The sequence below is a fragment of the Sminthopsis crassicaudata genome, chromosome 2 (genome assembly GCF_048593235.1).
Source record: "Sminthopsis crassicaudata isolate SCR6 chromosome 2, ASM4859323v1, whole genome shotgun sequence".
Lineage (NCBI taxonomy): Eukaryota > Metazoa > Chordata > Mammalia > Dasyuromorphia > Dasyuridae > Sminthopsis > Sminthopsis crassicaudata.
In genome coordinates this window covers 403,652,853-403,781,955 of record NC_133618.1, presented here as the reverse complement: position 1 = coordinate 403,781,955, position 129,103 = coordinate 403,652,853, and the positions used below count along the sequence as shown (strand labels likewise).

Below are 129,103 nucleotides of genomic sequence, written 5' to 3'. Positions count from 1 at the left end.
TTGTGTCCAAAGGAGAACTAGAGACCATTATTGATCACAAAATAGAAAATTTTGATTACACCAAATTAAAAAGTTTCTGCACAAACAAAACTAATGCAAACAAGATTAGAAGGGAAATAACAAATTGGGAAAACATATTTACAGTTAAAGGTTCTGATAAAGGCCTCATCTCCAAAATATACAGAGAATTGACTTTAATTTGTAAGAAATCAAGCCATTCTCCAATTGATAAATGGTCAAAAGATATGAACAGACAATTTTCAGATGATGAAATTAAAACTATTTCCACTCATATGAAAGAGTATTCCAAATCACTATTGATCAGAGAAATGCAAATTAAGACAACTCTGAGATACCACTATACACCTGTCAGATTGGCTAAAATGACAGGAACAAATAACGATGAATGTTGGAGGGGCTGTGGGAAAACTGGGACACTGATGCATTGTTGGTGGAGTTGTGAAAGAATCCAACTATTATGGAGAACAATCTGGAATTATGCCCAAAAAGTTATCAAAATGTGCATACCCTTTGACCCAGCAGTGCTACTACTGGGCTTATATCCCAAAGAAATACTAAAGAGCGGAAAGAGACCTGTATGTGCCAAAATGTTTGTGGCAGCTCTTTTCATAGTGGCTAGAAGCTGGAAGATGAATGGATGTCCATCAGTTGGAGAATGGCTGAATAAATTATGGTATATGAATGTTATGGAATATTATTGCTCTGTAAGAAATGACCAACAGGAGAAATACAGAGAGACCTGGAGAGACTTACATCAACTGATGCTGAGTGAAACGAGCAGAACTAGGGGATCATTATACACTTGATACTGTATGATACTGTATGAGGATGTATTCTGATGGAAGTGGATATCTTCAACATAGAGAAGAGCTAATCGAATTCCAATTGATCAATGATGGACAGAATCAGCTACACCCAGAGAAGGAACACTGGGAAATGAGTGTAAACTGTTAGCATTTTTTTTTTGTTTTTCTTCCCAGATTATTTTTATCTTCCGAATACAATTCTTCCTTTGCAACAACAATAAAAACAAAATTCGGTTCTGCACATATATATTGTACCTAGGATATACTATAAGATATTTAATATGTATGGGAATGCCTGCCATCTAGGGGAGGGGGTGGAGGGAAGGAGGAGAAAAATTCAGAACAGAAGGGAGTACAAGGGATAATGTTGTAAAAAAAAAAAAAAAAAAAAAATTACCTATGCATATGTACAGTCAAAAAAAGTTATAATTATAAAAATTAATTAAAAAAACACTATATAGGGTCTCACAAATGAATGTGAGTCACAAAATTAGGATTTATTATCAATAAATGTTTGATCTGTATACCTATTTTATATACCTACATACCTGAGGTCACCTGAAAATTTCTCTAGTGAAAAAGTATTGAAAGTAGAAAAAGTTTAAGAAGCCATGAACTAAGAAGGCAGTAACCGAGAGCTAAAACCCTAAAACCCAAATAGGTTTTTGGGTTCTATTCTCTTCAACACCCTCCTTATCCCATTACTCCCATTGTAACTGCAATTCAAAATTTTCCTTCAATACACAACAAATTCCCATTTATATAGAATGAGGAAGGGTATAATGAAGAGTACAATAAGGAGATAGTAATAGTGATGCCAAAAAAGAAGAAAAGAAAGAAAAGATAGCAGTGAAATAGAAGACATCAGAAAGAAGTTTAGAAGGGGACTCAAGGCAATGATGGTTCTACAGTGTTAAAGCTAATAAATATTTCAAAAAGCAAACCATTTCAACTGCAGTTCAGTTTCATAAACAATCCTCTTTTCTGTTTGTTTATTATGCATTATGTGAAGAATGGATCTTATTTTTATAAATTTGACTCAATTTCATACCCAATATATGTTTGAGAAATGAGACCTTTTTCAGAGAAACTTGTTGTAAAACTTTTTTATATTATTTCATTGACAATGGAACCTTTTAGTAAAATGTACTTTTCCAGAGTAATAGTCATTAAGAACTTAGCACATTACAGGTACTAAGGGCTATGTGCAAAGAAAAACAAAATAATGTTTTCAAGGAACCTAGAGTCTGTTTTAAGAAAGAATGATAGGTTTGGAATCAGATGATCTGGATTCAAATCCTAGCTCTACCATCTTATAATATGATCTGGGATAAATTCTTTGGCTTAATTTTTTTCATCTACAAAATGAAGAGATTAGACTAAAATTTTTCAAAGAGTAGTTTATGGATCCCTGAGAATTACTGACTTCATTTCAGAATTCTCAAGATAAAGACTATTTTTATTTTAGTACTGAGATGTTATTTATCTATTAAGATCATTCTCCCTTCTCCAATTATATGTCTGTGTTAGCCAGATTTCCTTCATATACTTTAAACAAAATAATATATCACAACAGATTGAATGCAGAAACAAATGTGAAAACCCAGTTGTTTTCTATTAAACCAACCATTTAAAAGTTTAACAAAATATGTGTCATTCTTCTCATGAATTTTTTTTGTTTTTTAAAAAAATTATTATTTTCATCAAAATATGTTTTTTCTACAAGCAGGTAGTGAGCTTATTATTTTAAATGAATTAATAAAGATTTTAATTTAATAAATATTTAACTTGTATCTGTTTTAATTTCTAATCATAAAAATCAATACATTTGATACATGTAAACAAAAGCCGTTTGAATCCTCAGTAATTTTTAAGAGTCTAAGATTTCCTAAGACCAAAAATCTTGAGAATCATTGGACTGGATGAGATTTAGCATCTCTTCCAGGTCTAAATCCATAATCCTATAATGTATAGCTAGATGGTATCCCGAAGATAATGTAGAAGATTTAAAGTTAGAAAGATCTTAATGTCAATCCTACCTCTGACACTTAATAACTGGGTGACCCTGATCAAGTTATTTAATTCTCTCTGCCTCAATTTCTTCAACAGTAAAATGGGGATTGAGGAAGTTAAATAGATAGAGCCGAGTTCAAATCTGGTCTTAGACATTTACTACATGTGTGACTCTAGGCACGTCATTTATTTCTGTTTGCCTCCATTTCCTTATCTATAAAACAAACTGGAGAAAGAAATGGCAAACCACTCCACTGTGTTGGCCAAAAAAAAAAACCCAATATGGTCACAACAATCAAACATAATTGAAAACAACTGAATGACAATGTTAAAAAAAATGAGGATAGTAATAGCACCTACTTCCCGGGGTAGCTGTGAGGACCAAATGAGATAACTGTAAAATGCTTAGTACAATACCTGGCCCATAGTAAGTGCTATATAGAAGCTAGCTATTATTATTTATCATTACTTTGTCTTTCCCACCAGGGTGAGAATTTGTGCCTCCTGTGTCTCCTCCTGTACACTGAGGTGATTCCTCATCCACTTGTCCTATGGCCTTTACACACTTTTCTGAGAGACATCCTGGGTCTCACTACCCATCAGAGAGTCATCCAACATGAAGTAATAAACCTTCTCAAAGTCGTAGATGATGTCTAGTTCACACACACTGGCACCTGCTGCCAAAATATTTGTCTAGGAGCTCCACGTATCGATGGATCATTTCCAATGTGATGAGCTCATTGTCTTGGCTCTCAATAGCACAGCAGAAGTAGAGACTGGCATGTCTCTTATAGACAACTTGAAGGTCTGCCTGCTCCAGGAAGCTTGCACATCTTGGGCTTTCTGGCCAGGACAACCTGCATAAGTTCTCAAGCCATCTTTTCCCACTCCTTGTCTGAGCTGGCCAGGTGCCATTTTTGCAGCTGTAGCTTGCCAGCAACTGATGAACCACCGCAGCTTCAGCCTCCACAGATCTCTTCCTCTTCACTTTACAAATGAAGAAACAGAGCTCCAGAGGGGAGATGACTCACTAATTTATACCACAACTCGGTGCCAGAGCTGAGACTGGCACGGGCATTCTGTGACTCTCAGGACTCTCTCTTCCACAAGCTAACAAACATCCTGAGGCCACGAAGGTGATACATTCTTCACTATCCTACTTACTTTAGTTCAAGGTGCCATGTCCTTCTTTTCTTCAAAAGAAAATGAAAGCAACATGGCAAAGAAAGAACTAAGAGTAGAGAGACCTGGATTCTACTCCCAGATCTCCACTAGTTGAGTAGGTGACCTAAGTGAATTAGTTACCTATGTGAAGGGAAAGTGTCTCCCATTCACCAGGATTCAATATCGCTAGGTAGGATGCTGACTAAAGTTACTTCCAATTCTAAAATTGCTGTCCTACACCCTGCTCTCCAAATCCCTCAGCTCTGACCCAGCCAAAAATGTCTTCTTTCCCAGGACAGTTTTTCATAAAGGTTAACTTTATTTTTAATTCCATCATTAGTCATGTTGGAAAAAAATAGCAATACAAATATGTACTTTTTTTTTTTTTTTTTTTTTTTAATTATTGAGTCTCCCACTCTCTCTCCTAGACAGAAACCATTCAGAGGCTCCATCTCCCTAATGGTCAGTTTTAACTTGTTCTGTTTCTGACTTGTATCAGTTGGCCCTTCTTAAACAACCTAATTCTTAATTACTCCTCCCCAGCCCTTCCTAAGAATTCATCACCTTAGTGCCAAACTTAGTGTGGTCACTCAATTACAAATAGACTTTGTGAGACTTGGGCAGAGTCAGTCAGTCTCTCCTCTTGAAAAGTTCCATTTCTGCAGCAGATTCTGGTTAGAGTTTCCCACTGAAACCTCTGCTTAGCTTCCCTTCTTGGGTAGGGCAATGTGGTAGAAGAGGACTCAGTTCAGATCCTACCTTTGGAACTTACAATTGAATGAATATCAGCAAATCACCTCAGCTTTCCATATTTCAGTGTTCTCATGTATAAAGGAAGTCAAACTAAATTATCACTAAGGTGCTTTTTAGTTCTAATCTTACCATCTTCTTCCCGAATTCTTTTCAACTCCCCCAGTCCCACAATTTTCAACACATCTATCTTAAAGATATGAGTGATTTTCCTATCATTCTAAAGATGTTGGGGTGGGGAATAAGATAAACTTGATATCCTTGAGACCTGTTGTTACAACTACAAGATGTAGGGAGCTTTGCCCCAAACCCTGAGAAGAACTGATTGAATGAGAATACAAATAAGGAGAGAAAAAAGCATTTATCACTTACTTACTATGTGCCAAGCACTATGCCAAGTGCTGGGGATTTTAAAAAATTGTTTCTCTCAGATAGCTCACACTATAATTGAAAAAACAATGCATAAAAGAAAATTCAGATGGCAGGAAATTTATATATATATAATTTATTTAGAATTTTTTTTCCACAGTATATATGCATGAGTAATTTTTTTTTATAATATTATCCCTTGTATTCATTTTTCCAAATTACCCCCCCCTCCCTTCACTCCCTCCCCCCATGACAGGCAATCCCCTACATTTTACATGTGTTACAATATAACCTAGATACAATACATGTGTGTAAATACCATTTTCTTGTTGCACATTAAGTATTGGATTCCTAAGGTATAAGTAACCTGGGTAGATAGACAGTAGTGCTAACAATTTACATTCACTTCCCAGTGTTCCTTCTCTGAGTGTAGTTGTTTCTGTCCATCATTGATCAACTGGAAGTGAGTTGGATCTTCTCTATGTTGAAGATATCCACTTCCATCAGAATACCTCTTCATACAGCATTGAAGTGTACAGCGATCTTCTGGTTCTATTCATTTCACTCAGCATCAGTTGATGTAACTCTCTCCAAGCAGATGGCAGGAAATCTTAAAGATATAGCAATGGGATAGATGGCAAGGCCCAGAGATCCTTTCAGAGCTAAGGCTTGGTGGGTCAAATCCCAGGTGTAAGTAGGGGAAGTCCACACCAGCGAGCAAAAATCTAGGTGGGGAAGTGTTTATACCAAAGGAAACCCAAAGCAATTTTTTTTAGATAGGGGCTGGGCCCAAGGACTGAGGTTGAGGGACAATACTCAGTCCCAAGGAGAATAGAGACAGGCCCCAATCTTAAGGGAATTTGGGACATAGAAAAAAGAGACATACATCAGAAAGTAACACTTTCTGGAATGAAAAACAACCAAACATGAGCTAGGCCACAAGGAATACTAATAATTATTTATACAAAATTTGCAAATTTGCAAAGTATTTAGCATACATTATCTCATTTGACTCTCAGAACAACTCTGAAATGAAGTCACTATGGGTTTTATCATTGACATCTTATAGAATTAAATATATTAGGATCAGAGATAGGTAATGCGATAATATGACTTTCCTATCCTTCCATAGATACTATGAGAGGAAGGTTTTGAACTGTGACTCTAGGACCAACCCTCAGTCTCCTATAATGTGTTATCTGAGGAATAAAATAAAAGAGTATGCTCACTGGCTCCAAAGGCACAAATTCAGAGCAGCAAACAGGGCTTGATGATAAATTGTTAAACTATAGATTCCTGCCCAAGGACACAATCAATAAGGGAGTGGAAAAGTTTAGTAGGGGGTTAAGGTGATAAGTGAAGGTTTAGGGGTCCCAGCTGTGGGCATTGGGAGACTACTAGGGCAGGTCAATATACTTTTTAATGGCCTGCATGTGGATTTGGCCAGGCTGGGAGATGAGGAAGGAGGCAGATGGGTTGAGGATTCCCACCTAATCTATCGAACCACGTACAAGTATAGAAGTTCAATATTTCAAGAGAAGAATATCTCCCTTCCTAACCTGACCCCGATGAGAAGCCAGATGGGATAAAGTAGCATGTACAATGCTGCTAGCGGGGGAAATCGGCACTGTCTCAATAATTGGATCACAAATTAATGTTCCTGGGTAGCATAATCCAGGGAATTCTATTAATTCTGCCCACAGGTAGGTGGTCAGGGGGAGCTCCCAAAGTAGGCAAGCACAGCTTTTAAATGGAGAACCCCCAGAGTCTGAGAATGCCCTGAAGAAGTTGTCTTCCTTGAATTCAAGTTGTCTGCACACATGCTGTTTACAGGGGCCTAAGCCCAGACACAAGAGTCTGTATTTTAAACTTTACCCTGCTTGGCAAAAGGACATGATGTGTGGGGCTAACATGATAAAGGTCGCATTCCCAAAAAAGATTTGTCATAGAGTCATCATATGACATAAGGGAAAGAGCCCTGAATTGGTGTTCAGGATTTTGCCACATTCCCCATTTAGCAATTTTATGATATTGGACAATTCAGTTGAATAAGAATGTATCAAGTGAGCAAGATCCCAAAGAAATAAAGATTTTTTTTTTTAAATGCCTGGGAGCAGCTAGGTGACACAGTGGATAGAGCATCAGCCCTGAAGTCAGGAGGACTTGAGCTAAAATATCCATACCCTTTGATCCAGAGATCCCACTGCTAGACAAATACTCTCAAAGAGGTCATTGACAAAAAAGAAAGCCTCTATGTATACTAATAAATTTATAGCAGCACTTTCAGGAGTAGCCAAAAAAAAACTAGAAACAATCTTTTTAATTGAATGGCACTTACTTCCCCATAAGAAAGACAGAATATGAAGAATTTGCAGAACTACAGGAAGACTTGTATGAAGTGATACAAAGTGAAGAAAGTAGAACCTAAAGAACAATACATTCATGATTACAATCACGTAAATAAAGTTGGTTCAGTGAGGCAACATAACTAGAGCCAAATACAGCAGTCAATGTGTCATGTTAACTGTCAGTTAAAGGTCAGTCTCCCTCCTTCCTGTTACTAATGGATAAACTTTTTCCCCCTGAGGATGTATTTTGCAAGGAGGGTTTTCAGTGTTTAGAGAGAAAAATCTGTTGTGTCAAAATAAAATACATTCATAAATCTAAAAATAAAAGTCAACAAAAGGCATAGGACTATTTTCTAGCATTATAAAATGTCTGTAGAGTATTTTGTTTCTGTTTTTAAAAACAGTAATAGATGGCAGCAATTCAGAGATTGTTGAATTATAATCGCACCACGTAGGGGAATAATCTAGGGAATAAATCTGACTCAATGTCTCAGGAACGCATGCTAGGACAGAGTGCTAACATCTTTTTGGATTCATATAGAGGGGAGCACAGGAAATGTCAAGAAAAAAAAACAAGATTAAATACTGCAAACTATCCTAGGCAAATCCCTTAATTTCTTTCAGTGTTTCAATTCCCTTATCTATTAAATGAAGGTTAAGGGTAAGAAGTATAATATGATCTCTAGAGTACTGCCTAGCTCTCAGATTCTATAATTCTATGAGTCCCTTTTATGAACAGCAATCCTGTAGAAATCAAGCAGAAAAAATTGGGATAGGAGAGGGGGCAAGAATGATTCAAATGAGCAGTGATAGCAATCTGAATTGAAATGATGGATGTCTAAGTGGAGAGGAAACAGATGGAAGAGGCATTATAGATTTGCTCTCATTATCTCTATAGATTCTCTCCTATGTTCCTATCTGGGGGGAGGAGGAGAGGAGAAGAGAGGTGACAGAATTGGAGGAAAGGGGACAAAAGGGGAAGAGCAGGAGGGGCTCAGAGGAATGGGTCAGGTCATGGTATCTGCTAGGTATTTCAATGCTAGCAAATCACTAAGAATGAAATTCTTTCTTCAGTCAATAGGGTCGGGCTATCAATATAATTGACATTGGTTGAACACAATTATTCAGCTGAAAAGCTCCATTTTAGGCCTAAAAAGTTAATCATTCTGCTAATTATCAAACCAAGTCTTCATATCCCTAAGCCTTCACACTTAGTAGTATCCATTCTGCAAGCTGTAAAAGATACATATAACCTCATTAGACATTATCTCTACTTTCCAAATTCCTCCTAACAGTGTCTATAGTCATGACAGAGAGTATTGAGACTGATTTATCCTGCCTAATGACTTTTTTTTTTCCCTTTGTAATCCATTTAGTTGGAAGAAATCTGGAAAGAAAGCTAAGAAACCTGTTTCAGCCACCTGACCTAGTTTGAGAGTTCACCCCTGAAGGACTGGATACCCACCATCAACAGCTAAAGGAACTCCCAACAGGCTAAAAAGCTTATTTATACATGGATCAAATAAACAGAATTTCAAAATGTGTTCAGTGAACTCCAATGCCCAGCTTTGATGTCCTCACCATGGGCAGTAATCACTCCATCTATGTTTCACACTGGGAGAGTCTAAAGTGGCCCACAGGAGAAGACCAATTCTGTTGGCAATACACATCTCTGCAGTTCTTTGAAAAATCTGAATTTTTAATTTGTTTCTTATCAATGCAATGCTTATGGAGTCAAGAGACATCACATTTGTAATGCCTTCTGTTTGGTTTAAATTAATGTTTTCTATTCCAATTCAAGGTTAAATGGAAGCTTCTATATTCTGAGATCTTTTTATTTCTCCTTCTCTAAAATGGGTGGATTCTCTAACCTTGGTGAAATAAAAAGGGAAAGAGGAAAATATATAATTAAGTAAAGGGTAGAGTAACAAATAGATGAGATTTAGGATGGGAAATAAGTAGGGATTAGGCTAGGGGAAAAAAAAGGTCCATTAACTACATTTATATTGAGCTACTAGTTATTACTCTAACATAAATTCTCCACCTCAACTACCACTTCCTTCATGGAGCCTTTCTGCTCTCTCCATTCCAAAATTATCTTTTCCCCTTTCTTAGCTCCCCAAGCTCCCCAGTGAGCTTCCCAATTGGCAGTTCTGGCCAATTGACCAGAATTTTACCCTCCCATTTGCCTATGATAGGGGTAGAATGGGGTAGGAAAATTTCTTTTCTGCCAAGGACGATTTAGATACATATAACATCATTTGCCAGCCATACAAAATTATCTATTTAAAAACTCAAGCAGTAGGAGGTTGTTGTACCAAGCTTTCAGCACATCATCATCTATGGCTGCCTTGGCAGATTCAGACTACATGATTTTATGGGCCTTATACAGCCCGCAAGTCAGATATTCTCTATCCCTAATCTAGAACATGGGTTTTTAACCTATTTTCTGTCATAGACACCTTTGGCTACCTAGTAAAGCTTCTGGACCCACTTCTCAGAATAATGTTTACAAATGCATGAAATAAAATACATGGAATTGCAAAGGGAATAATATTATAATAATTAGTTAGTACTCAGTTTGAAATAATTTCTGTAATTTTTTCCCATCCAAGTTTGTGAATCCCAGGTTAAGAACCTGTGATTTAAAAGCAGAAATTTACTCTACTTTAATAGCTCCCCTCATCATACTGCACATCGTATTTTGAATAACTTCAGCCATCTGACCTACTTTATTGGACATTTTATATGTATCATTTTACATTGTAATTATTTTTGCATGCATGGGCCTCCCCTTACTAGATTGTGAGTTGAATGAGTGCAGAAATAAAGTTTAATTTTATTTTTTTTCCACAGAGAATCTTAGAGTTGGGAGGAACTTCAGAAGCCACCCAGTATGGCTTGTATGTGAATGAGAATTCCCATTGCAATATCCCTGTGAAAGCCTCTACTAAGGGTATGTATCATAGCCACCCATTCCACTTTTGTACTTCTCTAATTGTTAAGATTTTTTTGTCTTAACATAGAGCCTTAAGAATATTTGTTTCTTATACTGGATTGCTTGCCATCTAGGGGAGGGGGGGGAAGGGGGAAAATTTTGAACACAAGGCTATGTAAGGGTCAATGTTGAAAAATTATTCATGCATATATTTGAAAATAAAAAGCTTTCCAAAAAAAGAATGTTTATTTTTTGGTTGTGTTTTTTTGTCCTTGCATCTCTCCCTTAAGAATGTCAAAGGTCCAGAAGATAGTTTCAGAAAGGACAACACACCTGGGAATGAAAATGAACATAGGAGATAGGTGCCAGAGAATCAGACAGGACAAACTGCCTAGGGAATATTCACTGAATTCCAAATTTAACAAGTCCCCTAGATGAGTCACAAATCAAGCTAACACTGTCTTCAGACACTCACTCCAACCCCAATGCTGAAAACAGTGCTCTGCTATTGGTGTTGTGAACTGATCCAACTATTCTAATTTGGAACTATGCCCAAAGGACCATCAAACTTATATATACTCTTTGACCCAGCAATTCTACTACTACTACTACTATCCCAAAGAAAATTTTTAAAAGGGGGAGAACTTATTTGTATAAAAATATTGACAGCACCTCTTTTGTGGTGATCAAGAATTAAAAATTGAGGGGATATCCATCAATTAGGAAATAATTGATCAAGCTGTGATATATAATTATAATAAAATACTATTGTGCTATGAGAAATGATAAGCAGACAAGTTTCTGGAAAAATCTGGGAAAATTTACAGAGACTGATGCAAAATGACATGAATAGAATCAGAACATTACACACAGTAGCAACAATATTATATACAATGATCCAATGTGAATAACAGCTATTCTCAGAAATAAATATAATGATCCAAGATGATTCCAAAGAAACTCATGAGAACTCCAGAGAAAGAATTGATGGAATCTGAAGCAGATCAAAGTATGCTATTTTTCACTTTATTTTTTGTGGGAGATTTCTGGTCTTATCTTCTTTCACAACATGACTAATATGGAAATATTTTTGTATGACTGCATATATATAACATGTCAAATTGCTTATTGTCTCAGGAAAGGAGAGGAGAGAGAACAAACTTGGAACTCAAAATTTTCAAAAATGAATCTTAAAATAATTTTTGTAAGTAATTGGGGAAAACTATTCAAAAGAAAAGAAACTAGTACTCTGAATACAGTAGACACTTCAAAAAAATTTTTTGAAGTTGGAATGTGAAAAAACGATCAGGATCACAGAAAAGGGTATTCTGACAATTCCTACTACGTTTCCAAAGAATTTTTGCTTTTTTATGCCTTATGTCTTTAAAAAAAAAACCAAAAAAAAAAAAACATGTTCTCTTTCACACAGGAGCTGGTTTCTAAAGGCAGGCCTACATGCTACAAACTGATTTGAGTTTCAGCAAGGTTAATAGAAGAAAAAGACATCGTGCAAACCTTCTATATAATAGAAGGGGGAAGACACTGATGACCAAAGATGTCTTTGGAATTGGGTTCAGGATTTGGGGCATAAACTTCCTTGCAAGAGTTTTCATCCTCAGGGGCCTTTAACATTCTTTCTCCAGTATTTGGATGCTTATACATTAAGAGCTTATACCTCCCCTACCTCCACCCCCCACCCCCCCAGAAGGGGTTCTTAGCTTTTTTTGTTGTCCTAGGTCCCTTTGGGAGTCTGGTAACTCCCTATGTCCTCTTCCCAGAATAACATTTTAAATGCATAAAATATACTCTCTCACCCTGGTGCATCTGAAACCCTTCTGTACAAACAAGATATACACAGGATAAATTGGAGATAATCAGTAGAGGAAAGAAATAGAATTAAGGGGGATCAGGAAAGTTTTTGTTGTTGAAGACAGGACAAAGATTCAAAATGGGAGATCAGTATGGGATCGAGAAGCAAAATACAATTCATTTAGAGGAACTGTCCATTTTTTTAGATCAACCTACCTTTCCCAAATTATTCGCCATTCCTTATAGCTTCCTTCCTACGTGACCACAGTAACAATGAGTGTTTGGATATCTTCACCTATACAGACTGAAACCTCCCCATGTAGACAATCTCATGAACGGCTATGGCCAAAACCTAAAAAATTTAAACCATCTCTCCTGGTAGCTAATCTTTGGTAATGAGCAATTATGAATTTAGCTGAGACAACAAGCTCCTCTCATATCACCAAATCCTTTTTAACACTTCAAATTGGATATTCTATAGGTATCTCAAACTCAAGATGTGCAAGAAAAAATTCTTCATCTTTCCCACACAAACTGTCTCCTGTTCCCAACTGTTCTATTATTATCAAAAGTGCTAATCTTCTCCTCTATCCTTCTCTCTCCCCCAGTTGGTTCACAATTTTGGTACCGACAATCTAGGTGTCATCCTTAATTCCTTACCCATCTTTATTCCACATCTATAATCTATTGTCAACTTTTATTGCTTCTGCCTTCACATCTCTCTTGTGTATTTTCTCTCCACTTTACAGTCATCATTCTTGCACACTCCATCTTCCCACCTAATGCATCTACACTGACTGTCTCCCATATCTGGAACATTTTCTCCTCACTCCTCACCTCCGGTTCCTCATCTTCCTGGGTCTCTTCAAGATTCATCTCAAATCTCATCTTCTGCAGGACTTTCCCAATTTTCCCTGCCTCCTTAACCTAGCCCATTCGTTCAGAAATTATCTCCCACTTACACTGTATGTCCCTTTTTTGTACATATCTATTATGTTTCTATTCCATTCAAGTATGAGTTCCTTAAAAACAAGAACTTTTTTTGCCTGGAATGTAAGGTTTAATAAATACTTATTGACTAACTACTGCTCTGATGACAGATTCAAAGTAAATCAACAGGCCTGTATTATACCTTTTAGCTTGGAAGAATCTGCTAGAACTTCACCTCCCCAATGGAGCCTTTGAGAAGCCAGCATGGTCTCCTTGCCATGATGAAGAATTTTAGTGAAAACTAACAATTAATTTTAGAAATAAAAGTTTATTTGGGCACACATAATAGACATCAAAGATGATTTCTAGAGCTAATGGACAGGTATTTGGGTACACAAAATTTAGACAAATATAAAATTAATTTGAGCACATATGTATGGGTCATGAGATGTCAGAAATGGAAGGGACTTGATACAGCATAGGATCATTAATGAGAGACTTCTGAGACTTTCTAGTCCAATACCCCCAATTTTATAAATAAGAAAACTGAAGCAAAAGGAACTTGATTTGACTTAGCCATCACCTAGGTAGCAAATATCAGAGGCAAGATTTCAATATAGGTCTTTTTTATTCCAGAGTAAGCAATCTTTCCACTCTGCCATGCTGCTTCATTTATTTAGGATATTATTTCTGTCTTCTCTTCTATGAAATAGAAGCAATTCTCTCCATTGCTCTCTTTAGCATTCCCAAGACTCTACCTGTAGTGAAAACTGAAATAACTGGTTACCAAAAAGAGATTATCTCACTGGAAAAAGGTGAAATGGCCTCTCAAATCGTTGGCTGACCCTAAAGAACTGTTAATTCTAACTATAAAATCCCAGGCACTGCTATCCTAATCTGCCAAACCAAAAAGGAAAGGTATCTTTTCTGTTTGCTAAAAGGCATAGTGAGTATGGGAATTAAGGAGACAACATCACAGTATCCATAACTTCATCCCACCTAGAACTGAGGGTCTGCCATTAGTACTATCCCTCGTCTCTCCACCCTTTCATAGCCAAACTCTTTGTCTACAACTCACTGTCTCCATGTCCAAACTCATCATCCAATGGAAATTCCTTTCTCCAAAGTTACCACAGAGATCTTAAATGCCAATCTGTTGGCCCTTTTTCAATACTCAACACTTCTTGATTTCTCTGCTAACATTTAATACTGTTGTTGACTTAACTTTCCTCTCTTTCTAGATATTTGGGATAGTCTTTCTGGTTTTTGTAGCACTCTTCTCTCTTAAATCTCCTTCTATCTGCCTGGATATTCCTTCTGAATCCTCTTTGTAGGATCATCGCCCATATATCCTATGCCGTAATTATAAGTGTATGCCAATTCTTAGTTCTATGCCCTTTTCTCTTCTCATGAGTTCTCATGAGTTCTGTTACCATTTCTATATTGATCATTCTCAGATTATTTATAAATAGCTCTAGTTTCTTTCTTCTGAGCTCCAATCCACACCCACATGCCTACTGGACTTCTGAAAGCAGATTCCCATCAATGTCTCTAAATCACTACATCCCAAACAGAACTCATTATTCTTCTCTTTAAACTGACTTCCTTTTAAAACCTTCCTATTTATTCTGAAGGTACCACTATCCTTCCAGTTACCTGGTTCACAAACTTCAACTCCTCACCCTCTCAATCAATCAACAAGCCTTATTTTAAATGCTACTATATTCCAAGCACCATACTAAGTGCAAAAGATTACAAACACAAAGAATGAAATAATTCCTTCTTGAAAGAAACTTGCTTTCCAAATATAGTAGCATACTGCCAAATGTTATGGCTTCTATCCTCCACAATATCTGTCAAAGAAATCCTCTTAGCTCTGCCCAAATTCAGTTCTTCATCTTTTCTCACCTAGACTGCAGCCTTAATTTCTTAATTGGTGTTCTTGCCTCAAACCTCTTCCCCTTTTCAATATATCCTACACAAAGCTGCTTAAGCGATTTTCCTAAAGCACCAAGCTGGCCAGGTCTCTCTCCTTTTTATTGAACTCCAGTGGCTTCCTATCACCTCTAAGATCTTCTGTTCAACATTTAAAACCCTTCACACACTGAACACATTCTAGCTTTCCAATCTTATTGTATGACACAAACTCCTCAAGCCATTCCCCATATCTGTAAATGTGCTCCTTCCTTACCGCTACTTCTTAGCGTAGCCAATTTCTTTCAAAGCTCAACTCAAATGTTACCTTCTACATGAGTCCTTTTTCTAATCTTCCCATCTACTAGTGTTTCCCCTTTTATGTTATAATATTTATTTTGCAAATTTATATGTATATATACATATATGTGTGTGTGTATATATGGGTATGTGTGGGTGTGTATGAATATATTATATGTATATGTACATACATACACAGCTATGTAAGAAATATATTTGTGTAGATTTATGTGTATATGCATTTATATGTATAAATATACAAATAGTCTCCAACAAGATATGAGCTTTTTGAGGGCAGAGACTACTTCTTTTTGTCTCTATATCCCTAGCATAGTGCTTGGCATAAGTGCTTTGATCTAAATTTAACTAACTCTTTTATTCCCTTTGTAATCTGTATCACACAATATTGTCTATATAGTATAGTCTATATAGTATCTCTATTGATTTCACATTTTTTAGTAAACTCTTCCACTAGGTTATAAGCTCCTTTAGGGCACAGACATGTATCCTGTTCTTTACATGTGTCTTCCCTACCTTTCAACAACCTACCGCTATTATATATATTAGGCCATCAATATGAATTTTTGGAATGGCTGAATAAATGAACGAATGTTGATTCCTCAACTAGAATAGAAATATTGTGCTCTGTCTTCTTTTATTTAATTTCACTCATTCTTTCAAGAAATCTTTACTAATTATCTACAAAATATAAGATCTCATGGTAGGCATTATTGTGTTATAAATGTATATAATAATCCCTCCCTTGCAAAAATTTATAGTCTATAAAGGTAGTAAGTATCTACACAAATAACTGCAAGGTAACATATAATAAGAGCTTTAGAGAAGGCATCCAGGTAATAAAGAGTGATAGAATTCTGAAAAGCACTAGACATTTAGTAGCTATTTACATTTTTATCAGACTCTACAACTTGAGAAAAGTATATAGAAGCAACTAGTTGGCAAAAGAGTGTTGCAGTAAATAGAGTCCTGGTGTTGAAATCATAAACACTTGAGTTCAAATGCAACTTTAGATACTTCCTAGCTGTGTGACATTGACCTTCACCTGTCTGCCTTATTTTCTTCATCTGTAAAATGGAAATTGTAATCACACTTACCTCCCAGGTTTGTTGTGAAGATCAGATGAGATATTTGTAAAGCACTTAGTACAGTACCTCATACATAGTATTTAATAAATTGCTTGTTTAAAAAAAAAAAAAAAAAAAAAAAAAGTGCTTTGCTTACAACAGTGCCATGATGTAGATAGCCAGTATTTTATCATCGCCATCTTGCAGTTAAGATGCTTGAAAGGTTAGGTGATTTGTGGTCACATGGTCAGTAAGTGGCAGGATGAGAAGAAAAATCTTCTAATTCCAATTCCAGTGTTCTTTTCATTACATAAGGCTGAGATATGATTGAGGATTTTGAGAAATTTGTGAAGAATTACAAGCAGACATCAATATGATTCAATTTTTTAAAAGCATCAAATTTTTATTTATCAGGTGTTAAACTTTGTAAGATGACACTGAAATAGTGAATCTGGAAATATTTTTCTTCTCTAAATCTTATGTCTCCTCTTTTTTTTTTTCTTTAGGGGGAACATCTACTATCACTTTCCCCTGCCACTGATTCCTGCAATCAACTTCCCTTAAGGGTTCAGTGATATGCCTGGGTTGAGAGGAAACTGTGGTCTCTCTGCTCTTGCTCTCTAATTCTCAATTTCAGGCTGTTCCATTACATCTGATTTATGGCATGACAGTGCTCATTCTAGCCCATAACCTTGAGCTTGTAAAATGCCCAAGGGAAAATTTACTAACTACTGTGTTCATCTTAATGCACTATAGGGACTTTTTTAAGTGAAAAAGGCCCAAGAAGCAGGGGCATTTCAAATAGCCAATTATGAATCACAATCATTTGATGGCCGAGTACTGTAGATCTTTCCAGCTCATTCTATTTTCATCTAATTAAATCTTTCATTTCCACAGGCAGTGTACTGTATGAGCTTATGTTTCCCTCCGTCGGCAAGAGATAATCAATAGAAGAAATGTGGATGCATTTCAGCATTTATTAGCTGCTCAATTGGAAGTTGTTTTCTTTTAATAACCTCCATGCTTTCTTTCAGTTTGGGTTAAATCGACAATTGTGATAAATAACAGAAGAAAAAAATCAGGTCTATATTATCCCATTAGAAGTAAGGAAATCATAGAATGAAAGGGAACATAGGGAGAAATTGAAAAACATTTTAAAATTTCATTTTCCATGTTTTAAAGAAAATAGCCTCTTGTTCATTCAAAGAATATCATCCTCATTAAATTCATCTGGTTTTGTAGTCTAAGAAAATTACAATAAACTCTTCCTTTCTGTTTATCTACAGTCCCCATTTAGTTTCCCTTGGTTAATTTCCACTGGATCTGCAAATCTTGATTTTGAAGAAAAGCAAGAGAAAAAAAAATACAATTTGTCCACTGGAGATATATACAAATGACAAAATGTTCACATTTTCAATTGAACCAGACATATCCTCTAGGACAAAGAGTTGTATATCCCGAAGAGTAAATATGGAAAAGCAATAAAGAAAAGGCAATTTCATAGAGTCCTCTACACTGTGGGATCTGAGCTAACCTATGAACGGATTCAGCAGTAAAAATATATTGACTGTCCTGATGCTAGTTTCTTTGAAGTCCATCCCCAAAGGAGAAGAAGCCAATCAATCCATCCTCATATGGCCAGTACGGTGTAGATCACCTCCCCAGCAAACTCTCATATCTTCCAATGAGCCTGCTTCTGTTATCCCAACTTTCTTTGGTATTTGGGGATATTAGTTTGCCCTAGACAAGTGGTACCCCACTACCATTCAACCTATTCAACTTATCAAATGTTTATTTTTACTGTGATTTGGTGAAAGTACTAGGAAAGACTTTGGCTTAAATCTTGTTTCTGATACTTCCTGTCTGTGTAACCCCAGGCAACTCACTTAACTTTCAGTTTCCCGAGGAGATTAAGAATAAAACCATAAATCTAGAGCTAGAAGGGAAATTAGAGATGAAGTAGTCCAACCCCTCATTTTTAAAATTATCAAACTGAGGACCAGAAAGTCAAATTACTTTCCTAATGTCACATAGGTAGTGACAAAATCAGAGTATGAATTCTGAGTTCAGCTGTTTTCATTGCATTATGTCCTTAATCCAGATACCTGGTTACTTTTAGAATGAAGAGCTATATTTATTTCTGTCTAGTGAGCCATCCTACCTCACCTTTCTCATTTGCAGGATAATGGAAGGTGTTAGACTTAGAATACGGAAACCTGAGTTTGATTTCATGTTATTATCTATATGGCCATGAACGAGTCAGATTATTAAATAATACATTAGTGACATATAAGAAAGATATAACCATTCTAAGCCTCAGTATCCTCAAATTAAAAAAAAAAAAAAAGGGGGATTGGACTATATTGCCTCAGCCACTAAATCTTTTGATAACATCCTCTCATTCTTAACCTCTTACTTGCCACCACTTACTAGCAGGAAAAAAATCATGCTAAAGAGACCAAAAACTTGAATTCAAAAGAGCAAGATCATGTAGTTCAAACCCAGGAATAGTTTTACTTCAGCTTCATTTTTATATGTCTCTGACATGGCACTATAAGTTGGTTTTTATTCTTGAAGAAGGGCAGTACTATTAAGATACACATTCTATACATCAAATATCATCAGTTATAGATTCTAACACTAACAAATCCTGCAAGTTTTTTCTGTCACTATATAATAATCAATAACATATTCCAGATAAATCACTTCCTGCACTCAAATTCCCACTTGCTATTTCAAGCACACACACACACACACACACACACACACACACACACACACACACACACATCCTGTTGCCAAAGGATTCCCCACTTTGTCTTGAGATGGGTTAAGAATGATGCTTGTCACAAAGGAGTCGATTGCTTCCTGCAATGACCAAAATCCATCGACTAAAGCCACACAACTGTCCTTATTCCTTTGTTTTCAATGGCATCCTGCCCTCTATATTAGCGTACAAATTTCTTGAAACAAACAGAAGATCGACACTATGGATGGAATATAAAATTAGGCCTGTGGTTGCCAAGCACCCTAGAGATAATCTGATTCCTTACTTCAACAGTAATGATCGAGACGTCAGCTCCAACTGCAGTTCTTCCTCCCTCTTGAAAAGCGATCTTCCCCCTAGGTAACGCTCCAACAAACAGTAACTTGGGTAATGACCAATGCTACAGTGATTATTATTGTTATTATGGACCCTATTTTATTTTCATTTAATTAGTAATTATTTTAAATTACATGGCTGAAGAGCTGCTTCAATGGGAGTTTCTTGGCAGCCAGTGGGCTAATTCTCGCTCAGTGCAGAAATATGGGGCTATTTTCAGCTCAGTCTTTAGAAGCTATAGTGATGGATACCTCTCAGTGCCATCTGGTACAGTCTATTCCTGGTGTCTTTGCTGAGCAATAGTTTTACTTTCTTTACCATTAAAAAGAAATATGCAAAAAAAAAGATGTTTTCTCCTCCCCAAAACAGAGTTCACACACTGATATGAGACTTGGAAGAGAAAATAAGACAAATCTGTAATGCTAAACCAGTACCTAGTCTTCAAACTTTTTAATTTATTAAATCCAATTGGCTATACAAAGAATAGAGTTGACAAAAAGTAGCATATTTCTAGAGCAAGGTTAAATGGGTCATGAATCCCCAAGAGGTGTGTGGATAGACTTCTATAGGTCTCTGAACTAAGATATTGGGGGGGGGGGGGAATTACTTCTTTATTTTCACTAGTTTCTAATTGAAATTTAGCTTTTCCTTCAGTTATGAAGGTAAACAATAAAACATTATTCCAAAAGGGGGTCCATGATCCTCGCCTAACTAATAAAGAGGTCTACAACATCAAAGAGGTTAAGAATCCCTATTCTACAGTTTATCCACTGGATTCCGAGATTCTGTTACTTTTTTCACTAATATGGACCACTGCAGTGTGTGGTAGAAGTCCTGGAGAGAATCAGGAAACTATCTCATCCAATACCACTAGCTGATAGTAGAACTCCAAAGAAGTCATTTTGCAGTCTCTGTGGGCTAATTTTCTTATATGTATATATGTATAAAGCTCTCACTTTATGTCTAGGCCACTTCTAGCTCTAACTTACTACACTTTAAAATCATTTCTAGCTTTTAATATTTTATAACTTAAAGTCTCTTCTAGAGTTAACAGACTACATTTTAGCAATATTGGTCCATGAATCTACTCTGGCCCTTTTATTCACTCTTCTCCTGAGACTGGGCTTTTAGGCCATTTGATTGTTCAGTGCTGTTTCTATCTCCAAAAGCTGGGGGGGGGGGGGGGGAAGCAATCCTTTTATTTATACCTGTTGAAAATTCTTATAAAAATTTTGGAGGGAGAAGTGATGACATTAGTAGCTAATATGAAACTTCTGGATTATCCACTGTAATTTACTTACCCATATGTGGTCTCTCATCCATATTAACATAATCAAGAGTTTTCTGCATTGAAAAACAATATCTAATGATTGTAACTTACAAGTTCTATATATACCATTTGTAATAATTACAAAAGGTTATATATACATTTCATAATCATAAATTTGTATCTTCATTCCCATTTTACAAATAAAGAACTTAAGGATCAAAGAAGATAAATCACCTAATCAAAATCACACTACTTGTAACAAATCATGGGCTCAAACATAAGTCTTTGGGCTCCAAATCCAGTGCTCTTCCCATCAAACATATTCCTTTTCTAATTATTATAATACTACAATGTCTTAATGTTTTAGACTCAGTCCCTAATCTGGATAAAAACTAAAGCCCAAAGGAGTCATTTGCCTATGGCTATATGATGAGCCAGAGGTAGACACTGAATTTAGAACTTCTCTAACCCTGTCTTTCTCTCCAAGTATTAAATGTGCTAAATGGGAGATGTAGCTTTTGTAATTGCTTTTATGATTTAAACAAGACTTCCCATGGTATTTTTCAAGTAGCTCCATCTGGTCACTGTCCCCTTGCCAAGCCTCCCTGAACCCTTAACATCTGTGATCAGCTAGTCCCAGGTCAGAGGACAATCTTTGCTCATGTTACAACTTATCCACAAAAATATTGTCACATCACTACCACATTTCAGCATCTGCTATAGTTTATATTATCACCACCCTCCATTTAATGTTTTTCTAATAGTTGCTCCTTTATCATTTTCTCCATAGTTATAAAACCTAATGTTTTACATAAAAACTCATCATTAAAGGCATTCTGAAGCAGCATATTGTAGTGGAAGAAGCACTGTCATGGGAAGTAATAACCTAGGTTTGAGGCGTCCATTAAAATCTGGATTCTTGCCCTAAAGAAGCATGTGATGCTGGCTATGTCGTCATTGTTCTGAGCCTGCTTCCTCATCCATAAAATGGGGATAGCATTTGTCCTCCTCGACTCTCAGAGATGTAAGGATAGTACTTTGCAAATTGTTAGGCTGTCTCATAATATTATTACTATTAATAAGACTAATAAGCTAATTTCTGATTAGTCTGCATTCTTGATTTCTTTTTTTGCTCCTGCTGGCTTTTCATATTCAAAGTAGAAGTTTCACTACCTCTCTAAAGTGATTACATATCTACATAATCCCCATTGTATAGACATGAAAAAACATTTCTCATGTTCACTTAAGTTAAAAAAAAATCTGCTGGTTAAGTCATATTGTCATATTTCTTAAGATATTTTCTTAGTTCCATTCACACAGATCATAGCCCAATAATGTGAATAAAAAAAGTCAAAGTGTTATAGTGAACACATAAATTCAGGAAAGATAAAAATCAGGAAAACCAGGATTCAAATTATACTTTAGACACTAGCTATGTGAATTTGGGCAAGTCTTTAGCATCAGTTAAAGGCTTTAAAAAGAAAAGAATGGACTGAATGGCCTCTATGGTCCCTTCCAACTCTAAATATATGATCCTTCCTTCCTTTTATATTTTGTGATGAGAGAATAAGCTCTAAAGCCACTTACCAATGGAGAACAAATTTAATATTGGTTACAGCAGTCATTTTAGAAAAAGTAATCACCTCTAGAAGAATGAATAATGTTAGCTACATGCCCTTCTAATCCCTTAAAAAATCTATTCCAAAAATTCACCTCCTCCAGAAAAACCTTCTGACTTAACTCTACTTATAAACCAATCAATCAACAAGTATTATTAAATGCTTACCACATGACAAGTACTAGTCTAGGTTCTAAGGACATAAATACAAAAGCAAGTCAGTGTACTTGCTTATAAGGACTTTATATTCTAATGGGAGAGACAATATATCCATAGACAAGTAAATAAAGGATGTATGCCAAAAACACACAGTGACTGAGAGCAGAGAAAAGCAAGCACTAACAAATGCAGGAATTAAGAAAGGTCTTTTAAAGGTGGCAGCACTTGAGTTGAGCTTTGAAGGATTACAAGAAGAGAAAATGAATAAGAGCAATCTGGGCTGTAACCAGATTGTGCACAGTTTTAAATGTCAAATAGACATTTGTTTTTTAACCTAAAGGCAATGGAGAACCATTGAACTTCTTGACACGGCCAGATCTGTGCTTTAAGAATATCTGTGTGAAGGATGGTTTAAAAGGGAAAATTGAATGGAAACTAAGGAGTTGACTTTTGCAGTAATTCAGGCAAGAGCTGATAAGGCCCAAACTAAGGTTACTATAGTACAAATTGAAATAACCAAGTAGATGTGAGAAAGATTGAGATAGAATCCAAAACACTTGATTGGATTCTTGTTCTTTGTCCTCTGAGCTCAAAGAGGATCCAAATGACTGCATGATTTTGGGACCATCATCGAGTATGTCCAGCTATGGCTGATTATACCAATACAAGTCCAGAAGGCCTTGCCACAGGTCTTCATGATAGTGAAGATTGATGGTGAGAACTAAGAGTTGAGGATGAGTCCTGATTGCAAACCTGGGTGGAATGGTAACAACTTCAACAGAAATAGGGAAGTTAGGAATGGGTTTGGGAGGAAAGAAAATGAATTTTATTTTGGACATAGTTTGAGATGCCTATAGGATATCTGGAGATGGCAGAGACATTTTACTGAATTTCAGAGATTTGAACTTTTCTTATTATAGATAAAGACAGGGACTTAGTATTCACTTTATCTTTGTATTCCCAGATCCTTTCAAAGAGTATACAAGTAATAAATGTCTCATTACATTGAATTGCTTGTGTCTCTTACAGAAATAATACTGGACTTGCAGTAATAAGATTTGAACTCCAGTCCTGACTCTGCTCTTTACTAGCTTTGCAATCTGACCTAAAGTTATTTTAACTTTCTAGGTCCCAGTTTCCTCTTCTTTGAAATATTAATAGTACTTCACATTCTACAACATCCAGAGTTTTTGTAAGGGAAAGCATTTTAATAAATTATAAGTGATTATGACTTTATGCAATAATGTTTCAAGAATTAGTGTTAAATCTCTGAAAGGACAACCAATGTCTTTATGTAATATCGTTTATAATTATAGAAGTTGCATTTGTACAGTGCTCTAAGAAACTGCAAATATCTCATTTGATCTGCACTAGCCTGGGAGATTAAGTATTATTATCTCCATTTTACAGAAAAGGAGGGAGAGACTTGACAAGAAGTAGCCTTAGTCACATTTAGAAAGATATTTTACATGTTTTCAAGAACTCTGATATTTCATCTAATAAGATTGAGCCTTTCTTTATTCATTTGGTATCATTCTTCCTCCTCTTCCTTTCCATTGCTTAGCTACAGCTTATAAAAATGAACACATTTGAGTCAGCTGTTCAGGTAATATATAATCCACATAGCATACTTCCTACTAAAAAACTTTAGCTTGAAGAGGGATAAAGATGCTTTAACATTCAGACATTCAGGAATGACTTTTTATCTCTATGGATATTCCAGCATCTGTTTCTTATAAACCCAAAAGGCATATTTTTTTCCCTCCTCCCCTATTGTGTTACTTTTGAATTGAGGCAGGGGACTTTTAAATAGTCACTCTTATTCAGAAAATTCTCTTCTATTCCATTACTTCTCTTCAAAGGACAAGCTATGGATTAAGGTTGGATGAGATGACCTATAAGGTCCTTTCCAACTCTAAAATTCTGTGATTTTATGACTTAAAGCTGCTTTTCATATTCAGAGGCTGTCAGTGAAGGGGGGGAAATGTCTATTTGACAGCTATTGGTTGGTGAACATGTAAACTTCAAGTGAAGCCTGAAACTGCCACTAACCACATAGGCTAGAAACCTTTCCCTCAGCTAAGAAAACCGCCAGCTGAGCTCTGCACCATGGAAAGCAATGGGACACACTCATTAGCACACCAGGAGCATTTCTGAACAAAGCTTTTATGCAGAAAGATCTGTCACAGGCAAACTTTTCCCATTAGAACCTAAGGGTATTCATCTTGTTTCTGCTACAAGTATTCAACTTTCAGAACTATTTAAATGTAGCTTCAGTGACCTGAACTAATTATTTCTATATTGCTTAATTTACAAAGCACTTACTTGATTTATTATTATGAACTCCTAATCTCTGTGTGTTTCAATCACACACAAGGAGCAAGACAAAAAGTCCAAAGGGCATTGGGAAATCACCGAATTTTGGAGCTAAGAGATCATTTATTTCAACCCATTCATTTTATAAATGAAACAAAAACTCAGGAATGGTTATATAACTTGTTCAAGGTCAGACAGCTACTTATTGGCATAGCTAGGATTTTAGCTTGGGTCTCCTGAGTCCTACTCCAACCTTCTTTACACATGCATTATCAAATGAGATAATGTCCTAAAAGGGCTTTGCAAACTTTAAAGGGCTATATAAATACTATTGTTGCTGCTAAACTTCAACAGCAGTATTAGAACTCAGAATACTTTTGGCTCAATCCTTTACTTCCTTCCTAGAACAATGGTGATTTCTGACTCACCTCGTCATGAAGTCAAAGGCGCAAGAATCTGATCATACAACTCACAGCTAAGCTGTCATCCTAATCCTCGGTGTTGAACACACCCTTCATTCTATCAGGAGCTGTCAACAGGAGTGTTATAAGACAATATATGTACGCATGCCTGACTACAGCCCAAAGAGATGCTGAACATTTTGTCAATTTGCTGCTGACTCTTCATTAGCCATTAGAGGTAGCAGAGTGCCACCTACTGCTCTCTTTCTAGAATCCAGAAAAGAATATTTGGGTTTGGTTCATTTCTCAATAGTTAATCGTACTCTTGTCATAAAGTTCTAGGATAGCAGAGCTGGATAGAACCATAGAGATCATCTAGATCAACTATTTCTCATTTTATAGATGAGGAAATCGATGTCCAGAGAAATTAAATGACTTTGTCTGAAGTGACATAGCAAAACAATTCAATTTTGAACAAGTGTTTGTAATAAACACTGTTAGGGAGACAGTTAACTCTTTGCTTTTCTACCCAAGAGGGGGAAAAAAGGTGGTAAAAATAAAAGTTATTCTCATGATTCTGGTTTTTTCTGTGCTTTAAGGACAATACAGAAACCTAAGATATTCCCTCATACTTGGATATTAAGTTGAGAAATTAAAATACATTAGGGCTTCATCCATTGCTCTGTAGCAATGATGCCAGAACCAACATCACTTCAAAGAACTTTCTTAGAGGTGAAATAGATCAAACTGCTGACACACTGACCTTCAGTCAGAGATGGGAAAACTGAGTCAAACAAGGGCAGACTTACTTTCCACAGGCAAGATTGGTCTGCAGTTCTCAGTTGCAAAAGTGCCACCTGCAGGACAGTAGCTACAAAGTTAAACCTTCCTTTGAAGTGTACCTGAGAAACCTTTACCAATAATCTCCTCTCTCTAGAGTTGAAAGGAGATCTTGCCTTCTAATTTGCAGACACATACAAATATGCCCAGAGGCTTGTATAATGGGCAGAGCCTTATAAATATTAATATAAAATAAGCAGCTTCCTTCAGGCTGGATACACAGTACTATACAAGCCAATGACAAACCACAAAAACATTTGTCTTTGTTTTTATTTATGTTTTTGAGAAAAAGGAGGAGGAAAATAGATACAGTGGGGTTTGAAATCATCACAGTGAATGAATGATGGTCCGATTCCGAAGCTCCTGAACATATTCTTTGGCATGGACATAGCTTGTCTTTGGCTGCTCAGGAGGAGGAGGGGGTCCTTCCACCAGTTTCACAAAGTAATGGCAATAAACCTTCTCCATAATGCCAAATAAACCTCGACCATGGTAGCGGATGCGTTTCAGGTACTGGCCCCGAGCAGAATTAGATTCAGCTAAAAAGAGAAAAGGTCAATTTTAGAAGATGCTACCCAGTAGCACCACACCATTGTGCACTTACCACAGCTATGCTTACAGGAAGTCAGAGCTGAGACAAGGTTTCTGTGGGCCTGTGTTAAGGTTTGAAAATCTGTCCCATAATAGGTTATTCTCCTCCAGATTATATGAACCTTTTTATGAACTTTACATCAACTTTATATGAACTTATATGAACTCTTAATCCAACTAATTTAACTTAGCACAAATCAAATACCAACATACTATGAAGATTTTAACTTTTTTTTAATATTAGAGATGTATGCACTTGCAACAAGAAATTATTCAAATATCCCATTGAGTCACCCTTTCCTACCCCTTGTTGTACTCCATACAACCTTCTCCAAACCATGATTTGTGCTGTCAACCTTGACTGCTTTTGCCTGTGTTTGTATACTCAGCATTTAGCACAGTGCCTGGCACAAAGTAAGCACTTAACAAATGTTTGTTGACTAAACAACTACCAAATTTAAAAGAATTGAAATGCTAGTTGTTCACTCATTGCAGGTATGTTCATGAATGCTACCATGAATGAATACTCAATCTTATTAACATATATTAATATATGTTATATTAACATATATAACAATGCCACAAATTAGAAAAGAGAATGTTAAAGCTGAAGGAGATATCTTGAGTTATCTAGTTGATCAACTTATTTACTAATAATAGACGGGAAAAGTGAGGGCCATCATGATTTGGCAAAGGACAGATTATTATATCCCAGGTCTCCTGATTTATGCCTAGCATGGTACTCTTTCCAAATCAATAAATATTTATTATGTACCTACTGTGTCCCACTATACCACAATGTCTCCCACATACTATGCTGCCTATTGTTCAGAATTGTAAAATGCATGAACCTTTTAGATACTAAATAAGTTAATACCATTAGTTCAATTTTCTGAAGAAATCTAGTCACCCAAAATACTGTCCGCCTCTTAGTTCCTTTTTCAAATTAATATATCCAAATATCCTTCCTTTTTCAAAAGTATAATTTTCTCAACCCAGTTTTCCCTTTTCTTTTAAAACCAATAAAATCTACAATTCAAGGAATTTTAACCAATTCAATTCATATCAATCTTCATCACTCTCATGTTCTTATTGTGATAGAAATAAGCTTTATGTGAATTTAGCATATAGTAGGAAGGAGAGGAGATTCTCTCAAAATATTCTTTAGACATCTCCCTAACCACAAATCTCTCTTATGAAAGAGATTTTGGCAGTAGTATCTTCACTATGCAAAAAAGAAAGCTAGGAAAGATTTGAGTAAGATAATGGAGTGTCACACACCTGTCAGATTGGCTAAGATGACAGAAACAAATAATGATGAATGTTGGAGGGGATGTGGGAAAACTGGGACACTGATACATTGTTGGTGAAGTTGTGAAAGAATCCAGCCATTCTGGAGAGCAATTTGGAATTATGCCCAAAAAGTTATCAAACTGTGCATATCCTTTGATCCAGCAGTGCTACAACTAGGCTTATATCCCAAAGAAATACTAAAGATGGGAAAGGGACCTGTATTTGCCAAAATGTTTGTGGCAGCCCTTTTCGTAGTGGCTAGAAACTGGAAGATGAATGGATGTCCATCAATTGGAGAATGGTTGGGTAAATTATGGTATATGAAGGTTATGGAATATTACTGCTCCGTAAGAAATGACCAGCAAGATGAATACAGAAAGGTTTGGAGAGACTTGCATGAACTGATGTTGAGTGAAATGAGCAGAACCAGAAGATCACTATACACTTTAACAACAATGCTGTATGAAGATATATTCTGATGGAAGTGGATATTTTCAACATAAAGAAGATCCAACTCACTTCCACTTAATCAATGATGGACAGAAACAACTACACCCAGAGAAGGAACACTGGGAATTAAATGTAAACTGTTAGCACTACTACTGTCTATCTACCCAGGTTACTTATATCTTCAGAATCCAATACTTAACATGCAACAAGAAAACTGTATTTACACACATATATTGTATCTAGGTTATACTGTAACACATGTAAAATGTATGGGATTGCCTGTCATCTAAGGGAGGGAGTAGAGGGAAGGAGGGGAAAATTTGGAAAAATGAATACAAGGGATAATGTTATAAAAAAATTACTCATGCATATATACTGTCAAAAAAATTTATAATTATAAAAATTAAAAAAAAAAGATAATGGAGTGTCTGCCCTGCAGATCTGTTCAATCTCCTCCTCCTCAAATTTTCTACTGACTTTTTGAAAATTCATTAAAGTTCTGGAAAGAAAATTTCACTATAAAGATCTTTATAAAACAGAGCACCAAGGGTTCAAGTGCAGCCTGGGAATCCAGCAAGAGAATCTGCACAATGTTTATCAAAATGGTAGTTTTTTCACCCAAAGGTCATATTCTAATTTTTGCACTCATTTCAAAACAAATGATGGTTAAATTATACCACTACCATGAAAGTATTATTTAAAATATTATTCTTGTATGGCATTAAACTAAATGACTGAACTACTTGCCAAAAGAGACTGGGAGGAATTTTTTGAGGAAGGGTTGTTACTGGGGAATATTGTTCAACCTTTTTCTTTCATTTCCCGGAAGTATCTGTATGTATGTATATATGTATGCAAAAAATAAAAACTCAGAAGCCATAATTCAATGACACATTTTACCTCAAAATCATGAAACATCATTACTAACTGTGACACTTTACCAATCATTTCCTTATAACAAAGTGGACCTAATCCTTTCAAATGGAAATTGCTTCAAAATAGTAAACATGTTATTTGGCACATAAGAATAACCTATTATATATACTGGCGATCTAAAAGGGTAAAGCACTTTGACAATATCCTCATAATTGGTCTTGCCACATCCAGTATTTCACACATCAATCCTGAACTTAAAGATCAGATTAATCTTCTTAACCCAGGTTACTAGGTTTGCTCAAAATTCTTTCAAGACTCTTCAGTGTCTCAAGGATTAAGGTCAAATTTCCAACCTTGATATTCAAAGTCCTCTTTAATCTAGTCCCCATTCTCATCCAATACCAAATCCAATATGAATTTTATACTCCAGGCAAACTAGTTGCCTCATTGTTTCTAAATCTGGAAAAAAAAAAAATGCTTACCTCCACCTTTGTTCACCAGAATATCCCCTTTTCCTGGCAGCCTGTCCAAATCTTACTTATACTACAAGATCCAGTTCCTGCATTCAAGTCTATTCTAATCATTCCAACCCACAGGAATGAATTCCTATAATACTGCTCAGTATTTTCCAATGTGACACACTATCATATATATCTTGTATTGTGATGTCTTATCTCTCCTTGAAGTTAGGCAATATGTCATGTTTCTTTTGTCATATTATACACCTTTTGTCAAATATATTTTCACTAAAGTCTAACTCTGTGCTAGACATTCACTAGATACCTGGCAATGGATTTATATATAAGAGTTTAGATCCCTCAAAAAAGTAAGGACCATAAATGTTTTAGATCATTAACATGAGTCTTAAAAATCATAATAACTAGAATTTCAAATACAAATTTCTCTTAACATTTTACCTTAGTACTCATTTTTTCATCACTTTCTGTCATGAAGATTAATTCACAAAATTAATCGCTACAAAACTCATCACTTCTGATGCCATGAATCATTAAGACATGACATTTGATTCAACCTTGTCCACTAGAGCTATTCCCAATGACTTTGGTCATTATTATAAGTTTAGAAGAGAAATGAACTTTCTAAGTCTGTGGTCATGTAATACCAAATAGTTTCAGACTGATGACAGCCACCTGAAGAAATTAGGTTATAAAAGCATATGCCACCAAAAACACTAGAAAATCTCTTATTCTTACTTGTAACAAGAACTTGAAATGGTTGCTGCTGAAATAAAATGACAGCCAAAAAAAAGTTTTTCTATAACTATAGTCATTAAACAAATTTCTCTATTTCATAGTACTATAAATCTAGAATTAGAAGGGACCTCAGAAGCCATGTAGTCCAATCATCTCATTTTGATGAAACTAAGGATCAGGAAGGCTAAATAATTTGTCCGGTCATTATATACAAATATCTGAGTCTTTAAAAATATAAAAGATAAAACAGTCCTACCAGGTAAGTAGAGTCTTGATAAATAACACTGTCTTGCTTAATAATCTCATTCCATTCATTGTGATATCAGAAACCCAATCACTCAGAAAATGAAAGGCCTCAAAAACTAAGGATAATAAAAATAGCTTAATCCAGATAGCACTTTAAGGTTTTCAAAAGACTTAAAATTCATTATCTTATTTGATACTCAAAATGATTCTATGAGATAAGTAGTATAAGTATTGCTATTTCACTTTGGCAGATGAAGAGGCATCTCCAAAACCTTAAGTTTTTTTGTTTTGTTTTGCTTTGAGGTCCTATAGCTAATACCTAGAGGAATCTAGATCTCCCTACTCTAAATTCCAGGCTCTTTCCATTTTATACATGAATTCAATTCAACCTGCCTTGAAAATCTAGAATGAAGTACTTCTCCCAAGCAGCTTAAGGGGTTAAATGTGGCCAAAAAAACTATGGAATTGCCAATAGAACCTTCCAGATGTTCATATAAAAACACTTTTACTTTATAAGCATATTTAACCTTCTTCCTTCACGTGAGAAACAAAAATTAGATTGGGTCATTTTGTTTATAATAAGCCTAATATTTATAGAAATTTATGATCACCTTAATTTTCATTAGAATTCCATTACCACCAGCTAAGAAACACATCTTCCTATGGAAATGAATAAAATTATTTCATTCTGTTTTGTATTCAGAGTCATAAAGCAAGAAAGGTCACTAAGGGAGTTTAAAATTTTTTTCTTGTTCCTCATCCACCTCATCTCCTGCTGAGTTTCTGGGCATTCCCTAATATTATTTATTCATACTGTTCCTATAGGAAACTGCTTATGATTAATACCATGGCCCTGCAAGTCATCCGAGTTGCCATTTTGATTTCCTTGTGCATGTGCCAAAATATAATTAGTAATACGGTAACCTGATTTAAAATAAGATGTTTCAATGGAAAGTTGAAATTTAATTGAATTCCAGAAGAAAGTATAGTTACCTCTATCAATTCCAGATTAGCAGGAATCAGATTTCATTTCACCCAGAATAAATAGCTCCTTTAGGAAAGCAGTACTGAGACAAATAAATGGAATTTCATATCATTTTTTCAATCTATTTCAGAAAAATTCTAAAAAAGCTTCTAACTAATTTCTTCATGGTGGTTCAGAATATTTTTATATAGAAAGGAGCATACTTTTGGATTTTTTTTTTTTAAGCACAAATACTTTTCAATAAAAAAAAATCTTCTTACAGTATAATATAGTTTTGGCAGATTGAGAATTTTTTGCTTAGGCATCAACATCTTTCTTTGATTACAAAACTGCTGAGGTCAGTGGTAATTGCTGCTGAAGTTAGAGGAAAACAACAGCTTCAACTACTTTACCTAATAATGGTAGAGAAAGGCCTAGGGAAGCTTTGTAATAAATGTTGGATTCCTTAGAGAGGAGCTTGTTGCAAAACATCCCTTATAATTATATAAGCACTTTATGGTTTTCAAAGCACTTTCACCTACATTATTTCATTTTATATCCATCAAGAATACAAAATCAAAGATGATGCCTGAGTATCTGACCTCCCATCACAGCTTCCTACCTTCAATTTATCCCCTCATCAATATACCCTACATGTTGCTACCAAAGTACTGTTATTAAAATATAGCTCTTATCACATCACATACCCTAGCTCAAAAGCCTTCCACTAATCCCCTTGGATCCAACCAAATAAACTCTGAAATATTAAGCCTTGAATTTAAGACTTCACAAAGTGAGGTCAATTTAACTTTCCAATTTTAACTCTATTTCTCTTACCATACAAATAATCATAGGATTATATTTTTAGAGCTGGAAGGGGCCTTATAGGTCACTAAATGCAACCCCCTCCTTTTATAGATAAAGAAACTGAGGGCCAGAGAGATTAAGTGCTTGCCTAGTGTCCCACAGCTAGCAAGTGTCTCAGGCAAGATCTGAACACAAATCTTCCTGACTTCATGTCCAGCATCCAATCTACTATAACATATTGCTTCTCTATACCATATATTATAGACAAACTAAACAACCTCCACACTAACCATACCTAGTGGATTTCTTACCTCTATGCTTTTGCACATGTTGTTCCATCAACCTGGAATATCATTCTTTACCAATCCTCTTCCCCTTGCCCAGTTACTTCTGTGCAATCTCTACCCATACTTCAAGGCACTATTTGAATGCCACCTTCTCCATAAAAACTTTCCTTCTCCTAAATCAGAGGTTCTTCCTCTAAATTTAGCACTTTGTCTCTTATTCAAGAAACATTTATCAAAAAACTAGTATATAAAAGACTCTAGGGACACAATGAAAAATGACAGTCCCTATCTTTTGCCTCAGGAAAATTTGAGGAAGTAAAGATCATTTTAAATTGCATAAGCAAAAGGATAAAAGACAAGATCAGGAGAAATGACTGGTGGTCTAATTTGACTACAACATAGAGGAATAGTTGAGGAAGAACATATAAAAAGCCAGATTGTAAAAGGTCTTTTAGGTCAGTTTAATCAGTCAACATTTATCATGAGGCCTGTGCAAAAGGAGTATTATTTTAACAATTCTGTCAAGAATAGATTACAGAAACTGAGGTCAGGGAGGATACTTAGAGGGCTATTACAATAGTCTAGGTAGGTATAGTAAAGGTTTGTTGCAGTAAGGAAAGGCAGAGCGGGGATGCATGAAATATTGTGAAGGGAAAATCAAGAGGACTTATTAAATGATATAACTGAGGATGAAAAAGAAGAAAGAGGAAAACTGGCTTTCAGTTCAGATAACTGGTAAGATAAGCAGGTACCATTAACAGAAATAGGGGAGTCAAGAAAAAGGTCAGATCTAAGGGAGATGACTTCAGTTTTGGATATTTTTAATTTTAAGCATTTAGGTTTCTTATAATAAATGTTATAATGTGAAAATGTGATATTTATTTATGCACAAGGCTTATCTCCTCTAATAGACATAAGTAAGTACATGAGTAGATACTTTGCTATCTTTCTTTTTTATCTCTTAATATATCTTCCACATATCAAGTGATCAAAACATGTTTCTCAACTGAATAAAGTGTCATGATTTGAGAGAAGAAAAATATAAACATGTGCTGTCATTTCTTCATTCCAAGCCATTATGACATTTAAAATCTAACAGATTTTACCATTCAAATAATGAAGGACATTGTTAAAGTAATAGATCAGCACTAATTATTTATCATAATTACTGGCCACAGGCTTCATGCCCTATGTTACCTCAGTCATTAAAGGAATAGAGAAGAATTATATATTCTAGTTATTAACATTTGTATCTGGCTAACACTGACATACTTCTAAGATTAACCATTAACTACAATTTTTAGTGGCTACACTCAATCTTATGTTACCAAACATAAAAGAATTTTATTAGAAAAGGCACTTGAGATCCCTAAGGAAGCCATTTTGAAGTACTAATAAAATATCAAATCCTTTACCTATGTATAAATTGGATCTGAACTCTACATTGTGATGTTTCACTGCCATTTCTTGCGCTTCTAAAAGAACCTGTAACAAAGAGAATAAAAGAGTTAGGAGTGAATCCTAGTTAAAACAAAATGTAGTTTCTTGCTTTCTGTTGTTATTTCCATAATAAGGACATTAAATAGGTACATTCACAGAAAAGTCAGTGTTAAGAAAGGGAATCTGAAATAATAACAGAGGAGGGCCAGAAAGATTTTTTTTTCTTTAGACAAGATTTGCAAATGCAAGAAATATCAGCGATTCTGCTTAAGTTTTCATAGGGTAAGAAAATCTGTAAAGGAAAAGAGAGCAGTAATTGCAAGCAGGACACTAGGGTACTGAACAACTATATCTGTAAGTTAGGAACTTTCTCTGAAAGTTAGATCCACAGTTTAAGAAACCAAAAACTAAAATATAGCTTTAAATTTTGACATTCTCCCTTTAAACTCTATATTTATAGGAGCCATGTGAGCAATTCTCAAAAATTATATTTAAGAATTTTTCTCTTAAAAGCCAAAAACTAAATAAGGATTCCAGGGACTTTCTGAACTGAGAACTTTCTGCAGAACAAAATTACAAAGTCAAATACAGTCATGTATTACATGGTATGAGCCTTTACACCTTTTAAACACAAACAACTATTTCACAATCTGATGCAAAGTGAAGTAAGCCAAGTCAAGAAATACAATGATGACCAAAAAAGCAAACAGAAAGTCTATAAAACAATCCAAAGTGAACCAGATAGCCCCAAAGAATATTTGAAAAGATACTCCCACTTCATTCCTTTGCAAACCCATGGATAGGGCACAATGCATATATTTACACTTTTTTGATATATTGATTTTTTTTTCTTATCTTTTTTTCTTCCTTTTTTTTTTAACTCAGAAAAATACTATTTATTAAATGAGATGGCTCTTTGGGGAAGATAGAGGGGAATAATGAGAGAAATTCTGGTAATGTGAAAACAAAAGGTACCAATTAAAAAAAATTTTAATGATACAATACAATATCTAGTTACTCCCTGGCATAGACAATAGCATTCAATAAATGTTTAATACTAGATATATGCTCTATGAGGACAAGAATTATCTTTTTTTTTTAATTTAAAGCTTTTTATTTTCAAAACATAGGATAGATAATTTTCAACATTCATCCCTGAAAAGCCCTGTGTTCCAAATTTTTTCTCCTACCCTTCTCCCTATCTCCCTCCCCTAGATGGCAAGCAATCCAATATATGATAAATATGTGCAATTCTTCTATACATATTTCCATAATTAACACGTTGCATAAGAGAAATCAATCAAAAAAAAATGCAAGCAAACAACAGCAAAAAAAGTGGAAATACTATGTTGTGATCCACATTCAGTCCCCAGTCTTCTTCTTTCTGAGTATAGATGGCTCTCTATCACAAGACCATTGGAACTGCCCGGAAACATCCCATTATTGAAAAGCCATGTCCATCAGAACTGATCAGCATATCATCTTGTTGTTGCTGTGTATAATGTTCTCTTGGTTCTATTCACACTTCACTTAGCATCCATCCATGTAATACTCTACAAGCCTTTCTGAAAACAACCTGCTGATCATTTCTCATAAAATAATAAGAAAAAAAATCACATTTTGTTTATCTTAATATCTCCTTCAAGACCTAGAACAATAAGCTACATAGTAAACAATAAATTTTTTACTAAATAAAAAATGAGTAGAAGGCAAATGTTTTTAAGTAACTTCTTAGAGAATACGCCTGGTTAACAACTGTCTCAAGGCAAAGCAGGTACAAAAATCAAAAGAATGAGAACTGATTTTAAATAAAAATCAATTAAAGAAGCAGAACTTAATGCCGCAGCCTGATGTCTCCAGATTGACAAGGGGCAATATACAGAAGAATACTTTGCTTCTGTCAAGATATTAGGAAGCACCCCGTATTCCACATAAGGCCAATCAAGCAGGTCATGTACCTTGAGTTTGGCATAACAACAATATTTTGCATTCACCTCTGGCAAAAATCACATAATTACTGTATTGCTTTGATCAGCACCATGTCTCTGAGTTCAGATAAGTTCTGGTTAAGAAGCTTTGCTATGAATCAAACTTGTCATATTGTTGCTATTATCCTTCACTGTCAGGACTACAGCTCACTGTGCAACCACTGTATAAGTATTAAGTTCTCCTCACACATGCCTTGGGTGCCCCCACGAGAGGTGGATTCCCCAGCAATATGTGTCCTTGCTTGCAAGCTATTTCCCTTACTTTAAAATTAAACTTCCATTTAGATTCTTCTGTCTCTAGATTGCTCTGTTTGGCTGACTATCCACAGACAGAGGCTGGTTTGGTCCAGTTGACACTTCAGAAGAATTAGTATGGTAATGTTTAAATAAACTTCTGTCAAAGATACTAGTTCTTCACTGAGCACTTTATAAAACCTGCATCTGTAAAGAATGTGTCAGCAGAAACAAGAATTCTAGCTCTCTCTAATGACCATTGGCATAAAGAAAAGTCAACATGTAACATAAAGGAGATATATACAGAATATATACACATCAAAAATGTCTTATTTCCCACAGCTACAAAATTCAATACTAATTCAGTGTTCCTTAAAGCACCTATGGCAAGAAACTTAGGGACCTTAGAATTCAATAATTTCCTCAAAAAGGAAAAGGGAAAAAAAACACCAAATTTACCTCTTTGATTATTTTTGCCCCCTTCTTGTCACTGAATTCCAGCTGGGACAGGGCTTGGTCAATAGACATTCCTCTTATCTAGAATTATAAAATGGCAAAGAAAACAAAAGCACAATTAGAAGGTAATCATTCCTTCCACCATCATTGACTTCCAAAAATCTAATGACTATCCCTGACTAGAACTGTCATTTAACAAATGTTTACTTAAGTGCCCTACTCTATACCTATGAACTCCAGAAAAGAACCAGAAGAACACTAAAGGATAGAAAAAGACACTCCCTCTTCATTCCTTCAGCAAAAGTGATCATCATAAAAAGAAGCTGAAAAGGGGGTGAGAGGCCTCCATTTTGGAGAAAGGCCAGGCTGACCATGTGTTTCTACTTTTCTGAATTTTTTCCACCATGGCTTAAAAGCCCTCTCACCCTGAAAAATCACTCCACCCCTATAGCCCTTTCCTGTGATTGATCAAGTCCTCCCAGAACTTCCATTTAAAAGTATGTGCCCAAGATAGCTATGTTCACAGCTCACCCCTTCGTTCCTCTAAGGGGTCTGCTTATGACTCTCCAGAATTCTTTTTCCATCTTCTCTTCTAACCCAAACATAAATGAGCTAAAAGGAAATGGAAGTAAAGAGAAGGAAGGGATGGCAAAGCTGAAAATTCCAGAGTCAAAATCAGGATCAGAGCCAGGAAAGAAGTGAGCATGTAGGGATGACCCCAGTTTTTCCTTAAATATTAGTCCCAAGCAGGAACTCACCAACTGAAGAAAAAGGGAGGCTCCTTGAAAATACAGTTTGTGTTTATATCTATATTTGTATCTTATTTTACACATAGTATGTGTGTAATAAATGTTTGTTGTATTGAATAATGAATGAAAAGTGAAAGTCTTATTTAAAGCTAATGACCTTTAAAGGCAGAAATTGAATCCCCCAAAATAGGGAAAAAAATAAAATAAACAAAGGATCCTTAGTTCAAAACCATTCTTTTAACTTAAATAATTTAAGGATAAACTTTGTTAGTTCTGCTAAAATATACCCATTTAATAAATACTTAAAAAAAAATTTAGAGCAGCTAGGTGGCACCATGGTAGATAGAACCTGGAATCAAGAAGATTCATCTTCTTGACTCGGCTCTTTTCAACAATGAGATGATTCAGGCCAATTCCAATAGAGTTGGAATGGAAAGAACCATCTGCATCCAGAGAGAGGACTATGGGAACTGAATGTGGATCACAACATAGTATTTTCAGCTTTGTTGTTTGCTTGCTTGCTTTTTTTCTCTCATTTTTTCCCCCTATTTGTTCTGATTTTTATCATACAGCATGATAAATGTGGAAATATGTTTAGAAGAATTGTACATGTTTAATCCTATATTGGATTACTTGCTGTCAAGAAGAAGGGGGAGATGGGGAGGAAGAGAGAAAAATATGAAACACAAAGTTTTACAAGGCTGAATGATGGAAACTATCTTTGCATGTACTTTGAAAAATAAAAAGTTATTATTAAAAAAAAAAAAAAAAAAAAAAAAAAAAAGACATCTTCCTGAGTACAAATCTGGCCTCAAAACACTTATTAGCTGTGTGCCCCTAAGCAAGTCAGTTAACCCTGTTTGCCTCAGTTTCCTAATCTATAAAATGAGTGGGAGAAAGAAACAGCGACCTTTATTTTAGTTAAAAACAAAAAACCTCCCAAAAACCCCATATGAGGACACAAAGAGTGGGATAACAATAACAAAAACAAGATTCATAGATTCTATGGCAGATAGTGTACATAGCTGTGAAGGAATTTTAAAAAATGTTATAGATTAAGAAGCAGGATAAGTCCTCTTCTCACAGGAAAGGGGATTTGCCTGTATTCTTTCTTTTGGACTCCTTTATTCATAATCCTCATTTCCCAGATAACAAATCAGGAAGTATCAATTGAAGATTGAGTTGCTGTGAGCAGCAAGCCTCCTAAAACTTTTGAAACTCTTTGCTGCCTAAGCAGGATCTCCAAATAGTTTCTGTAGATCTTTAGTTTAAACATTTCTTTTTCATTATCTACACCACACTTATCTAGATAGAAGTAAACTTTCATTTTTTTTAGGGTTTTTTTGTTTTTGTTTTTTAGAAAAAAACATCATCAAAAAACACAGCTTTTTTTTATGTTAGATTTTGTTAAAAATCAATCTTATTTATTCTAAGGTATGTAACTTTTCAAAACACAGACATTAAAATCAATTGCTTTCTTTCTTAAATATTTCACATTCCAGTTAGTCATTTTTATCTTACCAATTTTGCCAAGTACCACATCTTGTCTTTGCTGTATTTTATTTGTCTTCGAGAGTGGTATATTTCCTGGAAAAAGATTTTTTTAATTTTGATAAATTTTTCCAAATAATAATAACATATAAGGTTATTGTTGATCTAATTGAATAAAGGAGACGCCATAAGAAATGTTATAAATGAAAAGTATATTAATTCTGTACTTTGTGTCTTATAAGTCTTTCAGAAACATTTCTATTTAATCTAATATCCATGTCATCTCTACTTCAGAGAGAGATGTGAAAACCAGTATAGTCTCCCTCCACCTTCAGATATATCTCTCTCCTAAGATAAAAGGAACATTTCATAGGAATCTTGAACAAGAAAAAGTTCATAATATGTTAGAATAAAGTTTGGACTTAACATTTTAGAAGTCTCCAAAAGCAGTCCCTATTCCATTCCCTTTTGGACCTCTCCTTGTTATAAATTTAATCCTTTCTTAATAGAGAAAATATCTTCTCTAAGGAAAATATCCCTTTTCAGAAAAAGGGTAAAGAAGAAAGGGCCCTTAGATGAGTCAATAGCTTAATCACTTTGGGACTAAGGAAAGCAATGATCTTAACAATACAAATTTATTTATTAAATATTCACTCTATCCATTTTGCCTACTTTTCATAGGTTTATTTACATATTTGTTGATATGGTTACTATTCAATTCATTACCTTTATCTTATGAGCTTTTATCCTATTAATCATCTTTCTACATAGGGGGAGGGGAAAAGGGAAAAAAGTCTGGAAAGCGCTTTTAAGACTAGAGATATATTATTTCTGAATACTTCAGCTGAACTAAAAAAGAAGTTTTTAATATGTTACAACAGTACAAACATTTCAACAATTCTTAATCTTTTTTCTTTTATCATTTTTACATTTAAAAATATCTAGTAATTATAATTACTGTTATTACATATATTAAAAATAAGAATATGCATAGTGAAAATGCTTTTCTTACTGCCTTTGAAAGTGCTGTCCTAAAATAATGAATCCCTTTTAAAAAATAAATAAAATTTACTCATAAGAAAAAAATATATACAAGAGAGAAAAAGTGATATAACAACTAAAGGTCTCAGAGTCAGAAAAATTAGGGTTCCAGTTCCCCCACTGCCCATCATCACTATGTGATCCTTGTCAGTTTGCCTGACCTCTCAGTACTCTAAAACTATACAGTGGAGAAAACTATTGATATGTATTGGTAGAGGGTTTTCTTTATTAGAAGTTCCCTACACCTATAAATTGGTAAGTCTGAACAAATGTAAGCATGCGTACTCACAAATATACACAACATGTAAATTGTGTGAAATTATGTGTGAAAACTAAATGTAAATTTTTAAAAATCTATTGTCCAAACTATGACATAATATTAAACAGCAAATCCATTGAGTTAGTACATGATATATATACCAAGGACAGACATAGCAGAAGGACAATGAGTTGAGTCCTAGATTGAGTAGGATGAAGAGAACAGACCAGATTTTATTTGGAAAATTGTAGAGATACTTCAACAAGACTAAGCTGTTGCTGCTACTACAACCCTTCATCCGCCAAAAAACAAAAAACACACATTTTTGAAATAGTGGCGATATGGTATGATTCTGAATCTTGGAATACCACTATAGTTCAGAACACAAGAAATATATGATAAGAAAAGTAGTAAGGCTAGTTATATAACAAGAGCAAAGAATATCTGATGGACAGCCTGAATGATGAAATGATCCTTATAAAATATAAAAAGAGCCACAAGAAAGAATCGTGAATATCGAGAAGATTCTCTATAGTACATTTGAAGAGTCTGGACAAGAATCACACAGGATAAGAGGATATACATGAACAGGATGGAATCTGCACTGATAGAGGGAATACTCACACAGGGATCATACCCAGATCTATTTGTGTATATGTATACATTCTGTGTATATATGTATATAAATACATATAATCAAGAGAGGTAGCAAGGCATAGTGAAAAAAGAATGGATAATACAGGTTGGAATAATGAAAATGGGAATGGGCAACAGGATCATTAACTCAGTGTCCAGTAGGCAATAATGGTCACAAATAATAGTAACAGCTAATATTTATGTGGCACTTATTTATATGATAAGCACTGTGTGCTAAGTCTTTTAGAATTATTTCATGTTATCCTCACAATCACTTTGGGAAGTAAGTGTATTATTAACCCCATTTTACAGATCAGGAAACTGAGGCAAATAGAGGTTAAAAAAATTGCTCAGGGTCACATGGCTAATAAGTGTCTAAAGCCACATCTGAACTCAAATCTTATTGACTCCAAGAACAATGCTTGGACCACCTAGCTGCCTGAGGGTAGAGAAGAGCTGCCTGTCTGCCTCAGTGGAAAGAGTTTCCATATTGGAAGTTCCCCACACAAAGGAAATCACAAATCCAACTCTCTCCAGAAGAAAAATACAAACATACACCACATATTTGTTTATGTATGCATATGTGTGTATATATGGATGCATTTCTCCATCAATTAATCTTTATTAATGAAACATTTATATAGTACTTATAATGTGCCTGGTACTGTGCCTGGGGGGAAAAAAAGAGACAAAATACAGTCCCTGCTCTCAAGGGACTCAATATAATGGAGGAAACAACAATCAATAAATATACAGACACACACATACACACACACATATATACAAATATAGACAGACATATAAAAAATTTACATGTAGGATAAATAGGAAATAATTAAAAGAAAAAGAAATTAAAATAAAATGACTAAAAGAAAGCACTAGAATCAAGAAGGGTTGGGAAAATGTCCTACAAAATATGGTTAAAGACAAGAAAATAAGGAAGCCAATAGATGAAGATGAGGAAGGAGAGCATTCCAGGAATGGGGAGCAGAGAGAGAAATGAAAAATGACAAAAGAACTGACATAGAGTAGTAGACAGAAGTAAAGCAAAAAAGTCAGAAGGGATAGGAAATAAGAGATATGAACACATACAATAATAAGGCTCAGAGGTAGAATACCTTAGGTTAAAAAATTACGGATAGGAGATTTAATCAAAAGAGAAAAATAGGAAAACTACACTATATGTCAGCCAATATTGTTTTAGACTATTTAAAATGCTATCTAGATAGCATAAGCTTGGAATATTGCTGTGGTTAACGGTATGATGAGTTTGTGGATTTAGAAAACTATAACAAGACATACTTATGAAGGATGACGTTATCCACCTTCAGAAAAACAGAAGACAAACAAGCATAATACACTCTTACATAGATGTATGTGAATGCACATGTGTATATATGTATGTCATTATAGTTATTATATAGATGTACATATGTGTGTGATTATAGGTATGTACTATATGTGTGTGTGTGTATATGTATATATACCTACACTTAACTGTAGCCTTCTTAGGGGAGGGAGGAGAAAAGGGGAAAAAAATAAGGTAAAAAAGTATAGAGCAGAAAACAAAAGAAAATCTACAAGAAAAAAAAAGATAGACAGCTCTGAACATAATATATAGTATTTATTATATAAGCTTTCTTGAAATGGAAAAATTTTTTTATTTTATATTTTGAACCTTTTCCTATTTTTTTACTGTGCATATGGCAGTTTTTCTTTTTCTTTGTTTTGTATTTGTTTTGAATGAGGGAATAAGGGGAAAAGCTAAAAAAAAAAAAAAAAAAAAATGAAAACATGGAAGATGGAGTGCCTTGTCTGTAAACAGCAAGGACAACAGTGTCAGTGAACTTTAAAGTGTATGGAGAAGGTCCTCAATTAAGAAGGGTTTTGAATGTCAAATAGAGGATTTTCTATTTGATCCTAGAAGCAATAAAGACCCACTGGAGTTTAGTGAGTACCGGGATAAGACAGTCGGATTTTTGCTTTAGGAAAATTCATTTTGTAGCTAAATGAAGGATAGATTGGTGTGAGGAGAGACCTGAAGCAGGCAGGCTCACTAGCAGACTACTGAAATAATTCAGGTGTAAGATGGGAGCTTGCATCAGACTGCTGACTAATCCGGAGGAGAAAAGGGAAGATATTTGAGAGATGTTGTAAAGGTAGAATCAACAGGCTTGGAGGCCAGTTTAGATGTAGGTGAGAGAGAGTGAGGGGTCCAAGGTAACTGCTGGTTTGTAAGCCAGACAAATTGGAAAGATGACCGCACCTTCAATAGTAACAAAGAAGCTAGGAATAGAAAGAGGTATACTTTAAGGGGAAAGAGAATGAGTTCAGTTTTAGACATGCTAAGCTACAGATGTCTGCTAGACATCCAGTTCAAGTCATCTAAAAAGCATTTGGAGATGCAAGACTCCTGGAGATTAGTAAAGAAGTTGGGGCAGGACAGGCAGATTTGAGATTCATCAGCATAGAGTTTATAATTAAATCCATGGAAATGATGAAATCACCAAATAAAATAATATAAAGAGAGGGGAAAGAAGGACAGAGCCCAGGGAAAGAATCCTGAGGAATATCTATAGTTAAAGGAGGTGATCTGAAAGATCTTATAATGTAAATAAAAATATAATTAACATTTATATACCTCTTTAAGGTTTACAAATACTTGACATATATTATTTTATTTGATCCTCAGGTAGGTAGATGCTAGTATAATCGATCCCCTTTTACACATAAACTGACATTGAGAGAGGTTAAGTGACTTGGCTGTGGTCACACAGCTAGTAAATGTCTGAGGAAAGATTTAAATTCAGGTCTTCCCAATTTGTAAAACTAAAGTCCTACCCATTCCACCCCCTTGTGGAAAGAATGGTGAATCTAGAGTTAAAAGACCTGGATTTGAATTCTGCCACCACATCCATCCAAGTTACCATAAGCAAGTCACATTTCCTTTCTAAAAAATTTAAATGATAATTTTCAGAAACCAACAAATCAAATTGCTACATGAAGAAGGGGGCACCCTCCCCCAAAAGCCTGAAGATTAAAGGTTCCACAGCTATCTAAATTCCCAATTCCTCTTCCCTAATTTTGTGGGCAACTGTCACCTTTCCAAAACAGAAGGTGGGACAATCAAGCATTCCTGCATGACTGTGGCAAAAAAGTGACAACCGTAAGGTACAAACTGGCAGCTCCTCCCAAGATGTTGAGGATGTGGTACCATACTTACTGTATATACATTAACATCTACAAGTTCAAAGAGGCTCATCACTAAGTTAGCCAAGAGGTGAGAAAATTTTTAGCCACTTCAATTCTAGAAGAGAATCTCTCCAATGTGTAACATGAGTGGGAATGGCCATTCTGGTGAACTTAGAGATCCGTGAAGTACTGAAATAAGAAGGTTTTAAGTTACTGTGATTGGTTTGCTATTTTAAACACAGACCAGAATTCATATACTCTTAAGTAGTTTATCCTTCCAAAGTAGTCACATTGGTCCTTAAAATCATAGAACTACATATATATTGTGAGCACTGGAAGCTGGTGAGACCTTAGAAACTATCAATAAACCAAAAAGCATTTATTAACTGTCTACACTATGCCAAGCACGATGACAAGCTACAAAGGCAAAAAAGGAATAGACCCTGGCTTCAAAGAATTTATATTTTACAGAGGTGAGGGGGAGAGGATCCCACGTGGCACAGATATCATGGTACAGGGAAGAGAATGGTGAATGTGGAGTTAAGGGACCTGGGTTTGAATCATGTCACTGCTATTTCTCATTCATATTATCTTAAGCTTTTTGATCTCTAGATCTCACTTCCACATCTGTAAAATGTGAAGGCTGGACTGAATGATTTCTAAGGTTGCTTCCAGCGCTAAATATAGGATCTAATATCTATGCAGACAATTACACAGAATGATTACAAATAAATACAAGGTAGCCTGAATAGGAAGAGCACTAGCAGCAGGAGTTGGGAAACAATCAGGAAAGATTTTTTAAGGAATAGAGATTAAAGGACTCAATACAAATCCTAAAAAGTATGAGGCCTGAGTTATATCAGAAATATAAAGGAGTCTTCTAAAATAAATGATTCAAAATGGAAGGATCCTTAGGGATCACCTAGTTCAATTCTCTCAAGAATACTGATACCCAGAAAGATGAAGACTCTTGCCTACAAACACATGGAGTTACTAGCAGGCAAGAGTCTGAGAATTAGATATCCTACCTTTGGATGTATTACTTTTTTCCATTACCCCACTTCTCAAAATACTTCCTCTTTGTGAGGTGCCATCAGAGCCAACAATACATTCCTTTAAATACTTTCAATCTTGTCCATATTTTATCCTTTGTAAGTGAACCTGATTTTTTATATCTGCCAAAAAAGTAGTTAGAGACAAATATAGTGAATAAATTGGAATGATTAAGTTTGTGTAATACTAGATTTAAAGAAATTCACTTTTCTATATCACTTCAAATGACTCTAAGGCAATATTCATGTATTCAAAAATGATACAAAATGACACACACACAAAAACCATGCCAGAATTTACAGCTCCACAATATTGTTCCTTTACAAAGCAATCACTTAGGAAAGCTCCATTCCAATGACTATCATTGCTCAGTAATTTTTGGAACACTTCTTTTGGAACTGCCTTCAGAGTCAGCTTATAAGACACACTTGAAAATAAACCTTATTGGGGATCTAGAGATGTGGGACACTGCAAGTGTTACAGATAATTGGTGTGTTGGTTAACTGAACTAAGTGTTTTTTTCACTTTTCTATTCTTTATAAGCAATGGCTCTCTGGGAAGGAAAGAATGATATAGTAAGAAAAGTTGATGGTATAAAAACAAGATATCAATAGGTTTTTTGGTGTTTTTTTTTAAGATTAGAATTTCCACTGGCCCTGATTAAAAAGAGAAAATGAGTTTCATACCTATCTAGATTCAACTCAGTATCATTATGAAACATCTCAGTATCCTTAGAAATTAATGCAAAGAGAACTAGGCTTAGAATCAGAAGGCCTGGCTTCAAAACCTGACTGACCTATGTGGCTATATATAAGATCCTTAACTTTACTGATCAAGAATGCCTTTATGTATAAGTTGGTGACCAGAATATTTTCATTAAGTACCTCAAAGTATAGTGGTTAAAAAAATAAAAACAAAATTAAAAAGTGACTTATGAACTAGAACAGAACTAAATAGAAGCATAGTTCTTCATATTTTGAGTTTACTTTCTTTATAAATTTTTTTTTAATTTTCTGTTTAACAAAAACAGAACAGCCAAAAGACAGAAAAGGAAAACAAAACAGAACACTGTCAAGTGCCCAGCAGAACATCAGGGAGAGATTCAAAATATGTAACAATAAATTATCAGTTCAAGAAAGGATATATAAAAGTAAAACAAATCATTTTCATGAGTGTCTATCTTTTTTTTTTTTTTTTGCTTCCTTGTAGGTATCTTTTGTTCTCTGCTATGTACTTTTTTTACTCTATTCTTTTTATCCCTTTCACCTTCCTGTCCCCCGCCACCTCCCTCAAACAGGCTATTGTGCTTAAGTACAAATTATTTATATATACATATATAGATATATACATACATACACCACTACACACACATACAGACCCACACACATATACATATATCTATACACAATATATATATATATACACAATGTATATATATACATAGAGCAACATACATATATATCTACATATACTCAGATACATACATACACAGATATATAACATATATGTAAACGTGCAACTAAAACAATATTAGTGTGGTTGACATATAATGTAGATTTCTCTCTTGATTGAATGTTTAAGTGTGACTTTGTCTACGATCAATGATTTCCAACTGTATTTTTCTTCCTAATAAATTCTACTTCTGATTCTTGTAGTGTTAGCATGTATCTCTTCTTTCCCATCCCTGTTAACTCTTCTGTTTTAATTCTGCTCCTTAACTTTGTTTTGCTATTACTTAACCTCTCCCCACCCATGGATCCCTCCCTTGTCTTCTTCATCCACCCTTTGCTTCTCTCTCCACCCATCTTTCCCCCATTATTTTGTATAGATTTTGGAGGATACTATATTCTTCATGGTATATAATGTTGCCTATTTAATCTATTCCCAATGTGAGCAGGTTTTCACTACGAACCTTCCACCACCCTCTAATACATCTGTGTCTGTCTATTCTTCCTCAGCAGCTCATTTATATAATATAATTACTATTTTACTTTTCTTAGGCAGTTTTGCTTTTTAGTTCAGTTTTTCTTAAAAAAAAAAAAAAATTTATTAAAGGAAGCAATTTTTTTTTAAAAAATGCTTTTAGCTAAAGGCTAAAGGAGATCTAAAGTTTCTAATCTTAAAATTGTTAATTTTAGTTTTTTATATTCTCATGTGACCAAACAGTACTTGCTTTAATGAATGTTTCTCTATCTAGAGGAACTAAGTAGGGTTATTTTTATATTTAGTTATCTAAATATGCCAGAATAAAAATAAAAATAGTAATCTTTCCTTTTTGTCAAAGATTTCATGACAAAATAATGATTTTCCTTTAGAAAGCAATATCCAGTAGTCTAGAAGATGTCAATTAACCAATATTAATAAATGGTGTCATGTACTAGGGACTATGCTAGGTTCTTGGGCTAAAAATACAATAAATAAAGCAATCTCCACTCCCTGTTATCCTAACAGGGCAACAAAGATATCTATAAGTATATGCAGAATAAATGTAAAGAAATATTAAGTAGTTAAATATTGGAGCAGGTTAAGAAAGTGCTCAAGAAGTTAACAGCAATTAGGGAAGGCTGCATGTGGAAGGGAGTGCTTGAAGAAAAACTGGGGCAGAAGTCAGAAGGGGATCAGCGTGAACAAAGACATGGGAGGAACATTTATCCATGGCAATAGTGCTCACTAAATGCTTTTTGAGTGTTTAATTTCCTTTTTTCTTTTGGAAAATGCTTGCTAATGAAGATAAAGTTGATGATTCCAAAGAACTTTCCTAAACATACTAGGCTCCACTGGAAATTTCAAATGGTTTAGAAGTAGCAGTGGTCTTCTCTCAAGAGGACAGTCTTTTAATACTAACTGTATTTCCTTTCAGTTACAACAGAAGCTGACAGACTAAAAACTGTGGCAATAACCTAATTATATTTTCAGAAATAAAGTATCCTGGGGAGCAGGATAGAGGGAAAAGAGAACTGTCATGACTACTAATATTAGTCCAAAAAAATTAATTCACTAAATGCAATTCTTTATATGGAAATGTTTCTATTCCTAATTTCTTTTGGTGTGCTGCCTTTGAACCTGCAGTATATATGATTTTCTTAGTATTAATTTAAATACCATAATCCTAGAAGGAGTATGAAGAAGAGATCAAGGGCCAAGAAGATGGGGGAACAGTTATTTACTCATCCTGTTCAAAAGTCAAAAGGGAAAGGTCAACATTTATTTAAAAAAGAAAAAGTGATAACTTTTTTTTAAGACTTCAAATGAGGAAAACTTGAATAGTTTAAGGCATAATACACTGAACTGGAGGAATATCTGAATTAGAGATTAGTCTGAAAGGCAAATCTGAAGTGTTAAATAATTTATTAAGTTGAAAAACTTTTTAAAGAAACATATTTGATTAATTTTTACACACACAAAATTAGTAAGCACTAGGAAAAGTGTTACACAGAATAAGTTCTAAGACTATCTTAGGAGATTTGCTTTAATGAATAGGCATTTAATAGCTTTTTTTTTTAATGAACTGACTTCAGATTTCATTTGTATGAAGAACTTTACCAATGAAAGTCAGCACATTCTCTATCTTAAAGAGTATCACAGAGAACCAAGAAATTAAGAATTATGAATTTTTCTAAGGGTTACATAGCCAGTGTCAGAGGCAAGACCTACACTCAGGTTTTTCTGGTTTCGAGGTGCTATACTGTACCAGGCCATGCATTTCTCAAATTGATAAGAGTGATTGTCTATAAGTAAATAGGTTGCTTTAAAAACCACTGAAACTACTTGAAAAAGTCACAGGATAAACTGATAATTCTTCCATTAATTTTGTTTATGAAGGTAATTTGCAAAGTAATTACTTTTTTTAAAATAAAAAGCATATTAATAAACTGCAGACAAAACATAGTCCAAATTATCAAAAATTCCCAATTAGTGGAAACAATGACATATTAATGTGTTTGCATAATTTTTAAAAAGCCATAAAAAGAAGCGATCTACAAAGGAATGAAAGCACAGATGAAAAAGGATCTATTAAGTAGTTACTATGTGTTAAATACTGAGTATACAAATATAAAAATCCAGATGGTCCCTGATTTCAAGGAGGTCACACTGTAATTGGGAAAAACAGCTGCAAATAATAAAGGCCTATTGGAAAATGACTGAATAAGTTGTAGTATATGAATGCAATGGAATATTACTGTTCTATAAGAAATTATTAGAAGCCTGATTTCAGAAATGCCTAGAAAGACAAACAAGAACTGATGTTAAATAAATCGAGCAGAACCCAGAAAATATTGTACAACACAATTATTTGATGATCATTTGTGATGGAGTTGATTCTTTTCAACAATGAGGTGATTCAAGGCAATTCCAATAGACTTGTAATGGAAAGTGCCATCCGCATTCAGAGAGAGGACTCTGGAGATTGAACATGAATCAAAGCATAGCATTTTCACCTTGCTATTATTGCTGTTTGCTTGAGTTTTCTCTTTCAATCAAGGAGGAAAACTGGAACATAAAATTTTGCAAAGTTGAATGTTGAAAACTACCTTTGAATGAGGAAGGAAGGAAAGGAAGAAGGGAGGAAGGAAAGGAAGGAGAAAAGGAGGGAGGAAAGAAGGGAGGAAGGAAGGGAAGAAAGGAGGAAAGGAGGAAGGGAGGAAGGGAGGACAGAGGCAAAACCCAGGAATCTTAAAGTATATGTATGAATCAAATGATACTGCTCAAGGGTATAGAGGCAAGAAAGATATTAAGATCAGAGAATCTTAGGACTTAGTAACAAGGCAAATGATAAAGTCAAGTGGTCCTCCATGTCACCAAAAGAATTAGAGCAGGTGAATTTCATCTAAGTTGTATTAGCAGCCATGTTTCTTCTCCACTGTTAGCCTGAATGGGACCTGGGTAACCTGGAACCAGTGCATCAGGGGAGGAGGTAGCTAGATAATGGAGAAGGATACTCTCAGTGGCAAATGAACACAAATGACCTAGGTAAATATACATGCCTTGGATATTGGCATTATTTAAACTGCATATACACATCCTAGTTAAAAATGTTAAAGTATAGAAAATGGAAACCAACAAAAAGTGGGAATGTAAACATTTTCATATAAAACATTATATTTAACCTTTTTCTTTTCCTCTTCACATTAATGAAATATGTGACTAAGTTGCTTACTGTTACTTGTATAAAAACTAGGGAAATGTTTAATAAATATCATAGGACCTAATTACAAAATCAAGACTAGCGAAAATACTTTCAGATTGAGAAAGTGACTGTTTGTCCATAGCTATGCAAAAGTACTGCAAATCATACAACTCAGTGAGAAAATTATACCCCAAAATAAATTAGGCAATTGGATAGTAGTATCAATCTTTTTCAGCCCAATAAGATAAAAGTAGATCCATTACAAGCAATAATTTATTCCATGGCATTTAAACAAAAAAAAAAAAAAAAAAAAAAAAAGATTAAAGAATTTTCCAGTATAAGGTGTCAGAATTTGATATTAGAGTTGTACCTCATTCATTCTGCAAAATCTAACCCATTCATCAAAATCAAATTGCTCTAGAGATCCAAAACGAAACAAAATCTATATTTCTTTTCTCAAATAGTTATTATATAAGGAGTATGGACAATGCCAAAAAAGTCAAAAGAAATCATTTCAATCAACTCACTCTGTCCATAACAACTGGTATTATTCTCATTTGTAAGTGTTAAATAGAGGACCTGCTATGAATTTTCTTAATTTTACTATTTAGGATGTTTAACTAAAAATAAATAAATGAATGAATGAATGAAACCAGAGACCACAGTTAAAAATACACTTTACTGACAAACCTTATGCTTGCTAAGTATTATACTATTTCATATCTAATAGTTACATTACTTAATAGTTTATCTATTTCCAGTTAAAGTCTCAATTGTGAAACCTAAAATGAAAAATAAATAAAAATGGGTGATTTAGAGAACAGTATTCAGATTAAAACATTTCAGTAATGCTTTTTCTTTTGTAACTTGATATTTGGTCACTAAGTTATGATATATTTCTAATGGCACAAATTGTGAAAAGACTATTGAGTACATTTAAACACAAAAAAGAAAGTGAACAGGTCATATAGCAAGAGAGTGACCCACCCATAGCCATAAGATGTTAAAGGAAGGCCATTAGCACACTGGGTAGATCTTCCATAAGAAATTCTGAGTAAATCACAGACAAGCATCAAAGAGAAAGAGAAACACTGGATTTAGAACCAGAACACCTGGGTTCAAATCTAGTGCAAGACTCTACCATTGTGACTTTGGTCAAGTCACTTAACCTCTTTGGGCTTAAGTCTCCTCAAGTGTAGGATGAGGGCATTAGATTCAATGTCGACTGAGGTTTCTCTCAATTCTAAATCTTTTGGGTGGCACAGAGTTAGAAATTATCTTCATGAAAAAAATATGAATCCATCAAAGTACAGTATCACCCTATAAAAGGAGCTTTCAACCTGAGGTTATGGAAGAAATCTTGCTTTTAAGGATAAAATTAAATAAAAGAAGTTATAAAGATATCTATTAACAAGAAGTCTTTTTTTTTTTTTTGCTTTCCACAAAAAGTACATAGCAAGAGGTTTTATTAATCAATATCACAGAATCAGAGTTAAAAGAGACCCAAAGGCCCATGTCAAAGGAGTTCCCTTTAAGAACTATTTCTTCAATGGATATTTGAGTGAAAGAGGAGATAATGAGGGAATATGTATAAGTGATGCTTCCATCCATAAAGAGACAAGAAGAAAGAATTCTTGGTACAAGGCCCCAATCTTTTCAGTGAAATATAAGACAAGGTTTATGATTGATAATGTTGGGGTGAGAGGTGTAAAAAGAGATGAAAAGATGACACTATGGAAAGTGTGGAACAGCAAATCAATTAGGATGGAAGAGAATTTTACATTTTTGCAGTGAGATCCAGTTGAGATTAGATTACATAATTTGTAGTAGACCCATTTAGAATGATTTCATGATGTCTTCTAGTTCTATTCAGCAACATAATTTTTTTTTAAATTCTAAACACTATATTTTAAGAAATAATAAGCTAAAACTACCCAGATCTATTAGGATGAAAACGTAAAGTGAAGCTACAAAGAAGTCAATAATCACCTCCTAAAAAAACTCCAAAAGGAAGTCACAGAAATCAGGAAGTCAATGTCAAAATCCAGAGCTCCCATGTCAAAGAGAAAAGTGCAACTTTCTAGGGAAAAAAAAAAGCATTTAAACTACCATAATTCACAGCTAGGATTACACAAGACCTTAAAGCTTCTGCTAAAAATCAGAAGAAATCTTGGAATAAAATATACCAAAAGTCAAAAAAAGTTTACAATCAAGAGTAACATAACTGAAAAACAAAATCCTATAGGGGGAAAACAGAACTGTAATGAACCAGGTCTCAAACATTTCTAATAAAAGAAAAAAAAAAAAAAACTAGAGCTGAGTAGAACTTTGAAATACAAGCATAATGAAATACAAACAATTTCTGTGCTATTAAAAAGTGATGAAAGAGATCCTTTCAGAGAATCCTGGGGAACATGTACTAAAATAGTGAACTGAGCAAAATTAAAATTTTATCAATATAGTAGAAGTATCACTATAAGGAAGAATGTCATTGTAAAGAAAAACAACTTTGAAAAACTTAACTACTCTGATGAAAACAATGACCAAACATATCTCCAAAGGACCTGTGCCTTAAAGGTATGATATCCAACTCCTGACAGAAGTGAACTTGTGGTGAAGGACACATATGGTTTTTGATAAGGTTAATTTTTTTGTTCAGCTTGAGTATGTATATTTATTTTAAGGAATTTTTCTTCTCATTTTTAATGGGAGAGAATATTAGAAAGAAGAGAGAGGTTAACAATAGTGATGCTTTAAAAAAAAGAGAGGGCTACTAAAAGACTTTTTAAGACACATATAAATATAAAAGTAAGCAGTATGAAATGGAAATCCATGGTTTTATTCATGATTTTTTTTGTATGTTCTATTATGTATAAAAAAAATGTTCTTTTGAGAAGCAGTGAGAGATAAAATTTCAAAATAAAATAAAATAAAATTTTAAAGTAGTTACACGAGGATTTCTCGCAAAGTTTCTCAAGTTAAGATGAAGTGGGGGCTGACATACAATGTATTAATGAACTATGATTAGGACATTTTTGGCTTTGATTCATGTTTCATTCATTCTATAATTATAATAAACACACAAATGTATATATACAGTTTTTTAAAATCAAGCTGTAAATACAGACTGTAAAAAATGTCAAAGCAGAAAAAAAATTAAATTTTCACCCATTACAGGATCTTGCCAATTACAAGATAATGCAAATTAGAATAATTTTTAACACAACTAATTACTTTACTGATAATCACTTAAAAGTCACATAGTGTTATCAAATTTAAAAGATGGCTTTATCTACAAACTTACTGCAGGTCTCCGAGGCTCTCCTGGCAGCTGTGGAGGATAAACTTTTTTATTCTTCTTCTCCCATCTCCTTGAGATATCAAGGGAAGCACTCGTGTGAATATGTGACAAAGGCAAAACATTTTGTGATGAGAGCAACCTATCAAAAAAACCAGGAAAGCTTTTAGACCTTTAACCGTTAGGAATCCTCTGTTGTATTAGTTTGATTATAAGAAAAAACAATTTAAGGACACACATAAACACAACAATTATGGAACAGTAAAACTTTCTAAATGGCTAAAATGAGCTTAATATATTTTAAACAAATCTCTTTCCTCCCTCTGACTTCAATACTTCTGTCAGTGGCACAACCATGTTTGTTACTTTGGTGTCATCTATGATTCTTCATCCTTTCTCACTTCCCAAATCTAGTCCAAATCTTGTCCAATCTATTTCCACAATATCTTTTCTTTCTTTTGTATTTCTACTGATTGAATGTAAACTCCTTGGGAGTATAAGTTGTTTCAATTAAGTTTATATGTATTCCTAGAACATAGCTCAATACCTGACAGAGTATATGCTTAATAAATGCTACTTATCCCCCTAGTTGTTTAAAAAAAATAATAATAACCTTGCATTTAAAAGACTTTAAGATCCATATCCTAAAAGTTTACAAATTAGCCTGGCAATAGAACCTTCCTGCTTTCTGAGACCTGTTCATCACCATAGACTGTTCAATTGGTCAATTGAAAAACTCATGAAATAAGTTTAAAAATGTAATGGACATTAGTCCTCTACAGCCAATGAAGTGGCACTGTAGTAGGAAAATCAGCCAGAGAATACTAAAGAGCATGCTATTTTTAGCTTTATAAACATTAAGTTACCTATTGATCATTCAAATATAAGATCCTCATTCATTGATCAATCAGTAGCTATGCTATTTGAGGCACCCTAATAATAAACTCTGACATTCTCATTTAAAATGAGGTTTTACAACCATGTAGAAAGACATGCCTCTTGGAGAGGCAAATAAAGGAGATGGTGAAATTGGTTTTCTCTTGTACACAAAAAGAACAAGAAGAAATATAACTTTACAGGATGCTTAGTCATTTTGTGTTACAGTGCTTATGACAAACATTTGCAAAAAGATTACCACAAAGATAAAGACAGTCTATACACCAATATTTGTAGCAGAGGATAAGAAGGTAGAGAATGTCTAGGGATATAGATTGACTTGACCCTTTAAATCAATCAACATATATTTTAATAATAAGTAATTTCAGTGGCAAAGGATATGTCAGTTAAAAAATACACTGGAGGGGCAGCTAGGTGGAGCAGTGGATAGAGCACCAGCCCTGAATTCAGGAGGACCCTAGTTCAAATGTGATGTCAGACACTTAACACTTCCTAGCTGTGTGACCCTGGGCAAGTCACTTAACCCCAGCCTCAAAAAAAAAAAAAAAAAAAAAAAATACACTGGAATACAAGCTTCAAAGTTGAAAACAAAAAGCGGAAAAAAAAAAAAAAAAAGGTTTCTAGACTATACAGAAAGAAGCCCAATCTCTCTTTTTGAGACGAGTTGGGAAATGCTAGATATGTTAAGTGCCAAAAAGCATCACATATACAAAAAATTATTATCTATTAACAAATAGGAAACAACTATTGCTAAACAATTAATTATTGGCCTCGGGGCTCATTTTTGATTTGGCTCATTTTGATTTGTAAAGTCAAACTGCTGACTTAAAAATAAAGGCAAATCAATAACAAATTGCAAAGGTAACTGAAAAGTTATTTCTTAACACTAAGTACAATGCTTTGTATATGATAAAGCTTAATGAATGTTTATTGGTTTGTTTTTAAATAATCTACACACATTCAATATACTCTCAATGAAAGTTTGAGAACAGAATGGATGGGCAACTTTCACAAACAATATTCTAGATCAGAATACATCTTCATAGTCACACCTGACCAAAAAGTGTAGAGAAAACAAGAATCCTTTTTTTTTCTTCTTTTTTTTTTAAGTAATAAAAAAAGCATTTGGTATAGGAAGATGTTACAATGGATAAAGAGCTTGACTTAAGTCACAAATATGAAATCAAATTCTGTCTCACACCTTAGTTTTATGACCCTCAGCAAGTCATTTAATTCCTCTCAGCTTCAGTTTCCTAGTCAGTAAAATAGAGATAATAATAGAACCTACCTCCCAAGATTATTTTAAGAATGAAGTGAGATATTATATGTAAAGCACTGTGAGTATACTCCAAGGCTCTAACATGGGTTCTCCTCTGTTTTCTCTATCACTTTCTTGGAGACCTCATGAGCTCGCAGGGGTTCAATTATGCATTATCTCCATATAATCCTCCTACAACACCCTCTATCTGAGCTCTAGACCAACATCACTATCTATTAGGCCTACAGAACTTGATAGCACAAGCATCTTAAACTCAATGTCTAAAACAAAATTCACCTTCCCCCTAAAAACCTCACCTTTCTTCCCAATTTCTCATGAAGAATTGTTCTCATGAGAATCAATATTTGATATCTTGGTGTCATTCTTAATGCCTTATTCTTCTCCCTGATCCCATAAATTCAAACAGTTGCCATGTCTCATAATAAACTCTACCCCTACAACATTTCTTGTACCTTCCAAACAATCCACTCACATGGCCAACCTCTTCACTTTTCACTTAGATCACTGCAATGATCTTAGATCACTGTAATGTTCTGTTTCTCTAAATTGTAATCATTCTCTGGGAGGAGGTTTCTTGGGGAGCTTCTGGGTGCAGCCTTAGTTTCAGTTCAGTTCCAATAATGCCAAAATGCAGCCAGGAGTTAAAGTTGAGATCCTTTATTGTGTCCTTCAAATTCCTGAATCTTTTCCTATGCCTGCTTAGCTTTAACAGAGGCCTGTCTCTCTCCTTGGTTCCTGAAAGCTCTTGTCATAATGTCTCCAGCCATCTTCAGCCTCTCCTCCTCCCAGCACAAAAGGAAGTTGGAATGAATCAGACTCTGCCTCTGAGAGTGGGATTGTGGGTTACAGTAGGCTTGTGGGGGGCTCCCGGAAGTCAATCCTAGTTCTGAATCTCCCAAAGTCCCTGAAGTTCTCTCCTTCACTGAATCCTACTCTAAATCTCCTCCCAGAGAGTGGGCTTTTATATGCTCTCTAAAGGTGTGAGTTTAATATGTGGACCAATGAGAGAACTCTTTTAAAGGTGTAAACTCCTTTAAAGGTTTGAACTCCTTTAAAGGTGTGAACTAAGTATATAAGTACCTTGTAAGAATCCTAACATAATGCTATTCTAATTGCTTTCCCCAATCCAGTCTCATTATTTCTAAAGGGCAGGACTGGCCATGTCATTCCTCTCCTCAATAAATTCCAGTGAATTTATATTACCTTTAGGATCAAATGCAAACTCTTCTGCCTTTTAAAACTCTTCATGAGGGGCAGCTAGATGACGAAGTAAATATAATACCAGCCATAGAATCCCTAGTTTCCTTCCTCTTATAAGAGGCCTTTCTGGATTCCCTCACCAACTCCAGATGTTTTAAGTGTCTTCTTACCAAATTTAGACTTTCTATATGCTTACATTAGTATATGTTGTTTCTATTGATAGAATGAAACCAAGAACTACTTCATCTTCGTAACTTCAATACCTATCAATCCTAATCCATAATTTTACAGATAGGGAAACTGAGACACAGAGATAGGATATGAATGCTCCAGACTTGACTCTCCATTACTCCAGTTACTTCTCTATATGTTGTCTTGGTCCTCTTATCCACTTTTAAGGATTCAATTATGATCACTATAAGTGACTCCCAAATGTATATTATAATCTGCCCTAATATTTCTCTTAAACATCAGTTCTACATGACCAGTGTCTGTGGAAAAAAGCTTTATCTGCTGAAAATTTCACTGTTTCTGTTTAAAACCTAATTGTCCTTCATTCTTTTTTCTTCATTATCCCAATATCCAACCAGTTATCAAGCCTTGCCAATTCAATCTTTATAACACCTCTTGCATCTATGTAATTTTCACATTAGTATGCCCAAATACCCCTGTAGAGGTTCTCATTGCCCCTCACCTGAACAGTTACAAAAGCTTCCTAAATGGTCTCTCTGATTTATTCTCTCTCTTCCACAATCCATTCTTTACAAAAATACTTAAATAATCTTCCTCAGCAAAGAAATGACAGTGACACTCTCTTGCTCAAAATCCTTCATTTACAATCATTTTCCAGGGATAAAACTAAATATCTCTTGGCTAGCATAATGGTCCTCCATAATCTGGCTCCAATCAATCTTCTCAACTTTTTAATGCATCACTTTTTCTTTGGGGCCAGGCCTGCCTGGGGCAAACCCCAAAAGTTCAGAATTAAGATTGAAATTAAATGTGACAACAGATCTCATTTTCTCCATCAGACTGCCTCTACTATTATTTTTTCTCTCTTATCATCAGCTATTTCCTATCTGTTGCCTCCTCTATTCCCATCTACAAAAACATCCATGTCTTCTCCATCTTTAAAAAAAAAAGTTCACATTTGATTCTACCATTTAGGTCATCCTAGAGTCCTATTCTTCATGGCTAAAATTCTTTTAAAAAATCATCTACACACAGTGCCTTCACTTCCTTTCCTTTCACTCTATTCCAAATACTCTTTAACCTTATTTTTTGACTTCATCACTTAACTGACACTACTCTACCCAAAATTACCAATAATCTCTTAATCAACAAATTTAATGGACTTTTCACAACTCACATCTTTTCACTCCTATGACCTTTACAATGTTGATCATCTTCTTTCTGGCTTTAAATACTGTTAGAAGAAAAACTCTGAATGGACCAAACAAGTAAGAACAATTTTAAATATGAAGTTAAGTGATGAACATTGTGTCTGTTGTGTAAGGACTAATCTAGCTAAATTTCAGTAGGCTCATCTTCAAAAAGTACACAACCAAATGATTAAAGTTTTTGGATATAACATCATACAAAGAATACATTGTGACTATTATTTGTTGACTATTTTTACAAGTATTCGATTCAGTATAAAATGAACTGCAACCAACAAGGTAGAAGTTGCATATGTTAAGTTTTTAAGAGAGTCCTAAAAAGATATAACAAGCATCACTGTGTTCTGTAGTCTGATTACTAATAGTAAGGGAATCATGAAAGAGAATAAATATGCTCACAAAGCAACTGTATTTCCACTATCATGGACACTTCTAGTAGAGTTACAATTCCTTGTAAATAATAAAGTCTCCTAGGTGCTATCAATTGTGGAAGACATAGTGCTATATTAAACACCAAGATATGCAAAACCTCCTAAATAAAATCCTTCATCAGATGGCTCTGGAGGCGAAAAGTAAGGCAGGTCACCTTGTACAGCTCTCCCTCCTAAATACTATTCATTTAAATGTCATGGCATCACCTCCCCTGATGTCATAGTCCTTTTCCAGAAGGAAGGACAAACAAAAACCTCTGCAAGTAAAGCTGGTCTGGAATTGGTCATTTGATTTCAGACTCCCTCTCTCCCTTCTTTCCAATTTTCTTCCCTCCTTCCTTCCCTCTCTTCTTCCTTCTTTCCCTCCTTCTTTCCTCCCTCCCTATATGATACATATGGTACCATACCTTTATCTACAAATACTGTTAAACCTCTGAACCTCTCAAGGTATCTTGGAGTTTACTGGCTAGATTTCTTCCTTAAAGATCATGCCTTAAACCAAAAACAATCTAATTCTAATTGGTCCTGGGCCAAGCCTCAAGAGGTCATTGTTTGGGTCCTGACAGACTCATACTGAATATAAACAGCAGTCATTTCTGTTTAAGCCAGAAACTCTGAGGGTCTTCCCCTCCCAGATTAATTTATCTACTTATTTATTTGGATTTCTTTGAACTACTTGAAAGAGACTCAGCCTCAATTGCTAAGTAGTCTTAATCACAAAATGGGTGTAGCCTCTGAGATCTATGAAGACTTTAGTTTTCAAGGGCTTCTTCCATTTCATTCAGTACCATCTCCAGTCATCTTGATCTACATTTGGCCACAGAACCCTGATGGCTCTGGAGGGGAAAGTGAGACAAGGTGACCTTGCACAGCCCTCCTTCAGTCAAATCCAACTCACATGAATATCATAGTATCAACCTCCTGATATCATGGTCCCCTTTGGGAAGGAAAGACAAAAAACAACAATCACTCAAAAGAATTTGTTCTAACACTCAAAAAACCCAATTGGATGCAGAATGCCTATAATGAAATAATAAGAAATAAGCAGCTTGGATTACATTTGGAAAATTGAACATTTTCAATGGACCTAAGCATCTCTCTGAAGAAAACAACAAAAAAGTCTTTTCAACACCAATATTGCTCTGGTGATACTTATGTGGCTAAAAATGATACTATCACACACAATACATGAAAACTACTACAAATCACCCAGAATGCTAAGAAGAAAAAAGTAAGCTGTAGCACATAAATCAACAGTAAATTAATTCCAAAATGGCATAAGATCAGATAAAGAAAAAGAGTTGAGGAAATCACACGGGAAGAGTGGGTTACACCAAATGTTAAATGGGCCCTCTATGAGAGATTCATGGAGGGCCATGGACAAGAATGACACAGAATGAAAAAGACATGAAAGGGGTTACACTTCGTAAAAAGTACCTATAAGTATAAGAAGACACATCCACAAAAGTCAGGAATATGTTATGCTTATTAAGGTACAGCAAGGAGAGAGGGAAAGTGTGAATTTCAATCTTGGTAAAAAGTAATGGTAAAGGTACCACTGAAATCACTGAAGTAATCCTTTTTAGAGATGAACACAGTTAATCACTTGAACTTCTACAGTTACTATCCCAACCACATTTTCTTTTAAATTAAAGCAAAAATTTGCCTAAGTTCCCAGTGAAATTAATATTGGCCTTAAGCCATACTCAGAATAATACTGAGCTATTACCCACATCAAGGTGGAAAATTTTTGCTTCAAATTTGCTTCTGATAATATTTAAAAGTATGCTTAATTTGCACCAAATAAAAGAGCAATCTCCTCACCTCAACTAAAAGCTAAACCAGAATAACTCTGTGACTAAGTCATTGAATGCCTTCGTTTTTCCATCCAAAAATTAGGGATCCTAACAGCATCTAAGTCAAAGAAGAACAAAGGAGACAAGATATGTAAAACTTTAAAAGTGATACACAAATGCTATTCTCACTTCAAATCCAACAACTGTGTTTCTAGATTTGCTTCCACTTGTCGCTATCCACACTAATTCAGGCTGGGATCCCAATACAACTGAATGAATAATCATAAACTGTATCCACTGTTCATAATCGGTATTTCTAAAACGGACAGCACTGTGCTAGTACAAAAAATAAGAAAACAAACAACAATTCCATGGGATCTCATGAAGTACAAAACCACCTGATGAATCACAGTCTTGAAGGAATTAAGGGTTCTGACAGGCAGATGAGGAAGGAATGTATTCTAGAAAAGAGGGATTTCTACTGTCCTTACCAAGTAAACCTTGAACACAACTTTTTCACTACTGTGACCTAATTGTTATTGAGATCTCTTCAATTAAAGCAAAATATATCCCTTTCCTCAAGTCTTGATATCAGCGTACAGACAAAGCCCCTCCCAGTTCCAATAACTGGATTCATCTAGAATTCCATGTAAAGCGACCAGACAGAGTCGGGAGATGTAGGTTCTATCTGCAGGCCTACCAATAACCTTGGGCGAGTAATGTTAGCCTTCTGGGCCTCAATTTCCCCACCCGTATAATGCGGAGAGTTTAGGGGTCACACGTGACCCCTAAAGTGCCTTCTGGAGCTGACCACTGCCAGGGGTTCTCAGACTACCCAGGCCTGATGCGGCCCGCTGAGGACGTTTACGACAGTGTGAGGTTTTGTTTTTACTCTAGTTCGACCCTCCCAAGTCTGAGGGACAGTGAACTGGCCCCTATTTACAAAGTTTGAGGACCGCTGGAACGCTCGGACATCTTTAGTACTATGTTCCAAGCACTCCCGGGAGAACGTCAAGTACTCCCTGGAAGCGTATTTCATTTGGGTGTTTTGCGGGGTGCTTCATCAAGTGATACTAATTGACCGAACCGCAAGGAGACATTCTGGGTTCCAGGCTCTGCGAAGCCCCGCCATTCCACATTCTCAGGGGTACGGCCATGTCAAGCCCTGACATTCCAGACTCACCCCGAACCACACGACCCGAGGTTCCTTACACTCCTCAGCCAAGACAAACCTGTAAAACAAACAGAATCCATCACCTCAGATGGGCTCTGGGTCCAAATCCTGGTCCCACTCCTGCTTCCAAACCCGACCACTAACCTAAGTCTCTCAGCACGACAGCCGCCATCTTCCAGCTTCGCTGTACGGTAGTCGCTAAGGCTCAAACTCCGTAGCCAGCAGAGCGCATGTGCGCCTGTCGGTTCTTCCGGCAGTGAGGGGCTCCCACGTGGTCTTCTGAAAACTGAAGCACTGAGTTCGGAAGAAGTACCTCACGTGCCTGACTGAGGTCGGCTGATTAATAAAAAGTTCCTCCAAGACACCGGAATTTGAAGTTTCATATAGAATTTCCACCCTCCGCTATAGATATAGCGCTACTCCTAGAGTCAGGAAAACGAGAGCTCAAATGTACCTGGGAGGCTTAGCGAGTCACTTAACTCTCTGTTACCTCCTTCCTAAAATCCAGCCGGACAAATATTTGTTAAATACCAATAATGTGCCAGAAACTGGGCTTAACGCTGAGAATACTGTTAATGAAATGAAAAACGGCTCTTATCTTCAACCAACTGACAATCTAAAGGGGGCAGGAAATGATTGGGGAAGGGAGTAACAGCCACAGGGAGCACCTGGCTCCCGGGAACTTGTTCCACAGACTTGAACCGGCTAGGCAGCAGATGCAAAATGAAGTTCAGTGAAAAGAGTATGATTAATAATGAAACCTACCTTCCAGGGTCGTGGTGAATTAACTGTTAACATTTGTAAATTGCTTTTCAAACTTTAAAACAGATTTTGATACTATTACTATTTAATTAGTTGAAAACAAAGATAAATGGAAACTCATTAGCAGAGGTCTTCTGAAGGATTATTGGCTCTGAAAGTCCTTCAATTACCAGAAGACTTCAAGGCCAGAGCAGCAGAAAGTCAAACAAACTCTAAACTGAGTCTTAGTTTTTTAAAGCTAGTAAGTTATCGTGATCCTGATCTGAACTAAAATTTATGCGTGTGAGAAAAAAAGATAAACTATCAAAGAGCGATCTCCATTCTCGCTATCCTCTTCCATATTACAAATTATTTCCAAGCTCTGATCTATGTTAAGTATTTGTTCTGGTCTAGACCTGTAATTTAAATACTCTATGGAACTTCTTCCACCCATACAAGTTAGTAACCATTGGTTTATGATTTCTACAAACTTCTCCCCCTTAGCAGCCTCTAGAAACCATAAATATCTCAACCTTTCCCACTCCCTCTGGAGCATCTAAGAACTTTTACCTCTCTACCTCACTTGTGCAAGCCCTCCTCAAGACAATAGACACAAGTTGTGATCATGTTGTTTCATTCTGGGGCCTTTTTTGTACCGAGGGCTTCTATCTATCTATCCATCAATATGTTTGTGATCACTGGGGTCCAGCAGCTCGGAACTCCCCAAGTACTAGAAATCTAGATCTCCCTAGGTTTTCTGAGCATCAGCTGAGATAAGTGATGGTAAATACACTACATAAATGTTAGCTAGGAACATAGACTACGTTGCAAAGTTTTGCTTTCTATTTCTTTTCTGCCCTTATCTATCACCAATACCTAACACCAACTACGAATGCGATTTGTGCTCATTAAATCCAAACTGATCCAGGCGGACATTTGTGCTGGAGAAAAGTTGTGACAACTTAGAGGTACTGCAAGGCGCATACTAATAAGACCAGGGCAACCTTTTAATTAGCATTGTTTTGGAAGGTAAGAAAGATGAACTAAAGACACCGATTAGCACAGAAAACTAACTCCTAAAGAATCATAATAAATAACTGTCGCCTTATGTGAATAGCTTTTGAAGGAAAAATTCCTCTCTGAAATCAAAAAGAAGTGGACAGCAATTAAGAAACCTCTTCTCCCAAGGATTTTTTAGCGGTCGGAGAACGCGTTTTCTGCAGTCTGGCCCTCTGCACGAACCGTAGGAGAAGGAATAACGGAGGGAGGGTGTGAGAAACATGAGGGGGGCGGGGCCGGAGGAGTTTGCTCTCTTTTCTTTGCGACAGGAGCCGCAGAGCGACACCGCCTTCGCCGCCGGCCGGAGCTAACGGCCTGAGAGAGCGTGGTGTCCACGCCGCTGCTGCCGCCGCCGCCGCTGCCGCTCCCGCTCCTGCCTCCGCTGCTGTCTCCTCCCCGGCCTCGCAGCCATGGGCCCCGAGCCGCGGATGCTTACGCCCTCCCCCAACTGGTACTGCTCCCGCTCCAGCGACGCGGGCCCAGGGGGGCTGTTCGGGTTCGCCGCGAGGAACTCGGTCTACCTGCTCCAGATCGGCCAGGGCCAGAGTCCCTTCCACGGTAACCGCCCCGGCCCTAGTCCTGCGCGCCCAGCCCCAGCTGGTCCCTGTCCTCCTCCGGCCCGGGGACTGCCCGCCTCCGGAACCGCCCGGCGTGGCTCCTGCCCTGGGGGCTGTCTTCTGAACTTCTCAACCCGAGGCCAGGAACTTGTGCCGTAGTTTTGCTTTTCATAATAATTCCAATTTCCCTAGCTGGTTGTATAACCCCCTGAAATCTCTTGTGCGTTGTTTTATTATGCATTGAAAAGTGATCCCCAGACTTTATCAGCCACGGCTGTGACAACCAAAAAGTCTTAAGAATCAGGCCAATGGATAGAATGCAGGCCTGGGAGTCAGGAAGAGAAATCCAAATCTTTCCTCAGATATTAAACATTGTGCATACCCTGGGCAGGCGGGTCCTTTAACTGCCCTCAACTGCAGTTTCCTCATCTGCAAAATAGTAACAATTGCATCTACCGCCTTGTGAGAACCCAGTGAGGTAATGTGGTAGCTATCATTCTGCATTGGCCTTGTGAGATGCATGAATGAATGAATACACTGTCAGTGTACTGGCATTTGGTAAGCATCGCTCTTCCCACAGTGCCTGTCCATGAGGAGTCAGCCATTATGCACAGCATTCCAAAAGTTGAGTGTGTTTTTAAGGCTTTTGGAACACCCGGTATTGTTCTATGAATGAAGCTCTCTGAAATAGAGTTACTAAGGCATAGCAGATAGAGTCACTGGACTTGAGTCAGGAAATGGGTGAAAACTTGCTTCAGATTCATATGTGACCTGCAAAGTCACCATAAGTTTGTTTTTGTAGCATCTGATACAGTGGTTTTCAGTAAGACAGTGCATAAAGCATTTTGCAAACCTTAAAGTTTTGACGATGGGGTCAAACCAGAAAGACAGGAAGGCACTCTTAATCTTAAAGAGAAAATATAGAGGACTCTGAGGTTCATGGGTGCATGAAGTTATGCTTCCTTTCATATTTTTCATATTTTTATCATTGTAAATGTCCATCCCAGTGAAGAGATACAATGAACCCACTTTGAGTAACTCTTCTGTCTTCTTGTGCTCGCCCAAGGTCTTAATATAGTGGAATGAGCCCTAAGTTAAAATTTTGACTGTATTACTTCATCTTTGTGACCTTAGACAAATCACTTAAGCCATCTGAACTTGAGTTTCCTCATCTGAAAAATAAGTAGGCTGGACTAGATCATCTCCAAGGATCCTTCAGCCAGAATAAGAAAAGGTGACTACCACTGATGATTAGAAACGTTTAAAAAAAAATTCTTGAGGCCCATATACATTTAATGTGCTTGATATGTCTCATTTATAAGGCACATCATATCTTTAAACCTATCCCAATATGAAGCTTCTCTTCAATAAGGTTATAAAATAGAGTGTTTAATCAAGGTTGTCCTAGATGTTTATTTTGGTCATTAGCACTAATTCTAGTATGGCATTTTTAAGCTGGAGTTTGTTTTTTTTTTTTTCTTTTAGTGCTAGGAGAGTTGGTAGGACATACAGAAAGGGTTTCTGGCTTCTCATTTTCTCACCATGTGGGTCAGAACAACTTCTGTGCCAGTAGCTCTGATGATGGAACAGTGAAAATCTGGGATGTGGACACAAGAACAGTTGTGACAGAACACACACTCCATCAGGTAATGTAATCTAACACTGTTTCTCAGTGTAAATTTTTCATAATGAAAGCTTACAGTTCTTTAGAGACCATGGTTCAAATCCTGCTTCTAACAATTAGCTGTTGGAGTCTTCCTGATTCTAAACTCATTTCCTCATTCATAAAATGGGGAATTAAGATGAAGTAGTAACTGTCACAAGTTTTTTTGTAAAGTACAAATGAGAGAATATATATGGCATTTAATAAATTACAAGCATTATATAAGTGGAAGTTATTGTATATCCTTTTACAATCTCATTTGTCTGTTTCTGCTGACATTCTTATTATTATTTAACTTTTTATTGTATTAGGATCTCATTTTCCTTGCTCTGAGATTTTAGGAACTCATTTGTCATTTTAGAAGGGCTGCCACAAACTTGTTCAATTATAAAAAAAGGGTTGCCTAAATTAAAGGTGTGAGACATGTGGTCCATAAAACCACATCCAGCCCACTTCTGGATACACTCACTTTTGAGTACACCCAAATTACACTAAAATGTAATTCCTATCTAGTTTGTCTTTAATTAAAAAAAAAAAATGCTACCATAAGACTTTTTTCCTTTTAAAAGTACTTTCTTTTTGAGAGAGAAAAGAAGGGAAGATAGAACCAATAAATCTTACTCAGCAGTAAAGTTGTGTGGAAAATTATTTAAAAGTAGTTAGAATTGATCTGTGGATTTTTCTGACCAGCCTCTTTATTTATCCTTCATTTGTTCACTATAACTTCTTCAATTTCTTTCATCAAGTTATTTAGCTAATAAGCTTCTAAATTATTATTTTTTTTCTTTAAAGAATACAATATCAGCATTGCATTGGTCACCTAAAGTAAAGGATCTAATTGTATCAGGGGATGAAAAGGGAATAGTCATTTGTTATTGGAATAACAGAAATGACAGCCAGCACTTCTTCCCAGAACCCAGGACAATCTTTTGCATTACTTGTTCACCTCATCACGAAGATTTAGTGGCCATTGGGTATGTGATATTATATTTTGGGGAAGAATTGGGGGTAAGAGCAATAACTTGTTTTTATTTGAAAGCTTAGTTGCTTTGGTTCTTTATTAAGATTATTCTTTTTTCATCAAATCTCAAAAATGTTAGAGGCAATCCTCTGAATCAACCTTTGGCCCCAGTGGATGAGTCCTTTTTAAAGTATGCTGGAAAATTGGTCATCTATCCTTGGCTTAATCTTTTTTGTATTAAGGACTTCTTTTGGCAAACTGGTGAAGTCTTTGGACCATTCTCAAAATTTTTATAAATTACAGTGGAAGCCCATCATATTGAAATAAAATGGTCCTTTTTTTTTTTTTTTTTTTTTTAGAACTTGGTGAACACCACATTAGGAATCTGTGCAATAAGGAGGAACTTTCTATTGCATTATTGAAGAACTTTGTTGTTAAAAAAAATTCTTTCATTTTCAAATTTCTCTCAGCCATGGTAAAGTTTGAAATATTTTTCAAATAGAAGAATTAAGTATAGTATAGGGAAGGAATATTGGACTTGGAGGCAGAACACTCAGGTTCATGGTCCAGCTTTCCTACTTAGTAGATGAAATAACTTAGTTCGGGGTCACATAACTCTTGGTTTCATTTACTTTCATAAGACAAGACACTTGGACTACTGGATTGCCAGAGTCTCTTCCAGCTCTATTGTGGGATTCTTGGGATTTAACCAATTAAAATTTAATATCATATATTGGTTCCTCCTGCCTCTCTCCTTCCAGTGGGAGTAGTTTCAGACAAAGAATAGCAAGTACATGTATGATGTATGATGGACCTCATTATGTTAGCCATCACAACTAAATTATAAAAGGAACTATTACGTTTATATCCTAAGGCAATATTTTAACCTAACTACAGACAGACATTGAGGGGAAACAGTTTTCTGATCTTCTGATTGCTTCCTCACTTGAACTAGCTTTCCCACAGAATATACTAACACAGAGAGAACAGACATCTAGAGACCTTATGTGACCTGAGACCTATCTGCCTCTTTCTTCAATATATGTCACCATTCTCTTTCAGAATGATGGGGGAAGGGAAGGGTAAGAAGGAGAGAGACTAATTTACAGATACTACCAGGAGAAACTCTGCTTTTCCTTGATTTCATGTACTTAGCTGAAGGCAAGGTTGAAAGATATTCTTATACCCTACTTTTGCAGTCCATCTGCATTTCTTATGACAGTAAAGATTTTATACCACTTCTTGCCTGTAATTCATTGTTAATGACATGCTGTAGTCTACTCAGACCTACATGTGTGTCTCTCTTTGGATTCTCTGTAGTTTTTTTTTTTTTTTTTTTTTTTTTTTTTTCTATGATTGTGGTTTCTGTAATTAGCATCTATCCTAGGGTGATATTGGTATTACATGGGTTTGTGTATGAAGGAGCATCTTAGGATCATTGAAAGCAAATAGGTTCCCAAAGGCAGCCTACCCCATACTCTTCCTCCAGTTCTCAGCCAAGTTCATTGTTCATCTACAATTTTTTTTTTTTTTTTTTTTTTTTTTGAGGCTGGGGTTAAGTGACTTGCCCAGGGTCACACAGCTAGGACGTGTTAAGTGTCTGAGACCAAATTTGAACTCGGGTCCTCCTGAATTCAATGCTAGTGCTCTATCCACTGCGCCACTTAGCTGCCCCATCGTCTACAAATTTTTAAAAAAGAAATGTCTCTAGGCCTGTTTGATGAATGATTTTCTTTCTTTCTTTTTTTGTTGTTGTTAATGCTAAGAACATGATTGTGTGGGATAGTTTCTGTTAAGAAATCAGGAAATTATATTGATGGGAAGCAATAAAATTGATGTTTTAATTTGTTTCTTTTGGTTAAGCAAAAAGAAAAAAAAAATCCTGTCTTTCAGATTGTTAGAAAATTGTTTTTTTCCAGGTCTGAAGATTGATATTAAGTCTTTTTCTTCTGTTCGATCATTGTGCGGAATCCTTTATTTTCCAGTTATAAGGATGGCATGGTGGTTGTAATTGACATCAGTAGGAAAGGAGATATTCTTCACAGGCTGAGAGGTCATGATGATGAAATTCATTCTATTGCATGGTGTCCATTACTTGGTGAAGAATGTTTAACCATTCGTCCAGAAGAGAATTCAGGTAGACACAAGGGATGGGTGCAGGTCATAGCTGCATGTTGTCAAGATGGTAACCTCTAGGCTTTTATGTATTGTTTAAAAAAAAAAAAAAATCCACTTCCCGGAAAAGAAATTGGATTTTTGCTTGAAATTAAAATTTAAAATAGGGCATTATATCTTCCCAGATGAACATGAAATTCCTAATGGAAAAGTTGTACAGCAGACCCCAGTAACAAAAGGCTGCTACTTAGCTACTGGAAGCAAAGATCAAACAATACGAATCTGGAGCTGCTCCAGAGGCCGAGGTAAGGTTTCTGCTTGTGAAACAGTATTTCATCAACTAAGTCAATATCTGTCTCCCCCATATCATCTAATTCTACCCTCTGTCACCTAAAAAAAAATAAAACTAATTGCTTCCCAATTTCACAGACTTTTAGACAATCCCACTTTTACCCCAATTCATCCCTTCTCTATACTAAACATCCAGCATGCATCAACTGATTTTTGTGTGATAGAATCTCAATGTCTATTGGCCACCCAGGCACATTCTTTATACTCATTCATAAATGTGAGGTTAAAAACTGATTATTATTATAGCACTAGATATTTTCTGAGGTTCCTTCAAACTCTTATTCTATAACTATATCAGATGTTTTTTGTAGAGATCAGAGTTCTGCAAGAACTCATTATAATTGTTGAAATTGCTTCTCTTAAAATCACTTGAGCTTTAAATTCCATATCACACAAAGCATCAATATTGAATTTCCAGTGAAATTCCTAGAACTTGTTAAAACAAACTGCTCTTAAACCATACTTTTTCCATTCTATATTTGACATCATTTTTTAAAATTCAGATTTCAGATATGACATTGATATCATTAAATTTTAGCATCTTAATAGGTTTTGCCTGTTAAGATCTTTTTGGATCTACATTCTGTTGTTCAATCTGTTAGCTTTTTTCCCTAATTTTTTTTTTAACCTGCACATTTGATAAGCATTTCATCTTTTTTCCAAAATATTTATAGCAGTTTTAAATAATATGGAGCCAAGTATAGAACCCTAAAGCATTGCACTAGAAACCTGAAAAATTGACAATTGAACCCTTAATGACTTCTGCTAAATTCACAAAACTACCCTTGCCAATTTCCAAATGTTCACTAATAAGTAATCCCTTTAATAGTGCATAATGGAATTTTTCAGTAAATTCAAGTCAGTTTCATATATACAGATTCCAGTTTTCATTTTTAAAAATCAGGGCAACATTTAGCTTTCAGCCAGTACAGTGGTATACTTCACCTACTTAGCACAATCGTCTTGGCAAGATTTGGTTATCACAACTGCCAGATACTTCTGTAATCTGAAGTATAAAACAGGGACTACTGAAGGGTAGCACATTGTTCTCAAACTGTTTTCTTAAAGTATCCCAATTTTGTTCTTTCCTTTGTAGCCCCAAGATGACTTTTCATGGAGAAAACATAAACAAATAAGAATTTAGCATTTCTACCTCTGAATATGTCTCATTCTCTGGTTAAGGATACTTTTATTTCCCTTTCATAATGTTGCCTCTTCAGGCTTATTACTTTCTGAATGCATGTGAAATGTTAGAATTAGAAGAAACTCACACCTACCTGAATCATGAATGTTTTTTGCAATGTTGACTGAAAAGGAGATTTCCTATTCTTCCTCCCCTAGGATTAGCTACTCCTCCAGTGAGAGATCTATTTCCAGATGAATGTTGTTCCAATTACACTCTTGCCTTTCCCTTTCCCTACCCCTCTATTTACAGCTAAAATGATACGATCTCAAGGCAGCTAGGTAGCGCAGTGGATAGAGTACCAGCCTTGAATTCAGGAGGACCTGAGTTCAAATCTGGTCTCAGACACTTAACACTTTGTAGCTGTGTGACCCTGGGCAAGTCACTTAACCCCAGCCTCAGAAGAAAAAAAAACAACAACAACAAAAAAATGATACGATCTCTATTCTTTAAATTTCAATTTGGGGAGGTGAGGAAAAGGGGGGAGGGATTTCAAGTTCTAAACTAATTTTACTTATTGAACTCATATCACAATATTCAGTAAGAGTAAATATATTTACTATCTTCCAGTCACCCAGGCTTGTAACTTTGTTGGACCTTTCATTCACAATCACCTCATATATCCAGTCTGTTGCCAAATAATTGTCATTTCTGCCTTCACATCTTTCTTGCATGTCTCCTTCTCATTATTCACATAGCCATTACTCCAGTTCAGGCCTTCATCAGTGGGACATTTACTTTCACCTTCTAATTAGTCTCCCTGTTGCAAGTCTCTCTCTATTCCAGTTCTACTCAACTGCCAATGCAGTTTTCTTAAAACTGAAGCCCCCACCATGTTACCTCCCTGATCAAGTAAAAAAGTCCTTTGACATTAAAACTCTTCAAACCTGGCCCCTTCTTACTTTCCAATTTTATAATTTAATCTTCTCTATGTACTCTAAGATCAATTACATTCTATCTCTCTACTCTATGCCTTTTGCTCTGGCTCTCCCTTCTGACCTCTTAAGTCTTAGTTCCCCTGGCTCCTTTTAAGATTCAGCTAAAATCCCATTTCTCATAGAATGCCTTTCTTCACTCCTCTCTGCTGCTACTTTCTCTCCTCTGAGATATATTTCCATTACCCTGTTTTGTCTGTACTTTGTTATTTGCAACTTGCCTTCCTTATTAGAATATGAGCTTTTTGAGAACATTGACTGTCTTTATCAGCATTTAGTATAGTGTCTATCACATAGTACTTAATAAATGCTTATTGATCTGATTTGATTAACTATTTAGTGATAGGTGCTCTATTGTGAATGATCTCTTACCTATAGGCGTGATGACTTTGAAGTTACCCTTTCTGAAGAGACGAGGAGGAGGTGTGGATCCCACAGTTAAAGAACGGATTTGGTTAACTCTTTTCTGGCCTACTGGCCAACCCACCCAGCTAGTATCCAGTTGTTTTGGGTGAGTAGTCTTTATTGGACTTTATTTTGTTATGTCTTTCGTTTTCTTATGTGTTTTTGAGCAAGTTTTATTTTTTTTAATAATGTCTTTATTTTCAAAATTCATGCAAAGATAGTTTTTCAATATTCACCCTTGAAAAACCCTGTGTTTCAGATTTTTCTCCCTCCCTTCCCCCCACTCCCTCCCCTAGACAGCAAGTAATCCAGTATATATTGAACATTTATAATTCTTCTATAAATATTTCCATATTTATCATGCTGTGCAAGAAAAATCCGACCAAAAAAAAGGAAAAAAAGCAAGCAAACAACAGCAACAAAGGTGAAAATACTATGTTATGATCCACATTCAGTCCCTATAGTCCTCTTTCTCGATGCAAATGGCTCTCTCTCCAAGTATATTGGAATTGGCCTATATCACTTCACTGTTGAAAAGAGCCAAGTCCATCAGAGTTGATCATCACATAATCTTGTTGCTGAGTATAATGTTCTCTTGGTTCTATTCACTTCACTTAGCATCAGTTCATGTGAGTCTTTCCAGGCCTCTCTAAAATCATCCTTCTGATCATTTTTTATAAAACAATAACATTCCTATACCAAAACTTGTATTCAGCCATTCCCCAATTGATGGGCATCCACTACAAAAAGGGCTGCTACAAACATTTTTTGCACATGTGGGTTTGGTTCCCTTTTTTTTATGATCTCTTTGGGATACAGACCCAGTAGAGACACTGCTGGATCAAAGGGTATGTACAGTTAGATAGCCATTTGAATAAGTTATTTCTGTATAAATATTTTTATTATTTTGGCAGAAAGAAAATATTAATAAAGGAGAAAGAGGAACTATCCCTGCCTACATAACCATATTACTGTTTTCCTCATAAATAATGAGCTAATTAAGTCTTTTTCCTTTTCAGAGGTGAATTGTTGCTCTGGGATCTTACCCATTCGGGGAAACGAAAATGTACCCTCTTTAGCTCATCATCAGAGGGACAGAATCACTCAAGAATTGTATTTAATTTATGTTCAGTCCAGACTGAAGATAAAGAACTTCTGCTTTCCATTTCTATGGATAGAGATGTAAGTTATATTTGTTGAATAAACATATGGCAAGGAAAAACCATGAGGAAGATGGATTTCCACCTTTTTTGTACCATTGCTATCAGCACTTGTAGTAGAACTTGGGAATTAGGGGAAAGACTTTCAAGTTTTTTTAATGACTGAAAAGATCGTTTCAGTTTCTTTGGAGCATCTCTTTGCAGGAACCTCTCAGCACTTAAATTTAAATTTTCCTTTGTTTCCTAGTTTTTTAATTGAGCAATCTTATAGCAAATTTTTTGGGGAACAAACTGACCATAGAATAAGGTTCTATCTTTGCCTTTCTTTTTGACTTGCTTTTAAGCTATGTTAACTACATGAAATGCATTTTTTCCTTGAAATGATTTCTTGTTATTTAAAAATCTACTTTCCTTTCTGTACAATGTTATATCAGGGTTATTTGTTTATTTTTGTTTTTTGCTGAGGCAATTGGGGTTAAGTGACTTATTCAGAGTCTCACAGCTAGGAAGTGTCGTGTCTGAGGCCGGATTTGAACTGAGGGACTCCTTGCTTCAGGGCTGGCACTTTTTACTGTACCACCTAGCTACCCCTAGTACTTTCTAAAGTAGTTTTTTCTCAACATTATTTGCCCCAGGTTTCCTGATTTCTGGAGTTTTATGGTCACTATAGAAAATACTACAATTCTATAAAAATGCAAAGAATATTAGACTTTGAAAGTCAAGGAGATAGAGATTTTACTAATAAACATCTTTGGATCTCCCATTTATTTCTAAAAAATAAAAGAATTGTACTTGGTGGGGTGTAAGATCTCCTATAGCTATAACATGGAGTTTGTTATTTTAAGGATTTTTCCTCTACCCTCCAACTTTTTTAATAGAAGTTTAACCAATTTTTGAGGTACTGACTTTACTCAGTTGTCTCAGATATTTTCTTTTCCTCTTCATTTCTTCTCTCTTCCCTTCAGTCTTGAACTTGAATTTTCTTAATTTTATCTATCGAGTTTCATTCCTTAAGTTTTGCCTGTGCTCCTTTTCTTCAACTTTTTTAGGTGAAATGTTGGGACATGACAACCTTGGAATGCTGCTGGACACTGCCTTCCCTTGGGGGGTTTGTCTACAGTCTGGCTTTCTCCCCTGTGGACATGGGCTGTTTAGCCATAGGTGTTGGAGATGGCATGATACGGGTGTGGAATACGCTATCCATAAGAAACAACCACGATGTAAAAACCTTTTGGCAAGGCATCAAATCAAAGGTTACTTCGGTAAGAGTGGTTTTAGTTCACTTTTTAACAAACTTTTTTCCCCCAGCCACATTGTTTGATCAAATTTTTTTAAAAAGAGGTGTTTTCCTTCTGTTACCTAGAGTTTAATCAAACTAGATATTAATATAAGAATTTTTTCCTGAAGAAATTATAACTAGAACTAAGTGAGATCTGTCATCTGTGAAATTAATAATCCAACATTGATATTTAAGATCGAAAGATCAGATGAGAATGTCTTAGAATTTAAATGATTATACCTCACTTCCCATTTGGGGCATCTTTTGCAGCTATCTTGGCATCCAACTAAGGAGGGTTGTTTGGCCTTTGGAACTGATGATGGAAAAGTGGGAATGTATGACACCTATTCCAACAAGTAAGACAGGAATGATGATTGAGCAATGTTTGATTAACTGCTATTAGAGTAAGTGATTTGAGAACCAAATATCAGATTTAGAATGTTGTGGTCACTTCTGAGGGATTGCTGCTTTGTAAAAGCTAAAAAGAACTGAAAAGATTATCTAGTCCATCTCTCCTCACTTTGAAGAATGAATCATTTTTTGACCACTAGATTCCAAATTTAACCCATCCATTTATTTTGATGTTTAAAAATCCTGTTTTATGGAACAGAATCTACTTTTTTATTTTCATAGAAGAACTTATCAATGTACTAATGATCAGTACTTAGGAACAAAGCCCAGATTTTTCCTGTGACTTGGAATTCTTTTTTTTTTTTTTAATATTTCAGTCTATTTCAGTTGTTCCCCTGTGTAGCTATAAGTGTCACCATGTTTACCTCATCACTGGTATCACTTAATTGACTTCAGCATTCAGTTGAGATGGAGTAAAAATAAAGAAAAATTTGAGAGAAATGATCTCACAAATAACTTTGTATGCATCTAGTCAGTTTAAATTACATTTTTATCCACATATTGCATATTTGGCACTTGATGATTCTGGTAATTATGGTGATAGTGTTTTTATAGTTCTTCCATTTCAGATAGGAAGAGCATTTCAGGGAACCTATTTGTATATTTTAACCCTTGTCTTTCTTATGTCCTAGACCACCACAAATTTCTAGTACTTATCATAAGAAGACAGTGTACTCTTTGGCCTGGGGACCTCCTGTGCCCCCAATTTCTCTTGGTAAGTTGTGAGGCAATCTGCCATAAGTGGCTCATGTGCAGGAATTCTAGAATGTTGTGAAGTAACTAGTTTAACTTTGTCATTTGAAAAAGAAGTACAAAGATAAAGTGATTTGCCCAAATATAAGTAGGTAAAGGTATGGAACCTGTATCTAGAACCAATTTAGTAATTCAGCATTTTGAAGGGAAAATTAAATAGTGCTAGTTTTAGTTTTTTACTGTCTTCATGGTTTACGAGGTAATCAAATAGTTGACCTGTGGCAGAGTTGTAAGTAAGTCATCTGATTCCAATACTTTATCTAGGTCTTTTATACTATCTTTGTAACAATATACTGGCTATGTCAGTATAACTGGCACTATTTCACTATGCTACTTGAAAAGTGTCCATTTTTGTTTTGCTCCTAAAAATCTTTAATAAGTTGAATTTAAGGATTTCTAAAAGGAATCTGCACTGGAGTTTGACTCTAAAATACCTGCAGCTAATATCTTGTCCACAACAGTCATAATTTCTTGAAATTATAAAATTCATGATTTTTTTTTCTTCAGTCAAAATATGTGCAGATATGTCTTCCCAGAGAGAATAAATTAAATGCATATCAAAAATGGTCTAGAAATGATTTCTTTGGGTAGGGAAGTAGCCAGTAAACTGTTATTGTTATATATTGATTTTTATTTGAAATTATCTAATAGTGGCTGCTTTATTTATTGTTCATATGCTGAGAAATTAATATGTTCAACAATAATGTTTATCAAACTATTAGTTTGCATCAGTATATTCCATTAACACTACTTTGATCAGAAAATAAGTTTCTTTATCTGGGAATAATGCAACATAACAATCAAAAAACAAAAAGATCTACAAGTAAAAAAAACTCAGCAATACATTGTTATTTTTCATGTCTAAATTAAAATGTTCCACTAGTGAAGAAATCATAAGTTTTTGACAACTAATATTCTCTGTGTCCTGTCATGATGCACTTTGAATATTTCACCTATTGTCTCTACAGATGATTCATTTAGCCTTACTCTTCTCTTTGTTGTGCTCCATTTTCCAACTGTGAACTAGACATCTCTACTTGAATATTCATCTTCCTATTACTTGTCTAAAATGAAAACATCACTTCCCCTATTGAACCTTATTCCTATTTCTGTCAGTGGTATCATCATCTTAATTGCAAACTTGGGCTGAAAATTTCAAGGTCATCTTAGAATTCACATCCATTTGGTGCCACATTTTGTCAGTCTTAGCCCACAACTCAGGATGCAGAATGATATGTTATTTTGGACATAGCCAGTGCAGAAATTTATTCTGCTTGACTTCATATTTATTGCAAGAATTTTGTTTTAATGTTCTTCCACTTCCTTGCCTCAGGAAAGGGAGAATTGAAGAGAAAGCATAATGTTTTTAACTAAGATAACAATTTAAAATAATTTTTTAAAATCATATTCTGTAAATCTCTTACTTCATTTTTGCCCTCTTTTATTATTTCTCTGTCACAGTAATGTCCTGACCTTAAATCAGTTTCCAAATTTTTTGGGGTTTTTTTAAAGTATGTGCCAGACAATATTCTAGGCACTAGGATACAAATATTAGAATGAAACAGTCCCTATAGTCACAGTTACCTTACATTCAATAGGAGAGACAAGAATATATATAAAAATGTAGACAAAATAAAGTTGACAATTATACATGTTTGTACACTCACCCCAAAAAAAATAAATTAAATAAAGAATGTTTTGGGAGGGCACCAGCAGTTGGCAGTGCTACCAGATTAGTTTTACTGAAGTTAATTTCTCAAATTGTCTTGTTCCTTTCATCCTTGTCCAGAAACCTTCAATTTCAGCCCAGACAACATAGTCAAAATTTAACAGCCTTTTCTGACCTCTCTGATTTTATCTATTACTGTTATTTATCAATTACCAATTTTCCAGCCAGATTAGACTGTTTAGAATTCTCCACACATACCCTGGCCTTCTTAATTACATTTCTCTCTTTCTTCTTTTTTTTCTATTTGGAGTGCCCTTCGCTTCTCTTTTAGCTGTCCAAATCCTGCCCATTGTTCAAATGCTCTGTTTTTTCACTCTTTCCAAAGTTGTTTTTATGCATTGTCTTTCCTATAAACTTCAAGAGAGCGAATACTGTGGCTTATTCAAGGTCTCTAGCACAATGCATGCAACAGGGATCCTGGTAGAGATTTAAGGGAAGGATATCAAGATCCATTTTAGGGTCCAAATTTTGCTGATTAGCTTTTTCAGTAGCTTGTTGTTCTTAGACTGGTACATTGAAAATATCTCTTCTGATAGTGCAGAATCAGAATTATATTTTCAGTGATGGTCAATTTGTGGGTTTCTTTCTAATTACAAAAGTTTTGCTTTTCATTCTTTTTCAGTTGAGGGGCAAAGAAGAAAACTAATGAAAATGTTGCCAAAAAAGAAATGGAAAGAGAGGAATTTCGATCAATAAAGCTTTCAGTAAAAATGTATTAAGCACCTACTGTGTTCTAGGTGCTGTGCAAATCTAAATTCAGAAGGAAACAAATAGGCACCTTTGAAATTCAAATCATCTCTTGAATTTAGTTTTTTGATTTTTTTGTTTTTAAAGAATCTATATGCAATAGCTTATGCCCCAAAAAAAGTAATTGGGTAGCAACAAATTCATAAAAACAACATTGTCTCGCACCCCAAGAAAGTTAATGCATGTGTGTGTGTACACCCAAATAGGGCTTTTAAAACAGAGTTGTAATTGGTTTTGTGCAGGAGAATCATGCTCAGTGAAACAATATACTGTTGAACCTCTTTCATGTTTCTTACCTAGGTGGAGATGGTGACAGGCCTGCTGTAACTTTATATAGTTGTGCAGGAGAAGGAATAATCTTGCAACACAATCCTTGGAAACTCAGTGGGGAGGCCTATGACATCAATAAAGTCATTAGAGACACCAATTCAATAAAAGTAAGTTTTATAAGCCAGAGCTTCTTCATAGCATGCAATACAGATTTTTCTTAGGTTTTTCAGCCCTGTGTAATAGGTGGCATTGTTGAAAGGGAAACCATATCTGAAACAATTATTTATTTTCTGATGGGCATTAAATTGAATTCCAAAGTCAGTTTCAGTTATGTTTAATTAGAATTTTAATGACAATGATATTTTATAGTGCTTTAAATTTTGTAAAGTGCTCACATCCATTATCTAATGAGTTTTAAAAAAACTCTTTGAGGTAAATATTTCATATTGGGACAATTTTTAAAACTTGTGTCTTTCCCAAGTCCATCTTTTGTTAAGCTTTTTTAAAAAGTAGCTTTGTTAACTTATTTATAAAAACATTTCTTTTCCCTTTATATTCTTAAGAGTTCGGGACAGTATCTAGCAAAAAGTGGGTGCTTAATAAATATTTCTTTGCTGATTGACTAAATTGGCTAAGATCTTAGGAAGGAATAATCTTGCAACACAATCCTTGGAAACTCAGTGGGGAGGCCAATGACATCAATAAAGTCATTAGAGACACCAATTTCTTTAAATATTTCTTAATTATAACTTTTATGTGGTCAGCATAAATGTGAGAACATGTGATATGTTAAATGCTAATATTGTTGATACCTTTTCTTAGAATATGTTTATTAGATTTCCCATTGTCTGCAAGTTGTTACTCAGTCCTGTCCCCATTTGGAGTTTTCTTGGTAAAGATGCTGGAATAGTTCTTTTTCCAGCTTATTTGACAGATGAGGAAGCTAAGGCAAAGAAGATTAAGTGATTTGCCCAGGGTCACATAGCTAGTAAATGTTTGACGTCAAATTTGAACTCGGTTCTTCCTGACACTACTGGCACTGGCACTACATTTAGCTATCATCCTCACCCTCACTCCCCCTTACATTCTACAAGCAAATACAACAGATTACGTGAATAAAAGATACTTTAAAAAAGAAAACAATTAGAAAGAAGGGAATATAAGCAAAGGCTTTTTAATAGGAAGTAGAACCTCAATTGAACTTTGAAGATGAGGATTCTGAAAGAAAAATGATAAGAGAATGCATTACAGTCACAGTGTAGTTTGTGTGAAGGCATAAAGACGGTGAATGGAATGAGGAGTTTGGATCAGCACAATTTGGCTAAAATACAGCATGTAGAAAATCTGTCAAAGTAGGTGGGAGCCAGATCCTGGGGAACAATAAATATTTTGATGACTTGTTTGTACTTTGTCCCCAAAGCTGCAGGAACCCATTGAAGTCCAAGAATAAGAGTCAAGCTGCCTTAGAAAGGTTACCAGATTTAAAAGAGGAGAAATTGGAAACCAAAAAGCCAATTAAGAGGCTACTCTCTGGATAGCAAGATGGTGCAATGGGTAGAACACCAGCCTTGGAGTTAAGAGGACCCAGGCTCAAATCTAGCCTCAGATACTTAACACTTAATAATTGTAGGACCCTGGTAAAGTCAAATAACCCCAATTGCCTCAGCAAAAAAAAAAAAGAGAGAGAGAGAGAGAGACTACTGCAATAATCTGGGTAAGAGGTAAAGAAGGCCTTTATGGAAGGTGGTAGGACTGTGAGTACAGTGAAAGTAGAATATAGGAGACTTGTAGAGGAGCTGGAGTGAAAAATAACTTTTTGATCATAAACTTGGGATCAAAGGAAACTGAAAAGGAATGTTTAGAAGTAGGAGAAAAATCAGAGTGTATGACAACAGCTAAGGGAGGGTGAGAACTGAGAAAAGGTAGCCATGCTTAATAGTCTAGTTGGTAACCTTGAATTAAGTAATTGCTTCAGAAATCAGATTGCTAGGTTTTGAGAAATAAGAGGTGAGAAAATGAAGATTTAGGTATAAAAGTATTATATATATGTAAAGGTATAAAGGTTTAGGTATAAAAAAGAGAAAAGTGATAGTTTCAGGGCATGGCAGAGTAAAATAAAGGGAAGGTTGTAATCTTTTTTGTTGGAGGGGCTGTATGTATTTTTTTTTTTAATAGTTTTTTTATTGACAGAACATATGCATGGATAATTTTTACAACATTGTCCCTTGCACTCATTTCTGTTTCAACTTTCCCCTTCCCTCCCTCCACCCCCTTCCCTATATGGCAGGCAGTCTTCTACATGTTAAACATGTTATAGTATATCCTACATACAATATATGTGTGCTCTCTTGTTGCACAAGAAAAATTGGATTCAGAAGGTAAAAATAATCTGGGAAGAAAAACAAAAATGCAAGTAGTTCACATTAATTTCCCAGTGTTCCTTCTCTGGGTATAGCTGATTCTGTCCATCATTGATCATTTGAAACTGAATTAGAGCTTCTCTTTCTGAAACATAGCCACATCTATCAGAATACATCCTCATACATTGATCTCCTGGTTCTGCTCATTTCACTCAGCATCAGATCATGTAAGTCTCTCCAGGCCTCTCTGAAATCATCCTGCTGGTCATTTCTTACAGAGCAATAATATTCCATAACATTCATATACCATAATTTACCCAACCATTCTCCAATTGATGGACAACCACTCAGTTTCCAGTTTCTAGACACTACAAAAAGGGCTGGGGCTGTATTTTTTTAAAGATGAGATGGAACTAGGTATAAAATAAGAAACTAGTAGTTAAGAAGCAATTGAAGCTGAAAGAAAGAGCCATTGACAGGAGGGTGGCTGATATCTACAGATATCTATCTTTGGGCGGGTAATATAGATATCTTTGGAGAGATAATCATTAAACCATGAGAAAATATGGAGGAAAAAAGAGAAGAAGAACTGGGATAAAACCTAAGGAAATATCTTAAGTTGGAGGCATCATGTGAATGATTACCCAGCAAAGGAGACTGGAGAGGCTTCTCTTGAAGGAAAACTAAGAGAAAAGTAGTAAGTAAGGCCAGCAAGGAGAGTTATCTGGGAGGAGTTGTCACTACTGTCAGATGCAATCTAGAGGTCAAGAAAAAGTCTGAGAAAATACTGATTTGGCACTTCAGAGATCATTGGCAAAAAATAATTTAATTCCAGTGATAAGACCAGAAACAAATTGCAAAAGATTGAAGAGCAAGAGAAGACAAAGTAGAGATTGCAAGTTAAAGAAATATTTTTCAAGAAATTTGAATAAGAGATAGAGGATAAATATAGGATTAAGCCTAAACAGATGGGATGGTTCTACTAAAGACTTTTAGACAACAACAACAAAACTTATAACTGGGAAGTGTTTGAAGATGAGGGGTGGTTGGCTTGGTGCCGCTGGAAAAAATGGAAGAGGGTGGGAGCAAGGATCCAGGAAGGAGTTAGTCTTGGCAAAAAGACAGACCATTTCTTTGTCAGAAAATAGAGCAGGGGGAGAATGAGTGCAGAATGGTCAGGAGGTTTTGGAGGGGGAAAAAAAAGGACAAGAAGTTGCCTCATATTTCTCAGTAAAATAAAGAGACAAGAGTGAGATTGGGGAGAGGAGGGAAATGGGAGAACTTTAAGGACAAAATAGAAATTTTAGAGTGGCTTCTCGAGGTGAACTAGGAAATTAGTGGAGGAGTAAAAGGACCGTCTTGCTTCTCATAAGGGTCTACTTGAAGTCTAGTAACATTAATCTGTACTGTACCCAGACTATATGGTGATGAGATTTCATCCATTTGTTTTTTCACAGATCATGTGTAGAGTCAATGGATAGAGGAAATAATCTGGGGGTGAGATTTTGTAAGAAATATCATATTAGGACAAAAGGGCTGAAATGGCTTATTATTAATCTGAAGAGGGAAAATACCCCTTTGAAGCTAAGTTCAGGTCCTAATTCCTTCAAGAAGCTTTCCATAATTTCTTGAAGCTTTCTTCCTTCTTATTACTCATACCAATCAACAAGCATTTAGTCTCTGATATCTTTAGCTTTTTTTAAATCACATCTCTAAGTTGTGAACTCCTTGAAAGCAAGCAATATGTCTTTGTATATCCGCACAATATCTAATATATTTGTATTGCATATACAGTTAAGTGTATAAGCATGTACACTTAACTGTGTAAGTGCTTAGAAAATATGCAATGATGACATGCCTTTTAGTTTATTGTGTCGGAGATCTTTGTCTTACATAAGATTTTGTAGAACAGAAGGTCTGGAATCTTATGATTTTCTCATAAGATTATGTTACCAAATAACATTCTTCTTGTTTATATGTGTACTGGGAGAAAATATCCCAGAAAACTTGGTGTTACTCATTTAACTTTTCACAGTGATTTAATTACAAATATAATCATCACAAACTCAGAAGTTTTCCCCTCATACTTTCTTCACCACAAGTTTACAGAATTTGAGGTATAGACTAGCTAGAGTAAAGATGGTTCTGTTTTGTTTTCTAGTACAAATTGCCAGCACACACGGAAATCAGCTGGAAAGCAGATGGCAAAATCATGGCTCTTGGCAATGAAGATGGGTATGTGGGGGTTTTTTTTGTTTTGTTTTGTTTTGTTTTTTTATTGTCATTTTCATATATATTTTATTACCAGTTGGAGAAAGCCATCTGTAATGTTGTTGGGGAAACCCAGTGTTACTTTGGATCTATTATTGCTGCAAAAGGCATATGATGTGAGGGAAACCACAAATTTGGGCATCTTCTGTGATAATAAAGGAAGAGTGTGCCTACTGTATTGCATGACATAATGTGCGACTATAGTAATTATGTTTCCTGCATTCAATCTGATGTTGAAAGCAAATCCATCTATACTTTTAAAGAAAGAAGCTAAGCAGAATTGTTCTGTAGACTTCAGTAAGCGTTCTTTCTATGTTATCTTTCAGGAAAATAGTTTTTGATGTCTATTTATTTTTTTAAGATTAATTGTGTCCTAAAAGCAATAGAAGCAGAATATGATAGATAGAGGGTCTACCGTCCATAGTTATAGTACATGGTTGCAGGGAGCCAACCTAAGCCTCTTCTGTCAACATAAGGCTCTGTTTGGATGACCTACCTCACAGTTGTCTTGAGGATTACCTGAGATTTGTTAGACGAGTCCTGATAGCTATAAAATAACTTGATAAATTAGTTAGCAAGAATATAGTATACATAAGTCATTAGCCTTCCCTTTTTTAATGAAGGTTAGTAAAACTTCCAATTTTGTGGTTTAAACAAAAAATTCTAAGGTAATGTATATAAAATTCTTTGTAAACCATAAAGTTCTCAAAATGTTAGCTGTCATTTAAGATATAAGAAAACTGTTATTACTTGTTTGAGAAACCTAGTTGTTAATCAACTTTTTTTTTATTAAAGTACAGTAAGTAATCTGCAGAATTAGTTATGAGACTACTTATTTCCTTTTTTCTCACTTTGGTAGAATAGAAGAGGTATTGTTTAAGTGGGATTTTACTATGGCTCATTTTTCTGTTCTTAATATGTTTCTCATTTCAGATCCATAGAAATATTTCAGGCTCCTAACTTAAAATTGATCTGCACTATTCAGCAGCACCACAAGCTAGTGAATGCCATTCGATGGCACCATGAACATGGGACTAACCCAGAATTAAGCTATCTAATAGCCTCTGGATCCAACAATGCTGTCATTTACGTGCATAACTTGAAGAGTGTTATAGGTAATGGATTTCATCTTTTGTTGCCAACTTGACAGGAATGAGCCATTGATAGTTAAGTAATTTTCCACCCATATTTTATGCCATTTTAATTTTTTGGTTTTATAAAGCAAACTGCACCAGTTTACTACTTCTTTAGAGGTAAATCAGATACCAGATTCATTTTCCTGAAACATCACATTGGTGTGGTGATCTCTCCTCTGTTCAAAAACTTTTCATGCCTCCCAATTATATTGTAGCATCAAACACACTCTACTTGTCTAGCTTCAATTTCCATTTCTCACTTACATAATACATTTGACTACAACTATTCTATTTACTGTTCCCTAGACATGCCATCTTTATTTTCACTGCCTACTTTCAAACTCATGTTACTCCTTTACTGTGAAGTTTCTTTATTACTCCTACAAGAAATAATCCTTTCTTCCTCTTACTTCCTGTAGTATGTGGCATCCATACTACTTGTTTGTCACCTATTTACTGTCTGAGATTATTAAATGTATTCCCAATGAAATTGTGTTTCTAATATTTGTTTTCCACTCTCCAGATGACAGTGCTAAGCATACCTTAATTGTGTATGCAATAAGTACCTGACTGATTTGCTTTGTCCATGGCTATGTTGGAAACAAGTGTTACTTTTTTGTTGTTGCACAAAACACTCCTTTCATCATGTTTCCAAGTGTTGTTCATAACCAAATCTGTTGATATTTAAAGAAAAAAAAAGAACCAAAGTAGATCTAAATTTTTCCCATTAATAAATTGAGGAGAAGCCCATAATTGGGGAATGACTCAAAAAACTGGGTATATGTTTGTGATGTAATATTATTGTTGTATGGGAAATGAAGATCAGGATGCCCTGGGGGGGGCATACATAGTAAGTCCTCCCTGAACTCAAACAAAGTAAAATGTACTGCATACAAAGTAATAGCAATGTGTAGTACAATCATCCACGACTACTTTGAAGGACTTAAGGTGAAAAATCCTATACCCAGAGAAGGAATTGTGTCTGAAAATAGATTGAAACATTTTCTCTATCTCTTTTTTTAACTTAATTTTTTTTTTTGAGAGCTTTTATTTTCATTAGGATGGGAGGAGAGAACCTATAACTCAAAGATTTTTAAAACAAATGTAAAAAAATTTTTTTGTTTTGAATGTAACTAGGGAAAAAACATTAAAGAAATAAATCAAGAAAAAGTTTTCCCATTAAAACAAGGTATAGATAAGCATTAGAATTGGCATATAAAAAACAATATTTTGAAAGGTTATATCTGTTCTAGTAATTTTAATTTCTGATCTTGGGTGTGGTTGCTAATTTTTTTAAGCATTTAAATTGATGCACAAATAAATTGGTAAATGAAATAAATTTAGTTGTTGATTATATTTTTGTTTAATACAGTGCTCTCTTATTATCACTTAAGAATTGGGTGGAACTAGAGTTTTTTATTTTCAATTATGAAAATTTTTTTTCCTCCCATCTTCTTCTACTCATTGAAGGAATACACAGAAAAATATCAGGATTCCTATATTATAAAAATACAACCCAGCAAAACATTTCCATATTGATCATACCCAAAAATGAATTCCTTATTCTTCATATTGGTCCATTAACTCTTATTACAAGGTGGAAAATATGCTGCTTTATTGATACTTTGGTAGAGTTCTTAAGTCTTTTTTTTTTTTTTTTTTTAAGGCTTTTTATTTACCAGATATATGCATGGGTAATTTTACAGCACTGACAATTGCCAAACCTTTTGTTCCAATTTTTCCCCTCTTTCCCCCCACTTCCTCCCTCAGATGGCAGGTTGACCAATACATGTTAAATATGTTAAAGTATAAATTAAATACAATATATATGTCCAAACAGTTATTTTGCTGTACAAAAAGAATCAGACTTTGAAATAATGTACAATTAGCCTGTGAAGGAAATAAAAAATGCAGGCGAAAAGGTAGAGGGATTGGAAATTCTATGTAGTGGTTCATAGTCATCTGCCAGAGTTCTTTCACGGGGTGTAGCTGGCTCTCTTCATTACTGCTCTATTGGAACTGATTTGGTTCATCTCATTGTTAAAGAGAGCCACGTTCATCAGAATTGATCATCATATAGTATTGTTGTTGAAGTATACAACAATCTCGTGGTCCTGCTCATTTCACTCAGCATCAGTTCATGTAAGTCTCCCCAGGCCTTTCTGAAATCATCCTGCTGGTCATTTCTTATAGAACAATAATATTCCATAATATTCATATACCACAATTTATTCAGCCATTCTCCAATTGATGACCATCCACTCAGTTTCCAGTTTCTGGCCACTACAAAGAGGGCTGCCACAAACATTTTGGCAGGTACATGTCCCTTTCCCTTCTTTAAGATCTCTTTGGGATATAAGCTCAGTAGTAACACTCTGGATCAAAGGGTATGTACAGTTTGGTAACTTTTTGAGCATAGTTCCAAATTGCTCTTCAAAATGTCTGAATATATTAACAATTCCACCAACAATGTATCAGTGTCCCTGTTTTCCCACATCTCCAACATTCTGCATTATTTTTCCCTGTCATTCTAGCCAATCTGACAGGTGTGTAGTGGTATCTCAGAGTTGTCTTAATTTGCATTTCTCTGATTAATAATGATTTGGAGCATCTTTTCATATGGCTAGAAATAGTTTCAATTTATTTGTCTGACAATTGTCTGTTCATATCCTTTGACCATTTATCAATTGGAGAATGAATTGATTTCTTTAAATTAGAGTCAATTATATATTTTGGAAATGAGGCCTTTATCAGGACCTTTGACTGTAAAAATGTTTTCTCAGTTTATTGTTTCCCTTCTAATCTTATCTGCATTAGTTTGTACAAAAACTTTTCAATTTGATATAATCAAAATTGTCTACTTTGTGATCAATAATGACCTCTAGTTCTTCTTTGGTCATAAATTCATTCCTCTTCCACAGGTCTGAGAGGTAAACTATCCTAATCTCATTCTTTGTGCCTAGGTCATGAACCCATTTTGATCTCTTATATATATATATATATATATATATATATTTTTTTTTTTTTTTTTTTTTAAAGGCTGGGGTTAAGTGACTTACCCAGGATCACACAGCTAGGAAGTGTTAAGTGTCTGAGACCAGATTTGAACTCGGGTCTTCCTGAATTCAAGGCTGGTGCTCTATCCACTGCACCACCTAGCTGCCCCTGACCTTATCTTAGTGTATGGTGTTAAGTTTGGGTCAATGCCTAGTTTTCTGCCATACTAATTTCCAATTTTTCCAGCAATTTTTGTCAAACATTGAGTTCTTATCCCAAAAGCTGGTGTCTTTGGGTTTGTCAAAACTTTAAATTATTAAAATTATTGACTACTTTGTCCTTTGAACTTAACCTATTCTTAGGTAATACCAAATGGTTTTGGTAACCACTGCTTTATAATATAATTTTAGATCTGGTACAGCTAGGTCACCTTCATTTGATTTTTTTTTTTTTTTTCAATAATTCCCCATGAGATTCTTGACCTTTTGTTTTTCCATATGAACTTTGTTGTTATTTTTCTAGGTCTTTAAAATAGTTTTTTGGGAGTCTGGTATAGCACTAAATAGATTAGTTTAGGTAGTATTGTCATCTTTATTATATTTGCATGCCCTATCCAAGAGCATTTAACATTTTTCCAATTGGTTAGATCAGACTTAATTTGTGTGGAAAGTGTTTTGTAGTTTTGCTCATATAGTTTCTGATTTTCCTTTGGCAGACAGATTCCCAAATATTTTAAACTATTGATAGTTATTTTAAATGGAATTTCTTTTTGTATCTCTAACTATTGGATTTTGTTAATGATATATAAGAATGTTGACGACTTATTTGGGTTTATTTTGTATCCTGCAGGAGTTCTTAAGTATTTAAAAATTGTTTATTTATGATTATTAGTGATCACTTTTTCCCCTATGTTGAGAACTGCCTATTCATACCCTTAGGCCATTTATCAGTTGGGGAATTGCTCTTATTATGAATTTGAATCATTTATTTATTTTAGAAATGAGACTTTTATCAAAGCAATTTGATGCAAAGATATTTTTTTCCCCTGGAGTTTCCTTTATAATTTCATTTGTGTTAGATTGGCTTGTGCAAAATTGACTAGAACTAGAACTTGATTTGTAGTCAAATAATCCAAGTTTGAGTTCCACGTCGGCCAATTTACTAACTTTATGACTTTAGGTAAACATCTAAACCACTGCAATTTTCCATTTCTTGCCCTCGCTTGTGAGCAAAATCAACTGAGATCACATCTGTCCTTACATTTATTACATATTATTTTAAGTATTCCAAAAGTTTTATTAAGTAGCTTTTGTAATAGCCATTTTGATTGTACTATGGCATACTCCTTCCTCTCTACATTGTTTACTTTTTATAATAATGGTGACATCTATGGCTTGTCTTATAGAAAGCACCCCTGAGTCGCCAGTGACAATTACTGAACCTTATCGAACTCTCTCTGGACACACAGCCAAAATCACTAGTCTGGCTTGGAGCCCTCATCATGATGGTAGATTGGTGTCTGCTTGCTATGATAGCACAGTCCAGGTACTTGAAATATCTTGTTTCTATGACTGCTTAATGAAGGAGTATAATAATAGTCCCTTGGCTTGCCCTGTTCTTCACAATGTTGCCTTTGAACAGTTTCGTTTAAAAGAAAGCCCTGAGTTTAGAGTCACATAGAACCTAGAATTGCTTCTTAGAAATTTATCAGCTATGTGTGTGTGTGTGTATAGGTAAGTTACTTAACTATGTTGTGTCTCAATTTCCTTATCTGGAAAATGGAGATGATAATATCTCTAATACCTACTTTACAGAGTTGTTGAGAGTATCAAATTTTAGGTAATGTGGAAGAGCTTAATGAATCCTAAAGCAATATATGAGAGAAGCTAGGTGATACAGTGGATAGATCACTGGATCTGGAGTCAAGAATACCTTAATTTCAAGCACTTACAAGGTGTGTGACCCTGGGCAAATCAGTTAACTCTTATGTGCCTCTGTTGCCTCATCTATAAATTGAGCTGAAGAAGGAATGGCAAACCCCTTCAGTGTCTCTACTAAGAAAATTCCAAATGGCATCATGAAGAGTTAGATATGATTGAAACAATAACAAAGCACTATATAAATGTCAATAGTTATTATGAGAAAACACTCTTCGGTATATCAGTGCATGGATTGTCAGAGTCTTAGTAACACTTCAGTTTGTCTTCCCTGGCTCACCTTTCAAGTAAGGGGAAGAATATATTGAAGGACCAATTAATATATAATGAAGTAAGTGAAAAAAAATTTCTGATCTAAAATTTTGTTCATGGTTACTAATTGGTTTCATTCAGGTATGGGATGTTCTCAGGGAAGAACCTCTCTGTAATTACCGAGGACATCGAGGAAGATTACTTTGTGTTCAGTGGTCTCCATTGGATGCAGATTCAATCTTTTCAGGAGCAGATGATTTCTGTGTGCACAAATGGCTGATTTCAATGCAGGATCACACCCGGCCCCCTCAAGGTCAGTAATAAAAAAATATGGGGAGAGTGTGGGTAGTGCAAAGCAAATATGAAAAAATTGTTTGCATGTATGCACACGCGCATGTGTGTGTGTATGCACATACTAAAATATTCCTTTAGTCTTTCCCTCCAAGAATATATATATAAGAAGTGTTGCATGCTTACTGGTAAACAAGGTTATTACTGCTTTTCCTATTATCAAGACAATTCAGTGAGCTTTTATTAAATCTATATTTCTAGTTGATCTATCCCAGATACCATTCCACTTTGAACTGTACTAAATTTGATGTTTGTTGCTTTTATTAAGTCTAAGAAAAAATTTTGATTGTACTTTCTATCTTAGTTATTTAATTCCTTAGTTTCCTCTCATTTTCTTTTCATATTTACTTTTTGATTCTTTTAACTGATTTTGTATTTTCCTTCTACACTTTTATTTGGTCTTTTGGTCTGTGATTTTCTTAGCTTTGCCAATTTTTGTTTAATGTATTTTAACTCTCATTCTTCCACCTAAGGATTTTAGCCTATTTTTTGTGGCTGTTTTTTTGGAGGGGGAGGCTAGTATTTTCAAGTTTTCAGTTTTCTTCAGTTCTGGGTTTTTAATTGTGCCTTTTTTTTTTTTCTTTTTTGTTCATGTGTTTATTTATTTTTTTCTTTTTAGTATTTTTGTTTTCTGTGGAATGTGTGAGGATTCTGGTTCTTTCCCTTCAGTCCTCTCATATAGGCATCTTAATTTAGTTTATAAGGCAGCTATTATAATTTTAGCTACATTGGAGAGAAACACCTCTTCTGTCTACAAAATCAGTGTTCTATGTTGAGAGACTGCTCACCTCAGTTCATTGTGCTAACAACTTTTTAGTTCATTTTTTTCTGATTTATGATTCTTTCAGGCAAAAAAAGTATTGAGTTAGAAAAAAAAAGGCTCTCTCAGCCTAAACCCAAGATCAAGAAGAAGAAAAAACTGACAGGGAAAGTAACACCAAAGCAAGAGATAATTGAATTGGTCAATGGAGAGGACTGCCCCAAAGACAATTCTCTACCCATTGAAAATGGAGTGTCAGACCAGGAAGGTGAAGAAGAAGTACAAGAGCCAGAGATTTCCAATGGCATGTCTTCAAATGGTAAGCAGTAGTCGTCTTCAGATGGTAAGCAGTAGTCAACTGTGACTCATTGATTTTCCGTAATTCCTTGACAAATAGATGAAAGGGAACATAAATACAGAATATAATTTTTTTTTAAAAAAATTTTTCATACCTCTCAAACAGTAAAATCATAGAAATTAATATACAAAAGACTTAATTTTCTATGCACCTTCTTGAATAAGAGTCCACTTGAGGTCTGAATCTGGATTTAAAGGGATTCATAAGCTTGTTTGTTCAATTCTTTGATAACTATATTTCAATATAATTGTTTTTCTTTGTGATCCTACATGTTTTAGTTTATGCATTTAAAAACATTGTTCTGAAAAAATGTCCATAGACTTGACCAGACTGTCAGAAGAAAGATCATGATACAAAAAAAGATTAAAGACCTTTGTTCTAAAAATGGTTCTGTCTCCCAGAACATGACGCTGATTTTGGCTCAGTCTTAATTGTAACTCAGGTACTTTTGGAAAATACACTATTTCTTTCAAGGGACCATTTACTCCGGTAAAGCAATAATTCTGATTATCATTAAGTAATACTTTGATTTGAGGAGTATCTATTAAAACATGAAGATGTTTAGTGGGGTATAGACTAATAAATTGGAGGATTGAATAGCACTGCAAACAGAAATACCTAGCCTTTTGGTAGAGTTTCATAAGAAGACAGTAGTATTCAAGTTTTATATCTTAATACGTAAATAGACTAGTTATTAATACAGGTGCTTTCTCCCCAGTCCAGCTTTCTTGTTCTCCCCTTTATTCCAGAGCCAAGACGACAAAGGTCCTGGTACATTTTTCTGGACTTTAAAATCATTTATTTATTAAAATAAAATAGTTTAAAAAAAAATTACCATTTTTTAATTTTACTAATTGCTCCAGTGGATTAAATTATCATCTCTACATAGATGATTCTCATATCTATATATTCAGCCTTTGGATTCTTCATATGCATTGTTTCTTAGAGAGCATAGTAACATTCTATATCTTTCATGTGCCACAATTAACTGCTTCCTAATTTAATGGACATCTACTTTGTTTTCAATTCTTTGCTGTTACTAGTCTTTGCTATATTTTATTTATTAATAATTTGAACTAGTCTTTCATACAGTCACTCTTTTTTGTGGTTCTTGGAGAATGAAACTTTTCCTTTGAAAAGTGGCTTTTATTGACTTTGTGCTAATTCTGCACAATAAGCTCTTTGGAAATTTGTATCCCCAATACTTAGCACAATGCCAGACATGTAGAAGGCATTTAATAAATATCTATTCATTAACTAATGTAAAATGATATAAGGGATATATAATACACAAGAGTTTTTTCCCCCCAGTAAAATGCTTCATTTCTTAGAATACTTACATAATTTTGTTCTCACAAAAGCTTTTCAGTTTTATCTTTTGTGAATTGCCTCTAATTCCTTGTTTGGTAAAGAAATCCCTGAACACCCCACCTTCCACCCAACATTTCAGCCTAGCATACCTCATAGCATTCTCTTATTTGTTGATGGTATGAGCTTTCATGTTTGATCATCCATGTATGTTGATTTTATTTTAATGTAAATGCCTTTCTAAAGCACTTGGATTTATATGTAACCAGTCCACATAAATTCAGTTCAGCAAACGTGTTAAATATTTACTGCATTCAAGATACTAGGTATATAAAGAAACAGTGCTTATCTTCAGAGACCTTACACTTCTATCTGTGACAAAGGAATCTATGTGCACACAAATAAATATATATGAAAAAAATTGTGGAAGATCACTAATAATTGAAGGAGAAGAAGACGTAATGGAAGTGATTCAGCCTGAACTAAGTGCTGGCAGAAGAATAAGAAGGAATGTCTTGTGGGGAATGGGGGAGTTAAGTTGACATTTATACGTACATTATAGACAATCGAGTATTCATTTCTAGAATATAGAATTTGTGAAGGGGAAAGTAGTCTGAAATAAGGGTGGAAAGACAAATATGATTAGAAAGGGTCTCAGGTATCAAACTGAGACATTTTTATTTTATCCTATAGACATTGGGGAGCCAAACCTATGTCTCAAGATTATTTTGACAGCTTCATGAAGGAAAGCAGCATTCAGTAGTTGAGAAAATGCTGTGCTTAGTTAGGAATAGTTGAGATATCTAAAGGCACATGAGGGATATATCTAGACAGTAATTGTCAATATAAGCTTAGTATCCAAAAGAGAAAGTAGGGCTCAGAAAAAATCACTAGGAGAGACATTAGGGAAAACATAAGAAGGCACAAATTCCAAGTGTTATATAAAAGAAGTAGGAGAGCCATCTCATTGAAGCTACAGAAGAAAAATATATCCAGGATGAGAAACTACTCAAAAGGATCACATGGGGTGAGAAGCAACTTAAAAGGATTTAGGAAATAAATGAATGGTAAAGTAATGCAAGCAATGATTATAAAGATTTCTTTTGAAGGAATTAGGCAGTTAAAAAAATTACAAAATAATAACTTGAAGGGAGGGTGCCAGGGTAAAAAAAGAATTTTAAAGTATAGGGATTGACATTTATAGGCAGTAGAGGGAGAACCAGTGGGAAGAAATTGAAGGTAAGGGAGAGAATGATCAATGAAACTAAAACTCTTTGAGGAGATTGAAGGGAAAGGAATCAAGGACACAGGAAGAGAACTTGATTGAGCATGAAAAAGGCTCACTTCCTCAGAAGCCAAAATTAATCTTATTTCTCATGATCTGGTCATTGACTTCAAAATACTGGCATTTTTTTCCATCCCAGATTGGTCCATTATTGTGTGGTCTCTTTTCATGTTGCAGTTTCCAAAGAGCTACCTTCATACTCCTCCATTTCCTCAGGATTTGAAAAGCCAAAAGTGTCAATTAATCCCAAAGTGATTTTGCTCAAAAAGGAACTACCTAAAGAAAAGCCAGGTTTGTGTCAAAGTAAAATGTATTTTGTTTTTAAAAGAACTAAATGTGTATATTTTCTTGCAAAATAGTGTAGAGTGGCTATGCTTTTTTTTTCAAATCTGGTAGCATTTCAGTCTTTATGAGAACATATATGATCAAGGAGTAGTACAAAAGACACATATTAACTACTTGTAAATAACTCAGCAGCACTGCCAAGACAAAATTTTTTTCATTCTATTTCAGAAGCTCTTGCAAAGAAGAAAAAAGCACGTTCTATTCTACCTGTCAGCACAGCTTTGGACCACAGGTCCAAAGAGGAGCTCCATCAGGACTGTTTGGTGCTAGCAACTGTGAAACATTCCAAAGGTATAACTATTCATGATCTGTTCATTGACTACAAAACACTGACATTTTTTTCCATCTCAAATTGGTCCATTATTGTTTCTCTTTTCATGTAGTTTCCAAAGAGCTACCTTCATCCTCATCCATTTCTCAGGATTTGAAAAGCCAATTAATCCCAGTGATTGTGCCCAGTCATCCTAACCACTTAAATCTATTCAACTGACAAATCTCAGGGAACTGTTTACTCATCTAGAGCATGCCTGTCCCTTGCCATGCCTTTAAGTTCCCACTTCTGTCCTGGAACGGCAGAAAAAATAATGGAACTCATCTGAGGTCCTGAGAGATAGGTAGGAATTAAGTGGACAGAGAGGAATAGGAAGGTATTCCAGCTAGAAAAAAAATAGTGGGTGACATAGAGGGTTTTCAGTATCACACTGGATTTTGGACTCTAGACTATGAACGTTTTTGAAAACTTTTGAGCAAGGAATCCATGATGAAAAGTGCTAAGCTTCATCAATCTTGCAATAGGAGAAATAAAACTGTAATTAGTAGATAACCAGCTAATACTACCTGTGGTTCAGTCAGTCAGGGAATATTTATTAAACTCCTACCATGTGCTTAAGCACTGTGTCAAGCATTGGGAATACAAAAGGTAAAAGACAGTCCCTGCCCCTCTCTGATAGGAGATACAACATGCAAACAAATATATATACAAAGTAAGCCATATATAGGATAAAAAGGAAATAGTTAACAGAGAGAATGTACTAGAATTAAGAGAAATTGGGAAAGGCTTTCAATAAAAGATGGGATTTTAGTTGGGATATAAAGGAAGTCAGTAGTCTGAGCAGAATAGGAAGAGCATTCTAGACATGGCTGCTCTGCAAAATGAAAATGCTCTGAGAGATTTAATATCTTGTTTGTGGAACAGCTAGGAGGCTAATATCTATGAATCAAAGTACAATCAGCGAATAATGTGTAAAAAGATTTGAAAGTTAGGAGGACACAAGATTTTGTATTCTATTCTGGAGGTCAAAGGAAACCTCTGGAGTAGAAAGGTGACACAATCAGACTTGAACTTTAGGAAAATCATTTTATTGGCTGAATGGAGGATGTATTGGGATTGGGGAGACACTTGACACAGGCAAACACACCAGCAAGTTATTACACTAGTCTAGGCATGAGGTGATGAAGGCCTGCAGCAGATTGGTGTTAGTGTCAGAGGAGAGAAGGGTGCATATTTGAGAGATATGACAAAGATTAAATTAATGGCCCTTGGCAACAGCGTGGATAAGGGCTCAAGATACAGGGAAAAATCAAGGATGACTTAGGTTTCAAACCTGAGGGACTAGGAGGATGGAATTGCCTGTGTTTTATTTCTTATAAACATAGAGATGAAAGAAATCTTTGAGGTCATCCTTCCCATGTTCTGATTTTATTCATGAGGAATCTGAGGTTTAGACACACAAACTGAAATAACTACGCTTTTGTCATATTAACTATGTACCAGTCATTGTGCTAAGTGCTTTGTAGTTATCATTTCGTTGTTCCTCACAGAAACTCTGGAAGGTAGGTGCTATTATTATCCCTAGTTAACAATGAGGAAACTGAGTTGTCTCAATATCACACAACTAGTAAATGGCTAAGGCTGGTTTTGAATGCAACTTTTCTTAACTCCAGACCTGGCATCTAGCTGCCCCAGATTATATGTGTAATAGTAGCAGGTATAGTTCAGACTCAATTCTTTTGATTCTATAACTACTGCTGGGTTTTTTTCTGCTGCTGATGTATTGACCCAAAATTTATTAAGTGGAATTGGCTTAAATAACCTGTTTTGGTTTTCTGTTTACAAGTTTCTCTTTGAGAAGTACCTGGTACTGCTCTGTATTACTTTTAAATCAGACACTATATGCATATATGATATATGTATCAAAGTTACTTTTGTCCCTTTTGGCTCGTGCTACTTTTTTGATGTGTGCCAAGAAACTACCAGACATGACAGAAGTGGAAACTCAGTTTGGATCTGAGCAGCTGGCTCCTTTGCTTTTCAGTCAGATGTATTTGGTTGGTGGGGAGGAACTGTAGAACATAATTGCTTTTTCTTTCCTTTGAGATGAACATACTGAGTCCTTTTAAGTGAGTGAGGATGAATGGGTTTGGATTAATGTTAGATTCATGACTTTAATAAATAATTGATCTCTAAATATATGACATTCCCCTAAGGTGAGATGTCTTTGACAGGAGCGTTCTGTTCACACACATACTCAGAAAACTTAACACATTGCTGTTATGGGAGCCACCTGCTAGAGACTGGGGATCTAATTCTGACCAGCAGAATAGATTGTGCCATGTGAAAGGATGATAATGATACAAAGAGACTGAGAGGCAATTGCAGTGAAAATCTCTTAACCTCTGGTTTATTTCATCTCTATACAGAATATATATTTTCTAAGCACATCAAGGTTATTATTGTTTAAAAAAAAAAAAAGGCATGCATTGTTTCGCAAGCAACATCTAGGTCAGTAAATTTGTTTTATGACATCCAGACATATCTCTGACTCTGGGTTATGTCGGTCTTTCCTTGAACCTGTCATCTCTACTCAAAGAGTAAGATAAAGATTGTAATAACAAAACATTACTTTAGTCTCTCGCTAGTGTGCTGTGATTCACAGCCATGGGGCCTGTGATTCACAACTGTGGGGGCTTTGGAGAACCTTGGCAGTTCAGATTCAAGTTCAGGTTCCTCCCTGAATGTTGCAATCCCCTTTAACCTTTTTACAGGCTTTCTGGGTTCCCACACTTAAACATGGTCCTCAACAAGTTATAAGCAATTTTCAGTTTTTATAACTCTATTTATTTATTTTTTTTATTTTATTTTATTTTTATTAATTTTTATAATTATAACATTTTCTTTGACAGTACATATTCATAGGTAATTTTTCCCCTTCTTCCCTCCACCTCCTCCCCTAGATGGCAGACATTCCCATACATATTAAATATAGTATATCCTGGGTACAATATATATGTGCAGAATTGAATTTTGTTGTTGTTGCAAAGGAAGGATTGTATTCGGAAGCTAAAAATAATCTGGGAAGAAAAACAAAACAAAACAGTGCTCACAGTTTATACTCATTTCCCAGTATTCCTTTCTTGGATGTAGCTGATTCTATCCATCATTGATCAATTGGAATTGGATTAGCTCTTCTCTATGTTGAAAATATTCACTTCCATCAGAATACATCCTCATACAGTATCATTGCTGAAGTGTATAATGATCTTCTGGTTCTGCTTGTTTCACTTAGCATCAGTTGATATAAGTCTCTCCAAGCCTCTCTGTATTCCTCCTGTTGGTCATTTCTTACAGAACAATAATATTCCATAACATTCATATACCATAATTTACCCAATCATTCTCCAATTGATGGGCATCCATTCATTTTCCAGTTTCTAGCCACTATGAAAAGGGCTGCCACAAACATTTTGGCACATACAGGTCCCTTTCCCTTCTTTAGTATTTCTTTGGGATATAAGCCCAGGAGTAGCACTGCTGGGTCAAAGGGTATGCACAGTTTGATAACTTTTTGGGCATAATTCCAGATTGTTCTCCATAATAGTTGGATTCATTCACAACTCCACCAACAGTGCATCAGTGTCCCAGTTTTCCTGTATCCTCTCCAACATTCATCATTATTTGTTCCTGTCATCTTAGCCAATCTGACAGGTGTGTAATGATATCTCAGAGTTGTCTTAATTTGCATTTCTCTGATCAATAGTGATTTGGAACACTCTTTCATATGTAACTCTCTTAATTTAAAGGGAAGCACAACCTACATTCAAATTATTATGTGGCATAGGTTAGATGACAACTAAATTTTAGATATCATTATTAATTGCATATTGATCCTCAAAAATTTTAGTTTTCAACTTGGCAAACCTTTTTTGAGCCTCTATCATACACAGGATCAATTTCATTCTTTCCAGTTCTACTAGACAGGGTAATCTCTTTTCTGAGAATGACCTATATAGCAAATCATCATATGATTTTTTTTTTTTTTTTTTTTTTTTTATTCCTACTCACAGAGTTAAATGAGGATTTGGCTATTAATCTAAATGAACGGATTCACTTGGGACTCTTCACAGATAGGACAGCCTTATACAGGATGATCGAGGTAGAAGGTAAGATTTTATAAGCCCTGATTTTAGCCTCCATTGTAATTGCTCTGGTAGACAGAGCTAAGTATATTTGAGGGGTGGTTCTTCTCAATTTCCTTCAATAATATTCAGTTTCTCACTGTTTTTATACTGTTTCAAATAGGAAAAAGTCATTTGGAGAATGGACACCCTGATTTATTTCACCAGTTGATGCTCTGGAAAGGAGATCTAAAAGGAGTTCTCCAGGCTGCTGCAGAAAGAGGGGAATTGACTGATCAGCTGGTAGCTATGGCACCAGTAGGTATGTACATTAATGACTGTCCAGTTTGGGATACTATCTGTGAATATCATATATTTGTAGTACCAGCTGATCTTTATCAGCTGAAAAATCACAAGTTAATATCATCCTTTAATATTAGGCTTTCTCATGAAAAGAACATAAAAGAAATGGGACAGCTGAAAAGGAGGCACCAAAGGCCCATATTTAACTTACTATTTCCAATCTAGGCCTTCCCCCAAATGCGTTTATAAAAGGACTGAATTCAGTCTTAGTCTTCTTGAAGCTTTCCTTGAGTCCTTCCTTCTTTTGCTGAAACATCAACATAATATATTAGAAGTTGTGAATTTATAAACAGAAGACCTGGTTTTAATTCTCAGTGTGGCTGTTGCCGTATGACTTGGGCAAATTATTTGTCCTCTATACTTTACTTTCTTTTCTGTAAATTAAGGGAATTTATGTCTTTACCTCCTCAGATTTCTCATGGCATTTTGCCTTGACACTTCATGCTTATCATTTTCTCCCTTATTTGATAAGTTCCTTGAGAGCAAGAAATGGTATCACATCTATCTTTATATTGACTGTTAAACATTATACATTGCACTTAAGTCAATTAATGTTTATTGAATTGAATTTTAGTGTGGGTGGAAAGGAGCTTAGATAGGAAAATCTGACTTAAGTGGATGTGACAGAAAAGGGAGTCAAAAAGCATCTTTCAAGGTCTTACTATACTATTTTTCTTTTTAGAGAGTCTTTAGGTTAATGATATATTAGATTTTCAGAACAGTACAGAAAAAGAAAAATCGCTGAACAGATTTCTAAACATGTACTGACATGCTTGCTAACCATCCTATCCTTTGCTTTCTAGCGGGCTACCAGATGTGGCTGTGGACAGTGGAAGCCTTTGCCAAACAGCTGTGTTTCCAGGACCAGTATGTCAAGGCTGCCTCGCACCTCCTTTCTATTCATAAGGTGTATGAAGCTGTGGAACTGCTCAAGTCAAACCACTTCTATAGGTCAGCACAGAGACTTTTGTTAATCTTTTGGTGATGAACTCCTTGCCATAGATTCATAGATTTAGAGCTGGAAGGGACCTTACAGGACTCCTATTCTAATATTTTCATGATGTGGATGAAGAAAGTGAAACAAATCCCTCACTTGAGGTCAAACACCTAATAAATGACAGCACTGGGATTTGAAGTCTGTCTGGTAGCATAATTCCAGGTCCAGTGATCCAGAGTTCAGATCCATTCACATCCAAATCAAGTCAGCATAAGGGTTCATTATTTCTCTGATTTCAGCTGTGCTTGTCAGAAAGCATGCAAAGGCAAAATAAGAGCTTCTACCCTCAGTGAGTTCATATTCTGCCATAAGAGGCAGGAGATGGGAAGCATTTATATAGATAACTAAACATAAGGTAATTTGAGGGTTAGGAGAAGAAACCTAACAACCAGGTGGATCAGGAAAAGGTGAGGGATATGCACATAGAAATTGGTACCAGAATCGAGTTTCAAAGGAAATTTAGGATTCTAAGAGGCAGGAATGAGGAGGGAACTCATTCCAGGCAACAAGACAACTTGTATGAAGGCAGATGTAAAGTGCCAAGGTCTAGGGAGAGCAGATAGGCCAGTTGGATTACAGTATATAATTTGTGAAGGGACATAGTAATGTGCCATAAGTAGGTAAGAATCAAACTTAAGAGCTCTAAATGCCAAGATGACAAGTTGGGTAAAAGGAATCACAAAAAGAGTAAAGGAGTGACATATCAGATTTATGCTTTAGGAAGTTTGCTTTGGCATCCTTGTGCAGGATGGATTGAAAAAGAAAAAGACTTGAAGCATTGGGGAATTTATGGCAATAGACAAGACACAAAGTGATCAGGTACTATCCACTTGGTAGAGAGAACACATGCAGAAGAAATATTTTGGAGATAAAAGCAAGTATTGGTCAGTTTGATATAAAAGTAAGGAGAACAATGAGAGATAAGTATAAAGAGTCAAGGATGACTTCTACTGTGTAATTCTAGAAGCAGTAGGGGAGGCATTGGATTTCTTTGAGGAGATCAGAGATATGGGCAGATCTGTGCCTTAGGGATCTCACTGGCTGAAGGATTGGAGAATGTTTTGAAGAGAAGAGAGGCTTGAGGCTGGAAAACAAATTATGAATCTCTAACAGTTATTCAGTCAAGGAAGCCTGGACTAGAGTGGTTGTGAAGTGAATGATACGAAGTGCATGGATGGAAGAGATATTGTGGAGGTAAAATCAAAAAAACTTGTCACCTGGTTGGATGTGGAAGGAGGAAGAATGAGAAACTAACAGTGATTCCCACATTGCAAACATCCTTAACTAGAAAAATGATGGTGCTCTCAGCTAAATTGAAGAAAATTAGGAAGAGGCTTTGGTATGGAAGGAAATGTAATGAGTTCTGTTTTGAACTTATTGAATTTGTCATCCATGTAGAAATGTCTAAATGGGCATTTGCAAATGCAGAACTAGAGCTCAGGAGAGAGAGCTCAGGGAATCATTCCATAGAGCTCCTAATTGAATCTATGAAAATTGATGAAATTACTGAAAAAAGAAACGTTTCCCCTTAGGGTGATATAATGAGAAGGGAATATGGATGGTGGTCCAGCAAAAGAGGCTGAGAAAGAAGAGTCAAGCAGGACCTTGAGAGAGCACTGTCATTATTCAAGAAGAATGATTGCTTGTGTCAAATGCTATAGAGAAGTTTGGAAAGCTAAAACTTGAGAAAAAGGCCATCAGATTTGTTAATTAAATAATCATTGACTAACCTTTGATATTTAAGAATGCATACTCCAGGAACTTTTTTGTTTGTTGAATGAAACAGCAGTGGTATTAAAGACCCATAATTCTGTAAGCACTTTATAATCATAAAGCAATTAAACAACATTGAATAAGAGAGCAATATGGTCAGACATGTTTTGGGAAGATAAATGTGCCAGCTGACTGGTGGATAGACTGGAATAGGAAGAGACTTGAGGTAGAGAGACCAACCAGATATGAGAGATATCTAGGTTGTGAGGTGATGAGAGCCAGCACCAGGGTGATGGCAGTGTCAGAGAAGAGATCAAAGTGGTTTAAGAAGTGATGTGAAGGTAAAATTGGTAGGGCTTGGTAACAGATTGGATATGAGAGATAAAGAAGGGAAACATGACCCCTAGGTCACCAGAGAATAGTAGTGCTAGGAAAGACAGGAAAAAGGAAAGGGTTGAAAAAAATAGAAATAATGGCTTCAATTTGGGACATTGAGCTTCAGGTATCTACAATACATCCAGTTTCAGATGTCTAAAGCTCAATAAATACCATCAATATAGACTCGCATCCAAGATGAACACATTCCCTTTCCTGCAGAATCTACCTTTTATAAAATCTTAGTGCCAGAATAGGTGTTTTTCCCCCTACTCATCAAGTCTTACTGGACAATTCTAGTAGACATTTCTTTATGTCTGTTTGACTTGCCCTTATGAAATACTTGAAATGCATTTGAAATGGAATTTATTTGTACTCTATAAGTGGAGCTGGTTAGATTACCAAATAAAGGAAAAGGCAGCTCAGGACAAGGCCTTGGGGAAGACCAAACTTAATAGAGCAACCTGGATAAAGATTCAGCATAGGAAACTGAGAAGGAATAGTAGGATAGGTAGGAGAACTGGGAGAAGGTAGTGTCATGTGAACCTAGGAAGAAAATTTCAAGAAGGTGATCATAAATTTCAAAGATTACAAAGAGATCAAGAGGAATGAAGATTGAAAAAAGGCCATTTGATTTGGCAGTTCAGAGATCACTTATAGAGAGCTGGGACCGCAATGGTGGAGTAAAATATAGCTAAGCTCTCTGTCCCCTATTCCTAACACCTAAAAACAGGTACAGGAAATTAATTAAGCCAAAGAGAAACTTGCAGTATATTGCTCTGAACCAGGAGAGCCTCCCAACTGGCTATCAGAGGCTGAGACCAATAGCAGTTAATTGAAAACCATACATAAGTCAGGAACTTGCAGAGCTCCAGTCAGGGCGATTAGATCTTGCCCTGAATAGGAACACTTAGGGATCGATGAAAACTTATAGTCCCTATCCTTAGATGTCCCCAAGATCCTGGAATAACACAACTTTTAATACCTCAGGAAAAGAGCAACAGGATTAGCCCAAACATTCCCTACAGAAGTGCACAGAACAAAAGTGCAGCAATTATAGAAATTAAGAAGTTCTTAAATTCAACCACAGAAGAAAGGAGTGATATGGGACCATAACTAGAAGGAATAGCTGGTTTGAGTGAAGTGGATGATTACAGGCAGTAGGAAAGTAGCCAGTAAATAAGAATGAAGTCATTTGTGTCTGTAAAGGGATTTGCCTTAACAAAGACCACCATTTCATTTAAGATAAGGGTAAAGGAGGACATAATGCCAGAAGCTTTGAGTAAGATGAGCACATAGCCTCAGTTTTTTCAATATAAGGCATGGTTCTCAGCTGAGAAGGTAGAAGAACTGTTACTTTTCTGATACCACATCCAGAGGTCTTTTTGCTTTTCATCAATGCCATGAATGAATATCATTTGAAAGAATAAGCCATATTGCCTTATGTTCATAAGTACAAGACAGTGTGGGATATTCCGTTATATGTATATGCATCATCTTTAGCTAGATTTAATATAAGATTTAATATGTTTTTTTTTTTCTTTTTCCTCCCTGCACTCTGTTAAACATAGATACTTATTTTTGTTTCTTCCTACTCTAGGGAAGCCATTGCAATTGCCAAAGCCCGGCTACGACCAGAGGACCCAATACTGAAAGATCTGTACAGTAGTTGGGGAGCAATCTTAGAAAGAGATGGCCATTATGCCATGGCAGCCAAATGGTAAGCACCAAGGACACTAGAAAGAATTCAGAGTTCAAAGCCTATTATGAACACCAACAAAGAGGAGTATATATAAGGGCGAGAACAGCAGTCATTAGAATTGTCCAGTCAGATTTGATGAGTAGGGGAAAAACACCTATTCTGGTATTAAGATTTTTATATAAGGAAGATTTTTGGAGGAAAGGGAATATGTCTGTATTGGGTATAAGTATTGATGGTATTTATTGATCTTTTCCTCTTATTTTCCATTTTCTAAGCTATATTGAGCTATGAAGGAAACAATCCAAGAAAAAGCAGTGTACTTGAGAATACCATGAAGGAAAAATAAGTTTATTAGGGGGGCAGAGTTAGGATTATAGAAATTTATTCCAAAATATATCTAACCCAAGAATTCACTGTTTTTATTATTTCCATATCAATAAATTTTCTTTTTATTCATATGTTATAGCTACTTAGGGGCTACCTCTGCCTATGATGCAGCCAAAGTGCTCGCCAAAAAGGGGGATGTGGCTTCCCTTAGAACAGCTGCAGAGTTGGCCCTTATCGCCGAAGAAAAGGAGCTGTCTTCATCGTTCTCTTTCAGATGTGCTCAAGAACTACTATCAGTCAGGAACTGGGTGGGAGCTCAGGAAGTCCTCCAGCAACAAGAATGTCTGCTAGTGAGTCTATATTTCACTTTTGGCAGAGGATTGAGAAGGCTAAACCCTAAATTTGTAATTCTTTCCTACTGAAATTTCACTGAAATAAAAAATAAGGTGTTTGTGCCCAGTATGACTAAAAATTCAAATTTCACTAAGTTCTTTATGAATTATGCCATGTTCTTGGCCATTATTCCACACTGTGGGCAAGTTATGAAATAGAATAAGCTGCTTTATGAATTCTTCTAACTAAAGTTTTAAATTTATTAAAGTGCTTGCAGTTTGTCCTTAGCTTAGAGTCTAGGACCCATTCCTCCAGGCCAGACCTTTTGTGCTAAAAAGACATCTATGGTAAGAGTTTTATAATTTATCATCTCTGCTTCATTTTTCCCACTGATAAGTTGATTTTTTTTTTTTTTACTATAGTCATAACTCTTGACCATAGCTGCATTTTAGCTGGAAGCTTATCTGTTCCTGTCTGCCTCTTTTTGGAAAGAAGGTAACAGCTAGTTTAATCATTCTGAAATATGTTTCAGCAATTTATTCATTTTTATAACCACTAGTCACAGAGAGCAGAAACCCCACCCCCACACACACAGCACATCACTTTTAGGCTGTAATCATTGTCTTCTCTCCTTCATCACAGAGATCTCTAGAAATATGCGAATATAGTTCCTACAGGATGATCAACAACTGAAAGTTTCTTGATTTCTTTTCCTCTTGCTCTTAAACAAAAGTTCCTTTCTGGTTGGTTGTGTTCTAGGGTCAGCGTTTAGTGTTTTGTCTTCATGAATTACTATCCAAGCACCTAGAGGAAAGACAGCCACCAGAATGGAAAAGTTCCTCCTTCCCTTCCTACCACAGCTGGGCTATCAGAACTGAGAGTTCCTTCATGGAAAAGGTGACCACAGTATGGAAGGGCACATTTGGCTTAGAGACCACTGAACAGTGCCAGACAGCGTTTCAACAGCTACATGGTATCGAATATCCACCTGCCACCGGTCATACCCTTTCCAAACAGGTAACAACTATGTCATTCATAGCTACTGTTTTCACTCAGGAATAATCATTTCTCTATTCTGCCTGTAAACTAGTAGAAAAGCAGTTTATCTACTTCTGAGTTCCATAATTTATTTCTCTAAGTAGAATCATTTTCTTTTAAACAACTCTGAAGTTGGGAGTCTTCTGACTATCCCTCTTTTGCCCCTCATAAGAGTTATGTGTTCTCTGAGTTTGAGTTGCCTTATGTATAAAATGAATTGGTTACATTAAATTATCTCTGTTGTCCCTTCCAATTCTAATGTGCTAATGTTTTGCAGCTTTTACCAAAGAATTAGTAGTTCACTTGGAATTTTCAGAGTGGAATTTAAAACAAACAGATCAGCCAATACCAAAGGTATCTTCTTTGATATCATTAAAGCCAGGTCACTTTCAGATCAGTTTGTGTTCCCATTCAGTTATAAAGAGTTAATAAATTTTGGGGGACCATAAATGATCTGTTAAGTAGGTTGAATAAGACTTAGATCATTAATTAAAATGACCCCTTTGCTTCCAGTCACTGTGCACGTGAATTGCCATACAATTATGAAAGTTTCTCTTGAAGCAAAGTTGGGTCCTTGTTGATAAGCATTATGTTTTGAGAAATTTATAGTCCCAAACTGTCCACAGAGCCCTGTTGGTAGGATATTCCAGTTAAATATTGATAGCATTGTCACTGAAATGGAAAGATAATTAACTGAGACTTTGGCTTCTTGTTCTAGCTTCTGTTCCACATCTCCCATGATCTGACCTTAGCAGTGCTGAGCCAACAGACCGCCTCCTGGCATGAAACTGTCAGAGCTCTTCTTGCAGCTGTAACACGGAGCTATGATTCAGGGAACTTCACTCTCATGCAAGAAATCTGTACTCTCTTTCTTCCTGAAGGCAAGTAGCTTTCCTATCTTCAGGGTCAAATTTCTTCACAACACAGAAAGACCCTTCTGATCGCATTCTTAGTAGTTAATAGCTGATGATGGGAGACAGGGAAGGGCAAAGATCATTTAAAGTCATAAATAATACAAATATTGGTAGATAATGTCCTGTCATCCTTCTTTCCTTGAGGCTTAATCTTAAGGCTTCAGAATTACTGCAGTCTTTCCTTGGAAGATCCTTAAGGTTCCATGGTTGTAAGAATCAAAATGAGAGATCAAGATAATAAAAATTATATAAGAGAAACAAGCCCTCTGGTGCTATTGGACACTTCAGACAAATAAGCAACTGGGAAAGTCATATCTCACTTCTTTTCCCTTAGGCTGTGATCATTTAAGAGAAAAACTGGGAGAAGAGCCACCATTAAAAAGTTTAGAGGCCTTTTTTTCATATGGACAACTCTATGACCTCTGGTGGAACCTGCCCAGGACTCCTCTCATTCAAATACAACATGTGGCAGATCCAGTGCCCTGTAGTAGCACTGCTTCTGGTGATGAGCAAAATGGTCTGTCTGACACCTCCAGTTCAGAAGCCCTTACTCAGAAGCCTGACCCTGAAGCCCTTACTCAGCTGAACAATGTTCTTCCTCAAGTAGCCATACCAAGTACAGCTTTGGAACAAGACCAAAGCAACACAGAGAAAAAACAGCCTGCACTGAGCACATGTGAGGTTCTCATTTCTCAGATGCATGCAGATCTCCAAAGCACCCAGAAAGCTATAACAGAGGTCCAAGAAACATTAGCAGAAATGATCCGCCAGCATCAAAGAAATCAGCTCTGTAAAGCTACAGTGAACAGTAGTGAAGAAGGAGATCCTTCCATGAAGCCTCAGTTGTGTTCTGAAAATGCTGACAGCCAAAGGTATGAAAATAATCTAAAACAAGGTAGTAAGAGAGCTGGATAAAGGCCAAGAGTTTTCTGTTAATTTAAAATTGTTAGGTTTTTGAGTTGGAACAAAAATTTTTAAATGCTTACATACTGACATTTAAAAATTTTAAAGCTTAGAATTCCTATAGGAAGTCATTTACAACTTAATTCATCCTGCTAGCTGCTAACTCCTCCCTAAAGCCAGTCAGTTCCTTTATGTAGGAAAAGGGGGATTGCCACCATAAAGTCAGAAATAAACATTCTCTCTCACTGTCTCATACACACACACACACACACACACACACACACACACACACACACACACACACACAACGTGCAATTGCATTATTTTTATATAGAGAACCAACCTCAAGAACTTTGCAACAAAAGAATAAGTTGTAAGCTGATGTATATATTATATACATCAATTTGAGGAAATGTAGAACAGCTTAAGTGGTAAGAGAGGAAACAGAACAACAAAAAATGAAGTCTGCAGAGCCCATGACAAAGTATGTTTGATTTATTAATGTTCAAATTTTTTGAATGAAATCAAAATCAAATGTTCAATTTATTAAAGTTCAAAAATTTTAACAAAATATCATTAACAACCTAGTATGTTAATTCTTTATTTTAAAAAAATGTAAGCTCCCTCTCATTGTCATAAAGAAGCAAGCAGTCTCAAATAAGGGATCTCTGAAAACTGATGATAGTTTCGTTCTGAAGGGGATCTTATATATACTTTTAGGGCTAGGGAGAATGGAGGAGGGAATTAGAATTTGTCCAGAAGGGGTAAATCTGCATTTTAAAAATAGATATTAAAAAATGGAGCAGGGAGTCTGATGAGCTCATAATAGTTAAATGCTCAAAATGTTAAAAAATATTGGTCTAAAAGAAATCTAAAACTTGTAGGATAAATGGGAAAAAGATGCAGTTACTTGAGCAAATCATGAATGATTCTGTATTCCATTAACAGTAAAGAACAAGTAAACGAACCACTTTCTTTGGCTGAATTAACAAAACGGCTTTCAGAAGCAAATAAGAGATTGGCTGGATTTCCTGAGAGCATTAAGGTAAGATCTATAACCATATTCTTTGCTAAAAAGCTATTTCTTGGGGCAGCTAGATGGCTCAGTAGATAAGAGCACTGCCCCTGAATTTAGGACTTGAGTTCAAAACCAATCTCAGACACTTAACAGTGACTCTGGGCAAGTTACTTAACTCCACTGGCCTCAAAAATAAGTAAACACTATATCTTTACAGTTTAAGTCATATATAGTATTCATTTTCTTAACTTTTTTCATTATTCTATTATCTCATTATCATTAATAATTCATCATTATTTATCTGCAAATGCCATTATTTTGGATACAACTTTGCTCTATGAACAGATTAAATACACAGGCTTACATATTGGTGAATGGCAATTTTGTATACACATAATGGTTGCAAAGCAAGATGGGAAAAGGCCAGATCCAGGTAAAATTACTTAATAATAGGGAAGCACCCTAGACTTGGAATCAAAAGTCTTACATTAGATGTTGAACAAGTCATTCTCTCTCAAACTTTACTTCCCCAACTCTAAAATGACAATAAAAGTTTAACATTACCAGACTCACAAGGTAATTATAAATATCAAATGAGAATCTTTATGTAAAGCACTTTGCAACTGTAAATTACCATGTAAAACTCAATTGTTCATGTAAAAAATAAAACTTCATCTAAACAGTATTCCAAATTTTAAATTCTCTCTTTAGGAGTAATAGGGTTAACTTCTGTAGTTTTTTAAATCCATGTTTTGAATTTACTCCTCTGAGAAGTATTACATATCAATGGCCATCTTGATTTATTATTTTGCCTTTCAGATCTTTCCCTTTCCAGATGTGTTAGAATGTTGTCTTGTCATGCTTCATATTGGATCCCAATGTTCTGGGTATTTGAGTCTGGAGATGCAGCAACAAGCCTTAGAACTCCTTCAAAAATACGGCAAAAGCAAAGTTTACAAAAGTTATCAGATTTTTTGCACGTGAATTTGAAGCCCTTCAACTGAAGACTGTTATCACACCTAGACTGAAACACAGGATATCTTTTCACGTCTGCAGTTTGCTCTTCCCTGGCCTTTATCCCTGAGCTGTGGACACTTCTGAAAGACAGTCCATAAAATAAGGGGCCAGATGCGCTCAGACTAACTGGTCCATAATGGACCCCCAACTCTGCTTGTGAAATTAAAAAGGACTTTCACCTCAACTATCATTTTCTGTTGAGGGAAGAATGATGGCAGGTCAGCAGTTGTTACTCAGAAATCACCCAGCCTTAGCAATCTCAGTGACCTTTGAAACCTGTAGGTTTTACCCAAATAGGAAAAACTTGTGTTTTTTTCTATTGTGATAAATGTGTTACATTCTTAAATACACAGGCTACCTTTAAGTAAAATTTTAAACCATATACTTTGTGAAGATGGGAGTTATTGCCACCCTGCATCCATAGTTTATCTGATCTCTTCTCTTTCTCAACATCCAAATTTGACAGTCAAAATACAGACTGTTTTCCTAAATGTTCTGAGTACAAGTGCTTCTCACACAACTTCCTCCCACCCCAAATGTATAAAATCACATTTTTGATTTCATAGAATTGGCACTTGGCATCTCATTATGGAATAGTCTCATGACATAAAATGCAGCTTTCATACAACAGTAATTTTTCCCCCTTTCAAAGATATCGTCCAATATAGAACAAGTTTATTTAAAACAGTTGCTAAAGGTAGCAATAGGCTCCTCAGTGTCTGTATGATTTGCGTTTATAATAACATGTACGTCTGTTAAAATTAAGTCATACTACAAAATATTTATTTTGGTTGCAATCTATAACTACTTTTGAACTGGTTATTAGAAGAACCTACTATATAAGGATGGCAGTGCTACAGTTTGTCATTTACCTATTAAGAGTTCCATTCTTTTGGCCTTTGTGGGAAGCACTTAGAAAGCTCTAATGAATAGAATTTATAGCACTTTATGTTACTGACAGGATATAGGAGGAAAGAGAATAAAAACAACTATTTTGACCAGATGTGTTCATAAGGTTGAGAGTAGGACTTTGTTTTCTGTATTAAAATAAATAATAGTCTTATTTGGGTTCAGATGATATCTTAACAAAATCATTTGAGTTTACTATGTACTTAATTGACATCATTCTCCTAAGACAGTCAAGCTGAATCATTGCTATATGAGTTACTTCTTTCATATTGTCCTGTTGTGGTGGAATCTTGAGACATTCTTATTATGATAGTTGTTAAAAAGACATGAAGGTCTGAGGAACTGGAATAAGTTGTACAGCAGGGATAAAAAGGAATTAATGTTAAAATAAAGAATGCTGGTATCGAGAAGCCCCCTTCATAGGAACAGATTTAAAAGGACTGTTGTTGAATTGTAAGTTAAGTTAATCCTGACCCACAACTTAATAACCTATTTATATTCTGAGATTCTAGTGAGGACTACATTTTAAAATTCAATTTCTAACAATTACTTCTTTGGCAGAAGAAAACCAGGTAGTGAAACTGAGATCCCTAAGCAGAATTCTAATAAGATTTGGGATACCATAATAGAAAAGCAATCTTGATTCTTTTCTGCATACTTGATGAACATAACATGTAACTGACATTCTAATCTAAAAGATCAGTTGTCATGTGCTGCTTTAATTCCTAGGTTAGCTTGACTAGATATCAAAAATTTGTGTGGTCACTTAGGGGCTTTCATGCCAAATTAATTGGACAAGAGCAATTCAAAAAGGATCAAGGATTTAGACTTGGAGGACTTCAGAGGCCATATAGTCCTTTCATTTTGGCTCAGAGAGAAATGACTTAAAGGTTACCCAGACGACTGTCAGTAGCACAGTTCATATCAGCTGCTTTTGTTCCTTTGAATTTTGACTGTATAAATCAATCCTTTTATATGTTAACTTGTAAGTATATTACTATGTAAAGTACAGTTCAGCATTTTTACATAAAGTAGCAAATTGAGTAACAATATATGTATATATATGTACACATACAAAGTGTATATGTACACATAAATGAAGAGGTCAAAGTTTAACTAATTTAAGTACCAGATGCCTTGACCATCAGCATACCCATGTGTACACAGGTTTTGGGGATTATTCATCTTCCTTCCTCTAGTCACCTAGAGTTTTGACTCCTAGAAAACAACTATCTAATCTCATGACCCTTAACTTTGTCAATGTGAATATGCCTTGCACCAAAACTTATCTTATAAAAATCCTTTTTTATCTTATAAAAATCCTGCAGTGACTACTACCCTTTTCTATTATTCCTATGTTATTATTAAATGTTCCTATTGCATTTGTTTGTTTTTTAGCAACTACTTAAAAGGATTAAATAGGAAAATCTGTATCCCGGTTATAGTTCAACTAATTGACTTTGGCCATATCACTTTATAGTTGGAGAGGATTTCAAAGTGTTTCTTCTATCCTCTTTGTCCTACTCCCTAAGTCAGAATACTTAACTCAGTTTCTACATTTCCAAAATGAAGGTGGTGATGCCCCTTCCAGCTCTGAAAATGCGTCCCTAAACAGACTAAAAATGAGAAAATCTGTAACCTTAGAAACAAGGCCAGGATGTAATAAGAACTCACAGCCAATCTTAGAGTAAAACCATCATTCCTAATAGCAAGAATATCAACAATTTACCAAGGAAACAAAGGCCTCACCAATGGCAGAAGGTCTAATTATTAACAAGTAAATGTGTATATAATTTTATGAAAATAAAGATATGTGGGCACTAGAAAAAAGGACATTGGGATCGTTCTCACATCAACAAAGGTTGAATGTAATGTTTCAGGGCCAGCAATTTGCAGCTGGAAAAGATAAAAAAACCTTCATACCAGAAGTTTAAAAAGTCTTTATTTTACAAAATTAAAAACACAATATTTACAAGCATTTAAAATATCAGCTTATAATACCTGAGACATGTTTTAAGTATCACAAATTGAATCTTCCATAAACTTGTTAAAACATAAGCTTATGGATTTCAGTAACTAAGCAGTTTCATTCTCTCCAGAGCAACACGAATTTTGATTTTCAAGAGTCAATATTCAAGAAGTAGCAAACTCAATTCTTGAATGATTAGATTTTAAAACAAAAATTATTGTCCTGAGATTTATACTCCAGATGTAATAAAATTACTTTCAAGTGAATTCTGTGAAGAAAAACTGAATTCCTTTGCTGTCCCTTTTTTTCCATATTTGGAAACTACTATATTCATCTTATCCTCAAACTCACTGGAAGGAAAATTAAGGGAGAATGAAGAGGAAGAAATCCCAAATGCCCATCTGAAATTATTTTTCTGTGTTGGAAGACTGCTGGTCCAAAGTTAATGTTTAGGAAATAGAAATTGGAAGGTTATTTTCTTCATCTTGGTACAAGATGTTTTATCAAAGTAATACTTAAAAAGACTTCAAATGAAGCACTCTTGACAGCAATTCTCTGGGACAATGTACTTAAGACATCTGAATGGCCAAATATTGAGTTCTAGAGATGACAAGGATAGACTAATAATTGAATTGTTTGCTTTTTAAGAAGTTTCCATTCTAACAGTGACCAAGTGGTCAATTTCCATGTAATATAAAGAAAAACTAGTAGGTAAGGAAGAGAAATTTTCAGAACCAAATATCTAACAAACTAGTCCACAGGTTACACTACCCTGTCCTGTTTTCATTGGCAGCTCTCAGTTCAGCTGAGTTAAGATTTCATTATCAGAGATTAGCAACAAATTATAAAATGAAAAGAGTGACAACAGATAAGAGTTATATACATTTTACTTGTTTCTGACTTGTCCCTGTTATTAAAAAGGTATCCAGTGAGCCATAAATGTTGGTGTTAGATGGCAACTACAGAGGAAAGGAGTGGGGATGAGGACTGGGGGAAGCCATTTTTACAAATTCAGAGTGAATTTTCATCTGGATCTAAAAAGAAGACATCATTTGTCTTCAGTAAAACACAAGTCTTTCTGCTCAATGCAGACTGTAGGAACAATTCACTCAATAGAAGCTCTTTCTGTTGGAAAAAGAGAGAAAGATACACATACAGAGACCAGTCAGGACAGCAAGCACCAGTACTTAATTGGGCCCATCCTGCAGAGCCATACCCTGTTGTCATTGTTGCATATTATTGATAATAGCCAATATGCTCATTTTCTCTTGAGCAGAGTCCATGTCCTCATTCTGTTTCGGTGCCACTCCTGTGCCAAGGCCATAGAGCCGTCCACAGTACTTAGCATCATCAATACTGTCTTCAAAAAATAACTAGAGAAAGGGAGGGAAAAAAGACAACTATGAAAATAATGGTTAAAATGAAGCTTTCTAAAGAATAATGCAAACTTTCTTAAAAAGAAAAAAAGGATATTGCATTCTACTACCCACCTTTCTCATAGCCCTCACAATACTGCAAACCTAATGTCAACATAAGGCTGAAAGCATGAGGGGCCACAACATTGAATAATTCCAGTCTCTACTGGCTTCAAATGTCCATTTAAAAATATTTAAAGTTCCTTAGGGACTTTCCATTCCTTTAGAAACTTTCTATTCCTTTAATATTCATTTCATTGAGTAATAACTTCTTCCTAACTAGAAAAGAACTTCAGAGTTTGAAAATGTTTACAAAACACTTATTTGTATAAAATAACTTTAAAGAAGGGGGTGAGAGTATTAACACCATTTTAGAGAAATAATGTGGTAACCTTACATCTTCAGTGCTCTTCCAGTACATTATAACCAAAATGTTTCAGGACTGGGAGAAACTCAGAAAGATGTGGCTTCATAATGATGTTTAAATATTTGCTCACAAATGACAATCTGTCTTCTTTCTGAAAAGTTAGATGGTGTTTTGTATCTATTTCTGTTGACTTTTTATAATCATTAGGACAGCCAGATAGATATGGATAAGTGATAGAACTTGAGTTCAAATCTGGCCTCAGATATTTACTAGCTAAGAGACCCTGGGCAAGTCACTTAACCTTGTTCACCTCAATTCATCTGTAAAAATAAACTGGAGAAGGAAACGGCAAACCACTCTGGTATCCTTGCCAAGAAAACCCCAAATGGGGTTACAAAGAGTCAGATGTGACCAAAATGACTCAACAAAATATTCCTCCTCTTCCTGGCCCCAGTTATCTGAAGTGACTTCTGAGCTGAGCCCCACCTCTTTCATCCTGAAGAAAGCCATTCCAGTAAGCAGTGAGTCTGAACCTGCCTGATGTTGCCTGCCAATTCGTTGCAAATCCAACTGATCAGCGACTTCCTGAAGACCTCCCTGTGATTGAAAAGAGAAAAAAAAAAAATTACAAAACCAATTCTTTTATCTGAATAAAGTAATTCTATTCTTTGAAAAATGCAGATTTGGCCGGTCTTAGACACTTTAACACTTCCTAGCTGTGTGACCCTGGGCAAGTAACTTAACCCCAGCCTTAAGGAAAAAAAAAAAAAAAAAGGAAAATGCAGATTTGGGAATTGCCTAACCTTTAATGTGCCCTTGGCTTCATCCCAGGGGCATCTCCTTCTTAAAGTTCTTAAAGCTCTTTTCTTTCCAGAATAGTATTTATGTTCCATCTTTTTCTCTTCTCTATGAAGTTATTTTGCCTGTCTGATGGATCCCTGCCCTAGAGTGCTTTATAAAATATTAGCATAAAATGAATGACAACTAATCACTACCAAAACATCAAACTCTTATGTAAGAGAGTTGGGGATGAAATAACCAAGTGGCTCCAAAAACATCGGAATTAAAGATAACATTAATACATCTCTCCCAGTCCCCTTTAACCTTAATTTTATTGCTCCAAATTTTAACACATCACATAAAAGCTCTGACAAAAATTTAAATGGACAGATAACTAGCTACCTATTCAAATGATATCAAAGTATGAAGCAAAAAACATCCCAATTAAAAAATGGTCAAAACCCAGTCATGGAAAAAAAAAATGTTCCCAAACACTAAAGATTAGAGAATTGCAAAAACAAATCAATGCTGAAGTTCGCCTCATATCTATCAAATTGGCAGAGATAATATTAAGAAATTAAGAAAATAAAGAAATTAAAAAGATTATCCAGATCTAAATTGACAACACTGAATCAATTTTGGGGAAAGATCTTAATTCCCTGAAGCTAAAATCAGAGAAATCAGTCTTGTTTATGGTGACCAAACTAAATTTCATCGTAAGTCTTTTTTGCTTAGTCCAACTAAGAGTTAGCTTTTTGTTTGTTTGTTTGTTTTTGTCTTTTTTGAGCAGAATGAAAGGGGAATTCTTGGCAGAAAGGAGAGTAATTGATTCCTCCAAGTGACACCTCCAAAGGTGTGCCAATATTATTCCATTTGGTTAATCTAAATCCCCAAGTATAAACTATCTACCTATTTTACTTTACTCATCTATGGTTTTACAATTACTATAATATGTAAATTGGAAGAGAGAAAAATTCTTCTCACCTCTGTCCATGAAGAAATGATTCTTTAAAATTGCCTCTAAAAGAGATTTTAGCTAAAACTAAAAAATGTGGATTGTTTTCTTCTACAGAATTAGGGGAATAAAAAGTCATTAGATTTGATAATTAAGAGGTAGTAGCTGCCAAACAATTTCAGTAAAGTAATGAGAATAAAACTATACAAGGAACTGATGACTACGTAGTGATCAGAAACAGAAACAGTAAATACAAAAAAACTTGCGTCGGTTTGTTTGATTTTTTAAAAATTAATTTATTTATTTTAATACACATTGCTTTATGAAACATGTTGGGAGAGAAAAATCAGAACAAAAGGGAAAAACCATGGGAGAGAGAAAAAAAAAAAGTGAACATAATGTGTTGGTTTGTTTCTTTTAAGTTTAGCTGTCAAAGTGAAGAAGGAGCTACTGAACAGAAGATATATAGGAGAATTAGGGAATTTTTTTTTTTTAAGGATTAAAGAGAGGAACATTTTTTTAAATGGACAGGAGTCAATGATGAGGAAAAAATTAAAGATGCAGAAGAGATATTGCTTGAGCAGTTATTTTGGAGCAAGAAGAAGATAAATTCAAAGATACACATAGTACTTACGAGATACACAATTAAGAAAATAAAGAGGAAAGCTACCTTCTTTGAGACAGAAAGTAAAGAATGGGAAATTTCACTAGGAAGTTTTATGAAGGCTGAAGGATGACTTCAATCTTACTATGGGGAATGGGGAAATAGGGATTTAAAAAAAAAAAAAAAAACTTTTGAAGCATTACTATACAAAATGAGCAAGACTGCAAAATAGCTATGAGGGCCTGACCTTACATAAGATCCAAGTTATAATGTAATGCTAGAGCAATATCATGAAACTTCATGGGGAGAGGAGGAATGGTAATCACTTAGTCCATTGCTCATTTATAACATTGCTCCTATAGAACTATCCCTTATAATATTAATTTACCTAATGACAATGTTATGTTTTTTAAGCTATTAAAAAGTTAAACTAATACAGGAGTATGGGAAAGCAAGAAAAGCAATGTTCTGAAAACTTTGATGCTTTACAGATGTCTGATCATGAGAACAATTCCAAGCCCTTCTCTGAATGTCACTCTTCATTGCAAAATAAAGATAATAATACTTGTAACTATGTCCCTCACAGGCTGTTTCAAGGAAAGGTACTTTACAAACTAAAAAGCACTTACCAAAATAAGAATTATTATTAGTTTCTTGATTTAAGTGCCAAGTAAAGGCTAGTTTACAAATCTGTTAACTGTTCTTTCCTATTTATTGGCTATCTTTAGGGACATATTTATACTTTTGTGAGTAAAGAGTAGCTGATTTTACTCATCTACTATTGATATTATGAAAAATCATTTTTACCTTAAGGTTTTTGCAACTCTTCATTAAATATTTCACATCATAGATAGATGGGAAGAAGAGGTTCAAAATATGGAAGAATTCATGCTCTTCTTCTGGTAATCGGGAATCAGTTAGCAGCTTTACCATGTAGCCAAAATCATAACCACTGTATAGAAGGAATCAGTCACTGCAGTTAAACAAATGGCAGAGATCAGACCCTGTTAACTCTGCCTCTCACATACTCATAAAAAGCTAAGGTCTATTTTTCCAAATTTCCAAAATTTTCCAAAACTTTCTACTTTTTTCAATTGAGCTAATTGAACTCAAAAGTGAATAAAAGTGAATAGAACATTAGAAAAAGTTATAGAAAACACGAAAACATGTCAAGATTTTATGCATAAAATCAAAAAAGATTTAAAGACAAATGACTTCACAGTTCAGTTGGCAAGATGTAATGTATTACCTTAGAATGACAATGCCCTGACTTTCTTAACGCTCTTAGAATTACATAAACTGATGATTATCAAATATATTGAGAAATCATCTATCACAGGCCCAGTTTTTTTTTTCTTGAATTGACAAAAGCTAAGGATATGCAACAATATCCAAGACTACTCTTTGTTAATAATAACAAATAGAGAATAACACACGTCAAATTAATTATTATGCTGAGACCTAGTGAGCTCATCATTTATTTAGGCTCTTTCTAGGACTGACCTGTGAAATGAAAGCCATTTGACGTTGTCACAGAGAACTACCCCTGAGGTCATGAGCAGTTCTGCAAAGTGCAAAGTGTCAATACCTTCCTCTTCATGCTTCTGGAACTGTAACCCTGAGTTAGCAAGGAGATCTATGGAGTCCTGGGAATACATGTCCTCTCTAAAAAAGCAAGTCATTCGCTTATTAAGTAATGTAAAATTACAATTGTAATTTTAAAACATCAACAATAACATATATACAAAAGAAATTTTTTCTAAAATGATTTTTTCAAGGTTGCTTTGAAGTACCTATGTTTTTTGTTTTTTGGACAAATGAAATCAACCTCCCCAATAGTCTTGAACTGTAAAACAGTAATTCTGAGACAAAAGATACATTTACATAACAAAGCAATCATGAAATAAGCAATGCAATCAGGTTTCTGACTCTCACTCCAAGGTGCACTGTCCTCTTCCTTTTATTACATTTGTACACTTATACTCAGATTTTGACTGGACCTCAAAAAAAAAAAAAAAGGACTCCCAGTAAGAAAATTCCCTTTACCTATATGGATCAGTACCTATTCTTCAATTTTTATTCTTGGAGAGTGGCTGTGGGGCAGCAGAGGTTAACTAACTAACCCAAGATCCCAGTAAATATATGGATCAGAAAAGAGACAGAATCAAGATCTCCCCAGCTTTTATCCATTATGTCATATTGCCTTTAAAACTCAAGACGACTAATAAAATAAGGTCATTAGATTAACCCTAAATATGGCAAAAATTATTTAGTTTTCCCTTATCTACCTAAAGTTATTACTGCATTAGCTGTGTGACCCTGGACAAGTCACTTAACCCCAATTGCCTCAGCAAATAAATAAGTGAATAAATAAAATAAGAATAGCTATGGTATAATGGGAAAAGCACTGGATTTGGATTCAGGATTTGGTTCATATTGCCCTAACAGTATCTATACAACACTGGACAAAAGTCATTTAAAAACCCAAGTGAATTTTAGTGTACAGATCTGTAAAATAAGGATATTGGACAAGCTTAGGAGTATCAAATTTAAATAGAAATGGATCCCTGCAATTGCATGTTGGCTTAGAAAACTACAAATTACATGTTGTATTATATCTTCATGTATTTTGTTCAACATTTCCCAACTATATTTAAACCCACTTTTTAGCTACCCTGGGACATTTTGCACAAGTTTTACACCTGTGAACTAGATGACCTCTGAAGTCTCTTTCAACTTTACCTTTCTCCTCATCCCCTTACTCCGCCCAAGACAACTGGGGCTAAATGTCTTGATGGTCACACAGCTAGGATGTGTTAAGTGTCTGAGGTTAAATTTTAACTCAGGTCTTCCTAACTTCAGGGCTAGTGCTCTAAACACTATGCTACCTAGCTGCCCGAGAAATGCTAAGCTTTGAAAAAGTATGTTTCAAAAATAAAAATCACAGGAGTTTGAAAATTATTCTTTACCTCTAAGTTATTCAAAGCACTCTTAATAGTCAAAGAAACCCCCAAATGTTTTTAAGAATTTATTCCCAAGTGATCAGAAGTCCTTTTCCTCATTTAAATAATATAGATTTAAATATGAGTAGGGCTTTAATGTCCCTCTAAAATATTACAATAATCTGTCAGACTGTCTACTTTTATTTTCCAGCCAAGAAGTCATAATTTTTTCATCCTTTTCTGCTGGGATCTTTATTTTCTAAAGGTCTACACCCCTTTATCTCTCTCTCCACACATACATGTACACACACAACTAATGAAGTCCAATGGTTGAGGAATGGTTCAATTGTGAAATCAAAAATGAAAAATATGATGGAGAAAAAAAGTTCTTCTATGAAGACCTACTCCAGTGCTTCATCCCAGCATATAGGTAAATGAAGGACTTCAAAAGATATGTCAGCTGAGCACAACTCTGTCATGCTCTACCTTTCTGGAAAACTTTCAAAAGCCAGAATACACAATATACGTGTCATTCAAGTATTATCCTAAATCCAGAGAAATATATCAATATATTGGTTGCGAGGTAATGAATTTTGTGGCCAAGAAACTCTTGAAGATCATTTTTACTAAAATAATCAAGGTTTATAATCTAGCAGTGGTGGAGAGAATAACCCACACCAACAAAAATTCGTGGTTTTTGGATGTACTGAAATTTTAATACTGATATCTATAAGTCCTTGTTTATTTTAAGTTCAAAGGTAATGTTCTACAAATTATATGAAATTCTAAATAAAAAACTGATTCAAAAAAATAACCTAATACCATCTCTGGTAATCAACAATATACTAATATAGCAGGTAAAGGGGAAAAAAGCACAGACAACTTACGTAAGATTGAATTTGAAGTTGAACTGCCAAGTGTTGATTCCAGAAGGATATTCTCCTTTCTCATTTGTAAATGTGAGGCCTAGCTGTATAATTTTAAGGAGGTCAACATTACACCGAAGAAGCTGGTACTGGTAGTCTATGGAGCTTCTAAATTCCCCAATTGGTCTCACTACAACACCTGGAAATTCTGTATCCTAAAAAAGAAGATTGAAAATGCATTTCTCAAGTGCAAAGTTCTATGAACAAATGTCTAGTCTACCCCAAGGTCTGTAAAATTATGACCTCAGTTTATAAAGAAATAATTTAACTAGCCAAGCTAATTTCATTTAAATAATTTAAAATGAAGAGCAGCAGCATCAAATCTAGAAATATTTGTCTATTATGGGATGCCATAAAACTATGAAATTGTTCTAACACTAAAGTATGTGTACAGAAATTACTAGAGATATATATGTTCACAATTTAGAACTGAATTCAATCTAGTTTTGATCCTGGGCAAGTTACTTAAGTTCTCTGTCTTCATAATCATCTGAAAAAGTAAAGGAACTAGACTAGATGACTTTTAAAGGTCCCTATAAATTCTAAAGCCAAGATCCTATTTCACAACCAAGTCCAACACAAACACTTATTAAGCACCTCCTAAGGAACAAGAGGGTCTTGGGGAAACAAAAAGAAAATAAGTGAGATTGCTTACATTCAAGAAAGATAAAATGTGACAAAGGAACTAGGGAGAGGGTTAAGGGATGAAGATAGAAAGGGGAGGGAAAAATCAAAGATGCATTTGATGAGATGTTTATCTCAAACCTATAGATAATATGAAAGCTCTAATTCTTTTGAGCATAGAAGTGACTAGGTCAGACTTCTGCTTTATGGAGATTATTGTGAGAGATTATTTCATGTAGCTACCTGAAGAATAGATGAAAATGGAAAATTGCCCATGCAAATATCTGGTAAATAAAAACTATTAATTAAAAAAAAAGAAGAAGAAGAAGAAGAAGAGATGAAGAAAGAAGACACAGAAACCAAAACACAACTATAATTCATCACGAAGGTAGTGGCAGGAAAAGTGGAAAGGAAGTTACAGATACAAGAAATATTACAGAAAATAATTTTTTAAACTTTACATCTGGGTGGATATAGGGGAATGACCAAAAGTAAAAAAAAAAAAAAAAAAAAAAAAAAAAAAATTAGAACTTAAGGAAATGGAAGGAAATGCCAAGTGGCAAAGGAAAAAACAGACTTTATAGATAGATAATGAATTTATTTTTGAACATGTTGAATTTACAGTATCAGAGGAACAATTAGTTGAAGCAGGAAAGGGGAAAAAAATAAAAGAAATAAATAGAATCAATTTAGCCAATTAAAAATTTACATAGAGAAGTAGAGAATAAGACCATTGGTGCCAACTTGTGAAATGGTTTTTACTATCAACGAAAGGAGTCTGATTTTAATTCCTACTGGCAATGAGAAGCAGCATCTTATAGTTAAAATAACAATGGATATATAAGACTTGAGTTCAAGTCTTAGGTCTCCCTTTTAGTTTTGTGATCTTGGACAAGTCATGACTTGATCAAAAGCCTTTTTTCCTCCTCAGTAAAATGGGGAAAATAATGTTGGTACTTATTTTGTCACAGGGTCATTGTAAGGGAAGCACTTTGTACTGTAAAGAAATAACCACATAAATGGGAGCTATTGCTACTGAGGATTGTAAACTAGGTAATGACAGCAGTGTTTAGAAAATTTAATCTGGCAGCATGTGTAGGACAGAAAGTGAAATCAGTCAGGGTACTACTACAGGAAGTCCAAGCAGGAGGCAATATAGGAGGCAATTACACTTGCCATAACCTGCTTATACTATATTAGTCCTGACTGTTACATTGATGGAATTTCATATTGATTATATTGCACAGGGGTCAGCAAACTCCAGCTCTCTGGCCAAACACTGCCTGTTTTTGTACAGCTAAGAATTTTCTTATCTTTTTAAATAATTTTTATTGTTATGTAAAAATGTAAAAACCATTCTTAGCAGGCTGTATAAAAACAAGCAGTAGGCTACCCAGGCTGTAGTTTATCAATCCTTAGTCAGTCAAATTTACTAACTAGCACAGAAAATTTGATTTTATTCCATTCCATAACTGAAGGTGATTCAAGGACAGTGCAGTACATTTACCATAGCAATGTAACTGTAACTGAGCACAATTTCTCGGATCTTCCTCATCTCTTCTTCTAGGTTGCTGGCCCAGACTTCACAGATAACCTGGCTGTTCTCCACAAGTGCTGCAGGCATCCTGAAGAAACCCGAGAAGACACCTTCAGCTAAGACTGGATGATAGGACAAGCCAGAGAGCTGTAGTTCTGATCTAAATACAAAAACATATGCTTTGAAATGATGAATTTACATATACTTCACTGCTTCAAGAACCTATGATTTCAGTTTGTGGATATGACTTCCCTACCAATGCTGAATCACAGCCTCCCTGTGTTTTAAGTAGATGGTCTTCAGGAGTTGCTATAGCTAAAACACATCTCTATTGTCAACATATTAACAAATCTTGCCAAATTTAACTAAACTGGTTCCAAGAATAGTCTAGCATGAGGTAATTCAAAATATTAATTCATATTATCAAGGTGGCACACATAAAAACAGGACAAGTTTTCTGTGTGCTTTATTGGTTTAAGACAAAACTATACTTGTCCTTAATCTGATAAAAACTGGTACTGATCACTATTACCAAGAAAAATATCACACAGAGTTTCCTAACTGAACTAGTTCCTTAAACCAACTTTGTGAGGTCCCTTCTTTCAGAAAAGATAAATCATCACCTTAAGCCAGTTTCCTGGTCCTCTCTTACTTGACATAAACCAATGGCTAAAAGTCACCTATGGCACAAATCTGAGTACAATTCTCACATCATTCTGTATGACTAAATCATGGAAATCAAATTTAGAAATCTTTTACAAACAGATTATTTCATACATTTTAGCATAGATTTAGAGGCAAGGAACTCAAACAAAGAGGCTGCATCAAGGGAGTAAAAAACAGTTTTTACAACCATGTGTCAAATAATAAGAATATGAAGACAAACTAAGAAAAGCTATCCAACTGTTAAACAAATGTCAATTAAAATTAGAGCTACCGACAACTATTTTTTTAAGGACAACTAATATTTTCTAAGGAGAGCAGCAGCAAAAGATGAAATATTTAATAAGAAAATTTTCCATTGCTCATTTGAACCTTCCTTCAACCAAACGAAAGACCAGTAATAGATAACTAACATTTCATTTCTAAACATATCAAGGAAAAGATTTAAACATTTTACATAGCACCTGCCACGTAGCAAGCATTGTGCTAAACACTTTACACACACACACACACACACGTATAAACATATTTATACCTATAAAGCTGGAAAAAGTGGCCCAGAAATAACAACATAAAATTTTAAAGGCAAAAATAATAAAAACAGAAATAGAAAAGTTTATGGGATCAATTGTCTTAGTGGGTTAAAAAAACATAGAATTCTAAATATAATCTGTGAGAAAACAAGCACACTAAATGCACTATTGTTTGGGGGAGCAGCTGTGTTTTGCTTCAACATCTATGGAAAGCAGTTTGGAAATGCGTCCCAAAAGTCACTAATATGTGCATACCTTTAGACTCAGCAATACTAAAGAAAGAACCCCAAAATTCTGAAAAATCCTTAAAGGAAAAAAAGCATCTTCAACTCTGCCTCAGTGAGGGGATTCCACCCCACCCACAAACAGCTTCATCTGTTATCTGGGTGGGAATGACTCAGTCCCAAAATCAATTGAATTCAATTCAAATTCTAATCCTAGCTGAAACCCAGCAAGGAGCCAACATGGGATTCCACCCACAACCCCCCTTTCAGCTAGCTCATAGCCAAAGCCTCCTATTATAAAAGAGCCAAACTAAAACCTCCTCTTTGCAGAGGTTCCAAACATGTCAGCTATTCCATGCTTTGCATCCCAAAGGGCCTCTGTCCACTGGAATACGGTTTCCAGTGCCCCTTCTCTTCACTCGCACCTATTTCCTTAACTAGACTTTAACCAGACTTTAACTTTATTGTGGGGATTGGAAAATCCCCATAATAAACCTCTTTTATCAATCTAGGTTTTCAGATCTGTAAATTCCTTTACAGGGGACTCTGAGCCGCCAGAAGGGAATTCCAGAACTTCCTACCCCTGCACCGACAGTAGACCTCATTTAGATCCTATTTAACTCTCTGACCACCAGTAACCCTAATTTCATTTGGGTACCCCAAATCTAAACCTCATCAATACTACTCTTAGGTCTCTACTCCAGCAATATCAAAGAGGGGAAAAAACCCCACATATATAAAAATATTTTTAACAACTCTACTTATTGTAGGAAAAAAACTGGAAAGTAAAAAAATGCCTATCAATTAAGAAATGGCTTAATAAGTTGTGCTTAAGAATGTGGTAAAATATCACTGTGCTATAAGAAATGAGAACATAGATAAATTCAGAGATGGAAAGACATACAAATTGAGAGTAAAGAACCTGAAGGACAATTTATAACAGATATTAAACACTAATAAAAAACAAAATGAGCAAAAGTAGAACAATTTATACAACATTGTAAAAAAAGAAAAAACTTTATTGCTGTAAGAAGTATGATCAACATATGATACCAGAAGACCAATGATAAAACATATTATTTACTTCCTGATATAGGTTTAGAATACAAAAAATGAGTGTCCTCTCTACATATATGTATAAAAATACACAGACATGTGTATATATATATATATATAAAGCTAATAAGGAAATTTGTGCATATTTGTTAAAAAAGGAATTTTTCTTTATTTTCCCCTCCAATTGGGGATGGGGCATTGGAGACAGAGAAAATACATTTCTGTTCACTAAAAAACAATTTAAAAATAGAGAGGTGAAGAAATGATACAATTTTAGAATGTCACATTTATTTCATGATGAGGTCACCATTTACTTTTATTACAAAGCACTATTAATGGAGTTGGGATAATCTGTAAATGTTTACAATGTAAAAAAACCAACCAACAAACAAACAAACAAAAAAAGCAATCTCGCCTAATACTATTCATTATATTACAGTATTCATTTGAAGGTAGGTCCCCAGTGGAATTCAAGGAATTAGATGGATGTACCAGTAGAAATTTGAAAGAAAATAAAAAATTTGCTTTAGGAAGTGCCACAGATGGATTTACTTATCTTTAAGAAAACAAGAATTAACCCCAGGGAACTGTAATTAGCTCCTTCCCTTTACCACACCAAAAATCCTTTGATATCCAACGCTTTATACTAGAGCATTTTTAAAAAGCTCATAAATCATTCCCTGGTCACAACAAATATGACTTCCCCTTTAGTTGTATTCTCTTTAAAAGAGAATTCTACTTCCTTTACCACCATAGTATCATTAATACTAAGCAGTATCCATCAAAGCAAGCACTCAACAAACACAGCTTGAGTAAACAAATCAAGTGAATTAAGGGTAGAGAATCTGCCTGATTTGCTAAGAGATCCAACAAATGGCCAGAATCAAAAAGTGGTCAATTAACACAGAGATTAAAATTAATAAAAACAAGTAGTTGATGCAGAGCTTCTTAAAACTTTTTCCACTCAATCCCTCTTCACTTGAGAAATTTTTACATGACACCAGATATATAATTATACAAAATAGGCCTACAAATCAAACATTTACTGATAATAAATCCTAATTTCATGACCCCCATATTCAGTTAGGAGACTCCATATGGGGTCCCAAACCAGTTTAATTAATTGGGGTTTATGGCATAGTGGAAAGAACACTGGATTTGGAGATGAGGCCAGGTTCAGAATTCTATCTTTGAGCAAATCAACAATCTCTTAGGCTTAAATTTCCCAAACTATAGCAATAAAGTAGTAATACTTGCCCTGATTTTACAGAACTGTTTTGATTATCAAAGCTAACAATAGCTGAAATTTATATAGTTTACCATTATAATGATCCAACTCTGCTTTAAGCCTATGTGATAAAGCTTGACCTCTGCAGAAAACTCCCCCACTGCCTCACTGCTCCAGGGTAACTGAAACAGCTCCACTTCAAAGCACACAAACTACTTCAGATCTAGTTGAAACATACTTAATGAGAAAGGCAACACAAGGGAGTCAAGCTTAAAAATGCTTTTGATGAGACACTCAAATCTGGGAGAAAGCTAAAGAAAGGAAAATGAGAAATCATTGAATCTGAACGCTTAGGATCAGGCTCTCTTTCTGCCTCACGGAATTACTTTTAATGGCTTGTTGTAGAAGGAATGGCTTCAGTTCTCAGTCCCTTATTATTTTATAACTCCAACAGAGGGAAAAAAGTTCTGAGCTTTTTAACGTTACACCTATTCATTAATTACATTTAGTTGTTTACTGCATCTCAGCCAAGAAAAAAAATTTACCATGTCAATATCTATGAAATGTGGTATATGTGAGTTTTTAAAGGTTCCTTAAAACAAAGACATAAGGGATCAAGCTATTCATGGACTATCTGCCCTATCTATTACTAAAACTTGAATGCACTCTTCAAGTCTCCAGTATCTAAAAGTAAACAGAAAACACAAATCAAACAAGAAATTAAATATTTAACTACTTAAATGGGTCCAAAATCCGCGAGTGTACCTCTCTATCACTGTAGCTGCACACCTTATTCGGGAGGAAAAGAATTAAAAGTCACACCTACCAGCCTTTCTGGAGGCATTAGTAAAAAAACAAAGCAAACAACTACCTAAAACCTAGGAAATCACCGGCCCAACGAAGGCTCTCCACCAAATAGATATAATTAACAGGGTCCGCCAATTAAATATTTCTTTTTTAAAAATAAGGAATCAAATTTGAGCCGTGTCTGTTTTAAGACAGAAAAGGAATCGAGACTTAACTGGGTGCCAAATGTGTTATCTCTATCAACAGGCACAAGCCCATATAGTTTCTGAAAACCCTGTCTTACCCTACGGCCCCAATTCTGTCCGTTTCAGAGAGAGTCAATGGACGCCTAACCTGCTTCATAACTTGGTGTTTCCCCAAAGTAAGGTCCAGGTTTGGCCAAAAAGAGTGTGCCACAGGTGGGTGATAACAAGGGGAGAGGGGCGTAAGTGGTGCGGCCCTCCCTTCTCACGTCCCTTCTCAGAGGTCTACACCTCAAACCTTCATCCCCCATTCCTCCTCCTCCTGGAACTCTCCCTGCCTCCATTCATCAGGTTCGGCCCTTTGGCCATCTTTCGGATAATGGTCCGTTCTTCCTTAACTCTCCAGCTCCAACTTTACACTCTCCCTTCCAGACTCCTCAGGCGCCGCGATCTGGCCCCGCTCACCTAGGCCAACTGGGCCCGCAAAGGACGGGCGTGGGGGTGGGCGAGCAGGTAGACAGATTCCCCCCGGGACGGTGGCGGCGACGGCGGAGGCGACAGGGTCTGCGACTGGAAAGGACCCACTCCTTCCTCCCGCTCGCGACCCCTGTCCCGGATCTGCTCCTAGCACTGAGCGTAACAGCGACAGTCCGTTCGCGGTCCAGAGAGGACCGGGGCTTTATGCACCACCCACACACCCTCCTTAGACCCGGCTGCTCTAGCCAGCCCAGTCTTTCAATGTCGCTTCCTCCCAGCTCCCTTCTGCGTCACCCCGGACGCGAGCACGCCTGATCCGTCATGCCAGCTCCGCCCCCTTGCGCGTCCCAGCGACCTCTCGCGGGGTCTCTGAGCCCGTGCTCTCCGAGGGAGCTGTGCGCAGGCGCAGGGCCACGAGGCCGGAGAGCTGGAATTATGGCTAGGAAGGAGAAGGGCCGTGCGATGGGAGGAGTGGGCATTTGAGCACGCATGTCAAGTACAGGACTCTCTGCTTCTTCAGCGAAGTAGCGGGGCGCGAGCTCAGATTCGTCATAATCTCCACACTCCTACGAAGCTCTCCCTTCCCTGTTTTAAGGCGTCCGGCTCGAGGACCGAGCGGGGCGTGCCTCTGAACTACCCTGCCGGGATGGGGCGTGGTCTTGAAGTTCTGGCCTAGCAGCAGGGTTCCCAAGTTACTCTCTTACCCGCGCCTGGCCTTACTGGTGGCCAGTGACCGTTATTGCCGTTGAAAGGCTAAGGAATGGACACCTCTTCCAGTAACGCCCCAGTTAACACGGGAAAAGTGATTCCCCCTCACAGCTTCGTGTCGCCCTCGCCCCGGGGGAAAAAAAGCACAAAACGGACAACAGAAAATCCACTATCCTCTTGAAGTTTCTGTGGTCCCCCCTCCCCGTTAATGCTCCTGGGCTGCGGGACCCGGGCCAGCCTCGGGGAGCACTTCTCCAACCCCGCAGGGACCCAGACGCAGCGTTACCTTGGCAATGGAAAGGGGAACATTCCTCCAGCCCACCTTTTTTCCCTTTTGGATCAAAGAAAATTATAGCCCTAACAGCTGGAAAGGACCTTATCAGAGCCCCCAGAATCACAGGCTTGGGTCAGACCCGAAATCCCCTCGGTCAACCCAACCCCCAACTCAAAGCACAAATCTCAACAGCCTTGTTCCCTGGGGGAGGGGGGAGAGGGGGCGGGATTCTGGCTCTATGGGAAGACTTGGAGAGCCGGGACAGTTCACCCCTTTTTCTAGGCAGCTGCGGGCGCTGGGTTTGACGTCGGAGGGAGCCACCCTTTGCCTGGGCGGTTTCCCCTGGGACCTACTTCTGTCCCCCAGGATGGGACATGACAAATAAATTTCATTTCTTACCGGACAGACTCTTCAGAGATCTGGAGACGGTAGTCACTTCCTTGTCTCTCAGGCAGACATCTTCCGCTTCTATTAACCCTGCCGCGGGCATGACTTGGAGGCCCGGGCCCATCGCCCAGGCTGTCCTTCAGAGTGACTCCAGCTTCTCAGATGAGTGCGGGCTCTGGGACTGAACACAGAGCTCCAAGGACATTGCGGCGGTGAGACCATCGGGCTCCTTCGTTCGAGGCACTAGACTTCTAGACCCTCGATCCGCCAGCAACCCTGCACTAACGTTCAGACTTCAGTGTGGAGAACGGGTGTCCAAAACGGCAATGCCACAACGGGACTTGGAGACTGAACAAAGCTTTGAAAAAGAGAATTCCTGTCACTAGTCCATGCCAGGGGTCAGTCCAAGAGGCGTGCTGCCCCCTTCTCCGCTCTCCCCATCCCAAGTCCTCATTCAAAGGGCAAAAAGACTTGCTGAACCAATCAGTCCTTGCACCCTAAGTACTGTTACTCATGGGTTCTCTATGTTATTTCCAACTTGGATTACCCTGAAAAGCCCGGAAGTTCTTCCAATAAAGGTTCCTAAACAGATCTCAAATCCCAGCACCTGCAGCAGACCCCTAGCAGCCGCTATAATGGATGCAACAATCCACCGGACCTGGATCGTCAGTCTTTTCATTGGAGCTAGTGGGCCTTCAAAACATGTGTCCTCAGGCCTACATCTGCTCCTCTTGCCAA

The 129,103-nt window shown here is 35.6% G+C and overlaps 3 protein-coding genes across 14 annotated transcripts; 1 reads left to right on the top strand and 2 right to left on the bottom strand.

The window, feature by feature from the left end:
• Positions 1-26,406: 26,406 nt before the first annotated feature.
• Positions 26,407-62,275, bottom strand: MRPL22 (mitochondrial ribosomal protein L22). Of its 3 annotated transcripts, XM_074291895.1 has the most exons (7): positions 62,169-62,275; positions 62,034-62,082; positions 53,854-53,989; positions 39,271-39,336; positions 37,004-37,081; positions 34,298-34,367; positions 26,407-26,693 (listed from the first exon to the last, which is right to left on the bottom strand). In XM_074291895.1, exons 1-7 carry the CDS (start codon positions 62,194-62,196, stop codon positions 26,482-26,484), a joined length of 639 nt encoding a protein of 212 aa, XP_074147996.1. In that variant the 5' UTR covers positions 62,197-62,275; the 3' UTR covers positions 26,407-26,481. The 3 variants fall into 3 exon arrangements, with proteins under 3 accessions (XP_074147996.1, XP_074147997.1, XP_074147998.1); XM_074291896.1 differs by lacking the exon at positions 39,271-39,336; XM_074291897.1 differs by lacking the exon at positions 62,034-62,082 and having other exon boundaries at positions 53,854-54,010; positions 62,143-62,224.
• Positions 62,276-64,014: 1,739 nt separating this feature from the next.
• GEMIN5 (gem nuclear organelle associated protein 5) lies at positions 64,015-109,871 on the top strand. Of its 2 annotated transcripts, none has more exons than XM_074291883.1 (28): positions 64,015-64,382; positions 65,867-66,027; positions 66,837-67,018; positions 68,991-69,142; positions 69,306-69,425; positions 71,968-72,100; positions 73,014-73,176; positions 74,204-74,416; positions 74,704-74,789; positions 75,477-75,559; positions 78,374-78,510; positions 82,865-82,938; positions 83,908-84,089; positions 88,513-88,652; positions 89,438-89,609; positions 90,496-90,726; positions 93,536-93,649; positions 93,872-93,994; positions 98,048-98,143; positions 98,283-98,420; positions 99,265-99,412; positions 103,147-103,266; positions 103,715-103,925; positions 104,668-104,925; positions 105,665-105,827; positions 106,195-106,732; positions 107,712-107,808; positions 108,601-109,871. In XM_074291883.1, exons 1-28 carry the CDS (start codon positions 64,235-64,237, stop codon positions 108,763-108,765), a joined length of 4,548 nt encoding a protein of 1,515 aa, XP_074147984.1. In that variant the 5' UTR covers positions 64,015-64,234; the 3' UTR covers positions 108,766-109,871. The 2 variants fall into 2 exon arrangements, with proteins under 2 accessions (XP_074147984.1, XP_074147985.1); XM_074291884.1 differs by having other exon boundaries at positions 64,100-64,424.
• A 1,761-nt stretch (positions 109,872-111,632) lies between these two features.
• CNOT8 (CCR4-NOT transcription complex subunit 8) lies at positions 111,633-128,645 on the bottom strand. Of its 9 annotated transcripts, none has more exons than XM_074291886.1 (7): positions 128,378-128,645; positions 121,797-121,986; positions 119,627-119,820; positions 117,301-117,462; positions 116,605-116,749; positions 113,945-114,055; positions 111,633-113,049 (listed from the first exon to the last, which is right to left on the bottom strand). In XM_074291886.1, the coding sequence occupies exons 2-7, from the start codon at positions 121,911-121,913 to the stop codon at positions 112,900-112,902; spliced, it is 879 nt and encodes a 292-aa protein (XP_074147987.1). In that variant the 5' UTR covers positions 121,914-121,986; positions 128,378-128,645; the 3' UTR covers positions 111,633-112,899. The 9 variants fall into 9 exon arrangements, with proteins under 9 accessions (XP_074147987.1, XP_074147990.1, XP_074147988.1 ...); XM_074291889.1 differs by having other exon boundaries at positions 121,797-121,914; positions 128,378-128,535; XM_074291887.1 differs by lacking the exon at positions 128,378-128,645 and adding an exon at positions 126,985-127,382.
• Between the last annotated feature and the right edge of the window lie 458 nt (positions 128,646-129,103).

What these genes read in the sequence shown, in the direction of transcription:
- GEMIN5 (XM_074291884.1), top strand. Translation starts at nt 64,235, where the DNA reads ATGGGCCCCGAGCCGCGGATGCTTACGCCCTCCCCCAACTGGTACTGC. An exon ending in CAGAACACACACTCCATCAG is followed by an intron (nt 66,028 to 66,836) that starts GTAATGTAATCT and finishes TTTTCTTTAAAG; the next exon opens with AATACAATATCAGCATTGCA. An exon ending in GCTATGATAGCACAGTCCAG is followed by an intron (nt 88,653 to 89,437) that starts GTACTTGAAATA and finishes GGTTTCATTCAG; the next exon opens with GTATGGGATGTTCTCAGGGA.
- CNOT8 (XM_074291885.1), bottom strand. Translation starts at nt 126,679, where the DNA reads ATGAAGCAGGTTAGGCGTCCATTGACTCTCTCTGAAACGGACAGAATT. An exon ending in GACAGAATTGGGGCCGTAGG is followed by an intron (nt 121,987 to 126,620) that starts GTAAGACAGGGT and finishes TTTTGTATTTAG; the next exon opens with ATCAGAACTACAGCTCTCTG. An exon ending in AGAGTTGCAAAAACCTTAAG is followed by an intron (nt 114,056 to 116,604) that starts GTAAAAATGATT and finishes TTTCAATCACAG; the next exon opens with GGAGGTCTTCAGGAAGTCGC.
- MRPL22 (XM_074291895.1), bottom strand. Translation starts at nt 62,196, where the DNA reads ATGGCGGCTGTCGTGCTGAGAGACTTAG. An exon ending in TGTCGTGCTGAGAGACTTAG is followed by an intron (nt 62,083 to 62,168) that starts GTTAGTGGTCGG and finishes TTTGTTTTACAG; the next exon opens with GTTTGTCTTGGCTGAGGAGT. An exon ending in CAGATCCAATTTATACATAG is followed by an intron (nt 26,694 to 34,297) that starts GTAAAGGATTTG and finishes TTCTCTTTTTAG; the next exon opens with CTGAATCTAATTCTGCTCGG.